Here is a 112,764-nt window from a genome sequence, read left to right as displayed (position 1 = left end):
CTCAAGGTTCGAACTTTCGGGGTTCCCATTGGATTTGCGTGACCCTCCTTAACAGACCATAGATTCCGAAAAGAATCATTTCATGAACGCGGCATAAGTGAGAGTCACGTCGCGTCCAGGCCACAATACTGTCTTCGAAGAATTATTACGGTCTATCACTTATATGTTCCCATCGTTGGTATAATCTCCGAGATTCAAATACAAGCGCACGCATTGAGCTTGTATTGTGGTATAAATACCCGCAAATAATGCCGGGGCCCAAGTTTGGCAGCGTCCGTCGACAGTCGTATAGGCGTAATTTACAACTACATCGATACTTTGTTGGAATTCCGTCTCGGTACCTATGCGGTAATTCGATCACGCAAACGTCATAGAAAATAATATTTCGATGTATCGGAGGGTCGAACTATTTATAGAGTCACTCCTATTATTTCAAAAAGTCTTTACTCAAATTTGTATTAAGTTGAGACTGTAGTATTCCTTGATAGTTTGTCGTAGTTTTACAATTAATAAGGTGCTGCAACTAGTCTTTACCGACCGAGTAAAATGAACTATTGCCGTAGCCTACGGATCACTGACGTAGAAAAGACGCCGCTACACGTGCAATGCCGTACAAAAACACCAAAAAACTGACTTGTTTCGTGTAGAAATAATGCCAAAAAATTAATGCTTGTAATTGATGGTGATGCACTTACAGGAATACATTCTTTTGCATTATGGTAGCGAAAAACGAAAATCGTTTGGAACATTTGTGCTATGCTGCTTGCATGTACAATTGCGATAGCTGAATTTTTTCAGGTTAATGACGTATATATACTCTGATAATAGCCAAAATAAATAAAATTTAACGCGGTTGGCAAGGACTGACAATATAGCATCATTTTAAGGATGAACCGATGGACCGTTTGAATAAATAATTACGAACAGACAAAAAACAATTGAAAATTCTGTAGCAGTATTATTGGTGCTAATAATGATGAACACGAATGAAACAACATTCTCACTATACAATAGAAAGGATTCAAAGAAAATTCGAATGAGCCGAACTGAGATATGAACAATTTGAGAAAAGGTTTTATGACTAGATCGTTCAAAACGATTAAACTCGTTTTTTGCACTTATATTGCTTACTGAACAGATCCCCTCAAGTTTTCTAGAAAATACTGAACAAATCTTACATTACAGTATAGTTATAACACACAATGTAATTTTTTACAACAATCTGTTTTCAACCACTCTGGACGGAAATTTTTGAACTGATAGAAGCCCAAAAACATTAAGATCAGAACCAATGATACTAGAGTTAAATTATAAAACCTTTTCTCGAATCGTTGGCATCTCAAGTTGCGCCGTTCGAATTTCCTCAGATTAATTTCTTTCATTCGTTTCGACAATCGTTGGCATGGGTGAAATTGGTGGAGAATTTTTAAACGGTTTTTTCTTCATTCCTAACTTTCGATTTCGACGGTACGGCCGATCTTTCTTAATCGAGTAGTGTTAAATCTTAAATGTAGAAAAATTGCGCGAGTTCAAGCTTGAACGTTAAACAGTAATGCTAACATAAGCGTAGACAATAAATTTTAACAACCGAGACAAAAGACTATGCATCATAGGGAATAATTTCTTAAAGCATCGGCTGGCTAGGGATTCATCTCACAGCCGAGATGCCCATGATAGTAAAAGAACATTCGAGGGCACCGCAATGCGGACCATTATAGGCCCAACGGCCGTTGGGCCAGTCTCTACGTTGGGAAGAGGAGGGCGGCTGGTCAAGCCACATTCCGCCGGCCAACCGACTCTCCGTAGCCTTTCATGTATGCATGTGTGTACATGTCTATGTATGCGCGTATGCATGCTACAAGCCTGTAGGCTGAGAGCTGTCGTTTTTCTCCTCCTTTCTTTTACTCATCGTGTATCCGCGTACGAATACATCGAAAAGATGTGCAGGTATGCGTCTATCTATGTGTATAAAGATAATTATATAACGTAGGTGAATATATATAGGTGCAGCGATACCGAAAGGTGATTTCGAAACTGTGTTCGGTTAAATTTTCGAATGAGAATACGGTTAACACGACGAAAATTTTTACCGCGTTATATCTACACATGCTTTGCGCCACGTGATGTGCGCTCGACGTGGCCTTAAAGTGGGAGTCACAGATGTATTTGCGAATTATACGTAAGTGTAGGTATGTAATGTGCTCGATGCCGTCAACTCCGAGTTTAGAGAATCACGTTATACGTAAATGTAACCTAATACATGGGTCATTCCGTCAAATATCAGGCAGCTTTTCAGGGTCATAATTTCGATGTGTCTGCAATTTTAGTATGTCGTAGGGTTTGTCGGATTCAAGATATTCGCTTGCAGTTTCAAATATCATGGTACTTCAGAACGGAGCTGTTAAATGCTCAAATCCATCTTGCTTTTGCATTTAAAATTTCTACTTACCTACACGAACGTATTAGGTATTATAAATTTTGGTCAAAGATATTTTTCGCGTAAAAAAAATTTGAATTTTTCGGAAAAAGTATTTTCGTCGGGATACAATTACTGAAAATCGGTATACGATTCATTTCTCTAAAATTTTCATCCTGCACGTGCGAAGTTGAAATTTGATTTAACAAACCGCTATTCGTTTAATTTAATGATTTGTTTTTTCATAGATTAGTTAGTTTGAATGACGTCGGTGATGATAGTAATCATTTTTAAAGCCATTCATATTGACAAAGTCGTAGGGAATCGAATTTCCTGCCGATAGGTCTTAATGCCATTGGCTTTATACCTACCCATGTTATACATGTTGGGAAAATTCGCAATCCGTTGAATAATTTCACGCATTAAATCACAAGCTCATTATCATCTTGTTGTTAGTTTAAAAATTTACATACCTGAAAAGTGTAACAAGGTTTTCATAAACGAGTAGTTTTTCAAAAATTGTATTTATAGACTTGGCGTGTTCAAGACAAAAAATGTCAAAAACGAATATTCAGTAGGTAGCTACAGATAATACACGATTTTTAATATTTGATCTAGATAGAAATATTTGATTCTTTTTTTTTTTTTTATTAATAAAAAATTCAGAAGATTATATTCGTCACAATGAATCATGAAATTTAGCTAATTCTGTGTACTTTGATAAGACATTATTATTATTATAACATACAGGTACATACACATATTATACTCTTAGCACATGAAATACGAACACTTATCGCAGGATAAATCATAAAAATTGTAACAATATTCCAAATGTTCAACTTTGCTTACCTTGCACGCTTAGAAAAGACAGGAGAAAAATAATCGTGTACAATATGGTACCATTCCTACATATTTTTGCAGATATGAAAATTAGCTGATTATTGATGCAGTGTATCAAATATTTGCGAAAATTTAGTAAAGACAATGAAGTCACGCTGAACATACCTCTCATTCTTATTTCTTGAAAATTTTTTTGTTCTTTAAAGATACATTTTTCGTACTACAGAAATTATACTCTCACGCGATATAATATTTCAAGTGTACAAGGTCGCAAGCAGAACAGCTGTAAAATTTTCACGTTTTTTATGAGATACTTGGATTGTACATGCGTAAAAAAATTTATAAATCGAGGTTAAAAAATCCAGGAATAAAAATAAAAATGTACGAAACCGTGTAATTTTCCTGGAGTTACAGTAATTTTTGTTATTTCACGGTTTGCGGTTGTCGGGAAGTTACAAGTTTTGATAAAAAAAAGTTCATTACAGTGACGCAAGGAATACTAAGAAGTCCAAAATACGTCACGAGAGTCAATTTGGATACCGCCCTATAACGTTCACGAGTCATGGAATCAACGTACCGGTATAAGCGTTGCTAAAAATTGTGCAATGTGATATCGACAATGTAACACGGTATAACCGCAATGAATAATTGAAGCAAAAAGAGATATTACATTATACGATACAGATTGTACTTAATCTCAGTGCACGGACAGTGCTAAATGGAAAAATAATAATAACTAAAAGAAAGAAAGGGATTAAGAAAGAAAGAATTAAGTGTATTCTGGTACTGGTCCGAGACTAAAATTGTGGTTAGAATGTGAAACGCTTCATGGTCGTTGCTACATGCGGCGTTTGCGAGTATCTGTGTCGGTAATATACCAACGTATACAATCAAACACCGGAGCATATTTGTGTATATATATAAGGTGATAAAGTCCATCTCCAAGATGGCGCCGAGAGTCGAGTCGGTCTCTGGTCTCTGGTCCAGCCAGACTTCACGATCTGCATAACCGGTCAGACGTACACGTATGTACTTGCGTGCTGTGCGCGGGCTTACAGTCTTTCAGTCTTCCAAGGGTTTCGTTTGTACCATCGCCGTGTCCTCGGCACCATATTGTTACCAGTTGTATATTATTACTACAGCTCGGCCATAGAGTATGTATGTATGCATGTGTACCTACCGTACGCATGCGTGTATGTATGTACCCATGGTATAAAGACCGGCACGAGCTGCTCGCGAGAATATAATTCTAGAGGCTGCGGAGATGCGGTGGGTCGAGAGAGATCCCGCGCTCTTGAACGCGACGCGGCGGCCTCGCCTCTTGGCTCCATCGTGTAGTTAGGTTATACCTACCTACCTATAAACCGGTGCGGCAGCTTGGCAGACCGCCGGCCAGGCATCAAGAAAGAAACTACCGAGCTCCAAAACTGGTACATAAAAATAGCGTAGGCGCGTTGTACGACGATGACGTCACGCGAGGCCTGTCTGGAGTCACTTACATGTTATATTCAGCCGAATCGAAAGTAGCGCCGGACGAGAACGAGCAGCGAGACACACCGTTCAATCTCCGATCTATCCCATCGGCTTTCGTGCAGAATAATAACCTTTTGTTGTAACCTGAATGCGAAATAGTTACGCTAAGGTCCGATGGACGAGTTAGACACAAATGTGTGCATACGTGAGACGTCTTCTCTGAATAACAAGCCTACTATAGTCGACGCTGACCGGCATCAGTTGGTCATGAGACGCGTAATGTCAAGAAATGTTCGTTAATAAATATTATTCGTTGTCATATGGGCTCTTGTGGGATTTTATTTGGGCTAGGTTGGCGAGTAACCTCTTGAAGATATCACATTTTCATGACATTATCGTGGGCTCGGTTCATTTGTTTTTTTCAGATTTGTTTTCCAACTGCAAGTGATGGCTAAGTTAATTCGATGTCACTAATGTCACTAAGAAAAAAATTGCTGCTCTCGTACTATGCACCTTAATGGATTATAAGACCTACAGTGTCATGGTATTGCAGGGTGAATTGGATTCAAGGTTTGCTCGGGCTTGAGCGCTGCCCAAATCCATCATCTGTTGGTGCCGGGAGGTTCTGGTTGCCTATCTAGTCGCCGGGGGACTTCAATGCCGAGTTTCCTGCATCCGCAATGTTACATCGTATCCATGTTGATTTTATACCGCCAGAGAAAATGTACGCGCGCCGGCATCTTGTGAAAAATATTGAAATAAGCAAATCAATTCTACACTCATCACAGTATCGCAATTGGAGTTCTAAAATTCCAAGGTTTTTAATCACATTTTATTTGGTCGGATTTCACTACCTTATAACATTAATTAAGATCTTATTCTTTGTAGAGAGTAAGTAAGATTAGTGTGTAAAAACGCTTTTTGATTATCACCGCATACGTCGTTGCGTTTCACTACGTATAGAATGCACAGTTCAATTCAGACTATAATGATCTCAACGAACAAGGTTTAATAAACCTTTGAGCAAATTAAAATGGTACATCCGTGCGGTAAAGCCTGGTGGAAATCCAAATTCACCCGTTTCATACGTAAATCAGTTTGCCCAGGTTTTCACGTGCCTGCAGAATCTGAAACCAAATTTAGTAGTTACAGTGCTATAAAAGCGTATAGGGATCCAGAAGCTGATAACATTTTCTCGAAATGAATTTCTGGAATGCTTTTTTTTTTGGTTTTGGTTCAGAAGCATCTTAAACGAGAACTGAAAATTTCTCTGATCGAAAATTGGCTTCCCTGTAATCTTTGAATTACAAATTGTCTTTATTTTATAGTAGTCCAAAGATGGATGGTAGATAAAACTGAAAAGTAGTCCAACTCGTATTTACGAAAATAATTGACTTAGAGATGTTTCCGAAATCGCTAAGTATACAAACTTATTTATAAAATTGTGAAACTTGAGCAAATGAATATGAAATGGTTGAGGTTGATATGAAAAAATGGTGATTTTTCGTAAAAATATGTCTCAGAGAAGATATTTGTGGTTGCCGATTACGTGCACCTTCTCTGAGGACGAATTGGACGGGCAGACTTGAAACTGCCGGGGAACTTACAGAACTCGATATCATGTCGAAAAAGCTGATTTACTTTAATTTTGGTTTAGATATTACCCCGGATGCGTACGTGTGAGTATCGCAATCTTGGCATCTATTTATAGTGTCTTAAAAACTTTGGAAAATCGATCCTTGTATATATTGAATATTCCTATTGTTTTATGAATTTTACTAACAATAGCTCAACCTATGTTAATTTAAAAACACTCCAATATATTGTGTGTGATAATCTTGGAAAGTGCAATTTATATGTGTGATTCGAAGTCACTGACCTGTAAGAAAGCTAAAGCAAAGCAAAGCGATTAAGTATAGATGTTCAACACTTTGGGTATATATTGGATTAACCATTTCGATTCTCAAAATATCGTGATTAGATTCCCACGGAAGGTGAAGAATATTCAAAAGAAGACTCGGCCTGGTAGAAATCATTCTACATATATGCATAACCGCCACATCACATAAGAGCTATAAATTCCGTATTTGTTATGATCAGATAGAGTCCTTAAAATGGTTCTGTTTCACATATTTTCAACCGATTTAGGTTTCATTCGAAAGTTCTAGTCAAAATTATCCGAACTGACCATCGCAACATCAGATACGTAAAATAGTGTGTTAAAAATTTGAAAAATATCTAGCAGACTAATATTTCCTTTCCATTTTTTTTTTCTTCAATTCTAGAATACCCTGCGAAAATATTTGCAGCATGCTACATGCGGATTCAACGAGATAAAAACTGAAATAAGAAAATTTGTAATTGAATTTGTCGATGTTAAAGAAAATAGACGCTTAAAATCATCAACACCATGAATCAGAAGAAAAGTACACACTGAGTGAAATTTTTAGTTCCGGTTACCGCTCAGTCCTTAAATATTTTCATTTTTTACCACAATCGAAAAATATAGTTCTAGGTACAAAATGAAAATTAGTTTTGTAGCCGTTACCAGAAAGTCTAGTATCCGTTACTATTCTTTCTCATTATGATCACTGTTGCTATATTTTATTGTAACTTTTGCGAAAATTTAATGCTTGTGCAATAATACATTGATGTTAAAGCCTTATTTAACTAAAAAAGTATCATAATCCGAACAAACTGATTTTACATTGCAATTACCGAAAATAGGACCGACAATAGCGCAAAATGGTTACGCGTACCTCGTTTTTCGTAATTCCAACAATATTCAAACAGTGTTTTTAACGATACCTGTTTTACTGAATTTTTCTAGTTACCGTAACAAATGAAATTTTTCTCAGTGCATGAATTAAATTATCTATTGGTATTTATACAATATGTTGATACGTAAATAGTATATGATAAGAATGTTTAGCGTATAAATCGGGGTACAAAAATTAATTTAAAAGGCTATTTGTACTCGAAAAATGTAACTCTTTATGCTTTTGTGATTTTATCAGGTATATAACGTATTTAATACATAACTCGTGCGCTCAGCTACTCGCTAGGTTTGAACTTGTCGTGGTTATCCTTATAGTAATTTATTAAATCGTCCGGAAAAATAAAAAAGTCTGACAATAAGTTGAAAAAGTTGACACAAATGCAGCAAAATTTAGATAGACACAGCTTAATTATTTAGTACACAGTTTTTTGCTGCACTGTAAAAGTGAAATATTTAGGTTACATGGATTATTGCGATGCACCTATAGGCGCATGATTATTATATACCTAAGATGTATTCAGGCATGAATAATATACATAAAATAACCGTTGCGACGTGTTTGTTCAACTTTTAGCAAGAGGAGAGGCAGTGGTATTTGCTTCGGACACTTTTGAGAATAAGTTATACTGCGAAAGTAATGTTGAAGAAAACCATGCCAATTTACGTCACGTTGAAATCTTAAGAACACATTTATTTCGTCGTTATGTAACAATTGACTCACTTCTCTGGTACAGATCGTCAATATTATCGACATTCCAGAATGTCCGAATATTTCGAACGTGAGCTGTTCCAAACAGATCAAATAACTTTGTAAAGTCAAACAAATTTGTAGCCACAAGGTATTACACCAATTTTCATTTTTCCTTCAATATTTTTTAAGAAGTTGAGGAATCTTGAATTCACTTGATTTGCCGTATTATAAAATTCACGATGTTTTTTTATATAAAGATTTTATATGTATTATAGGTTTAGAAGGCATTCGCATGAACTTGTACATAGGAAATATTTACCTAGCCTAAATATAAACCTAGCGACATTTGTTAATTTATTATCTACCATCAATATTGCTGTGATCGTATTTTCTCGCCCACATTCGTCCCTTTCATCATTCGGATTTTCTCAGATCGATTTACGTATAAATCTGTATCCACTATACATGCCTCATTCAGTTCGATGTACTTTTAATCGATGTTGGGCTGTGACGCACAGCCGTTCGAAACGTATACCACTTCTCCCGTACATGCATACGTACATGATACACATGTGAGTTTGCTTCAGCAAAGATCTTTGTGACATTGCTTTCACTAAATACTGTTACGTAACTGCCAGTTAACGATTAACACGGTTTGAGCTTACTCAAGAATAAAATGCAGCACAGTATCACTCGTGGTAAGGGGCTATACTTAAATTACGTAGCGCATTTAGGATTACTTTTTTACCCCTACTGCCCTCAACCGTAATAATATAATAAACTCTCCCCTAGCTCTTACATCGTACGTCACTTTCCAATTCCTGAAAAATTTTGGTCGTCTTAAAGCATTAACTGCTGTATCAAGTTAGCTGGTCTTGTGCCGAGAACGGTAGTCGAGAATCGCTGCATAGCACTACTCTCACGATGTTAAAAGGTTTGCTATACGCGGACTCTGACGCGCCAAATTTAATTCAAAATTTTCTATCCATCACCGTAAAGTTTCCCTTTTATTGATTTAAATCTAACGATATGATGTAACAATGAACCAGATATTTACAATAATCAATCTCAATAGGAGAATCAGACAGTATATGAAATCTAATAACATTACAATGCGAAGTTATCTCATCAAATGTGTATACGTGAGACGTCCTCTCTAAATAACCAACCTTCTATGGCCGATTCCAAGTATTCCAACAGGCGTCAGTTCGTTATGAGACGCGTAATGTGAAGAAATGTAAAATCCTATCACTCATTAGTAAATATTATTCGTTGTAATATGAACTCCTGTGATATTTTGTTTGGGTCAGATGGGCGAGCAACGTCTTAACCCTTGAGTCACACATTTTTGCGCCGAGTCAACTTTTATAACAAGATAGTATTCTATGGTTTTGGGGATCGCTGATTACGAAACTGAAATCAGATTTCAAGAATTCGAGATGGCGGATCAAATATAGTGGATGAAAATTTCAAATTTGATCGAATACTGTCAAGAAACTCTATTCAGGGGGTTTTTTGGGTCACTGATACGATTCACGATACTGAATTTTCAAAACGTGATTTCAGATTCGTATTCAACGACCCCAACAACTCCTGGATAGAGTTTTCTCTCTGGATTCGACCAAATTTGAATTTTTCGTCCGCCATATTGGATCCGCCATCTTGAAGTCTTAAAATCTGATTTTAGATTCGTCATAAGTGACCCTAAAAACTAATTTTCTCGGAAATTAATTATTCCTTCAATTTCCACAATTTTTTTCAATCATTTTATTTCTAATAATAATAATATACATTATATCGCAATAATTACTCCCCAGTATTAAAAACTTAATAGTATACCATCGGAAATAGCAAAAAACCGCAAAAAAAAAACAAAAAAAAAAAAAAATGTCGAAAATTTCTCTAAATATACAAAAATTGAATTCAAAAAACAGGTTGTAAGAATACTTACCACTATGACTCGAAGGGTTAAATATACCACGTGACATTCTGGCGTCAAATGCATACCCCTCGGGTAACACACGCTGCGTTGTCTCGACGAGCTGCATTGGTTAGAGGCTGCCAGTGCTAGCCTTATTTCTGATCGGCTGAAACGAGGGGGGGGGGGGGGGGGGGGGACTAGATTTGAGTTGCTGCATTTCATTGCGTTTTAAATAATTGAAAACTTTCTTGACAACACGTATAATTATCTACGTATTTATATGGTTATGAAAATGATAAAATATTCGTACACAATATACATCTAAATTGTTACAAACTTCCGGCTAACAGGGAATTTAATTTCATGCTATGAAATGAGCGTGTCGCTGAAAATGTGGACATTTTTTTTTTTTTTTGCATTTCACAACTATGTGACAGAGTTTCACAATCATGTAGATAAATTACTATTATCTTTAAAATTCAGCATCGATTGTAAGCTTTTTTTTTATATCTTGCAGCTTGTTTTTTGCAAAGTTGAACTGTTAACAATTATCTTACTTTTCCTGTACGGTTCTACGTATAAGAATGATATAAATACGAGAATGTTCGTCAACTGTTTCTATAGTCTGTCATCTTTTTTCCAATTTGTCATATCGCACATAATATTTTTTTAACTTACGCTGAAATTGAGGCAAATAATTACACAAATGGTGTAAAAAATTACCATTGGTCCCAATTTTTCACTTTGAATTTAAGTTTGGTTTGCCAAACCTTTCTTTCAATTTGTTGAAATGTAGAGTTGTACCAAGTTCAAAGTTAATCCTGACCGGAAATGGTTGACCTAAAATCTGATCCCGCGAACACTGCTTTAACCTTAAACTCGGTTTGAACAACATTCATCATCAGTCGATCAGTAGCAAACCTTAGCAGAAAAATTAAATACTTACAAGATGAGTTTGAATAAACGGGGATTATCAAACCGACCCTAATTGATTGTCGAATTACGAGAAACTTGTAAAACTGCATGCTAAAAATTATTAGAGCTATGTTAATGACCGATTTGGACTGCTAAGAAAAATATTAAAATATGGAGTAAACTGTGAGGATAAGAAGTCTTGATTCACGTATACGTATTGTATTTATGAGACAATGAGAATTCATATTGAAACAATATCGCAATGATAAAGATGGGACATAAAGCATTATTAGAAAGGTATAAATAATATTGAAAAACTGAGATTTATTCACGAGGTGGGAAATTCGGCCAAGGCTTACACGAGTAAGGCGGGTGCGGTCGATGTGGAGGCCAAAAAGAGCGAGGCACCTATATAAACTTAGTTTCTGGGGGATTCGAGGTCTCTTCATTCTTTTTGACCTGGTCGAGCAGGTGCGAACCGATATCTATGGTCGGTGCCTGCTAACTGCTTCAGGATTTCGTAGAAATTTCAACAGTACGCCTTCTCTCCAACGCCTTCGGGTTACCGTACATCAAATACCTGTATCTAATTACATAAATATTCAACAAATTTTACCCTAATCTGAGATTACTTTGGGCAATAAGCTGCGATAAACATTTTTCTCTTTGACTTCATTTAGATACGATGAATCGAGGCAAAATGGAATTGAAAAAAAAAAAGTAATGCAATAGGCCTGCGTTATAAATAGCCTCATTTAAACTGACTCTATCATCTAGTCATATACTCTAAGGTGAACAGTGAGCTTTTTCTTTAGAAGCAACACGGTATTACTGAAAAGTACAACCTCAATAATACATAAGTATAAATTTATTGCCGTTTTTGCATACGCAAGTTTTAAATTTTTTCTCATATCCTAGACTCTTATTAATTTTTTATTAACCATAGGGATTGAATAGAATTGGTACTTGCATATTTTGAATACGATGTCATGCGGGTCGTTAAAAATCATTTCATCAAATAGGTTGGCAGCACTTCATAGCGCACGCAGGGCTCCATTGCCTCGTGGGAAATCTGCGTCTGTGTTTGCGCATGGGAAATCGACCTTTCCTGTTCACCAAGATTTCGCGGTATAACCTCAACGTGAGTAAACATCTGTCGTAAGCATTGTTCAGTGTCTGAGTCAGTTTTCGAACTTTTTAAAACAAGCACACAAGCACAATTGCAAATACTATCGACATGATTTAGGAAAGGCTTGATTAGCCTTATTTTCGATTCGCCTTAGACCACTTTGTATAAGCGCTTTTTCGGCACAAAATTATTTGTCTCGGATATTATTCGACACAAACTTATCGTACACGGGTATGATTCGACGTGGGCATTAATCGACACGGCACGCGGCGCTAATCTACAAGCATGTCCTAGTAGTACAATACCGTGTCGAATATGTCCGTGCAGGATGACCGTAGTAGAATAATGCCGTGTTCAATAACACTTGTGTAGAATACGATCGGATCGAATAATACCCGTGTAGAATACGTCGGTGTCGAAAAATACCCGTGTGGAATACGTCCGTGTCGAGTAATATCTGTGTAGAACACGTTTGTGTCGAGTAATACCAGCGTAGAATACGTCCGTGTTGAGTAATACCTCTGTAGAATATGTCCGTGTCGAAAAGTACCCCTGTACAATACGTCCGTGTCGAAAAATACCCATGTAGAATATGTCCGTGTCGAATGATACCCGTGTAGAATACGTCCGGGTCGAGTAATACCTGTGTAGAATACGTCCGTGTCGAATAATATCCGTATAGAATACGTTTATGTCGAGTAATACCTATGTAGAATACGTCCGTGTTGAATAATATCCGTGTCGAATAATATCCGCATAGAATACGTCTGTGTTGAATAATACCCGTGTAGAATACATTCGTGTCGCATAATACTCGTGTAGAATAAGTCCATGACGAATAATACCCGTGTAGAATACGTCCGTGTCGAGTAATACCTGTGTAGAATACGTCCGTGTCGAATAATATCCGTATAGAATACGTCCGTGTTGAATAATACCCATGTAAAATAAGTCCGTGTCGACTAAGATCGCGACCAGCAGGATTGTGTACAAAGTGGTTTGAGGCGAATTGAAATGAGACAAGATGTGTACCCGCTTAACGATTGCGTTAGTGAGTCACAAAATATTGCAAAGAAATCGTTGTTTAGTAGTTAATTTGGACAATAAAGAACAAATTTTATCAGATTTGTTATCTCTTGCTAGATTTAACTTTGAGAGGTTTAGTTTAAATACATATCTTAAGAAGTTGCCCTCATTGACACCACCGTCAAAATAACTTTTTTTGAAATAATTTTGAATACCTGTTTAACACACCCAAAGTACATAATGATTTTGTGTACGAAGACAGATATTTTCGTATAATTTATCAGAGCAGATGTGGCAGCGAAGTTTAAGCAAAGTTTACCAATTCATTTTGATTATTGTAAAATCCCCAACGACAAACACAGTAAAAAAAAAAAAAAGAAAAATACTTGAAGAATGTTCAGAATTTGTTTATACTGTATCTTTAACAGTAATATAGAAACACGGCGTTCTTTAGAAATGAGAATAAACAAATAGCTTTCTCGAACAGCTGAGAAAGGACTTATCCACGCAACAGAAAAACGTTCATAAGAAATTCGTTGTGCGCTTCAGCGTTGTTGAGAAAAAACACTGGGTTTTATGCGCTTCTTCTTGAGAGTACAATTCCTTTGGAACTCAAACGCCATCAGTGATTATTGACTGTGGAAATTTCGTTCGAACATCAAGGTGTCGCAGAAATTCATTTTTATTCACCCTGGAGATTGCGATTCGCACTAAATTTTTTCAGGCCATCTCAATGGCGAACAAAATGAGCTCGAAATTATTAAAATTGGATCAAAAACACTCAATTTTAGGCCCTTTCAATGCTCCACAAAAAAAGATTTTTTTCAAATTGTTGGTATATCGGCTTGCATTTTTCTAATTTGCTCAGAAATATTTCTGTCACATACTATAGATGTTGTGGCCTTCGTATTCACTATCCTTCGGCCAAATAACGCAACTGGAGATTTGTCAACCGTTTTTTTTTCGGTCTTCCGAACTTTTGAGTCCGACTATTCGGCTGATTCATCGTTAAGGAGATTGTACAGTTGAAATTCAATACTGCTTTGATCATTTTATTACAAGATGGTCACACGTCGAGAGTTTATCAAATTATTACATTCCTGAGCTACGATGTTTTCCTTAGGTATGTCAAAAAAGAGGCTAACATTATGAACAACAGATTCGATATGCATTTATCACTTCAAAACGGTGAACAATTGAGTATAATCATTCAACTTCACTCTGCGATGAGTCATTTTATTCAGAAGATAATTTTTTATAATCCCGTTTTTTTTTTTACCAATTAGGATTTTTGAACATCAAGTTTTTCAGCATTGTAATGATATTGACTTTGATATACAAATCGCAGCACTGAATTGACTTTTCAGAGGATCAAAAATCTGTGCAGGTGAATTTGTTCAAAACAGTTTTTCAAACAAAGCAAACGATTGCGATTTGAAATTAAACGACTTACTATATGTAAAAAAGAAATCTATGTCCGAGGTCGTGTTCATAATTTTAGTCTCTTTTCTTCGCATTTGTAACGAAAATACCAGAGCATACAAATGTATAATTTTCCAAATTTATAACAATAATTTAATAAACACTTCAGGTGTGACCTTGTTATAAAAGTCTTTTAATAAATGACCAAAAAAAGATTGATTTTTAACGTACAACCTCGCTACTTCCATAACGTAATGGGAAACAAACTAAGAAAGTGCGTAAGATTAATTTACATCCTCGTTTTCTGAACTCGAGAATCTGTTGCTAAAAATAGACTTTCGCCTATTACACCGCACATTCACTGATATAAATAATAATAATTGTATAAATCGGTGATAAGAATCGATCACCGTGTATACACATAGAGGCAGGCCCTGATGTAAGACGGTGTGAACTGTTGTGCATGGTTTATTTGAGGAGTCTGCGATCTGCGCTGCAGCGCGTTCACACATAATACCCATGTTATTGTCATCTTCCACTAAGTTTGGAACTAAATTTGTGTTGATGACTAGTCGAGTACACACGTACAATTGTTACTGCTTAGCTCTTCCAAGAGCCAATCGAGTCCTGTTCTGCCTTCTTCTTGACGTGACTCTTTCGCTACAAAAGCCAACAAGATTATTCCAACCTCTCCAGCAAGTGTCCGGAGAGTGGGACAGTTAGAGAAAGAGAGAGAAGGAGTGATAGAGAGAGACAGAGAGACAGGGAGAGAGGGAGGACGAGTACGAGACAAAGTGAGAGAGTGTACGTTTGTGTGCATGGATCCGGTACCAAACGCCGAAGGGTAAGATACACGTATCCTGCAGCAATGAATATGTAAGTTTGAGGTCACTAGACTCTACGATATTATGGTGGGTGGTTACCTATCTTGACACGTCGTCCTTATTCTTGAATAATGCACAGCAGCGAGGATTATGAAAATTACATATTTACCATCGCATAGAAATAGTCAGAGTAACTCGTTCGGGAATTAAAAAGTAAATCGGTCACTGTTCGACGGCTCGATAAAATATCTGTTGAATATTGGTTATGATCGAGATGCGATGCAGTGATTCAAATACAAAATTTAATACTTATTACAAACTTGTTCGGATTGAATCGTATACGGAAACATTTACTATTAAGTAAATGATCGTGAATGTAGTATTCATAAGTAAATTACAAAAAGTCGTATCTACCAATTCTGCCAATTGCACATAAATATGACGCTTTTTCCTCAACTGGCGCATAAATTTCCTTGGTTACTGAAGGATTTCGCGGAACTTGTACTTCATAGCTGATTTCCTGGAGAACATTTCGTGAAATGTATAATTTAGTATTTTACGAAACATCATTTGATCGACTATGCAGTAAACATACTCACGAGGAATTCTGTGTAAAGCGGATCCCTGATGCCTGGAATATTTTTTATACATGTTTAATTAACGAAACTTCGTTGAAATATTTGTTTTGAAAGAATCTCTTCAGATTTTTTTGCAAAATCAATATTATCTACGTAGCAAACTAACTTAATGCGATACAACTGTGTTTTTAATTTCACACAGAGGACATCATGCATGGGCTTCAGACACAGTTGCATCAGACAAACAATGAAAATTTCTCCATTGTTCATCTGATAAATATTTATTTAAAGACGATCAAAATACAGAAGGGTGGAAAAATTTGAAGCCATAAACTAAAAATTGGAGAATTCCACGATTCGAATATTCATTCGAAATATATGCGTTTTCTGTTATTTTCCTGGAAAAAAAATCTTGAAAATATGCGGTATGTACAAATCCAACATCCGTATTCGGTGCCTCACTAGACTTATGACGTCACCTCCTGCCACAGTTGCGGTCACCGCTCTGATATTTTTTACACAAATAGTGTACAACACTGTGAATAATATGGGACATTTTTAAGCATTTCAGGGCATCTAGATTGTCCTTTTCGAAATCTTATAAGAGCTTTATTCATTAATAAACAAGAATAGTTGGCTTAGAAACAAACAAACTTGAATTAATTTGTAACTGAATGTATCTTGATGAAATTTACGTTATTTGAAAAATTCTTTGACACAAAAATATATTGACAAGCAAAATTGGACCAACATCCTAAAGATCTGAACAATCCTTTTTTTAGCAAGTCTAAGACTCACCATCGAACTTATCGTAAACTTTGATTCTGCTTTAATTTTAGTTGTATTTAACTTTTTCCTACGCATCAATTCAAGTCACAGTCATGCATACCTGATTAGAACAAAAACCTACATTCAATCAGTTAGTTACTCGTTTCTTGCGAGTATAACAACGGTCAGTGGTATAAAATCTTACACAGCCTGATGACCCGTAAGACTGATCAATTATCCACAACCAAGTGCCATCTTACTTGCAGATTATCCAAGTATCGACTGATGCAACTTTATACATTCGCACGGACAAACGGTAGGCTCTGCAATTTCCTAACAACGTGAATGGAGTACAAAATCGCACACAGGTACATTTTATTTGCACGCGCATACGAACACCTTGATGTCAATTACCAGAGTCACCTGCACACAGTGTCGAATGCTTATAGTCGCGAATACCTCAAGGTATTACGAACGGGAAAGAGCCCAGACATATCAAAGCAAGGACGCCTAACATCCGCCGGAAGTCCAAGGGCGTGAGTTCGGATCCCCTCTGACGCATCGCTTTTCTCTGCATCGTTATACCAACTGCGGAAAGGTCCCTCTTACAATTGGAAGGAATTGAGACTACCAAATATTTACCAATTATTAATAATATTTATTACTAATGATCGATAAAAATTTGGAAACATTTCTTTCAAATATACCCATATATGTATAACTCTTTGAAGCGTACATTGTTCCTTGCAGTCAAATTTCTTGAAACTAGGTATATAAGGGTTCTCGAGGTAGCTGATTTGAAAAATGGGGTCGGATCGGCGAAACTTTTTAAATTCAAAATTGCCAATCTTATATGATCGAAGAGGATCAATTTTTATACGTTCAGTCCGTCATATTGGATCCGTTATTGTGAATTTGCAATTTTTACTTCGGAATCGTTTCTAGTCACCCCTAAATTCTAAGGTTACCGAGTTCCACTGTTCTAGTTCATATAACCTTCCTTTAATTATATTTATTCTGTAAAAACAGACATTTTCAATACTTTGTTTATTTATAGTTGCGCTTTATCCATAGAATCATAATAATTCCGCTTAACCCTTTGAGGGGCAGTGGGAAGTATACTTCCTACCTATTATATTTTCGTTTTTTTTTTATTTTCCCGATGTTTCGTGGCTTTAACCTGTACTGAGGCATTTTTTAGACTCTGAGATTCCTGAATAACGTAACCATTATGAAAAATTAGGCCAACTGACTTATTTTTTTTTTTGATTCTTATAAACAATCAATCAAAAAAAATCAATTCCGGAAAAAATCAGCTATTGATATACGGAATCGAGCTAGAGCTTTGAAAATTTTAATAAATCGTTTCTGTACTTAGTACTAGTATACGTATTTTTTGAAAATTTTTTAACACGCCGGTGTTTTCGAAAAAAAAATTTTGAATTTTGTATAACCCCAAAACCCAATCTCTCTATCTAATAAAAAAGTTCTGAACAAATGAACAAGTAAAAAAGATTATAATAACAATAGTATACGCATGAAGTTGGCGGTGGGGTGAGATCCCGAAAACAAAACAAAAAGCATCTAGCAAACAAAACTTCCTTTGACAGCTGTCATCGGCTGTGTATGACAGTCTTTGACAAATATCTTTATAGGTATCTGTTTCTGACACGCAAAAAATAAACATGCAAACGAGAATTATCAAGATGATTCCCGACGGGAATTGTCTTTTTCGCGCGCTGGCGTATTGTGTATACGGCACTCAAGATCGACACGCAGAGGTGAGACTGAATATCGTTTCAAATATAGTGGATAATTGATCTACATTTGCGGGTTTTATTACAGGTAATGAGTCAAGCGGTGCTGTGATTAGGTCAACTGGTGATTACAAATCACATATGAATAAAAAAGGAATTTACGGAGGAGAAGCAGAATTAGCTGCAGCTGCGGACATTTTCAAGATATGTTTAATCGTGTATCGCGGAGAATAAATTCATCCACACCGAATCGGATCCCAAGATGAAAGACAATTCTCGTTACTCTTCACCGGCGACGGAGACAGTGGACACTTTGATGTCTTGCAGAACCAAAATAAAATTCAGATAGTGAGTAATAAGTATGAAAAGTAACAAGCAAATGATAGTAAATCTAAATATATCACCAAACAGTCAAAAGGACAGCCAGGATTTACGATGGCAATGGAGAAAGGAGGAGTTTCAAGCAGCAGACAAGGCGATGAAGATGGTGGATGGTCGGAAGTATCACAAAAGAAAGAGGAAAATAAAATTGTAAGTGCGAAGAACCAAATAAGCCATAGAACAATATCCAACAAATATTCGTGTAACCAGGCAAGAGGACCGAAACCCGATTTCGTCTAAGCGTCACCCCGCCTCGAACCTACAAAATGGAGACCAGTTGCACAAAATAATGATTGCGGGAAAGCAAATTTTGAAACACAATTTCATGTAATCTTTGTGTTATTCCAATAAAGAAAATCTGTTTTACTTTTTTTTGTCTTTCACTTAATTAAGTTTATTCCTTCATAAAGCAAGTATAGGTTAACCTCCGCATGTCAAGGAAGTACAAAAATCTTCAAAAACTTGATCAGCCGTAGCTTCTGCATTAATAACCAAGATGGGAGCTGATAAAGAACAAAAGGTTTGTTTTATCAACCAATCCTCATGAACCTCATGAATAGTTCTGATGAGCTCTAAAGAAATGTTCGATTCTTCCTCATGAGAACGGGAACTGACTCGGGCGAAAGAAGTTTTTGGGGAAACTCGCAAATAAACAATTAAATCTACTCTGAGCTCAGACGAGCGAAGGAGAAGATCGAAATTTTTCATCAATCAATTAGATTCGAAGCCAACTTCGAACTAAATTTAAAGTGAAAAATGTAAAATAAATTTATTTGAAAAAAAAAGGATTGATATCAATTATTTGTACTTATAAACCAGACGCAGTAGACTCTATATCTCTATACGTAGATATACGTAAAAAGATCTGAAAATAATAACTATAGCAAAATAAGTCGCCGAATGCAATTGGGGTTGCATGGCATCGAGAGCTTTGTACATGTGAGTGGATTTGTTTACGAAAACAATCTGAGCAGACCTGCATACGGAGCCAATAGCAATGTCGGGTTGATCGAAAACAACCGATCAATAGTTGCAGACCTGTCATCAAATCAGCATAAATGAATTCGCCTGTCTAATAGACAATGTATAAGGAAATAGTGAGGCGCGTAACTCCGAGGTGGGGTTGGTGCGCGAAGCGCGCAGGGGCGAAGCCCCTAGTAACCCAATAATCAAATTTGATATACCCATGTTTTACGGTGCGCTGAGTACGTAAATAATATAATTTTACACGAGGCGAATGGCGAATGATGCCATACTCCACCACTAGGTGGCGAATACAAACCCGCGATCAAAAATGAACTCTTGAATACTTATACCTGGAGCTATTGTCGCACAGAACTCTGTCTTTTCTTTGCGTTTTTTCCATTGTAGTGGGAAAATGAGAAATCATAAAAAAACGAAAAAGGAACTAGCTTCTTCCCCACGTCCACGTTGTTAGTTCTGGGTTACGCTGAGAGGAAGAATAAGCGCCATGTTTCATTTTTTATTTAGGATTTTGAAAATAATAGTCGCTATCTTGGATCCACCATCTTGAATGTTGCTAATCTATTGTCAGATTCGTAATCAGCTACTCCAAAAACCCCCGCGTATCAAATTTGGCATAAGTCGGTTGATTTTTTAAAATTTTGTCCGCCATCTTGGATCCGCCATCTCGAATTTCGCAAATCTTACCTCAGATTCATAATTAGCGGATCCAAAAACCCTTTCGTCCACTTTGACTTTGATAATTGGTTTTTTTGTATGTGTACTTCACAATGTCTAAATCTATCGCTGCTGTACAACGTTTTAGAAATAATAAATTGTTAGTAATATTATTCGCGATCTATCTCAAATATTTATTACAAGCTCTGAAAATTCCAATTTTTTGGTAAATCTCGCATATTCTGTGAGGCGAATCGTACCTTCCCAATTTTTATCCTACAAAAGTTTAGAGCGTTCGTCGAGCTTATTCAATATTTTGTATAGATTTGAGTCAAGTAATCAATACCTTTGACAAAGTCATACCTATGCGTACATCGACGAGCTCAATATTCTCAGGTAACACGAGGAAACAGTACTTTACTTCAATAAAGGTATTGCATTGAAGAATATGCCAAGTGGAACGTAGCTACATCATTTTTCCAGTAATTCGTTACTTAATCACTCCTGTTCTTTAAAATTTCTTAGCTCACTATAGTTTTGCGCACAGTCTATGTTTATAATTAATATGTATATATATATTGTGCTACTGCAATAGAAAACTTCCACCACCTATATACGTCTCCTTTTTTGTCAACTCCGTTTTAAGATTTTACAATTGACGTTGTAATGCATTAAAATTATAATTTTTTCAATGGATTTTTGTTATATTTTTTTTATGCTCTTTTTTAACATAAACTAACGTCTGGTCCCAAGAATTCACAGTTTCAATCAGTTACTTTTTCCGAAATTTCGTTAATGTTCATAATTGAGAACTAAACTAAAACGTTATTTAGCTGGTGCATGTGTCCAAGACCGCCTTTTTTATGATCATAGAACGAGCAGAATTTTTTACCTGACTCTAGTCTAGAGATATCGAAAATAATTGTAAGTTAAATTAGCTAGTATAGGAATATGCGTATCATGATTAATATTCAATAGTATTTCTTGTATTCTATTTAGTCTATTGTTGCTTATTTTGCTGCAAAATAATTATTAGCGATGAAATGTTGTTTTGGAATTCCACGCTTCACCGGTTCCTTATGAATGATAACTCTGAAATGATCCGATTATGGTCGTATAGATAGGTCCGAGAGTGACCCTGGATGGGGGGAGGGGGCGCTGATTGGCGATTCAAATAGTTCATGTCATCACCGTCATACCGCGTTGCTAACAGGTAGACGTACGAAATAGAAAGAGATGGAGAGTGAGTGTAAAACGTTCTCTCTTTGGCAAAAAACTCTCTGCTTCCTTCTGTTTCATCTTTTCAATAGTAGCACCACGTTCAAGGTACCGGCTCAACTAACATAAGAAAACGAGCCCGATAAAAGCGATCTACTCGCACCAGTTTTCGCAGCAGCTACAGAAGTTTCTCGATCTTTCTGTACGACGGTGGATCTAATTCACAGAATTTTTTGATGAATTTCAGCAAAAATTGCAGGATATTGTCATAAAATTCGGAGAAAAATTCCATAACAGTATGCTGTAAGATAAGGTGAAAGATCTCGTACAGGTATACCGAATCGTTTCGTGCCAGGGCGTTTACACAGAGACCTGTATCGCGTCATCTATCACAATCAGTAGCTGAACTGAATTTGGCAGTCACCCTGAATTTGCTGCAAATAGTCATGACTCTTGGTGCATGAACCACTCATGCTAGAGGTCATTTACAATACACTAAAGAGCCCTATGTGATCTGTGCATGAAATAATTTGATTTTTGCAGTTTCGTCAGATTACAAACCGTTGAACGAATAACAGAGTACTATATAAAATCGAGATTGAGGAATAGGATTTCACCCACCATAAACGTTGATGCATAGCTTGATTAATTAGGTTCTTCACTCTGTGTTGAAAAATTGAAATATTCTCTATGACGAAAGCGTAGACTCGATTGAGTCTTGTGTGGATGTATATCGACACAGGTGTCCATGCCCTGCAGTTAGGGTTATTCAAAATAATTATACTTCCCCTGCTCAGGTCTCCCGGCACATAGTTATGCCAGTGGTGTCCCAAAGCTGGATACACGTATGAGTATTCGAGTATGTGCAGACTACTTACACTGCCTACCGCCTGACTGCAGGGTCGTGAGAGAAGAGAAAAAAAAAGGGGAGTGCAGTAAAGACAAGAGAAGAGAAGAGAAGAAGGAGTAGAGAAAAGAAGGGAAGGGTAGAGGAGAGAAGAGAGTAAAGATTCGCTCGAAAGGCATGTGAATCGTTATGGGCTCAGGGCGACTCCATGCAGCCAGCAGCAACCGTTGGAATGTGTTTTTTCCTTTTCTCCTTCGCCCCTCGAATCTTTCTCTCTTGCTCATTGCTCTCGTGGCCGGTTTTCGATTTTCTTTTTTTCATCCACTTTTTTTTCTCTTCCTTTTCTGCTCCTCATGCTCTCGTCTCTTTACCTGCCGAGGCCCCGCCGCTCAGCCTCTTCAGTCCTCAGTCCTCGGTCGCATCGTTGTTACACCCGGCTTAACTCGAGTCCCGCGTCTTCTCAGCCGGCCGTGCTTACTACCAGGTATAGTAGACATAAGGTTACCTACCCCACCCAGGTAGTCCGATCCGGGTTTCTCGCTCTACACTCTGCACGAACACTCACCCCTAGCTAGACTAGCTCACTCCTCTCCCGATCAATTCAAAGTGATATTCGTATATATGATCTACAATAAAAAGTATAACTAGTAATCGTCATGCATGCGTATGTATGAAGTATGTGTGCAGAGAATACAGCGAGGCAGTTAAGACGATTCTCTCTTTCGCTCTCCTTCCCTCTCTCTCAGCCGCCCCACTCCCTCTCACTCTCTTTCTTTCTCCCTCCTTCTCTCTCTACTTCCTCCACAGCGAGAGGTAGAGCTGTGCAATACGTGCCGCCTAAGGTATAAAGAAGGGGGAAGTTGGTACGGTGCAAAGGTGTGGGGGGAGAGAAACGACGATAGGTACGTACGCTCGAACCGATGACGTCACGTGACAAAGATTTGAACGGACCAATCGGAAAGCGGAATGACCGACGGCCGCGTCGGGGGTCAGGGGCAGGAGGAATACGAAAGGTGTGTGTGGCCCAAGAACCACGGCGCGGGGCCAGTGCCTCAGTGAGTGCGGGAGTGAACTTGTCGCGGGCGGACTGTTCTCAAGGTGTGCTTCTCCGTTCTCTGTTTCTTGATCGTGTTCTTTCCACTTTCTGCACCTACCTGTTTCTCTCTCCCTTTCTACCACTGTCTCTGTCCTACTCTCTCTCATTCTCATTCCCGCTCTCTCTCTCTCACTCTCTCTCTCTCTCTGTCCCTCCCCCTCTTTACACACACACTCTCTCTCTCTCTCGCGCTCTTTCTCTACCTCGTCGCTCTTTTCTTCTTTCTGTTACTTTTCGCGTTCTCGTCTCCTTCATATATATTATTATATATCCACCTTGAATCGGTGTTATCTCTGTCTTTTGCTTATTTATTTGCACAGATTTTACACCTTCGTAATGTCTCGGGGTAGTTTTATTACTGTATAAGAAACAATACCGAAAGTTGATCATTATCTCTGGCAACGTTTGACGAAATACGGGAACAGGTATGTAATTCCTTGCGCAGAGAACCTGCCACTGCATCATCAAATTCCAAGGCCTCTATCCGTCCGCGACGATCTTCTCGCAGGTACAATATTCTTTATCTGCGAATCATCTGCATACAATGTACGTTGAATGTATATATCCGCTAGACACGTTTTCGTTATCCTGTTCCACTGAATTCAGAGTAATCGAGGTTTATTTGCAATAACGTTAAAGTTTATAAAGATATTGTAAGGATGCATTTTTCATGAAACTCCTTCGTTCGCAATCACAGAATTTTTTGAAAGTCGGTAAAGCATAAGTGCAAACGTCAGCAAGCAGATATTTCATAAATTCAACTCTAAAGTTATTTTAAAGTTGCAAGCTAACAATACAAAGTTTTATTTCAACCGTTCGTTACGTCACCGTTACTAACTTCAGCCTCATTATTTGCAATACAAATGCACAAAGTAGATCGTTACAACTTTCATAGGTATCCCTGTGCAATAGTTACATATGTATAGGTACCTATCTCATTATTGATTATGAGTTTAACAATAAGCTTGTGAAAATTTGTAATAATTTGAAATTATGTGTTGCTGTACCGTTGCAGGTAGTATACTTATAATATAGATAGAAAATATGGCCTAACGCATAATTGCCGCGCGTTGATGTAGCTGCTTTGATGGCGAAATTTGTCGAATATGCGACGAAGAAGGAAAAGAAAAAAAGGAGAAGAAGAAGAAGAGAATGACGTCGCGCTAGATTGTGAAAGGTGATATAATCATACCTATCCGTTAGCTTTACGTACATATGTGTATACATATATCTACCTTCACTGTAACTCTGCGGAAAAGATCCGGGTAAAGTGAGAAGTCTGCGCTGTAAGGTACCTACAGCGCCGTCGAGTCCAACATTAGAACTAAAGAAGCGATTTCGTACTGTGCGGATAAGTATAATGCGTGCGCGTTTTCGGCTGAGATTTCATTCAAACGATACGATCAATTGAAGCTTGTTGAAAAATATCATCAATTGTTTAGTAAATGAAAACGCGTTTACTGAAAAAAATATCAATAGATTTGTCCCTATTGTTTTGAATAAAGTGATTTTCAAAGTTATAAGCTTTTAAAAATAAAATTGGACTTGTAACATGGATGACAGTATGATGAAACGTTTAAAAAGTGAGCAGAAAAGTATCTAATACACGAAAGACATAATTAATGATGTATCTGAAAAATTTGAAATACGTTGGCTGTAAGATTCTCAAACGATAAACCAAACCACAGGCGACAGCGTCAGTTTATAAATTCTGTGGGGCGTAGTGCAGCTTCCAGGAAAAGACGCGAGCGCTTAAGAATTCTCCCCCTTACTTTCCCAGTTCGGAGCGCTGAGGAGCCTCTTTAATTCGGTATTTTCGGTAAGTGTTATATAAAAGTTGGAAGTATCTGCGTAGGCTCGGGTATGTACTCGTATGCGTGCGTACCGAGTACCTAAAGTATAGCCTTGCAATATGGAAACCGTTAATCTTTTTCAACTCCGCTAATTTTAAATCTCTATATGCCTTGAACATTTGAGCAGTCCACGTAAACGTCACACCAACGCATTTTGCTGCTAAGTATTATCTATACGCTATATATTATTGGCGGTTACGATTTACGTATAGATCGGTATACCAGGCTGTAGGACAAACACGGACTTTCTGAATTCTGTGATGCATTCCACACACCGATTTATTTTTTTAAATGTTTTCACATAGTTTCTGTTTACTGACAATGCGAAGAGAAAGAAAACACCAACATCACATGTAAAGTATACTCGATATTATAGTGCTTGGTCGGTACTACTAACGGAATGTAGGTGATATGTTGGTAAAATCTCAACAGTAGAATTGGAGCATGATTAAAAAGACAAAATATGAAAGTATGGTAATGAGAATGAAGCCCCTTTTACCGCTCCGGTATTCAACATCGTGAGAAAATATATTTCGCGGAGTCTCGCTGGTATGCGATATGCAACTACGTTTTCGTAGATAGCGGTAAACATTCCATTCATAATGCATTTAATATGCGTCTGCATCAATGAACATATGCATATAACGATAATGTTGAAAAATTTACGATGTGCCTGGTAGGATGCAAAAAGTGGAAAATGTAGGTATTATACGATTAGTTTCACATGAACAGAAATGTGACACATTGGAGACAATATACAATCAAATACTTTTCCCAAAATCACAACTTTATTGCATTATTCTCGTATATTAACGCTACTGTGATTAGTTGATCTATTTCATAGATCCGCGATTAATTGTATGATGGATATTTAGTCCTTACAATTAGCGAGCAAAGAGGTTAGGATATATTGGAACATTGACTAAAGATTGCTAGAGATAACCAGTTAAATGCATATTTACATATATGGTTAAATGAGACCCTAATTTAAAGCTCAGTGCAGGTTTGCGAGGAGCGATGCGGGGAGCATGGCTACAGAAATTCTCTACCATCACCGATTTGATTAGCATTGTAATCCTGTGACCGAGTCGGTAAATATACGTCAGGTACTGCAATTGCCGTCACGCCCTTTCGCTTGCTTCAAGAAAATACCCAAGGCTGACCGTCTTTAGCAATTTTTAGTCAATGGCCGTAGACGGCGCAGCACTACCTATCAGCGCTGATGTGAACTATTCAAATGTATATTTCTGTTATTATACATTTTAACTATATCTAAGGCACAGACGTGTTCATTTCCGTGATCCAAGGCCATAAGGGACCAGAATAACATAACCAGTCGTTTTAAATCTCTGACAAACTTGCCACTATGTAGGCGTATGAGTTATGTGTACTTCAAAATGAACGAGAAATAAAACGAGAAATTCAAAAGCATTTGACCAGAAGACCGTGATAGCATTTGGCAAAAATTTGAAAATTACGCACTTCCGATAGTAGGTCTTTTTTATGTTCCTTCAGTCCGATTACTTCACTTGTCCAGAAGAGTGTAACATCATTTTTATGAGGTTAAAGTTGATAACGACGGCGTAGGAAAATATTATTACAAAAACCCATTTTTGCAAATTTAGGATATCTGCGAAGTACAATCGACTGTACACTAAAGATCGAATAAAAATCCAATTGTGTACCAATTTTACAACCGCAATCCCTGGAAACTAATATTATTTTGGGAATTTTATTTTTCATTCCTTGTCGTCTATATTAGTTATACACGTCTGTACGAATGTGTACAGTCATGTTAACGTTATGACCTTGAGCTTCCGAATTTATTTAATAATTTAGAATCATGGAAGTGTAACTAACGAAATAACCTACTCTTCGAAAAAAAATCTGACAGCTACGTATTGCCTGTAGAAGGGCGTGCATTATTTTTTAATTCTAGCAAAATACGTATAAAATTTCGTTTTACAGAGCTTCTATGTCAAATTTCCTAATATGTCATTATGGAATCATGAAATTTTTTCTTATGGCTAGGCCGACAAGCCACAGAGCTCTGAAACTCGAATGTGCAAAATTCCACTGAACCTTACAATAGCAGTTACCGCACAATTAATTTACACCTGAAGGAAGAGAATGTTACGCAAATATTGGTTTTTTTTTTGTAACTAAAAGTATCGAAATGAGATTTCAACGGTCTCGATGCACAGGTCGAGAAGACGGAATGATTATGGTTCGAACGTATCGACAGTCTGTTCAAGTTACGATAAATTTGCAGATTACAGTTGGTCCTGGGAATCTATTCTTATTAGTGTGACTACCAATTGATCAGATTCACCTACTCGAGGAAAAACGATTTCAGGGTTCCTCGCTTTGCAGATTTTAAAACTTATCCCTAACAGCGATTTCCTCTACTGGTCGGGTTATTGCCAATGATTAAGCATTTGAACTTCGATTTATCTACATGAGTAAAGAAAACACAAATCCAGTCAAGTGGTAGACCAGGTATCAGAAAAAGGAAACACGAATTAAAATATAAATGTCAGCACAATTAGTTATGCCTCAGCTACTCTGTGCTCCGCAACGTAAAATGCCAAACTCCGCGTGTTCTGGGTAATAAATTTATTTTACAAAGACAATTTGGTTTACCGCTGTTATAAAGAGAAACTTTCTTCGAACTGTAAATCAAGCTGTCTAAGGATGTAATTATCATTCACCGAGGTCTCGACATAGGGAGTAATAAAGAGAGGCAAGTGCGCCACGAGTGCAATCTTGACTGCGGTTAGAAAACTGAACCACAATTTATTATATCTTTTCTTCGTTATCAATGTAGACGAAAGTGTTGGTTTGATTCATTCGGGCAAGTCACAAATCCGCACTGTATGGATAAAAAAAAAACGCCAAAAGCTCCGGTAAGCGTACATACCAGTTATTGATACGTGAAACCTAATTATTCAACCTTTCATTTTCCAAAATTATAAATTAACGGCACAAATTGTGAATTTTTCGATGACTTAAACCAATTGCTAGAGGGTAAAACACTACAAATTTATTTAATGGTGATTTTAGAATTAAGGATCAAACAGATACAACCAAAAAAGGTTAATAATTGGGACACTGACCTTATCGACAATCGGTAAATAGCGCGACTATAGTTCGATATCCAGTTTGAATTTAAAAATTGCTATCATTCAAACATTCCGTTAATAGTTCGAACCATGGAATGAGGTGGAAGTTGAGCAGATTCAAAGACTATCAAACAATAAAGTTCATCATTTAAGTTTCTAACATTGTAAGTTAAATACATAGAAAAAATATTTAGACCCTGCAGCTATCGAAGATCAATAGGGTCATAAACAATTCGCTAAAGATGTGTTATTTGAATATTATTTATGTACCACTAGTAGTAATCGTTCGAGCGACAGTACAAAAAAACGAGTATCGGAGTACGTAAAAGTGCACTTTTACGTGCTCGTACTGAAAAGTGCTCTTTTTTGCAATCTACTATAAAAGTAAACTTGTAAAACACACTTTTGTTACGTAAAGTATCGCGTGCACCGCGGAGGCAGTGCTTTTCCGCCTTGCGTATTTAACTACTACATTGTATATTGCAAACTTACGCTCGGCGTAAAAAGACCTATTTTACCTCATTGATGCGCAATTCACTAGTCTTTTTTACTACATACCCTAAAGATTCAATAGTCGAAATATCGAACATTTTGTTATGTTAACGGCATTAACTTCAACCTTACATTTGTCACATGTTTTAACTTATTCATTGTTTTGCAATCATATCAAGAGTTTAGAAGTGTACAAAGAGAAAATTAAGCGATTTGAAAATTCAATCGAACATACGACTGTACGCGCGTGTGTAACGTATAAAGTAGATACGTCAGGATCGCAACTTTCTCCAAATGGAAATTGACGCCGTTGCGAAAGAGCCTGTCCGCATCGAAATGACTCGTGGCTTGTAGCCTTATGCCTTATGCCTTAGGCCTTCTTGATACACTATTGAAAGGTGATTCTAAGATTACATATTCCCAACGGTTTCACTATCTATGTATTAATATCCATCGACTAAGTGCAATTTTTGGTGTTATTAACTAATCGTCTTAGTCATTTATTGTTTGTGAAAATATGTTACAATAATTCTCGTCAACAATGAGTAGTCAGATCGAATGTATTACGAAAAATATCAAACTTGAATATAAATGTAAGTGTTTTATCAATTTATAGTACATGTTGCGAAGAGAAATTATACGTCTAATGCTTATACCCATATTCTGAGATACCAATGAGAATTGTTTAACATACAAATATGGTATACATATACGCCCATCTATTTAATTTATACAATAAATTTTATCAAATTTTTCAACGATCGCCTCCAACAAAATTCTAACAACCTTTAACTTGCATGACCATTACCATTATCATCGTTATTACTATACATAGTATTGCCAAGCAGTTTGAGCTACTTTCACTCCGAAATGTCAATGGTTGGCCGGTTCACTACTTTTAAGGTGCTTGCACGTTTCTCGTGTGCATTTAAATCAGCCTATTCACAAAAAAATGTCATTTTGTGTTGGGTTTCATACTGAAAGTAACCCTTCGACTCAAAGGATGATACCATATTACTGTTGAACAAAATGACCAGGTCAATCGATTTGTAAATTCTAATTCGAACGCCTGGTGTAATAGATGATGAACCGTTACAGATTTCAATGATATAACATATCGGTATGTATACGTGCAGTGCTGGTGTAATAATGTATACGCAAATATCTGAATTTATTTATGTACCGAACAGTTTCATTAGTCGTTTTTTAAATTTTTTGCATAGATTATTTGTTGGAATAATCAGTGCAGTGGACAAGTGGAAAGAACTTCTATACTACTATGGATACCTCGCCTGTAATTGCTCGGGAAACAAGTCGCTTGTGAGTTTCGTCATGTGCTGTAGCGCTTGTTGCAGTGCAAATCAACGGAGATTTTGGCTCGGACATTTTCTTTGGTTATCTAGCTGTATGAGTTTTATTCGACTTCATAAAGCTAGGTTACCGGAGTTAAGATTCTCGCCATATCGTCGATCATATTATACCTTGAACATTCTCTAACAGTGCTTAGAATAATTAGATACTTGTGAACTGTATCCTAGAAACGGGATATAAAGATTGAAGTGAATATTTATTGTTTGTAATAGATTTGAAATAACATTGACTATTTGAAGGAACCGTAACCAGCATATTAATATCTATGTGTAATGATTACATGTAGGACAATCTGGCGGAAAATTCTGTTGAAATCAAGTTCACTTTAACGTTGAGAAGAACTTTGATCACTCTTCCTGAGTCCGAAATTATCCGAATGGAAGTAAGAAGGAACTTCATCGCAGATGTAGCTCTATGGGAGAGGTTTGTATAGAGGATTGTCTGAAAGCTAAACTCTGGACGGTGGAACTTCTTTTCACCGATTGATGGCCGAGGAAAATCAAGTATTTATGACCAAACTCCAGCTAATATACGAAATGCATGGGTATAGGATATTCGATATACATAATGTAACGGATCAATGACCATTGAAAATTTTACCTTCCTTGTTTAATTGAACATTGTTCCATACTATGAATTTTCCTAAATCGCAGACTCTCCGAACATCGGAAGATACTTATTCGAGTTTCTGATGAAGCTTGATCGATCGAAATTTCAGGCACACATGTGGACAGTGATTCGTGGACGGTTAATTTTTCGGCCGAGTCGCTAACGTTGCACGGAGGAAAAGGAATTCTTGGAACAACAAAATAGATTTTTTTTTGAGTCCATTTACTTCAATCTAGTATCCCTTATTTATTGCAAATACGATGACTTTAACAATTCCGATTCAGTTAGTTTGTCAAGACGATTTGGTGAAGCGAATTCCTTGACTTAACAAAAGCCTATCTTGTCGCGATTGAGTGATTCGAGCGAACCTTTTGATGTGTTTCTAGGATTGAGTGAACTAAATATCATTTCGTTTGACGTTTATTTTTTGTTCCTCCAAGTCGCATGTTCGATGATAGAATTAATTAGGTACTTCAAATAAAATAAGTACATGAATCTCGCCAACAAAAAATTTACATCGATTGAATGCCATACTTTGTTGATCTAACTGGAGCTTGTTTGGCGTAACAGGTTGAGGCAGTTGCATTAATTTGTTTATGAGGTAAAAAAAATACGACATGCTTTGAACCATGTAGAAAATATATTCATTGTAAACATAGTATACTAATACTATAAACGGGTAGTCGTCCAGGAAATCAGATACGGATGACGTACGGTAAATTTTTAATCAGACCTATTACGAACGAAGAAAGTACAATACCAAGTCCGAGTCATCAAAATTGATATTGATTACAAGTAAGAAAAAAAACTGTTGACGCATGTACAACTTATACATATACAACAATAAATTTTCGGGTTTTACCCATGAAATATCGGACAAACCCTACAAAATTTGAAGTAAACCGAATTATAAACGATATAATTCGAAGAATACGTTTTGTGCTCTTGTGTAACTCTAATGTTCAGCCAGTGCAAAATATTCTTGTAACATCAAATGTCATTATCTGTTTCAACCATTGAACTCTTTGACTTAATAAAACATGAATTAAAACAAACTCAATTTATTTTGATATGATAAAATATCACGAGTGTTTCGTCCGACAAAAGTATTTTGTTGAATTAGGTAAGTTTTTGAGTTCGTCGCATTTGACTACAAGATTTAGTTGAATCAAAACGAATATCACTTGATTCAAATGGCCTTTTCCCTTCGTCTTGCAATACAGAATCCACCCGCAGAGCCACGCGAAACTCGCCCGCAACGATACAAAAATGAAATGGGTTTGCAACCGGCCGGCGGAGGCGCTGCGGGCTGACTCCATTGCCAACCTTGCCAACGTAATCATTTTGGCTGAAAAATTAGCCATCCACGGATCACTGTCCACATGTGTACATCGACTAAAAACCGTACAGATTCAATAGAGCCAGACGTTGAGAGGTAAGTTGATCTAGACATGTTTGTCTACCGTCGGAGACTTCGGAATGGAAATCTCAAATGTAACCCACATGATTGGAACTGATCTTCGTATATCACAAGCAGCTTCTGTCTCTAAATTCTTTTGGTACATATTCTATGCCTTCGTCAGTTCAAATTGACGATGAAAAATTTGATTTTTACTTTGAAGCACAGGTTTTTAAATTTATATTGAACTTCCAGCCGAACACACCAGCTGTAAATAACAAAGCGGCGGTAATCAAACTTTTGCGATGAGACCTAATAGGTTTTCTTGACACAGGATTCTGTGGTGGTCGAGCTCATTATATGAACCTTATAGCCTACAAGTCATCAATAAATCTTACAGAAAATATATTGATCTTAATATCAAAGTAGTACAACGTCGTGCGGAAAAATGCATTTTCTACAATTACTTGCACTTTTCTTACTGTTAAACAAATCCTTAATATTTTTACTACGAATGCTCAGTCTTGGATTGAGCGTGAGTCTACTCTAAAGGTGCTGTCTGTAAGTTTTTCGAAAATTTTGTATCCACCATTTCCATTTTGTGTTTTTTCTCATATCTACGAATCAAGAAAGGAATGAGTCAATGCCAATCAAAATTTACTACGGCACAGAGTGAAAAATATTGCTCAAAAACAGCAATTCTCGATTTGCTCCGAGGAACGCGGGACTGGTGATCGCTTGGGCCTTAGCACTTCACGCTCTACTTTTTCTGAGTATTATGATTTTGGATATGCTATATTACGATGAATGGATAGATGATTCAGACATCAAAAAATTTGAAGCGACTGATCAAGTTAATTGCTTGTGATTTACGATATTCAAATTCTTCGATTCGTGTTTCACGATTTAGGTAGGCTGTTGCATGTATGTGATTAAAGTATCGATTATTATCACTGCCTTACTTGCTAAGTACCTACCTGCTTCAACAAATGAAAGATAAATGAATCTTTTCACCTGATATTGAAAAAAAAATTTTGAATAAAACTATAAATTATCAAAAAACTTTTCCGCTATTAAAACTACATGAAATTTACGGATTTTGGTTTTATATGCACCGTTTCAACAAATACGAAATAATCGATTAATCGTTTAAGTTTTAATGATTCAATCCAGTCCTGTTTGATTGTTTTTGCTCAGTGGCTATCGATATTTTGTTCAGAATCGCGTGTAGAGTGGGACTGTTGTGCCTTTTTTTACGATTGAGATAATTTGGTTTACATAATTCGAGATGTATACGACAACGTCGAAATCGACTGAGGTAACCCCTTGAAAGTATTTCGTTGAGCCAACTACGCCAGTATTTGAGAGAAATATTTTGGTACGCAAGCGAAGTAAGTTACGTTTTTCACACAGTACTACAAGATCTTCACCTACTAAATACTATTAAGACCGAAACACATACCAATAACAAAACTTTTCTTCGATTACCGCAACGGCAACTTCTGTAATAAATCAATGGCGAAGAATTTAATCAGAGGTATGGCAAAGAGAATTGCTACATGGTTAGAGTTAAAAAATCCTGAATTGTATACAGGACACAGTTTTAGGCGTTCCTTGGTCACTCTGCTCGTAGATTCGTAGACGTGGTGGATCGTAATCCACTCAGATAGCCGAATGTTACATCGAATATTCCATGTATAACAAAAGAAAAATTGGAAAACACCTAACAGATGCGATTGATGGAGACTCTGATGAAAATCTGAAGAAAAAATCAAAAAGACAAACTACCGTTGTCACAGTTACCGAAAAAACGATCCAATTGGAAGATATATATATAAGCATCGAATTATGTTGGACGTTATTTTGGTTTTCGTATCGATAATATATTTCAATATGATCTCGTATCGAATCCAAAAATATAATACTTATACCATTGTGGAAATATATTTTCGTACAAGTTTCGTACGTGGCTTTGTCTGTTCACCTAGTAGAGGATATGACGTCAGTTATATATTACATTCTGCACGAGAGTCATTTTGTTTTTGAATTAATTTTGTATAAACACATCACTAACTCGACAAAGAACTGTTTTGCATAAATTTGTTAATTTTTGTAATTTTTATAATTTGATTATTAATCTACTAAAATTTATTTGCCTCTTTATATATTTACTCTTCATAAATAAAATAATGTGTACGTACCTGTATTTTGAATTTTTCGCACAATATTGCAAAAAATATCGTATGAAACACGCGCGTATGTTTTACGCACCCGTAATTATCGAATATCAGACTATTTACACCGTCGTGTGATCACCGCAGCCTTCGGGTGTAAAACCGCCATTTACGCCCTCGCTACGTAATATACTATTTATCCACGTATAAATCCGACCTAAAACTTTAAACTCTTTTTTTTTATAATAATTTTTTCAAAATCGACGACCACGATATGTCAAATATCGCTGCACCGATGAACTTGAAATTTTACAAGCATCTCTTACATATCAAAAGGCATTGCTTAATCGAAGGAATTTATTTTTTCGATGCACAAATTTTTTTTTTTTTCACATCAACGAAAATGGAGAGTTTTTCTCGCCGATATTTTAACGATCACTTTGAACTACGGCAATTTTGTTGAAAATAAATATTTTATTGAATCATTCGATCAAACAAAAATTGAATTCGTTTCAATCGAGCACCTGTGGTCACCGCGAAGGATGTTTTCTTTATTATGACTTCTGAATACCTGAAAAAAACCAAACTTCATTTTAGTTCGTGAACATGTGGCTATCGAAATGGTCGCTTGTGAAACTCAAATGTTGGAATTCTTACTTTTTCTAAGTTATGAAGTATCCACAAACATTTACAAATGATAGGGCAAATGATTATGATTGTGGTTGTGGGTTGTCTCGAGAAAGAACGAAAAATCGACGAATTCACTGAATGCAAAATATCGATTACGAAAACTTTCCTGTTTTAACTTTTGAAATAAATATTACTCGAAAACGAAAATACACATCGACAAAATTCAAAACACGTTTTCTTTGTCTTAAACCATCGATTTCCATAAAATCACGAACTTGTTTATCATGTTTTACTTTCTTCTGAAAAATATCCTGGAAAGTGTTGATTTTTTTACAAAGTTTCAGCCAAATTTGCCCACTTTGCGCGTCAATGTTTTGTATGTATTGTAGTTTTTAATACGATACATTATGAAGAAATGGATTTTCCGGACATCAAGAAATTACGTACATATCTAATCGTCTGCGTAAGAGTTATTAATGTAATATCCATGGTTAGTTTGTAACAGAACCCGAATAAATAGAAAACTATTAGTAGATTACTGCCTGTACAGTATACACTGCTCAAAATTCTAAATTAATGTATAGGTTGACCACTAAAAATTCATACTTGTCAGTTTTTCCGTACAAAGGTCACACCGTAGGTCTTTTCGTCTGTAATGCATCATACGGGATTGTCAACCGCCTGCATGCAGGCAATAAATGTCAATTTTGTCAATTTTAAATTAGGTATTCCTTGCGCGCGTGCAGCATTAAGGGGCACACCTAGTGTGACAGCCTAAAAAAAAGGCGATATTTGGGAATTTAAAAAAAAAAACTACTCGATCAATTATTTAAAAATTTTAAGGGTATATTCATACATATTTTAAGAATACACGGTAAAATTTTTTAAGAAAAAAATTAAATATTCTTCGAGTTACACGCGATCTCCGACGGCGCTGAAAAAAAAAGGTCCTCCACTGCTCCAGTGATTCTGGCCTTCTCCGTGGATGAAAGCTAAAAAAAAAATTCTTGTTAAGCTAGAAGATATTGTCCGTACAATGACCTACTGATTTTTGATCTGATTAAAAATCGAATTTTGGCAGGCCAAAAACGACCAAAATTTTGGGTAAAATTCAACTTTTTTTTTAAAAACGCCGCCATTTTGTCAATTTTTGGTTTTTTTTTCGACCGTAGGTCATTGTACGGGCAATATCTTCTAGTTTAACAAGAATTTTTTTTTTTAGGCTTCATCCACGGAGAAGGCCGGAATCACTGCAGCAGTGGAGGACCTTTTTTTTCAGCGCCGTCGGAGATCGCGTGTAACTCGAAAAATTTTTAATTTTTTTTCTTAAAAAATTTTACTGTCTATTCTTAAAATATGTATAAATATACCCTTAAAATTTTCAAATAATTGATACAGTAGTTTTTTTTTTTTAAATTCCCAAAAATCGCCTTTTTTTTTAGGCTGTCACACTAGGTGTGCCCCTTAATCAGCGGCGAACCGATCCAGCGCTATCTTCATACGGAAGAAATATTATTGTTATTATCGTCTTGATGATAAAATTTTTATCATCGGCCTCACGATACTATTATTATCATTGTTTTTAAGTTATCATAGTCATTAATGAAAGATGTTTTTTTTTAGAATGGGTAAAAATGTCGGATAGGTGAATCGATCCGGTTTTTATAGGGATCTATTGGGATCTTATGCATATGGATAAGTCACGAATAGATATAAATGTAGACCGAACAAAGAGGATAGGGTTCGAATTGATCCCTGTAAAGACCGGATCGATTCACCTATCCGAAATTTTTATCACGGATGATAGATGCAACGAGTGATCGGCACATAATGATACTTGGCTTGAATTTTGTGAAAAAAAAATTAATATTCTTCAGAATATTTTTCTGTAAAAAATAAACTATGACCATTGCGTCAGAAACCAATTTTTTTTATGGAGAATTGAAAGAAGTCGGCGATCTTAGGGAGATGTAATTTATAAAAAAAAATTACGTGTCTACGAGACAAGACAGACAAAATGTGTTTCGAATTTTTTCACGATCGTTATTCGTTTTGGAAGATATTTTTTATAAAATGGTAACTAGAGTACAATTTAAAATAGAGAATTCCGAAAAAATCAGAAACGCTCCTTTCGATGGGCAGGTTCAATTAAAAAAATTACGTAAATAAAAAATTCGTTTCTATGGTATTGTCCAATTTCACGTGGAAATTCTCATAGATTTCAAACACGTCCCTCAATATTACGTAGGATTGGCAGGAAATTAAAAGGTGGCTATTATTGATCGAATAAAATGGATTTCAATTAAATTGACATTTGAATTAGAAGCAAAAATGTATTTCGATCCATTCAAACCTTTATGAATGTGTTTTTTGTAGATCATTGTTTGTGGGACTTATCCCATTCTAGATCTATCAATAATGAAAACAAAATGCAATTTTGTAATAGGTGGATAGAACATTACCAAAATAGTCACAGAATTTACCCTAAAGTAATTACAGTATAGGCTGGATTATCCGAAAATCCGTTATCCGAACCACGGTTTACTTTATATCCAAATGCTTTGCTATCCGCACGAAGGGACAAAATTTTGAAATAAATAAACACGTTGTTAGAAAAAAAGATATCGAAAAAGGTCCATTTACAGTCTTACATTAAAATTAACCATGTTTGAAGTTAAACTTCACTCGTAAAAGTAGTTGAAATGATGTGCTGTGATTGAAGCAACATATTATGTGTGTAAAAATTATAAAAATATACGCGTTATGGTTATAGTATTCTTTATCAAATAGTATCGTTTTATTTAACTGAACATTACCTACCGTTCCATTATCTGAACTTTCGCTAATCCAACTCATAGGCTCATAGAGACTGTAATAGTCAAGGTTCTGCTGTACTAAAATCTAGCCAATCATCAGAAATATTAGTCAGGGTCGAAAAAAGTGGTTGAGTCCATGCAGAATCTCTCATACATGCGAAAAATTTGATTATTTTTATGCTGCCGAAATTTTGGGCAAATAATAAAATACATACGTTACTATTTGAATCCATCCACAAGAGCATGATGTGAATTTCACAGTAAAGTTCGAGTTTAGGTGAAATCATTCAATATAAATGTAGTAAGTAGCTATCAGACGGTGTAGGAAGCAGTCGTTCGGAAGTATATACATATATGCATGGGGGTGCTGATAATATTCTACTATCATAGGAGCAAAAATGATAAATACAGAATGGAACATTCGTGTGCCGTTGATATCTAGCAAAAAAACAATATTTTGAAGGGAAAATAATATTTTTTTTTTTCGTAAGAAGTACATCAAAAATGCCAAAAATCAATTTAAAAATCTGAAAAAATTTGTGCATGTTGCAAATTCGATTTCGAAAAATGAATCGTATGGATTTTGCGATATCTCATTTGTTTCGGTGAAAAATAAATTAAACAGACCTTACCACAATTGTTTCATTTTTTATTTTTTGATAGTTGAATTCTGCGTAAAAAAAAATACCCCGTATTATAAAAGTTTCAGCTCTGAGATATCGCTGCTTTATATAGCTAGAAATGAAGCTTGGGGATCCCCTTAAAAAACTACAAATTTTTTTGACGATTTCCGGAATCAGAATAACTTTCCTGAATTCCATTAAAAAAAAACGATACATCGTCGAAATTTGTACCCTTCCCGTTCGAGTGTTTATTTAATATAAAAAGAAAAGGGGTGAGTCTGCTCGGTCGGTAAGGGTAGAAGTACTACATGACCGTAAGCTGTCAAGTACGGCTTATGGAGGTTCCGTAGGTGATAAGACTTATGTTCTAGGCTACCTAAATTTTATAGATCTCAAATAAATGATGAACGCTAGGTAAGCTTTTAATGTTCTACCTATACTTATACAGTATCAGATTATTTTTTACAACTTTTTATGATTATAATCAAGTAGTTTCTTGAAATCGTGTCACAGAACGGCGAAGGTGTTACAGGACACATAGAGCGTCAATTCTGTTTCTTCGGGTTACTTTTTTTCAAACTCATTGTTTTTTCACTTTTCTGACAAAAAGTCACCTGTCCCAACTATTTTGTAATAATATTGATCAATTTTTCGGAAAACTCTTTATAATAACAATTCAGTAACTCATACGCAATATCGACCTTCGCAGAGCCCATGCCCACAGATCGTCCGTAATCCATCTCTGAACCCTTTTCGGTGGTTTGTTTACTTAACATAGGAAGAAAAAGGGTAAGTTTGCTCGATTGGTAAGGGTAAGAGTACTACATGACCTCAATGTACAAACATACACGAACAATGTGGTTGGAAAACTGATAATTGACTGACACTTTCATTCATTATACTACATGGTAGCTAATTCAATAATCGAATACAGCATGCTAGGCTAGAGAGAAACATGTAGGAGGCATATGATTTTCACATAACAATCACACAAAGAAAAACAACGCGCTCGAACGATATTACAAATGATTTCTGTTTTCAAACGATAAGTCAGTTTATAAATATCAACTGAAAGCATACGTAACATCATCGTATCGCATAATGTGTAAAATGTACTGTAGATTTGAAAGTCGGAAGCGTTTTAAACGGTCTCTTTTACGCGACATTATCCTCCCGCCGTCGCTATTGTAAGATTAGAATAATGAAATGTATGTATATGTACTTTACATGGAACTCACACAAGCCCTACCCGAGCGTGCCACTCTAGAGTGACCTTGAATCATCCCCGCTCTCAACTCATAGTCACCTACGAAAATAAGTCCCTGTCTCAAATCCATCCACCGAAAAAGTACGTTAGATCAAAGTTGGCGGTGATTATGCGTTACAGAAAGCCTGATTTGAAATTAAAAGTTGAACCCCAGTTCGAAACCCAATTGATTAGCTTCTGTATAGATTACGAAGCATCTTATATCGATGACCCCTAACAAAATTCACTTAACTTTAGAGAGGCTGATTATAAAAGACCTAATTCTGGCGTGATCATCATAATTCAACTCCTCGGACGCCGATGATAAAACAGTTATGACACCTGTGTGTGAGCATAGAAGATAATTGTTTTATCATCCGGGCCCGCAGAGTTACTTGGATTATAATCGTCACGCCAAAGTTAGGTCTTTTATAATCAGCCTCTCTATGTATAGTTGAGTGAATTTTATGAGGGGCCATCGATAACCGAGGGTTTCATTAAGTCTTTGAGACTTCTGTATTCTGTAACGCACGTGGCGAATTAGAAAGAGATAAAGACACTATTGAACCCTCAAAGCCGCTATCTCTCTTGATACGCTCTGCTCTACGACAAAGCATAGTAGTAAAAGCTCCTAGTTACAGTGTATTTCAGTGGGTTAGAAAGATGAAGAGCTCGCTAGTCTCACACTTGAACTAGGCGTACATGGATTGAATCTAGATTTACAAAAAGGATCAACCAATTGCCACAGTGTTACACAAGAATGTACCAATTCATTCGTCGCTCCAGCAGTCTAAATTCTAGATTTAAGGGGAGTAAGCAGCAAGAATAGGCCGAAAATGGGATAAAATTGAAGTGGCATTTGTGAAGACCTGAAACAACATACATAAATTTTCTTTTATACAAAATTTTTATTGGAGTTTTAGTTATAAAATTCAGTGCTTAAAGTTTACAAAATATTCATATTTAAGGGGTATATGGACGGATAAAGAAGACCACTAGTCTTAAGCGTTGCTCCCTTATTTCCACGATTCCGAGTGAATGGTTAGTTTTCCGCAATTTTCAAGTGCCATTCTTTTCAGAGGATGTTCCTCTACAGACTGAACCTGATATGTTTGAAAAAAACATAGAAATTAAAAAAATGGCGGCTAAGATTTGAAAAACATCGATAAATGAATGAGATTTGTGATAACAACAATAATATTTTATTTTTTTTACCGTAGACGTTGGCTCACTTTGTAAAGAAAATTAATATCTTCGTCGAAAAAAAAAAAGAAGAAGGCGATATTTTACCACGTTCTTGAGTTATCGCGCCAAAACTTATGAAAAACGTTGTTTAGAGAAAAACGCGTGTAAATATCTACCACACCCGAACGCACGATTGTCTTCAACGCTAAATATCTTTATTTATTATCAATATTTTTTTTACACGTACCACGAATTTTTCATCGACAAAAATGTGACAAGAAACTTAAAAATAACAAAAATTGCGTATGTTTTTTCAGTAGTTTATAAAGGCGAATTGAATTTTTACCACATTTTCAGCCGCAAAGCCTTCCTAGTCCTCTTGAGTTCAATTTTCAAATTTTTCAGCTTTTTTTTTTGCGCCAAAATGTTTGTAAGAGATTACGGCATAGGGAATACAACAAAAAGAAACTATTCGAAATCTTTCAATGCTTCTTCCCATTAAGAAGATAGTGATCTAAAAAAATTAAAACAATAACATCTTGACAATGGATCAAATCCATTCAAAATTGATTGTGTGAGGTTTTTTATGTCGCTAATCACGAATCTTATGCAAAATGAAACTTATTTGCAAAATTTAAATTTGGCATATTTAATATACTGAGAAAAATAAAAAACATTTGCATTTTTATGAAAATTGGTAATGGAAGGTTTATTAGGTGGTGGGTCGCAAATCTGAAATCAAACTTGCGTAGTGCAAAATGGCGAATGCAATATGGTGGAAAAAATATCTAAAAATGTTTGGATTTTGATAGAAATCGTTACATTTTCATGTAGTATGATACCTGAGGGCCTTTGAATCATCAACCACTAATCTCAGCTTGTAGTTCGAAATTTGAATTGGATGTTATTATTTTTTGCCTGTGAACTTGGAACCTGCAGTGTGAAAACAGAAAGTTCGAAGGCTGGCTCATGGTCAGCCTAGAGCAGCTTGTTACTATTTAAAAACCTCAGATTTTCAGAATAAGATGTTACCAGATACATGAGGATTCAAATGATCGTATAAAAATAGGTTTGCTCGGAAAATAATGCATTCTTTTCAATGAGCCTATACTCTAATATTTAAAATATATTTGTGTTTACTCATGCATGCAAAATCCTCGTTTGCCCACCGTTTACAGACGTCCAAAATGGCCGATTGCCGCACTGTGCGCGAAGACGGTGCGCAACATCCTCTAACCAGTGCGCAAAATAAATTCACCAGTAAGCAAAATGTTACTACCGGTGTGCAAAATACTTTGCGCACTGCTGTAATTACTAGTGCCATCTAGCGTCACAAGCGGTTTGGTTTGCGGACTGTTGTGATTGCGAGTATACCGAGTTGTAGAGGTTAGATCAGCCGTTGCGAGTAATTTACGAGTGAACATGGAGTTGGTTGACGAAGAAAGCGTCGAGAACTACGATGAAATGCAGGCAATAATAGAAGAAGCCGACAACATTGTCTTGAACTTGTTGCCGCCGAAGTCTAAAGCCAAATACTTGGCTGTATATGAAAGATTCGTGAAATGGAGCAACGTAAAAAAAATTGCACAAAACGATATGTGCGAAGAGGTTATGTTGGTGTATATAAACGAACTGGTCGATGTCGACAAACTAAAACCACCAACCGTTTGGTCGAGGTACTCGATGCTCAAAAGCACGTTACTTGCTTATGAGAACGTTAACGTCAAACCGTGGGATAAAGTCACTTTATACATGAAAAAACAAGCGAAGGGATATTGTCCCAAAAAGGCGATGATTTTCATGGCCGAGGACATTGCCAAGTTTTGTACACAGGCCTCTGACTGTTCTCATTTGGTTGAAAAGGTCAATCTTCAAATAAATATAATATATAACAAAAATTAATATTTCCTTCAGACTAAAATATGTGGTAAAATCTTTCGCGTTCTCAGAAATTTATTGGATATATTTGAGATTTTTAAAATAACTGGAGCAGTCCTCGTCAAATCTTTGAAATTTCCATAATTTTATTTTTATCTTACAATTCTTGAAACTCTTTAAATATCAAATGTCTGGTAAACTTGTTTTTCTTTACTCCATAGAAGCTTTTTCAAGAACGTGGAATTGATTATTTCCATTTAAAAAATTTGTGTAAGCGTACGGGGGGCTTCGCCCCCCTAGCCCCCCTGCCACCCACGTGGGTCGCCATTTGGGTTGTGTTCGTTTCGGTTGGGTTCGTTTGGGTTCGGTTGGCCATTTCGGTTCGATTAGATTCGTTTGGCTTTATTTGGGTTCGTTATTTTTTTTTATTGTTTCGGGTTTTTTTGGGTTGTTTGGATTGTTTGTTAAATTCCACAGATCTCGGATTGTGCATTGCATTTATAAAGAAAAACAGTGTTCGATACGCGAGGCCAAACTCGCTTCTTGCGCACTACGAGTCTGAAGGCAGCACGAAGCCGAAACGAAGCGCAAAACGCTCGTTTGGCCTCTTGTATCGAAATATGCTAGTTTCCGGGAGAGGGCATCGTTTCTACAAAGTTTGTTTATATCGATTTCGTTTCCATAGAAAATGAAGCCTGACTTATTCTAACTTTCGGGATGATAAAGTCACTTTCTGCGTTCTCATCAGAGGATTGTGTGTTATGGTTTCGGATATGGCTCAACTTGTTCTTATACCTTTAAGGTGCCAAAAATAACTCATATGCAGTTTTCAGACGAATAATTCTGGACCTATTCAAACTAAATTTTCTGGAGAAACGAACACTAGAAATCAACTCGGTGTAAATGAACGACGTGGGATTAGTTTTCGGCAAAAACGAATTCATATACCGGGTGTGTCTGGTGAAAGTGCCCACTTCAAGCCATGTGTACACCGCTAGCGCCACACATGCACAACTTTCACGTGAGTCGAGCGTAGCGGGCAAATGCTGCGAACGAAAACTTGTGCGTTAGTTGGCCCTGGCGGTGTGAACGTGGCTCGGAGTGAGCACTTTCACCAGATACTCCCGGTAGAAACAATTCCTGTCGTAGAAACGAAGTAGAAATGATTTCTGTTGAACGGGTCCTCTCCAATTTTATTCCTGGGATTTTTCATCCGTAATAAGCGCATTCCAAAAGTGAGATCTCTGTTAGATCAGACTATTAGATAATAAGTACGATCGGGTGAATTCAAAAACCAAAAATAAATACGAAAGTATCATATTCTTATATTAAGGTGTATTACGCATTCTTAAAGTTATATATCAATCGTCGACCAAGAGGTTTAAATTTAGTTCACTATTATCTTCATATTGTTGTTGATGTGTTGAGGGTATCTCATTATGGTTGTTTCCTACAGTGTATTTACGTTTGTGTATTATCGGTAAACTATGTATTGTTTTGATGTAGAATAAAAGTTGTCCCTGAGGAGGGCCCACACCGAGGGCCGATACGTTGGATTAAAATATTTGATTCCTGATTGATCTACCTATCCAAGAATTTTCTTGCCATTTATATTGGAGGTCAAGAGTTCCTTGTTAACAAAAGAGGTTTAAAAGGATGTCATCGTTCGAAATTTTGACTCATACATCTTCAATCAGACAGCAAGGATATGATTTTACACAGATATCGTGAGTTTAAATAGTAATAAAATTCATTATGACCAGAATTTTAAAGGAAATTGCAGAAACATAGGATGCATAGCAGAATAAAATGAGAAAATCACTTTGTCATAAACTAGGAGTGGAGGCATTATATGTATATTTCGAGGAGAAAATTGTGTGCTTAAAATGAATTTGTTAACGTCCAGAATGAAACAGTCTTTTTTGAATAGAAACCAGTTAATTCTATAGATGAGAAAGTCGTGCGCAACGGAAAATGTACAGAATAGTATATTGCGTTACATGTAGTGCTGTGCGATTTAGCTAGCTTAGCCGACCAAGACAGTTAACTCGACCAATTAGCTGAAAGTTATTCAGCTAAAATAGTTAATCAGTCACTTGCTTCCCGGAAATCCAAGTATGTTAATATTTTTATATCAAAACAGAGATTTCACTCAATATGAAGGCACCTCGGACAATTGAATAGCAATAATGTCGTTAGGGTAATATAAGAAAACTTATTTTGGTTGGAAGTTCAAATTCAAAAGGTGAAAAATTCGTATGCTTGTTGATTTTTTGCATTCTTAGGTTAAGGCGGTTGAAATTAACCGTTCAGCTATTTTTGGTCGACTTGGCCGATTAACCGGCTGATTATTTTGGCCAGTTAATTGCTTTAACCGGCTAACTTTCAGCTAATTAGTCAAGTTAAATGTTCTGGCTGGCTAAATGGTACGGCACTAGTTACAAGTACGAAAGCGGTTGGTTACCAATGAATTTGAAGTCTGCAAGTAAATAGAATTTAATTATTCGATAGTGCGCATACGCCAAAGAACGCCCTACTGTGTAAGGTATAGCATTTCAATTGTGCGCATGCGCTAACGTCGATTTACCTCATTGTTGGAGAATAGAGCTCTTTACGCACGCTCCAGTCACTTCAAAAATCGAACTTTCCAAGCAAGTCTTGAACAGAAACTGTAATTCGAACTCTTGCATTACAAATAATATATAGTTGAGCAGTACATTGGCCCAATGAAGATAATTTGCAGGAAATTCAGAGCTAAATATTGTACCAAAAAATTGTTGGAAAATGTCCTCATGACGTCAGAGCCTGGTTGTTGGCACCATTTAATCACCAGATAACCTAAATTTTTAAATTTAATGACGGAAAATCGTAATTCTTGGGGTTTCACATTACTCGTGTCACATAAATTAATGAAACGTAATGAATAATATATGACATCTGTTCTACTATCCACACGCAAAAAACACAGTCAACGGTCAGCTGTCAGCGTGGTTGCCTTAGTTTGATTTTTTCCACCGGATGACGCGTAGCAAAGTGACAATCTAAATATTGCATGACAAGGGACGAAAGTTGGCGATTGCAACGAATGCAAAGCTTACGCCTGAGCGAAGCGGGGGCGACAATCACACAAGTGACGATTATTTAATACGGATTCTTTCAATGATTGTTTTCGTAGTGACATGATTTTCAAAAGTTCGCCAATTTGACCGAGACAATTGTTAGCCTTGTTGAAATATATAGTCCGTTAATGAAAGTAATAGTCTTTAGTCAACGTATACTCGTAGTCACACAAACCTGAATATTATTTGGATTAAATTTATAATTACTTTCGTGCAGTGGCTTTTGCTTTATTCGATGTTAATTTACTGAATTTCAATTAAAATAGTTATATACTGTACTATAAATTTCGAAACTCATTGATTATTAGAGTGATTTATCCTGTAGGAAATGAAACTCCCGGTTTTTTATAACCGATGCAAGCAAAGCAACATATCATCGGTACTGTGCAAGTTCGCAACTTGATTGTATAATATTAATAATCTTGATCGCATAATTCGTAATACGAACGTATCTGCAAAACCTTACCAGACATAATGGATTTAGTGATAGAAAATTAACAGAATGGTTAACACAGCAAGCAGATCTCATTGTGTTCCCAATTTTTGTTAACTCTGAAATCTAGTGTAAATCAACAACGTAATAATTTCCAAAGATGTAGTGAAGCTCCTGCTGTTTTGTCCAACTATTACTTATCTAAAGATTTACCATGAAAGTATTAAGAGACAACATTCATAAATGTGCTCAGAATTTTCATTCGCCAAAAACTTTACAGACTTGAAAATTGCAAACAGGCAACTAATACAATCATTTACAGAAGCTGTATGTTTAGGGTTTCATTAAGGGGTATTACATCCGGTCATGGCGTCGAAAAACAGGTACATCTTTGAGATTTTGTGACCAGCAAAGTACGGAGTAGATCTAATTGATATTTGTACAGTGATTATCTACATACAGTAGCATCCGGATTAACCGGGCTGCTAGGACCGAAAAATCCACGGATAAGTGAAGCCACCGTTAATCTGAATTACACGTAATTTTTCATTTTGATAAGTGTAATTACAAATTATTACATAACAACTCTTAGTCAATGATCAGTTATTATATATACATATATATATGTACTGAATTTTTTCGTAAGATTGACCGTTTTTAGATGACTATTAAAAATACAAAGCAATTTTCGATCGAGGGATGTGTATGAAAACTCTGAAGTTAATTCATCGAACGGTGTTTGGGTTAGGGGGTCTACCACACCAGAAAATGTAGTTTCGAGAACGCGTTGACCTCAGTTTTGACTCTAATTTTGGATCAGATGCAATGGAAACTTCTTTTACCCTTAATCGGCGATTCCTGGGGTGTAGGTATAAGAAGCGTTCTACCGCATTTGCAGCTTCATCAAAGACTGATCTTTGTACATAGCATTGAACTCATGATCTATTGAAGTGCGTACCATTGCGCAGTTTCACTCAATCGCTCATAACTTTCACAATTTTTGAAAATTCGACATCGGCTGTGGGCCAAAGCATTCCTAAAAGATGTAACTATAATAATATGCAAATAAAAAATTTGATTTTTGAAAAGTTGCGACTGGATTTGACCCTTAATAACGATGAAGAGTTGTGACGGATAATGGATAAGGTTCTCGGATGATGCCAGCATGCGACACCGAATGCAAATAATGATAAGTTTGATTCTTATTTATTGTTAATCAACCGGTTTCTTCCGTAAATCTATGGGAAGAATTTAAATCTGCAATGTCGGAGGATTTGGTTCAATGAAGAGGTTTATTACAAGTTCAAGTAGACGCATATGCTGGAATTATTGTAAACGACATTGCTTGGAAGGTCGTAGTCTATATTATATGATTTTTCGCAAGTGAAACTAATCATCAAGGCGATTGAAACTGAAAATAAATCTAAGTTCATTGGATGATGAATGTAACGAACCTAAATGCTTTTATATCGATGGATTGCAAGATTCTGATAAAACTTTGCACGTATAATCAAATAGTATTTTGCTTCAAAACTCAAGAAAAAAATGTAATCACCATTTTTGTTTTACGTGGAACTCTCAAATGGTAATTTCTTCCATTCAAAGTGAAAAGTGGGTATGTATAGTGAAATTTTCAATTTATCGATCAAATTTAGATAGCTACTATAATCTTAAACCCATTCCAAGAGGACTATGAGCCTATAGTCCCATTTATTTGTAACATAAATACGATAGTAAAGATTGTTCATTGAACAAAATGGTTTTCTTGTTGGAATGGAATCTTTAAAAATCTACGCAATTAATTATGAAGAAGAAACCCACCATACAATTAAGACCGAACTTCACAGTTGAGTTTGTTTTATCTACGAATTATAAATTCAAATTCAAATGGCAAGATTTTGTCTCTTCTCTCAACTCTTTTGTATTTTAGAAAACTTGAGCAGATTTCAGATCTACAATTTTTATCGCTAATATTGTAAGTAAAATATTTCAGTAGAAACGAAAATAATCCAGATGATACTTTGATCCGTGATAAAGCGCACGTTCAGTATATTTCAAAAAGTGTAAAGCAAATTTTGAACAATTTGTACTAACTTTACAAATAATCGATGTCTTTTTCACAAATTTAGTAAATTTGAAACGCAGTTGCAAAGTTGCTTTTTACAATTCAGAATTTTTTATTCAATTCACAAAAAAGAGAAGGCAATTTTCCTTTTCTACACAGAAATTATATTATTGCTTTACTTTTATGGAAAAGTACGATAAAACCACTCATATTTTCAACAGTGAGTGAAGCTTTTTTTTTTGTTGAAAAAATCGGTTTAAACCAAAGCTACTTGCCTGATGTGTTGAATATTCGAATATCATGACGCGTGAAATATGAATATATGGGGCATTCCATGCGAAATCACCGAGATTTTTAATTGATCATTTCGAGAATTGTGCATTTTCCTTGTACTATGATAGAAAAACACTTGTAAACCAACTCTCGTTACATAAAGTATCGTGTGCACCATGGAGGCAATGTCTTTTTCACCTATTAGTATATGCTGTGAGCTTGAATTGATACAGGTTGATTGATCCGTGATTAAACTACTTTTTGCATTTTAACGGATTTATGTTGAGATAAGAATCTGGACAGATCAGAGAATTATTTTTGCATTATTTGAAGCCTAGCTAGATTAGAGCCACCCTCATATTTATATTTGGATGTATTTTCATGTAATTTTTTTTATCACTGTTGAATTTAGGGATGAATTTACATTGTATTGAAATGAAGAATTGAGAGTATTTTAATTGGGGGTTTGTAGCACGAATAAAGTCAATTAGACCTTTAGTCAAGGCAAATTGGAAAGCCGGATAGGTAAAAGTCGCAGAATTTTTTTTCCAAAAAAAAGTGACCGCCGTGCATCAGCTTGCCATCACGGTTTTAAGTGACGAAAACATTGCATTTTTTATTTCGTGTATAAGGCCTTCAAAGAAACTCAGAGCATTGACCATTTTAACGATTATTACTGTACAACGCTACGAATGGGTGGTTTTCTCAATTTCAAAACGCGATAGTCAATCAGTCTCCAATATGTTCATTTGAAAAGATACACGGTCATTTGTTTGTATCGAAAATATACCTGTATGGTAAATTCAATTGCCAGAGGAATGACGTGTCGGATTGCGAGAGTCACTTACGATTCACAACTTCTGCGAAAATAAAATGGAAGCAACAAGAATGATGCATCAGTCAGCTTGGTGAATTAAATCTAGATAGCAGCGCATGATCAGTCATCATGAATCATTTTCAGAAGAACTCTCTGAGATGTGTCGAACGAACCCATTGACAAGACTTCGTTTCTCATTATGAGGTGTCTATGCCATTTATTTTTTTTATCTATTATTGAATCTTGGTGATCGGTCAATTAAGTAAACGTATTTTTAGTTAACGTTTCGACCCGGATATGGGCCCTCCTCAGAACGATTTATTTATTTAACTGTCAGGAACAACAGAAATTTTTTATAATAGAAGTACAATCAGACATTAAATATTTTAGATGTAATACTCTTAGGGCTATTATATATTATTGGTTAGTGAGAACATATTGATTAATTGAAAAAAGGTAGGGTTAGAGTGTTATTTACCTTTTTTTAAAGTAAGCGGACTAAGATGCAGTCGAATTCATAATTTACAATTTGTGGAGACAATGTTCTTTGGGTGACGGTAGTCATTGTCACTCTTCTAGTTATTTTACATGTAGGAGTTACATGTTGGAAGTCATTAATTAAAAAGATTAAAGAACTATGTTTCTTCACAGTCTATATGTCATTGTATCAAAAAATTTTAAAGAAGGTCTTTTTAGCAGTAAAATTAGTTTGCACAATGTCTAAGAAGTGGGGCTGGGATCTTTATGATTATGTTCCCCATGTCTAACAAAAACTATTATTAGTTGAACCGATTGGGTCAACTGGTGAATAGCGACTGATGGGAGAAACAAATATGATCTAGAGTGAAGGTGAACCTAATATAAACAACTATACAGAAAAACAGAAAAATATTTTGTGAAAAAAATTATGTAGAAAAACTGTGCTATGGGGACAATAATTTTATGTGTCTAGTTAAGGTTAAACAATATGTGTTGTGTGAGCGGAGATTAGAGGTTTGTAAATATTACTTAAATGTTCAACATCTTGTCTAAGATTAACCGAATTGGTGTGTCCTACAATATTGCACATTTCTAGTAATAGTCTTTTATAATAGTTAGGTTCTTCACAAAGGATGTTTGTATTGTCGTAGTTAAAAGTATGTTCTTTATTGGTCATATGTTTTGTTAGAGCAGTGTGACGTTCTTCAATCTCAAGTACATTGCGTTGATGTTCTTTGATTCTGGTGTTTAGGTGACGGCCAGTTTGTCCGATATAAACTTGGCTGCAATCATTACAAGGTATTTTATACACAACATTGGATCGTTTGCCCTTGGGGATCTTATCTTTTCCCGTGTCAAAGACTAATTGTAAATCTTTTGAATTTTTTCCAACAAACTTGACATTATGTTTGGTAAATAGACGGTTCAATGACTAACCTTAACTAGACACATAAAATTATTGTCCCCATAGCACAGTTTTTCTACATAATTTTTTTCACAAAATATTTATCTGTTTTTCTGTATAGTTGTTTATATTAGGTTCACCTTCACTCTAGATCATATTTGTTTCTTCCATCAGTCGCTATTCACCAGTTGACCCAATCGGTTCAACTAATAATAATTTTTGTTAGACATGGGGAACATAATCATAAAGATCCCAGCCCCACTTCTTAGACATTGTACAAACTAATTTTACTGCTAAAAAGACCTTCTTTAAAACCTTTTAATACAATGACATATAGACTGTGAAGAAACATAGTTCTTTAATCTTTTTAATTAATGACTTCCAACTTGTAACTCCTACATGTAAAATAACTAGAAGAGTGACAATGACTACCGTCACCCAAAGAACATTGTCTCCACAAATTGTGAATTATGAATTCGACTGCATCTTACTCCGCTTACTTTAAAAAAAGGTAAATAACACTCTAACCCTACCTTTTTTCAATTAATCAATATGTTCTCACTAACCAATAATATATAATAGCCCTAAAAGTATTACATCTAAAATATTTAATGTCTGATTGTACTTCTATTACAAAAAATTTCTGTTGTTCCTGACAGTTAAATAAATAAATCGTTCTGACGAGGGCCCATATCCGGGTCGAAACGTCAACTAAAAATACGTTTACTTAATTGACCGATCACCAAGATTCAATAATAGATTATATACGAGGTCGAGAATTCCTACTCATCATTTATTTTTTTCATGTTTCCCGGTTGTAATTATTAGTTTCATAAAATATTTATGATATGATTATTAAAAAATTTCAAACGCTTTTTATTCAACTACGATATAGAATCACTTGGTCAAACAAGCCAGATGAGTGACTTTTAGGGGTCAAACACAGGAAAATTCTGGTTAACGTGATTAAAAAATAAAAACTATTATTGACGATTGATTTTAAATATATAACCATGGCTATAATTTATTGTGGGAAAAATCGAAGAATTTATAGCGATTATTGAAGAAAAAATTCATTGTAAGCCAAAATTACTATTTCAGGAGAAGTATTTATATGAATGAATAAAGTATATTTGAGGTATTCCGTGCCAACTGAGAGGACATTTTCCCTGACCCCCGCCAATTTGCTTCATTATTTTTTATATGATTCTACAACCTAAAAAAAGCACTCACCATTTTTTTCAGATTTTTCGTGCCAACCATTCTTTTTAAAAAAATGTTACAAACCCGTTTATGGTCCTAAAAAAAACGCCATTTTTTATTTTTTTACACAAATTCACATCATTTCTGGGTCCCAAAACAAACATTTTGAGCCATAGTTCGGAGTGGAGAATTGATTTTTTGTATTTTTTAAATATTTTTTTAGAGGAATAATTTTTCTTATTTTGTATGTATACTCAGAAATTGTGTGAATTTTTGTAAAAAAATAAAAAATAGCGTTTTTTTTTAGGACCATAAAAGGGTTTGTAACATTTTTTTAAAAAAAGAATGGTTGGAACAAAAAATCTGAAAAAAAATGGTGAGTGCTTTTTTTAGGTTGTAGAATCGTATAAAAAATAATGAAGCAAATTGGCGGGGGTCAGAGATAATGTCCTCTCAGTTGGCATGGAATACCTCATATACAAGTTAGTGGAAAAAATTTATTCTGTCACTGCATCGTCAGCGAAAAAAGGTGCCTACCGTCTAAAGTTGTTTCCTGATAATTGGTCAAGGCGAATTGTACTATTGTTTTCCATTTGAAAATTTTTTTAAACCTATTTGTCAGAAGGTCTATCGCGATGATTATTTTTCCATAAATTTTTTTTACTTTCTTGCATTCTGTGACTATTAATATGACTATATATTCAAACTTGTACAGCTGAAGGTTTGAAATTTCACCGTGCGAGAACGCCACTAATCAAGTCAAGGATGCAACGTCGCTCGGTCGACAACAATATACAGGGATTCAATGGTACAAAAATGAAAGATATACCGATTGAGATGGTGTTATTTCATAATTTCTAAAGACATATTTTCCGAAGTGTTCTTGAAAAATGGTTTATAACGTTATCTTTTCATTTGAAGATAATAGAATACTCAACATTTTCCTGCTCCTTCCAGTTTTCTTTCACCCTCGAGAAAAAAAAAACCACCAAAAAAAATATAACTAATACGGAAAACAAATTGAGTACAAGCGTTTTATTTGTAATTTGATACTTGCTGCATGACGGTGATCAGTTTTAAATTTACAACATTATCCGAATCCAAGTACTCGTAAACATGATCAAATTGAATCGAATTAGTAAAATTCTTATCAAAACAGCCGGCATTGAAATTGCATTAGTATTTATAATTTCGGTCTATAGTTCTCAAGGCGCATTGTGCAGCATCGACCTAACACTTATATGCTGGTCTACACGTATGCGATTGCGTAGGCGCCGATGTGTGCACGAGCAAATCAATGATACATCATCGGCAATTATTAGATATAGCAGTATGTCAAATAATGTTTCAATTATACCATTGCTTTATTTTATGTAAAATTACAATGAACTGTAAAATGAGAACGTGACAATGTACTTTTCTATAATAGGTTGTAGAAAATTTTACCGGCTTCCGAGTTCGGGAACGTTCTCTCCGACAAATGACGGAAGTACAACATCATCAAATATCATACTGTCCGAATATATTTATCATTTAAATCGCAAATTTATGCGACCATTTGGCTCACATATAGATCAATTTTATTTTTAAATCCAGACTGTTCTTTCCCTATCTATGCTGCGCTCTCTTTTTTCTGCAGCAAATAAATCTCGAATCCACCTTGACCGGATATCAAAAGTCCCTGGTGTCAAGAAAGATCTAGAACCTTCGAGAAGATTCCGGCGCGCAGGCCAGTATATAAGTTAAGGAGGCGGCGTGCGCTACTCATTGCTGAAATCAACGCTGGTGCGTCGTGATACTTTACGGACATTTATAGGAAGCAATTTTACGAAGCATTTAACTAGTCATCGTTTCCTATATTCTGAACAGAAACAATCGTAAGTATATGATCCACACTACAGCCTCGAAATATTGAATTGCTTGATTCAAATGCTTTTCGCTTTTGTTATTTCAATTTTCATGCCTTGAATCATTGTTGTCACCACGCTATCGGAGCCACGTTTTTTCGTCTTCTGTTTAAATTTTCGTGAAAAAATGATGTCGTTTCTACTTTTGTCGAAATAAATTATCACTTGTTTGAACACCCCTTTTTTTCGTTCTAATGACTGCTGCACTTTTCTATACTTTCTTAATCGGAAAATACACCGACCCATTGTTGCGGGATATTGAGAAAATTACAATTTCCTGATCATTTGCCATATATTTGAGTTGTTTGTACAAACATAGATTTTAACATTGATATCATGCGCTTATATTTTTCTATTCAAATCACGAATTTTGTGTTTGTATCACTGATTCAACAAAGTTTTACCGATCATTTAGTACCAGAAAAATGAATCGTAAGCATGTTTTTTTTAATGTTACTTGGAAATAAAAAAATTTTATTATAAAAACTCCTTATAATAAGTAAACTGAGTGATATTTTTTTTTATCCCACTTTCAAAGATGTTTGCATTGAATTTTTCTATCGTTCAACAGAGCTCAAGAATAAATCAATATTGTGTCAATTTTCAGATGCCTGAGCAAATGGAGACAGCGCCCGAAGTGGAAACATTCGCCTTCCAGGCGGAGATAGCACAGTTGATGTCATTGATCATCAACACATTCTACTCAAACAAAGAAATTTTCCTGCGAGAATTGATTTCGAACTCGAGTGATGCTTTGGACAAGATCAGGTACGAATCGTTGACCGATCCGTCGCGTTTGGATTCCGGAAAGGACCTGCACATCAAAATAATCCCTAACAAGAATGATGGAACCCTGACCCTGATTGACACTGGTATCGGTATGACTAAGGCAGATCTGGTAAACAATCTTGGTACAATCGCCAAGTCCGGAACTAAGGCCTTTATGGAAGCACTTCAAGCTGGAGCGGACATCTCTATGATTGGACAATTTGGTGTTGGATTCTACTCAGCCTATCTAGTTGCAGACAGAGTGACTGTAGTTTCAAAACACAACGATGACGAACAGTATCTTTGGGAGTCTAGCGCTGGAGGATCGTTCACAGTTAGACCCGACCCTGGTGAACCTTTGGGACGAGGAACTAAAATTGTTCTTCAAATCAAAGAAGATCAGACTGAATTCTTAGAGGAGACTAAAATTAAGGAAATTGTCAAGAAGCACTCTCAGTTCATCGGTTATCCCATAAAACTATTAGTAGAAAAAGAGAGGGAAAAGGAGCTCAGTGATGATGAAGCTGAGGCTGAGAGCGAAGAGAAGAAAGAAGAAGAGGATGGAAAGCCTAAGATTGAAGATGTAGGGGAAGACGGAGATGAGGATAAAAAGGAGAAACCAGCAAAGAAAACCAAAACTATTGTTGAGAAATATACAGAGGACGAAGAGCTAAACAAGACGAAGCCGATCTGGACACGCAATGCAGATGATATTAGCCAGGAAGAGTACGGAGAATTTTACAAATCATTGACAAATGACTGGGAGGATCATCTCGCTGTGAAACATTTCTCCGTTGAAGGTCAGCTTGAGTTCAGAGCTCTTCTGTTCGTACCCAGGCGCATGCCCTTCGATCTGTTTGAAAACAAGAAACGAAAGAATAACATCAAGCTCTATGTTCGACGAGTATTCATAATGGACAACTGTGAGGAGCTGATACCAGAGTACCTCAATTTCATGAAAGGTGTTGTGGACAGTGAAGATCTGCCACTAAACATTTCACGTGAAATGTTGCAGCAAAACAAAATACTGAAAGTTATCCGAAAAAATTTGGTGAAGAAATGTCTGGAGCTCTTTGAGGAATTGACTGAGGACAAGGAGTCATTTAAGAAGTTCTACGAGCAATTCAGCAAAAATATTAAGCTTGGCATTCACGAAGACAGCACAAACCGCAGCAAGCTAGCCGACCTTCTTCGCTATCACACTTCCGCATCTGGTGACGAAGTCTGTTCTCTCAAGGACTATGTTGGACGCATGAAAGCGAACCAGAAGCACATATACTACATCACTGGAGAGAGCAAGGAACAAGTTTCAAATAGCTCATTTGTTGAACGTGTAAAGAAGCGTGGTTTTGAAGTTGTGTACATGACTGAGCCAATTGATGAGTACGTTGTTCAGCAAATGAAGGAATTTGATGGCAAGCAGCTTGTTTCCGTAACCAAGGAAGGCCTTGAGCTTCCCGAAGACGAGTCCGAGAAGAAGAAACGGGAGGATGACAAAGCCAAATTTGAAAATCTTTGCAAGATCATGAAAAATATTTTGGATACCAAAGTGGAAAAGGTCGTTGTATCGAACAGACTCGTAGATTCACCTTGCTGTATTGTTACATCACAGTACGGGTGGACAGCAAACATGGAAAGAATAATGAAGGCGCAAGCTCTCCGCGATACTTCGACGATGGGATATATGGCGGCAAAGAAGCACCTTGAGATCAATCCTGACCATTCAGTGATTGAAACCCTACGTCAGAAGGCAGAAGCGGATAAAAATGACAAAGCAGTTAAAGATTTGGTTGTTTTGTTGTTTGAAACTTCCCTGTTATCTTCTGGTTTCAGTTTAGATGAACCTCAAGTCCATGCTGCGCGTATTTACCGCATGATTAAACTTGGGCTTGGAATTGACGAGGAAGAACCAACACAAGAAGAGGAAGCTGCTCCAGCGGAAGTGACGCCAGTTGAGGGTGACAACGAGGATGCGTCGCGCATGGAGGAAGTTGATTAAATTGAAAATTAAACATAGGAAACTTATGTTAACAACTACAGTTGTTATTTAGTAATTGGAGACTATTTGAAAAATATCGCGTTTTATGCGATATCAACACTCCTCATACCATCAAATCTGTATCATACATACATCATTGTTCACCGTACTATCTAATTTATCATTCCTAATATTAATATATTAGCAAACCAAATATTATTTTCCATGTAAGTTTTTTTTATAGAACTGTAATAAAAAACCATGTATTATAACATTAATTATTGAATCGTTTTTCTCCTCGTATTTGTCATTGATTTTTCAGAAAATTACCACATTAATAACTTTCTCGGTATAGTTTATTCAATGTTATGATGCTGATTTACTCGAATTTATTACCGATGAGTTACCGATCTTGACTGGAGTTTTCAAAATTGAGAGAAAATTCAGATAAATCTAAAAATATATAAAATTTTTAGCTCATTAATAAAAAACACGTATGACAACAAGTAGGTCATGTGTATTATGATTAGTTTCATTCAATTTGCAGAATTTTTGTAAGTAGCTACAAAACCTGTGAAATTACTTAAACTTTCATGATAAATCTTACATTTATTGGATAACATTCAGGTACGTTGGTGTTCCTTTCTTTCAAAGGTTTTCTCTTATTGATAAGTATTTGGAGAATTAACATTGAATGTTTTTATATATTCTACCCACCCATCATTTTTTTCCCCCAACTATCAAAATGATCTGCTCTAATGCACCGAAGGGCCTCAAATTTAGGGCAAAAGCTAGATTTTACATTTAGAAAGTCAAATATATCATTGATTTTTCTACAATATTGTGCAATATGGCCAGCTTGTTCAAATATAGGTAAATATAAATTACCTTCAGGAACAATAATGCATCTGATGTGCTTTGGCTTGAAGTTTGAGTTGCCAAGTTGACTTTCACTTTCTCATTTTGAAAATTAACGTCTCTTGAGTTTTGGTGCCACAATGCAGACCCTCCACTACTTGCAGGTCCACCAAATTATGATAATGTGACAATTCAATTGTTTCGCCTGTACTGTTCAATACTAATCGCGATTCGAGGGAATTTCTTGCCAATTTCAACATAATATGACACGCGTATAGCATAATATATATATTTTCTTTTTTTATTTACCGGATGTAGAAAATATATAGCCTTTTCCCAAAAATCTGGACAATTTACGTCAAAGAATGTGGCTTCTAAATACTCAGCCATTGAAATATTTAAACTCGTTTCATCAGAAGTTAAACTTTTCACATCAATGTTGCAATTGTGCAAAGTGCATAAAATATTTGTAGTAATATTGACTCTTTTTTAGCTCCCGTTCCGTTTATAAAATAAAAAGCTATGGGAGCTTTCAAATTCCCATTTAAGGCTACAATCATATAAACCAAAGCTGCTGATGTCTCGCTGGTATCATTCGTACCTCCTGCTCCTACGTCAACAAATCCATAGGTGACTTTGCCACCAGTTTCGATATGTTTGTTGATGTGCATCTCATAGCACATCATTTTGAAATACAAATTTTGATGGGTTTTCTTGATGCTCTGTAACATAGGCTTACTGACGCCTGGCGTGAATTTGATGTTCCTGAACCATCTATGGACTGTCTCTGAATCGGGCAGTACAGCTAATTTTGTCCTCATGTACTCATGTGCAGTATTTGAATAAAACATCAAACTGGCACCAAAAACTTGCATCTGAAAAAAGTATTAATTACTTTTAGTAATGACAATTTTTTTACACATTAATACTAATACCTTTAATATTACCTAGTAACTATCTTACTGTCTGACTATCAATTTACAAAAAACAGCCTGCAATTTGCCGTAAGAAAAAAATGAAAGAAGGTTTGGTATTAGGTAATATACATAAAATATATGAAGTGGTACAAGAAACAAAATTTTGAGTGGAATCTTTTTGTTCTTTAAGATCGATAGTATTTTGGATAAAAATGAGTTTATTTCTTTGGCAGACTTAAACTTCCAGTCTTATTTTAAAAATTCCTTGACTTTTCTCGGTTTTCCAGGCTTTCCCTGTGCGTAAGAATCCTGTAAATCTTGTGAGGGCTAATAATATAAAATGATGGGTAGGAATTCTCGACCTCGTATATAATCTGTAATTGAATCTTGGTGATCGGTCAATTATCTGTTATTGAATCTTGGTGATCGGTCAATTATGTAAACGTATTTTTTGTTAACGTTTCGGCTGGGATATGGGCCCTCCTCAGAACGATTTATTTATTTAACTGTCAAGAACAACATAAGTTTTTTATAAGAAAAGTACAATCAGACATTAAATACTGTAGATGTAATACTCTTAGGACTATTATATATTATCGGTTAGTGAGTACATTTCGATTAATTGAAAAAAAGATGGACTTAGAGTGTTATTTACCTTTTTTTTTATAGTAAGCGGACTCAGATACAGTCGAATTCATAATTTACAATTTGTGGAGACAATGTTCTTTGAGTAACGGTAGTCGTTGTCACCTCCTCTGGTTGTTTAACATGTAGGAGTTACAAGTTGGTAGTCATTAATTAAAAAGATTAAAAAACTATGTATCTTCACAGTCTATATGTCATTGTATTAAAAGGTTTTAAAGGTCTTTTTAGCAGTAAAATTAGTTTGCACAATGTCCAAGAAGTGGAGCCGGGATCTTTACGACTATGTTCTCCATGTCTAACAAAATTATTTTTGGTTGAACCGATAGGGTCAACTGGTGAATAACGACTGATGGGAGAAACAATTATGATCCAGAGTGAAGGTGAACCAAATATAAACAATTATACAGAAAAACAAAAAAATAATATGTGAAAAAATTATGTAGAAAAACTGTGCTATGGGGACAATAATTTTATGTGTCTAGTTAAGGTTAAACAATATGTGGTGTGTGGGCGGAGATTAGCGGTTTGTAAATATTACTTAAATGTTCAACATCTTGTCTAAGATTAACGGAATTGGTGTGTCCTACAATATTGCACATTTCTAGTAATAGTCTTTTATAATAATTAGGTTCTTCACAGAGGATGTATGTATTGTCGTACTTAAAAGTATGTTCTTTATTGGTCATATGTTTTGTTAGAGCAGTGTGACGTTCTTCAATCTCAAGTACATTGCGTTGATGTTCTTTGATTCTGGTGTTTAGATGGAGGCCAGTTTGTCCGATATAAACTTGGTTGCAATCATTGCAAGATATTTTATACACAACATTGGATCATTTGCCCTTGGGGATCCTATCTTTTCCTGTGTCAAAGACTATTTGTAAATCTTTTGAATTTTTTCCCAAAAACTTGACATTATGTTTGGTAAATAGATGGTTCAATAACTCAAAGAGACCAGATACATATGGGATGGGAAGAAATGTATTAGTAAGTCTATTGTTGTCGCCTGCGGGAGCAGAGTCAATATTGTTGTCAAGTAAGTTGTTGATATGGGAGCGTCGCTTATTTATATGTTTGTGTAATAGGCCATGAGGATAATCATTCCATCTTAGTATATTATATATGAGTGACAGATTTTTTTCGTGGAATTCTGTACTTGAAAGTTTGATGGCTCGGTCAACAAGGTTAAAGATAGTGCCTATCTTGTAGGACATCGGGTGGTGGGAATTAAAATTCAAATATCTTTGAGACCAGGTTTTTTTTGTGGAACCAATCTGTTTTGATATTATTGTTGTTGTGTATCAGCAATAAATCTAGGAAATTGATGGCGTTATTATCTTCTATTTCAATAGTGAATTGAAGTCGTGGATGATATCGGTTGAAGATATTCAGTGTGTAATCTATTTTTTCTTTAGGGACTGCAGTTAGAATATCGTCAACATATCGGAAATAGAAGGATAAATCAAAATCTAGATTGCTAATGCATGACCTTTCTAAGTCTTCCATGACCAGATCTGACAGGATTGGAGAGAGAGGGGATCCCATGGGCAACCCGAATTGTTGTGCATACGTGTCATTGTTAAATTTGAAGATTGCCGAATCAAAACAAATTTTTAAAGCTTTATCTAGTTCACTAAGTGGAATCGGGATCTTTTTTTCTAGAGAAACCCAACGGTTGTTTACTGCGTGCATAGCAAGGTCTGTTGGAACGTTGGTGAAAAGAGATATTACATCTAGCGATATTAAAGTGTAGTTGTCTGGAATAATCAATGTTTTTATTTTTTCAACTAAAGTAATGCTGTCCTTAACTCTGGAGGTGAGAGGTGTGATATTTGTGAGCCATGAATTAATTAACTTGGATAAGGCATGACGTTCATGACGTATAACCTTTTGCCTTAACACTCTAGCTGCTCAATTGTGTTTCTGCAAGTACTTGATAATAACTCTGCAATCACTAGGGTGTTTAAAATATTCCGATTTGAAATCACCAAGCACTTTCTAGTGTACTGGATTTTATCATTGAAAGTACTTTCATTTACTGAATTTTTTTTTGTGTTAGAAACAATAAAAGAAATAAATATCAGTCAACCAGCCCATTCAATTTTTGTACAAACCCATTCAATCGCTGGTTGATATTGCTTACTCCTTCTAATGGTTCACTTGGCATTGTCTCCTGGCAGAAATCATAATGAGGTGTTATGTCTCGAGCAATACTGAAAAAAAAGAACCAATTTATTATAAACCTGAATAAATGGGAAAGAACTTTAATCTCTGGATTTTCAAATTTGTTTCTAAACTTTTGGAAAGGTTTTTGGACGATCTCATTTTCAATTCAATTCAATTATGTTTGAAGCTTGTGACAAGCTTTCAAGCGGTGATTTGATCTTATAATGAAATATATGTTTACCATCCTCAAGGTATATAGATGCAGAATTTTCAGTCTCTGTCAATAGAGCGATATTTGTAGAGCTGGTGTCAGGTACTGGATTAATATTTTAATCCTCATCGATATGATCATATTTTGTGAAACCATCGTGTGTAACATTCTGTTGTGAATTAAATGTGGAACTATGAATCCTCAGTGGCATTTAGATATTACATGAATTACATAATGCTAATGAGAAAATTAGATTGACAGCGAAAAAAGAATTTAAATCTCACCAGGAAGAACGCAAATTTATTCCAATAACGACATTTCATAAAAATCTAGCTGTATTATACACAGTAAAATGAAATTGTAAATATATATTATTATTCCAAGAATCCATAGATGAAATCTGTAATTTTGTTGCTACTAAAGTTTAACCAAATGTAAATACAGTTAAATATACTACGTATGTTATTGTGTCATTCAATAAACTTTACTTTCAATAAAGAATACACTTATTACTTGTAATAGTGGATGTTCTATTATTCTTTTGTCCCATATTCATAATCTACGTAGTCTATAAAGTGGTCCGTAACAGTGAGTAGCCTATCAATTTCATTCAGATTTCCCGCTGAAATAAAGGGTGGGGGAAGAATAGTTAGTCCGACGACTCAACAGAGGCGCTAGTGGGCATTATACGAAAAATCACATTGGTGTTTTATGAGACCTTCCGCTCTATCCCATCCTCTTTGGTGATAGATGATCATATATATATGACCTTACTTTATTGAGTAATATCATACAATATCATCATATTTTTTCTAAAAATATAATAAAAATTATAGCCAGAAACATTAAATATTTTTAGCGTATTCTGGAAGTAAGTCTGTTACCCTAATAAAATAAGCGTATGGTGAGAGCGCGTTCTTACCAATTGATAATAATGTTGCGCGTGATGATAAAAGACTTATGTGTAATCTTACTTTGTAATTTTAAACCGATAAAACGAAATTGATCGTCTGTATCAAATTCCAAAGGAACGAGGAAGAGCGTCGGTATCAAATCGGGAACGAGAAACGAGAGCACGAGGCCACGACACACGACACACGACACCGAGGTCCGGGAGTCCCGGGCCGGGACTCATTGATGATGGTTATATGACCATCGAGGTTACCGACGAGCGGTAACTTATCGGCAAGAGCTGACAAGAAAAAAAATGTCAGTGTCAAGCAGTCATAGCTGTATGAGGAAGAACAGCTATCCGTAAGTAACGTTTGTTACTCGTGAGTGCTGTTACGTTCGCCGTTAACTAACATAAAAGTCGTACGTGCCCACAATTACCGTATGATTATCGTACGTTATGGTACGGTAATCGTAAGTCGTACGACCCTTAAAGTTATCACATGTACATGTACGGTATTTCCGTCCGTATGGCAACACTGTGTACAATCGTACATACAGATATAGCACATGCGTATCCCACGCCAGCCCCCTGACACACGCTGATAAAAGTGGTTCGCAAAATGTCCCTCGATTCTGCCGCCAATCTCCACCACTAGTGGCGCTAGTAGTTGTCTGTCAAGCCAAGGTCCTTATTAGATTAGACACGCGTGTTCCATTCTTCTCACTATAACGTGGGCAAAAATGTTCTTTGCGCGTTCGCCTAAAGAATATCAAACTTACATTACCGCATTAAGCAGTCTTGACCAATCTTGCTCAATTTTTTAAAGTTAAGCATTACCGAGTTGCGTCCTTGGTGTCCTGACGTTCACGAAATAAATAGGAGCACGTATATATTTTGAGATTAATCATTGTGACAGGTCAGGAATCAGAACCACACCGGGTGCTTTCCATTTAATACAAATTTCTATTGTAAGCGGCCAATCCGGGCAAAGGAATAGATCAGAAATGTTTACACCGTGTCATATGGTGCTCTAAATGGAAAGCATCTATTGTCATATGAAACTTTTGGCGCATTCTCATTAATTTTTTTTGCCCACGCGTGTCTTGACCACGGTCCACGGTCTTACATACAGATCTGGTAACTCCACCTCCGTGAAGTTGGCCCCCAGAAGTTGTTATTTTTAAATCTAATTAATGCAATTCGTTTGAGAATCGTTTGAGAGGGTTTGAGAGTAAAGAAAAATCGTTTGAGAGTTAGTAGTTTTTCCGGAAAATTGATTTTAATTTTGGGTGTGAAGTTGGCCCCTATATTTTCTATCTCCTCAAAAAATGGACTCGGACGTTTAATTTTTTTTTTTTAATCGTTTGAGAATCGTTTGAGAGGATTTGAGAGTAGAAAAAAACTGTTAGAGAGTTAATATTTTAATTGATATTAAATAATTATTCAATGTGCGATTTCCCGTAGGATTAGAGCACTTCCGGTGTGCGCATTGTGTGTGCGCACTGTATATGCGCAACATGTCTGCGCAGTGCGTCTGAAATCAGCTGTAGCGACCGAGATTGACGAAGAAATACGAGTTTCGAGGATATTATTTGTTCACAACTCGACGATGTTTGGCAAGATCATTGAAAAAACGTCGGATAAATTTATTATACGACTTTCTTCCAAAAGTTCTTTCGCTCTTTGAACATTATTGCTCTCGTTGGAATGTTGCTCAATTTTTTGAAGGATTAATTGATTTTGTTACTGGAGAACACACGATGAAACAGAAACGCCAGTTTCTTCGGCGCAGAACACTTACGACCAGCCTCCAGCTGATTTTAGATACACTGCGCATGTACACCGCGCATATCCATTGCGCAGGCTGGAAGTGCTCGGAAACTAGGGGAAATCATGGGGAAATCAATCACTCAATAATTATGGAATATCAATTAAAATATTAACTCTCTAACAGTTTTTTTCTACTCTCAAATCCTCTCAAACGATTCTCAAAAGATTAAAAAAAAATTAAACGTCTAAGTCCATTTTTTGAGGAGATAGAAAATATGGGGGCCAACTTCACACCCAAAATTAAAATTAATTTTCTGGAAAAACTATTAACTCTCAAACGATTTTTCTTTATTCTCAAACCCTCTCAAACGATTCTCAAACGAATTGCATTAATTAGATTTAAAAATAATAAATTCGGGGGGCCAACTTCACGGAGGTGGTAACTCCGGCACTTTTGAGTGGAAGGGGGTGTCACCGTTAGTGAGGCACACGGTCTTGTTTCCTATCTATCCGTTAGGGGCGCCATTGGCCCGGGGTATGATAGATATAGATATATACCGATAAGATAACCTGCTCATCGAAGTTTTTGACATTTCATAACTCAGTGTAAAGTATGTAAACGGTGGATCATCTCCACAAGATCTCATACTGTCTCAAAAGTTGTGAGCCCTCGCTTGATGTTTATGGATTTTATTGACTTAAACATTTGAGGATTCCGTTAAAATAAAACAATTATCACGCCCGCCATGGAATGCTAGTAAACATCTCAATCATTTTTTATTCGCATCTTTCTTCATTTTTGAGTGTTATTCATGATAAAAGTACATACCCCCACCACCGGAGTTTCCAGATCTGGGGCCGGATTCTGAACATCAAGTGAGTCGCGTTCGTCTTTGTGGAAGCGAAAATTTGGAGTGTGGTGTCAATCTTTTCTTTCCGGAATAGTGTATGGCTCAGAAACTTGCGGTGTGTGCCATCTAGCGGCTAATAAATCGTTCTCTATCTGCTCGTGGTAATTGCCCACCCACTAGCACTCCGTGTATTTTCTATAATTTTTTTGCCTGTGGTGCCGGTTTCTAAGGTAACCCCGCATTGAGCACGCAATATATAACAGACTACTTATCCGAAAAATAACTCTAAAATAAGAAGTATATAATATACTCAACACCCAACCTTTTGAGAAGGAATAAGAAGTTATGTATGATTAATACAAACAAACGTCAGAACGGTCAGAACTAACATTTATTTTTCTCACCTTTCTTAGCTATCGCCCTCTATTAACAGCATGTGCCACTTCGTAATAATATTTAACATCGATAAGCTCTGTACCGACCGTGATTTTCATTAACCATCGACTATAATAATAGTACGAAGAGCGGAAAACCGTAGAACTCACTAACTCGAACTCACTTGATGTTCAGAATCCGGCCCCTGTATGTAAGACCGTGTGTCAAACTACCAGCATCACTAGAATATGCAAGTTACGCTCCATGTGCTGGCACCCTGACATTGGTGGTACCGGTGGTACTGCTCTTTAATGTAAACTGTGCTTCAACCGCTTCATCGTAACATCGCACACCGTCGAAGAAGATCGACCAATCGTAGAGCACCACGATCGAAGCATTGCCACGCGTATAGAATCCTCCGCCGATTGTTGGACGAACTCGTATCTCGTCTGCGCCAGAGGGATAGCTAGTGCCTGTTGAGCGGCACTTTCGTCACTTCTTCCTTGTCCTTTGTTGCCGGAATTGGTCGCTGCGCGTGTAGTAGCGGCGTAGAGGTGTAACGGAGTGGTGTCGCGGCTGGCCATTTGATTCATACATCGATACGCACGTACGATCATTTCGCAAACATGAAGTATCTCTCGGTTTTCTTTTTTGCCATTTCGACGATCGCCGTTGTTCTCGGCGACGAGAGTTCCATCCAAGAGGAGGATGGCGTTTTGATTTTAACGAAGAAAAACTTTCAACAGGCTGTTACCGACAACCAGTTTGTTCTCGTCGAATTCTGTAAGTAAATCAAACCATGCATTTCGTAGTTTTGCTCAGCGTTCATTCACTCATTTATCTGAACCTATGTGTCACGATTGTCGTCATGTATTTATTTATATTTACTTTGTAATTTTAGCTACGCCAACAATTTTTGTCATAGAATTTAAATGAGTCGAAAATTCATCAGTACCAATTAATCTTAGTCAATTAAACTAACACATCCATACACGTATCGTCGTTATACCGTAAATGCATGTACTTTAACCGGCAGTAATTTGTATCGTCAGTGATTTGACACGTCACTCGTGTGAAGTCGAAAGGCCAACGGATTTACCGTAAGTCGGCTTCTCCGCAGAAGGAGTGGGAATGGAACAAATTTGAAGCATTTGTCATCCTTTGATTCATTAAACACGCTTTAAAATATGTTACTATTCACACACGATGTACTTTGCCTCCGTATTTTTTGAAATATTTCTTTCTGCTCATTCGTTATCATTAAGTACTGTAAGATTGTGTGATTTTTTTAGGCTCTTTTGTATCAACTCATTTGGTTTATCGCACTACACTTAAGTTAATATAAAAGGTAGTTCTGGGTATTTTACTTTTTCCTTGATTTCATCTTTAAAAATACATGTCTTACAGCATTATCAAGGACTCTTTCCATTTTTTTCGACGAGGACACTGCGTCACAAATTTTATTCATCTTGAGACGTTCAGTTTGTTACAAATTTTTGTGCGTCCGATCATCGTGATGAAAGGTTCGAGATATTTTGTCAATGTTTCATGCCTGTGCGACTTTTGTCTCAGATAGAAAGCTTCATTCTTGCATTACCAGCCCTACAAAAACTCGTCCCACATAGGTATAAGTGAAACTGCATGTGATTGGAGTACACATCAATCAAGCCACACATTTTTAACCTACCCACAGATAAATGATATGCTATCGACGTACACATGTTTAAACATCACATTGACTTTTCGTAGTGAATAATATTCATCTTAGAGAAAACAATGAAAAGATGTATCTGAGAAAGACAGTAAAAAAGACTTGTATCAGTGTGATTGTTAAAAATAGCATATCTTAACACGCAGGTTTTAAGAGATCTATTTCAGTAAGAGGAATTCAAAATTTCTACATATACATTGCCTAGAATCATATTTATCAACATCTGTATCTAGAGTTACATCGTTTCTACCTGTTGCAATAACTTACAATTAGGGGCCAATGAAAAAATGTGGTCACTTTGTGAGGGGGAGTTAAGTTTTTTTTATAGTATTTATGTTTTAGCATGAAAATTTACCGAAGATAGAAATGAAGGGCTGCTGTATTATTCGAATTGTGCATTTTGAATACTTTGAATATGTTTCATTATGAAGAATTTTAGAAATAGATAGAATTATGAATTAATAGACAAAACAGGAGTGCAAAGGGGGAGGGGGGGCATGATTTGTGATGCATTATTTTAGGATTATGTAGGAGTTAGTAATGTTACCATAGTGATTCATGCTGGGGAAAGACCATTATATCGCGATTTTTGAACTGTTTGACATTCGGTAAACTGTAATAAAACAAAGTTTATTCAAAATCATTGTAAATATAAGAAAATACTGATTGTTTCCCAAGGTTTCGTTAGAATAACGTTACTCAACTTCGTATTTTAAGGGGGTTTGGTCAAACGAACCATTGTTACAAGGGGGGGAAGGAGGTCCGAAACCGTACAAAAAAGCGAATGTATTTGTTGAATGGCCACTTAGACTATTTGTCGCTAGTTCGAGACACAGATTCTTTGCGTTTGTAACATAATTAACTTACTTATTACTAGAAGTTACTCATTACACTCCAATATGTGTGGTCCGAATTGAGTAGATTAAATACCTGTAGACAAAATCATGCCTAGTGAGAATTAATTATAGGACTAGTCTGTATGGGATAGAACCATATAGAAATAAGATATTCTTGAATGGAGCAACGAGTTTAAAGTGAATAATATTGCTATTGAATTTTTGTAAAACTAAATTGCATTATATCTATCCAAATGTCTGAAAATAATTAATAACACTACAGATCCAATTAGTCTTTATCCTAAATTTTCATTTCTATTGTTGATGAATACAATTAGTATAGTAAATTGAAATAATTATGAGGCACCTTTCTTTTTCTTTTTAATAAAAGTACCATTTATAAGTAATTGAATTTCAGTATTTTTGTTATGTATACATATATCTTAGCATAGGTGACATTATAACTCGGTTGCTTTCAATTTGTCGTTTAAACTATAATTCTTGTTCAATTGGTAAAAGAAAAAAATACAACGTAATTATTTTTTTGTGAAGTATTGAGATACATAACGAAAAGACGAACTCAAATTAGTTTCAATTTTGAATAATATGTAAAACTAGTTTTCAATCTTCCAAAGACAATTTTGTGAAGTAGATCGCACGTCACAACGTGTATGTGCTATTACAATACAGTAGGTTGATTTGAAAGATAGTAAAAGTAAGAAGTCATCCTATATTGCCAAAATGAATACATAGTAGTAGTAGATTAAACTTGATAAGTGATATCCTCAGTGACATGTCAGAATTGCGTAATTTTTTTTTATCGGCTGTATTATTGTGAAATCCTCTCGTTACTGATAAAGATTCGCGTATCTAAAAAACCATTCCCAAGACTATAGTTGAAACTTGTTCATGATTACTGTCCACAATAAGATGGTTATCTACAACTTTGAATTTCACAAATTTAGCGCAGCAAAACAGTTTTCAAAAAACTTTGCACAACACTCGCATCGCGCCGTAAAAAAGTGCACGGCTTTGATCCTAATACCACATGGGATATCTTATACTTTTCTTTGCAAAGCTTTAAAGAATTAATGTATTAATCATATGATCTTATAGCACTGACAAATGCTATACCAATTATTTATATACTCCAATAACATGGATCAAGCCCTACTAAAAAGTATTTTCAAAGTCGATGCAAAAACCATCAGAAAATTTTCTCCGTGTAGGATTGTCAGACATGCAGTGAAACATAAATTACGATTCTAATGAAATAAATCATATTGATATTACAAATAAAAGCCCTACGATCTAATTATCAAATTGCGAAATAGTCGTAACGATTTTCAGCGTTTCATTACATTAATGTTACAAAGTTTAACCTCCTGATTATCAACGGATGGAAGAGAAAGCAGCCAACGATTGAATTAATTATGATATATTTCTGCTTTCAATTTATTCGTAATAAATAAAAATCTGATTAAGGTAACAGCATGAAACCTGAATTCAATATCTTATCAGCGTTTGATAAACTTCATATACCAAATGTAAATTTGGTATTCATAACAGATTTTATCACCAGGACCCAGCATTATTATTTTGTGTTTGAAATATCACATATACTTTGAATGTTTTGAATGTGCCCAACCTGCTCGAAACGGTGACGTCTAAACTAAGTAATCCACATGTCTGAATTCAGAATTAATGACCTTTCTGGAAATCTTTGTGACTATAAAAATGGCGTTGATCATTTGGATGCAATGTGACTACATTTAATTATAACGAGTTGAAAGATTTCTTTTATTAATTTAATTGAAATAAAACTATGAAATAAAATATTTCTATCCATTATCAAAATATCGTTTTCCCAATAATTTTCAAACAGGTTTAAAAAATGATGTGTAGATGAGTGTATAACTTTAGTAGATCGAACACCACAGAACATGTAGAATTTTACTCATGTTTTGTCCTGCAGTGCAGACTGCAAGTTTGCTTTACTTAAATTCAACTTGCACACTCATTCACATACACTTTTCCATTCCAACAAAGCTATTTATATGAACAATAAGTGGGAAAAACAGAAAGTTATCTGGCATCATCTTATGACGAACTTATCGAGCTGCAATGTAGTTTTTGATGGTAGAAGTTTTAAATTTTATCAGCAATAGTTGTAAAATGAAAATTGACACAGTTAATTCTAAATTAGAAAGCTGGAAAGCAATTCTGTGAGTTAATAATGAGCGTTAATTTTACACAATAAGAACAACAGCAGATTCAATAACACTTACATGATAACATCACATACATTTAAGCCAACAACAAACTTGCATTACAACATTTTTTGACACATTGGGGCAATTTTATCAAAGATAATTATTTTGCAATTTTTGTACAGTTTGAAATCCTGTAAACTCTAATAAAGCAATACATACTCATATTTTCCAATTTACTTGACTCGGAATCATTTTAGGCCTCCATAAGTAATTTTTATTTCTAATGCTTCGTTACGTTGATCCTACTAACTTATATCTGGTGATTCTGTAATTAACCTGCATTAACCCTTAATTTCTTGCACTGTTTAAACTTCAAGTGTAATTACAATAATTCCTGTCGCATTTTCTGTTATACATAAAGTACTTTGTGAAAGTTCATGGTAGAAGATATTAGTTCCTCCACTGTATTGTTCCAGTGCATCATGTAAAATATTCATATTGTTTCCAATATTCTACACTAGTTTAAAATACGCATGTTGTCTTTTCCAGATGCTCCATGGTGTGGCCATTGCAAAGCATTGGCACCAGAATATGTCAAGGCAGCTAAGCAGCTGGCAGACTTGAGCTCTGAAGTAAAACTTGGAAAAGTTGATGCCACCGTAGAAACAGAGCTTGCAGAGGAACATGGCGTCAGGGGTTACCCAACTCTGAAATTCTTCCGCAAGGGATCACCTGTTGAGTACGGCGGCGGTCGACAAGCTGATGACATTGTTAATTGGGTACTTAAGAAAACTGGACCTCCAGCCAAGAGCTTGGCTTCCGTAGACGAAGCTAAAGCTTTCATCGACGGAAACAATGTCGCTGTCATTGGCTTTTTCAAGGTATGAAATTCTTTCACGTAATTTTCAACATTCCCAAAACAAGGTACTAAAAATAATATTAGACCATAATTAATTGATTAATACTTTCGAAATGAGCGAAATTGCTTTCAAGAATTTAATAATTTTCGATATGAAGCTATAACGAATTGTAGATATATTTGATTGTCAGTTTGAGCGTTGTACTTTCAACGATTATGCACTAGGACTAAGAAAAGGACGAATATTATTATGATGGCAAAGCAAGTAACGCTCCTAGCATGCTGCTGGAAGAATATTTAAAAATTCTCTTGAGAATACCCCTATTTACTCTGGATTATGTATTTCGTGTATACATGGATACGCGTTTCAATAAAGATTTCCGCTTAATATTTTTTCTGATTTTGCATCGCACATCAATTAACAAATTGAAATTTTCCAACGTTTGAATAGTATATTGTAGTACAAGTTCAGAAAGTTGGCAATGTCCGACAAGTATGATGTTCACAGTGTAAACCAAGGAAAATGCTATAATCACATGTATCATCTATCGACACGTGTAACACATGCTATTATTTGCAACACCTATGAAAGTTTGATTTAAGTGACAATCAAATGCAATAAGGTGGTTTAAAAGAAGTAGAAGGTTTAGTCAGCTTTAGTGAAGTCACTGGCAGTGCCGCAAGTCATTTGAAAAAAACCCTTGTTCTACGAAGAGTGATCTGAATACAAACTTCGGTCAAAAAAGTAATCCAGGAAAAAGATCTAGAACGGCAAGGGATCTGAAAGATTTCTTTACCGTACTATTCGGGAATGGACAAACTGTATTACCAATGGAAAACTAAACTTTCCAAGCATGTGCTATGAAAAACTTATTATAAAAGGTCAACCAAAACCATCATCCGTTGAATTATTCCATTGAAACGAGTGAAATTTTTATTGTAATTGCCTTTGTTGTATTTCATAGTTTGTTACTCCATAATTCGAAATTATTTCTTTGCGTGTTATTAATTGACATAAGGTCGTTCAGCAAATGGATAGCGGCATAGTTTCATACACATCTAAAACGTACAAGAATATGTTCGTATTTTTCCTAAATGAGATATAGTCCTGAAGGAAGTAGAAAAAAACCGAAGTACCAACTAGTGTCTTCTTGACTGAGTAATTTTCCAACTACATGCAGGAGACAGTGCTAGTAGAATATCTAAGGAAGCTATGGTTTTAAAAATTCATGTGATGTAATTTCTAAGTACGGCAATTCTTTTTGTCGTGTGCACAACAATGTAAAACTTTGAACTTCTCGATTGTAAAGTGACCATTTATGGCATTGTTAGTTTACCATTGTCTATATATATGAATCAAAGTTAAAACCAAACTGTTTTTGAATTTTAGGACACGGATTCAGATGCTGCAAAATTATTCTTGGATGTTGCAAACAGCGTTGATGATCAACCCTTCGGTATTTCAAGCAGCGAAGATGTGTTTGGCGAATACCAAGTCGAAGATGGCAAGATTGTTTTATTCAAGAAGGTACGATAGTTATCTTAAACAGTACCTTTTATAAGCATTGTGTAACCTTGAAGCTTAATTAACTAAATTTTAATTGCCAGCTAGTCCTTATGCATAACTGCTCTTTTACATTTTTTCAGTTTGACGAAGGAAAAGCTGAATTTTCGGGCGAAGTAACTGAAGAAGCTTTGAAACGTTTTGTTGCCAGCCAATCTTTGCCTCTGATTGTAGAATTCAATCACGATACTGCTCAGAAAATCTTTGGTGGAGACATCAAGAGCCACTTACTGTTGTTCTTGAGCAAAGAGGGAGGTGACTTTGATAAATATGTTGAAGGTATCAAGGAATCAGCAAAGAAGTTCCGTGAACAGGTAACAAACTAAACACAATTTATCCATTATTCAAATATCAATGCCACTCCCAAACGTGTGCCTAATTCCGAAATTAACTAATGATTTCGTTTCTCAGGTTCTGTTCGTTACAATTAATGCCGATGAGGAAGATCACGAGAGAATCTTGGAGTTCTTTGGAATGAAGAAACAAGAAGTTCCTGCAATGCGTTTGATTAGGTTGGAAGAAGATATGGCCAAATACAAGCCAGAAAATCCGGAACTTACGCCTGAGAATGTACTTGCATTTGTAACTGCATTCACAGAGGACAAATTGAAAAAGCATCTGCTGTCCCAGGATTTGCCTGAAGATTGGGACAAAGAACCCGTCAAAGTACTCGTCAGCACTAACTTTGATGAAGTTGTCCTTGATACCGAGAAGGATGTCCTAGTCGAGTTCTACGCCCCTTGGTGTGGTCATTGTAAACAACTGGTGCCAATCTATGATGCTGTGAGTATAATAAGTTCAGCGACATATGCAACCTAACGCGAAAGCTTTAGCAACCATTGATACTTGTGTTAGAAGGACGTCGAATCGAAGTTCATGAATACATTTTCCTTAATTTGATCATGAGATAGTCAAACATTAACAGTTTCCCAACTTAACATAGTTCTAAGCTACAATGATTTTCCTGAAGATTTCCAAAACAAACACTTACATTGTGATATTGATAATTCATTTCTAATTTCGTTAAAACAGTTGAAATATCTAGTAGATTCGTCTGATTTTACTTCAATTTTAACCCTTGAATTGATACTAGTTTTTTCCGTCTTTCTCTGCTTTTTAAAACACATAATAATTTTTCCATCGGGACCATTTCAGTAAAATTAGGCAAGTCCTCGAATCCACACAATAGTAAAGCTAAAGTCTTTAAAGTTTAACACGTTTATAGAAACTCAACCTCAAAATAAGTATTGATTCTTGATAAAGTCCTGTTTTTGACATTTTAATTTGTCATGCAATTTATGAATAATGATAGACGTTGAAAAAATGTCCAACTTTGTAGCATAGAATACTGACTACTTATAATTCCCAATTGTTTTCTTGAAAAAATAATCATGTCCTAGTATGAGTATGTACCACTATGAATTGAAAATGATTGTGAAATGCAACATATTTTCGGTTGACTCCACTCTACTTGAAAATTATCTTAATATTTCTATAGATTTGCATAAATTTGACTTGGTCGGGCTAAACATGATTCATAAATCAGGTCTAATAAGTAATCCCATTTAATTTGCAAGATGCTTATGTTCATCGAAGATCATTTATTGTATATGTCATGCGTAGCGTAGCATAGATACTTATTAGATTTCTTTATTTCTTCAATTTAGACTCTAGGGAATCCATTAGGGACATGTGGAAATGAAACTTGAAATTTCAATGATAAAATGCTGAAATATGTTTGGTTTAAATTACAGCTTGCTGAGAAATTCAAAGACAGCAAAACGGTTCTCATTGCGAAGATGGATGCCACTGCCAACGAGCTTGAACACACCAAAATTACTAGCTTCCCAACAATAAAATTGTACCAAAAAGGAGACAATAAGGTTCGTACGAGTAATTAAATCAAAGAAAGTATTAAAGAGTATGAGAACTATACTAAAGACTATACCAATTGCTTGTAAATTGTCAATTTACATTCATAACATGAGCATATAACAGTATTTAAGATCAAAATATTGCAGATCGCATTACTTATGTATTTTATATCTTGATTAGGGTTAATGCTAAATAAGATGCCAGCTATATTATTGTAGATTGGAAAACGACAAGTATGCTTGTAGACTATTTAACTAAAAATAATTGGGTCTTATTTCAAACTTGCTTATAGGTTGTAGAATACAGTGGAGAAAGAACGTTGGAAGGATTATCCAAATTTTTAGAGACTGGAGGTGTTTATGGTCAGAGCGCCGAAGAGGTAATTAACTTTTTTTGAAACTGCATTTAATTTTATAACGTATCGGTCTACTCATATGTTCATTGAGTAATCTCAGTAATTTTGATTGCTATAATAAAAATGTGACTGTATTGTTCTTCATTTTTTATGTTACATCGTTGATGTTTCAGGCCGAAGAAGAAGATGAAGATGATGATGTGCCACGAAAGGATGAGTTGTAACCTGGTGCACAATCCAAGAACAACAATTACCCCTTAAAATATCTTTTCCTATCACATGGAGCGAAGTCGGCGCAAACATGTGTTGTTGAATCGTGCGTTGGGTCACATTAAAATGGGGGAAAAGAAAAAGTAAATTAAAAATAAGGTCACCTGTTGTGCTTAAAAAAAAAGCGTCAAACCTATATTTACACCACTAAATACTGTCATTTTAACGTACAAATATCTAAGAGGGTTGTTAGTACTCAACTTTATCAAATGAGAGGTACTAAAGATCGGCCGAATCATGTCCAGGAACAATTTTTCTACAAGCTGTCAAAAGTTTTCGCAACATTTCTCTGCTGATTACAAATCTATTCGTACTTTACATTTTTGTAATTCTGGATCTTATTCTTGTGTATAATTACTAAATAGGTTTAAGTTGAGATTTTTTAAAATTGATATATTGCATACGATCGTATACAGGTTTTTTTTCCCGCAATTTGAGCATTTTTCTGTTAATGCTTTGAGTATTTTTGTTTTCGTTCAATTGATCAAATCCTAGTACAAGTCAAGAAAACCTTATCTAATTATCTCCCGATTCTTAAATTTGACCGTTTGTGAGATGTATTTTTTACCCTCGATTAATACATCTTCAAATCTGTACATCGAACAATAGTAGATTTTTTTATGTCGAGTACAAGTTTGCTAACAAGCGAGGCGAAAAAGACTGCCCCCATGGTGCGCATGATATTTTATATAGCAAAAGTATGGTTTACAAGTTTTGTTTCGTTATTGCGAAATGCAAAAAAAATAGTACTTAGTACTAAGGCATAAAGGTGCTCTTTTTCTGTATTATCGCAAAAATGATTACTTCAAGTATAGAACACAATATTCTCGCGTCCAAACCATGATTGGGTCACATAAAACATGATCAAATACAAAAGAAAGTTGTGGAATAATAAGGTTAAAAATTCGACGGAACTACAGGGGATTTCGTTCACTCGTACTTCGCCGTGACAAATTGTTATTTAAATATCCAAGTTGAACCATCACAGCGACCTGATTGACAAAAAAGCCACCATATAAATGTGTTGAGCTGGGACGATTTATTCTCCTTTCATCTGTTATTCAGTTTAATTCTTATCTTACGGAATCTAATAATTTGTGAAATAGAATTTATCACTTATTTGGACTTGATTCGAAGTTCTATGCATGCACATATATCCACGTATGTTTGCTTCAGAATTGCCTACAACGTAATGTAAACTAGTTTTTGTTTTTGCTAGGTTGTTTCATATGGGCCCAGATAGTTTTTTTTTATATTTTTTTTTTATAATACTTCCATTCTTCCATTCTGTATCTTAAGTCTATTTCTGTTGAACCTGCCAATAATTATTCAGTTACATGACTGTTGATTTATCTGCAAGTTATTTATTCCATCTGTGGCATTTAATTGAAGGAAACTAGAAAAGTGGTTGTTATTTAGGAAGTATTTAAGCGAGGAAATAATTCCAATTTAATTGTAATTTTACCGACTGAAACGTTTGTAGAAGATTATGGATGAGATAAAATGAGAAATTATATCTTTTAACTCTTTATTATACATATATACACACATACGTATACATTATTCTTAATATATCACAAATATTTGAACAAATTACTGCATTATACACTGCGAACAATCGTGCGCAGTTTATTCATTTTTTTTTAATCATGAAACCTCATTCTATACAGTCATTGCTATGATAACGTAAACATAATGAATTCGCGAATGTAAGATCTTTTGCATACCCTCTGCATGTTGCACCTAACGTTGTCTACACTGGCCTCGGGAATATTCAAAAATTCCTAAACTGCCTAAAATTATGCATATTCTACATCGAAGATGTCCAAAAGTTTTGTCAACTTGAGAAAATCTGTGCAATCATGACAGGAATAAATTAAATATGCCATCAAAGCAATAAACGATGACATTTTGCGTTCAGAAACTTAAAATCTTGATGGAGTTGAATCATTTGAATTAAATGCATGTAGTAATTGGTGGATTCCTGACCGACATGTCTGATTAAAAGCTATGTGAATTGTAAGATGTCGTAGGCTTGTGAAGTTATGTATCACATGTTTATTTTACGATTAGACCGGATTGGGAGCAAGTGAGGGTATTTTGCTGTTTCGAGTTTTAGCCACAAGAATTATAGAAAATAATGGAAAACCTTAGAAATCGGCAAATCTATGACTGTAAAGTGTATGAATAACTTGAGAAGCAGATTTTTTTTAAATTGGAAGACAGCCATATAGACACTCAATTTTTGTTTCAAGTCTATATTTACCATTTTGACTCGGTAGGTGGCAATGAAAATTTAAAAGACCGCATAGCACATCTACCATGAATATTTAATTTTCCAGACATATTTTACCTGATCCGTCCAAAAAATATTTTTAAAATTAGAAAAACTTCCAGCAAATGATTTTTTTTTCAATAATCCGTCTGGTAGTTTCAAAATATTCCGTTTTTGTTTTTTGTACCAATAATTATAGCGAAATGTACGCTGTCGAAACTAATGCAAGTCTCTTAACCATGTCCTCAAATTTAATTACAAATATCTCACAATCCGAAATAGGAAGTCCAATTTGCCGCTCCGAGACCTGGATCGCCTTTTTGTGATCATAATTACTTTTCATGTAGATTCTAAAATTTAAAGAAGCATAGATGGCTAATATTTTCAAAACACTGGTGAATTTGGTATCATATCTGGGATTTCTCAAAGCTTGAATCTTAATTCACAAAATTGCAAACGCAATATCTCTGTAATTTAGCACACATTGAATTCTTTGGCTCTGCAATGGTGTGAGCAAAATTAAAAAAATTTTGGATTTACATAAGTTTAAGAAATAACAAGAAAGGTACGAGGAAACAGATAGGAAAAGCCAGAAGAAGAGCAATGACTGAGCGGAATCACGTGAATTGGAAACCTAAAAGCTTAACCTTTTAAGGACGGGGATTTTTACGTTGAAATCGACCTTTTATTTTACACGAAATTTGTATATAATATCAATGAATTTCTCACGTGGAGTGTCCGACCAACCCAGTGGTCGAAATCTCGACCACTCCTGTCCTTAAAAGGTTAATAATAAGATATCATATCCACACGTTCGCCATCACAGAAACTACTTTAAACAGGGTGAGTATAAATTTGGTCAGATTGTATGGCATACCTTGAAACCCAATTTTCCAAGATTTCTTGTACATTTTACATGCAACACTTATAGCTATAGTATTTATAGTTATTGCTAGCCAAATTTGTGATAAGAAATAGATATGGATTTTTTATTTGTTCGCTTTAATTTTCAAAAAGTACAAAATGTTAAAATTCTTTTCCTCCCACCATCAGTGTCATAGCAAAAATGATAAAGTGAATGGGCAAAAGTTTATATTCAGGGGAAATCTCACTGAAACTCGGAACTTTTGGAGTGACGCGAAATTTGAACTATTGATGAAGTTTCATGGAATCAGAACTCTTCTGTCTGTTTGGATTGATGGTATTCGGTATGTTCGTGGATACTGATAAAAATAGCATAAAGAAATTTCTGTTTTTCGAAAACAGTTTTGTGCCATACTTGTTCTCATAAATATGTCTAACCCGTGGTGGACATTTTGGGTAGTCCAAACACCACGCTAAGTATGCGGCACATGTTACACTACGTTTGACCAAAAACAGATTCATTTACTTTTCTTCTGATTTCATTGAATCTCATTTTTGGACGTTGTTAGTTTCAAATACCTCGGGGTTCTAATTGACCAGAGACTATCGTGGGTTGATCAGGTTGGTAAGACTTGTAACTCAGTGTCGCGAGTGCTATACCGCCTTCGTCCGTCGGTTAAGTGGTTAGGTGGGTTTCAAAAGCTCAAAATAGGTACATTTTTATGAATTTTTTTTTACTTAATCAACAGAATATTTCATTCCATCAATTTAACACATAAAAGATACATATTTTATAAGTAGTTTGTGAAATTTTCATTGAAAAATATTGAAAATTAAGGCGTGGACACGTCGTCTGCTATGACCCCTCAAAAAAAAGTTCTCTCGGCGTAGTCAGGATAACTCATGACAGATTCATCTGAAATGCAAAAACCAAAAATTTTCTGTTAGTAGATGTTGAAAACTCGTACTTGGACGAAGGAAAAAAAAAAAACAAAAATTACATTTTTGGCGACGTTGAAAACAAAAAACCCTTATTTTGAGTAAAATTTGCACCCATCATGGCCTCGAAAAATTACTTGGAATAAAAAAAAAAAAAATTTCTTCGTTCAAGCACGAGATAATGTTATTTTGAAGAAGTGTGCAAAATTTGAAAGAGATCGGTTCATAAGTTTTCGAGAAATCGTGACTACCGATTTCAAAAATGCAGTTTCGAGAAAAACGCGATTGAAAACTTACATTCAAATAACATGTAAATAATCGTACTTACACCGTATAATGACGCAAACCCACGTTTTTTCCACGTGCCATCACCTGACACGGTAACATCTGTCGTATCTTCAACATTATTTTCATCAGACGTTAATTTTTTTTCTTGATTTGCAGCAGACAACAAAATTGATTCGGCAACAGTTATGACGCACTCATGTATTTTATCAACAAAAAAATTGTACGTTGATGCATTCAAGAATGTGGAACTTATATCCATCAAACCACAGAATTTTTTACATCCGGCAAGTCCCAAGCCTAGTATTCGCATCACAAAAATAAACGAACAATAGCTAAGCAGCTGCCTCGATATACCTGCCTCCATATACCTGCGTCATGCTCGGTTATAGCCTGATGGGTGAAACATCCAAAGGCTATATCTCTTAGAATATGACTCGGATCGTTTTAAAATTTTAAAGGAATATTCTCAACATATTCAATTATAAGATGATCAAAAAAAAAAATCGAGTTTTTGAAATTTTGAAACCCACCTAACCCCTTAATGACTTAAACGTTACGTTAAAGCGTCAATTAGTAACTAGCTTGGTGCTCCCTATTTTCGATTCCTGTGCGGTGGCTCTTACCAACTTAAATCAAAGTCTTGAGAAGAAGTTGAAGGTTACTCTGAATAACTGTGTGCGTTTTTTGTTGCGAAAGCCGCTTGGAGAACACATCAATGGACCGCGGCTTGATCTTGGGTGGCTTTCGCCATTTAATCGTCGGCTTTACTTGATGGGTTGCATTTATTATGGGATGCTGGTCTTAAATAAGAATGCTCTCTTGAAGGATCGAATTAGGACAAACCACAACATCGCGAGCCATAGGCACAATAATCGAACTGACAGGCTTATTGCGCCGATTCCACGGACCTCAATCCTTCAGCACTCCTTGGTTTTTGGCACTTCCTTTTGGAATTCTTTGCCACCATCGATAACAGCAGCTGAATCAATAGCAATATTTAAGACAAGTTGCTATAACTACCTACTGGCTATTGAGCGTGCTGAACTTTAAGCTTGTGTCGTGCGTTGTGTTGATCAAGTGCAATTGGATTTAGTTTGCATTATTATTATCATTCTGCATTGTATTCTTTTTAATTTCAAAATATTGTGTACACTCTGTACGTATATTTGTATTTGCCTTTGGCCGTTAGAGGATCAAGTCCTACGGCCTTTTCAATAAATTACATTACATTACATTTTTGATACTTCATAATTTCATTGAAATCGGTCACTTCCAACTTCAAAATAAATATAGTTTTGTTCGGTAAGCTCTATGAAAATGATTTTATCCTGAAGTGTGTTATGCTGAGAGTTTAGAGTTGAATTTTTATTAAGAAAATATTGAAAATTGAAAGTTTTATAAATATTATGGAGTGGAGTGAGTGTGTCTTTCGTATTATTATTCGGAAGTGTGTTCATAACGGGTTAATAATTCCGTGACTATTCCAGTAGCGTGGATATTAAAAGTTGCCATCCAATTTACTATCTGATGATTATCAAATTATGCCACTTGTTTGTACTTGACAATATCTTCATGAACTTTCATTTAAAAAAGGTTTAATGCTCAGGAAGCATTTGATTTGAAAATAAAAATGTGATATTGCATTTAAACATTTTGGAACGAAGTTCCTTATCGCTCGTTCACCGTAGGGGCTAGGCGGAAAAAAACGACACCAAAAAACCGACACTTTTTGGCTATAGTGCTCGTTTGCTATAGTGCGCGCGATCTCCCTCTCTCTCTCTCTCTCTATTCCAGCGTGTGCGCGCGCTCTCTCTCTCTGTCTCAGCGCTTGGGGTGGGAGACGGCAGCAGCGGTCTCTCTCACTCACAGCGCACGACTATACTTCGCCCCTCTTTCTCTCTCCTACAGCGTACAACTATACTTTGGGCCGCAGCGCGCTCTCTCACAGCGTACGTCTATACTTTGCCTCTCTTTCTTTTTATATCTTTCAAAAACACATTCGTACGATTTTATTACCATTCCTTCATATATTTGATTTTTCATTTAATTATTCTTCAATTAAACGTTCTTAATTTATTCAATGAGCAGTAATATAGCGTAAGGAACTTCGTTCGTACCGGCTGTCCCATGACAGCTCTCATGTTTTTTTATTAGTTTTTTGACTTCACCTTTTTTGCAAATAACTTCTGAAGCAAGTTGTTATATCAGGAACTTTTTGACGAAAACCAACTTGTGGCGTTATTTGAACTAGTACCTAGATTCTAGAAATATTCTAATGAGTAAGACGATCATTCACAGAGGCAGAAACTACTTTATGAAATTTGTTATTAGCTATGAGTGTCGTACATACAAAAATATTTGGACAATCGAAATGATTCTCTAATCAAAATCGTGTAGTATCCTATTGTCCCCAGTAAAGTTACTAATTTATCTTCTGTAATTTGTATAGACCAGAGATTCCGCAAGGATTAACAGTTCATTTATACGGTGAATTTTTTGAAAATAAGTAGATCAATAATAATACGTTTGCCTGAAGGAAACTGTTCGCAATCTATTTTATACACCGAGAAAAAGGATTGTTTCACGCAATGATTTTATTGCGGCTTGGACAAAAACATTTTATTTTTACATTTCTTAGGGTAATTGATTTTTTATTTCGCTACAGATAATCGTAGATGTTTGCAGTTTGTTAAATGTTTTATCGCTTTCTACGAAAAATCTGCAAAACTCGACGATTTCTTGCTATTTTATATTTTTCTGCGTTCCGTAGAGTATCATAGAGATTACTTTCACCGGAACAAGTATTTTCAACCCCATAAATTGGTGACTTATACTATACCCAGCTGACAATAATGCCTGCATCGTACGCAGATGATGATGGCATTTTTGCTAATTTTTTCGTTAAAGGGTATTCTTGTCACACGGAATTTTCTCATTTCTTAATATAGCCGATTTGAATGACGATATAATCTGTTTCAAGCGAAGAGTTTTATTCACAAGATGAGATGTAACATTTTTTTCATATCGATAACAGAACAATCTTAAATGTAACTGGGATCGGATAGAATTATTTTTATTAATCAATATTATACTCGAGCACTTCACATTGCGAGCCACGTTGTTGGGTTCTTCATTGTAATGAGATCAATATCTTCTTGTGAGAAACCTTTTATTAACATTTTTGGTAAAACGTTGTTATAGATATGAGAGAATCCGTGTCCTCCAAAAGCCATCTGTAAAGTAAAAAAGTAAAAAATACATGAACTATCTATGGTCTGGAAAATCATGAAGGAAAAATATGTTTGTTTCTAAAAGATGAGTACAAAAACGCGTTCAAAATATCTGCAAATGAAAATGGTTTTAAATCATCCTAGAACTTCCAACATCATTTGCATTAGAAACGACTTATTTTCTAAATATGGATGTTATTGAAAATAAATTGCCATTAGAATAATGAAATTATCATGGGAATGACGCAGATCCATCAGATTCTGAAGAGTCACAAGGTATAATTACCAGAATGCATCAGTGATTATTTTTCTGAGAAGATAAATGAATAGTGTCAAAAATAAAATTATAGAACATGTCAATGATTTAGGTGTATCGCTTTGAATTAAAACTAAGCGAACCGGAAGATGAGTACGAAGGAGAGGATTTTCCCGAAATCGTACCTACTTACTTTCCAATTAGGGCTTCAGCCCGGTGCACGGACCGCGCAGTCTATATTTATAAGTCTATGGTAGTACCTATTTCAGGGCAACATAACCGCATTAAAGAAGGTTGTATGATTGTTGGGCGTACGAAAATGACGAGGTTTACAACAAAACCTCAAGACGGTAAAAAGTTGCATTACTTCTTGTTGAGTTCATGAGAATTTTTTCAGATTCATTTTGCGAAATCTTTTTTAATCTATTTCCGGTCGGAGCTCGATTGATCTCAACACCATGATAATGATATAATTAAATTTTCTACTTACATACACATACATACATATGTATGTATTTTTATTTTATTAAAAATACATATTAAAAATTCATCAAGAATCATGGTTTCATGTATTTTTCTTCGTAGAAAACTACGACTTTTCATGAAAATCTATGAAAATGAACAATGTTTAACGTAAAATCATGAAAATATATAACTTTCATAAAGCGTGATAGTTTTACGTAGATTTTCGTAGAAAAGTATGAATATCTATGAAGATCTGCAATTGTAGTTGAACGGAATAGCTTCTTTCGATTGATCAGACTAAAACTCCGAGGATCTACGAAAATCTGAACCTCAAATACGCACTGAATATAAAAATATGAAACTTTATGGAAAAACTACAACCGCGTAATTAAGTAGTATTACGTAATAGTTTCCAACGATTAAGCAGAACAAAACTGTGACGATCTACGAAAATCTGAGCTTGGAGTTCCAAACGTTGAAAAGTAAAACTTTTCTTAAACTCCATGAATTCTCATGAAACAGTACGAATTTTCACGAAAATATATGATGATCAACAATTTGAGAAATCAATTTAGATTGATAAGATTACGAATATGTGTGAGAACGTATGAAATACTATTTTTGAGCCACGGCTAGATGTCGCATCTCGCTAACAAGGAAACCTTATCGCAGACAAGTTCCTAGCAAAATTCGGGTCTACGTCCGAAAACTGATCTTCTTATTTTCTGACCCTGAGTATGATCTAGACGGATTTAGAGAATTTGTCATGTATTTTTGAACTCACCATATCTCAATAAGTGAGTCCTAACATTTGTTATTCTACTAAGCCAGGAATCCTACTATATATTTTAATATTTTACAACAAATTGTATCAATTTCAACATTTGATATAAGAAAAATGATCACGCAAATGCGAGCCAATCTACACTTATCTATTAAAAACGCCGATAATCTGTGAAAAACTATGAATTGTTAGAAAATCTAAGTTCAAAAACTATAAATCGGTCCAAATCCTCTACTTTTGCATAACAATTTCGGTAAAAACTTGTAGAAATTTTCATAGAAATTCGTAGAATTATTTTCACTAGGATCGCTGTATTGTCGATTTATTGTCGATAGAACGAAGGTTGTGTAAAATGACTTCTCGTGAACAATAGACAATGACAAAATCCAGTTAGATAATACACTGTCTGTTATTCCTTGCCCGTGAGTGAGACCACCACAATACTTTTCATTATTAGCATCACAGTTTGTTCGATAGTCATATCACTCCAGATTCGGGAACAAAATTCATCCGAGTGGCGAATAGTGAAATATCCATCGTTGGCAAAAGCTTAGATTCCAGCTCAAGATATCTTGCAGATACAGTTGTGCTGACTTTGCATACAAAAAATGGCAACTTCGTTCTGCCTCGAAAAATTGTTTGACCAGAGTTACCATGGTAAAGTATTGTACCCATAGCTTTGCCGTTGGTTCACGTGCCTGGAGATTTGCCAAAGACTCTAGGAACTTGCGCGAAATGCTTATGAACATTCTTCGCGAATGGTGGTTCAAAACGATGGACTTGTAACATCTTGGAGGAGTTCGGTCATTGCTACGCGTTCTCAATCGGTGAAATCCATTTGCTCCCACACAATTCTCGCCGAAGCTGTATATGTCAGCAGATTCTCTCTCAACCCTCTACTGGCATAAGTATGACTTGATATCATTTTTTAAACAGAAACAGGGGCATAGACGAGGCTCAACAATTCTTCAAGTCAATTACTATAGACACAATGTAACCAATTGCTTCCATGAAAGACATCGGCAGGTGAAATCCTCCTAGTCTTACAACTAAGTTCTTCAAAATCGAATCTGTGGGCATTGATGCAATGATATCTCGTGATTTAATGTAAAGTGGTTGATTGAAAGTGACGAGACATTTGTTGTTGCCCTCACATGATCTACTTTTGTCGACGGCAGAAAGTAGTAGAGATGTGTAAACGGTGTCATAAGTGCTAGGTGGAGAATTTATAAATGACATGAACATAGTACGTGACTTTTCGTAAGTCATGTCCAAAGTCACTTGTTCAATGAATCCATTCTACCCCGGAATGTGGAGCATGTTCTGTGATTTTCCATACAACCACAACGATAGTCACACGATGATAATACTACCTCTTGCAAAATTGGGTTTATTTCTTCCAGATCTAGTATTCCTATGTTCTTAAACCCCAGTTCGATTGATTTATTAAATACTTGTAGAGGAACGTGACCGAACGTACCCGCGACAATGGCTGATGGAATTTTACTTAAGCGTTTAATTTTTACAATTTGGGTCACGGTAGGATATGGTGTAACAGATTCCTGGTCGCCCATCACATGGAATGTATTCAAACCATGCAATGTACCTATGTTCATATCTGCATTATCAAATACAAACTGCGAAAATATATGTGGTAAAACAGTTGAATCTGGCTTACAAATGATTGTAAGAAAATACGATTTCTTTATCTTTGGTTCCTTTTATCGCCGCCCCCCAGTGCAACTACACAGAATAATATTAATCATCGTAACTCAACCATCCTGCAGATGATTGTGTTGGAGTAAATTAGGAATTGATATCGAGTTATTTCAAGTATACAATATGCTCACCAAACGATGCTTAGTGTGGATGTCGTGACTAAGTAGAACTCTATCAAGTCGGCCTTCTTCACGAATCAGCATTACTTTATCAAGGCGTTGAGCATCCGATGGCATATCGGTTGTTGGGGAAAACTGGTAGTACGAACATTCGGTACCAAATAAGTCCATTTGGCAGTAGCATCCAGATTTTGAAAATTCCAGAAGATCTTCGTCCTTGAGCAATGTACCTTTTGAAAGTCAAATATTATTAGCATATTGATATCCTAGAAGAAAGTGCACTTTTTGTGCTCGGATGATCTTTTTTATACTGTTGCAGGAAAGATTACTTTATATATACTGATATCTGTCAAAAAAGACGCGTAAACTATACTGGCCCTAAATGCAAAAACCAATTTTGTGCTATTAGCTTATCCTCGAAAACTCGTCTTTTATAAATTTCACAACTACAGAGATGAAACGTTTATAATTTATATAACACTAATATGGTTTACGCGTCTTTTTTTGCCTGCGTACCGTACGAAAAGTAGGATCGTTTTCGCGACAGTACGAAAAAACAGGGCATCAGAGTGCGCTAAAGTGCAATTCTACGCCCTAGTACTGAAAAGTGCTCTTTTTGTAATCTGCTATAAAAAATAGTAAATTGTGTAACAAGGAGACAAACGTGGTCTTTTCGGGCCGAGCGTAAGTTTGCAATATGATTGCGAGTTATAGGCGCGCACGTATCGAGCCGAAGGTGAGTGTAATAGTCTAGGAAACCGGTAGAAAAAAGGGCAGTTTTATGTCACGGCGTGCAGAAAGGATGAGACCTGCGGATTCTGGTAACGATTATAGCCCACATGAACGCCTTCTACTTTCCAACCAAAGATTTAAGTGTCTAAATTTTTTACACGCGTTTAAAGTTTTGAAAAACAGGTTTTCTACTAGGATCTCCTAAACTATTAATTGTACAGAAGAAAAGTTGAATAACTTTTTGTAGATCTCAGAAAGACAAACAATTTCGTTTTTGGAAAATTAAAATCGGTCAATTAGTTCTCTTGTAAAAAAATACAAACCGGCTGAAATGGCCATTTCTTAATTAACTAATTATGAATCCAATAATGCATGTATGGCTTTAGGAATCTTGGAAAATATGTCTCTTAGGGTACTCAAGAAGCTCGCAAAACCGGGGCTCGATCGGATGAATAGTTTGTGAGAAAAGCTATTTGTTATGAAAAAACCGACTTTTTTTGCAAGGAATTTGCAGAGCTGCAGAGCGTCGTATAGCAATTTAGTTAGCCGATTTTTAATCGAGAAGGATATTATTATCATGTTCACTTAAGGGCGAAATGATTTTTTATTATTAAGTTGGTGAAAAATGGCTCCAAAAAGAGGGTATGTTTTTCAGCCATAAACAAATGAAATTTCATCGCCAATTTTTACGTTACAGGACTACGATTAGTCTCACTCGAAAGCAGTTATTTTTTGACGAATTTACAAAAAAAAAATTTGCCAAAAGTCAATTAGGGAGGGAGATAATTTTTTTTTTTCATTAATCTACAAGTACTGAAAATACAATCTAAGTACTGAAAATCTACAGTATACGTCACTTGGACTATACCATTTTCAGTACTGACAGGACTTTCAGTCAATTTCCGAACACGCCCGTAATAGAGCGCCGATTATCCGAACTAATTGGGACATCATCCAGATAATCGAAAAGTCTGATAACCGAGCAGTGCTGGGCAAAATTGTAATAAAAAATTAACAATTACAAATCACTAAGGATAATTTTTAATGACATCGAATTCCATTAAAATTATTTTCAGTAATAATAATTGAATCGGAGTTCAGTGAAATTACTTTTGATAATTGTAATTGACTCAGAGTCCATCGAAATTATTTCCAGTAATTGTAATTGAATTGGATTTCATTAAAATTACATTGAGTAATTTGAATTTAATCAAAGTTTATCAAAATTACTTTCAGTGATTGGAATTTAATCAGAAATCATTTCAATTATCCTCAGTGATTGTAATTAAATCAGACATTATTAAAATTCTTTTGAGTAATTGTAAACCACACGATGTGGTCCAATTGAATTTTCTTCTCTAACGTTATTCCTGTGAAATAATAACAAATAGACAAATAAATTTACTCCGTTTTTGGAGTATTCAAATGGTGTGATCGGAACGAGTCTTTTACAGTCAATATGTGAATGGGCTATGGTTACCAAAGTTTTTTGGGTAGCTGATCAAGGATTTCACATTACTTTGAAAAATTAATTTGTTTAAATAATTTGCTTGACCAGTCAATGTGAATATGTAAGCTCCATGAAGTTCCCGATGTTTTCGGAATTTGAAATTATGTTGAGAATTCGACATTACGTTTCCAAAGGTAATTTGTTTAAATAAATTGTGAAAAACAATTGAAATTTGAAAAAAAAACATAATCATTTCCATTAATTGTAATGGATAACAGAAAAATTACAATTGTTCCAAGTAATTGTAAATAGTAGCAAAAAAATTACAATTTTTTCAAGTAATTTTAATTGACAACAAAAAAATTACAATTATTTCGAGTAATTGTAGTTGATAATCATAAAATTACAATTGTTTATACTAACTGTAATTGGTAAATCAAAATTTATAATTATTTCCCGCAATTGTAATTAGTTACTAAATATTACAGTTATTCACAGTAATTGTAATTTACGGGTAATGAAATGACGAAAGTAATTTCTGCTGCCCAATTCTGTAACCGAGCAGACCGTAATAGAATATGTACAAAAACATCAGATGCAGTATCGAGGCTTGCTTTTTCACAGCTCTACAGATGAGTAAGGACTCACACTGGAAAACCGAATGCGTGCAAGCTCCTGTCAGGCGAGCGGAGGGGAGGAACGCCGCGCAAGTCTAACCTTGCGATGTCGTGCGATAATGTATATATGTAACGGCCTGTTATTAGAAAAACCGCAAATTTACACTGAATAATTTTTCTGATTACTGACATTTCGGATAAACCGAATGATCGTTCGGATAATTGAGGTTTCGGATAAACCAAATCACCGTTTGAATAATTGACGTTTCGGATAAACTAAATCACCGTTCGGATAATTGACGTTTCAGATAAACCAAATTACCGTTCCGGTGATTGATGTTTTGGATATCCGACGTTCGGATGATCGACGCTGTGATCAGCATAGACAATAATTAATATTAGGTATTTAGTGGTATAAAGCAGAATACATGAACATATCAAATAAATTGAATTATTTAAAAATTATAGGAAAAATCTTACGCGAGGAAGAGGGGGACCGCACCACATTTTACCAGGGGCTAGGGCGGGAGGGAGGGGAGGGGGTCCAAATTAAAAAGCCACATCTCATATAGTATGTGAATACTAGACGTCCTCTATTCGTTCAGAGCGGTATGATAGATATATAAAACGTGAAGTTTAACTCACGGTCGAGATGAGACATGATGGCTTTTTCTGCAGCGCCGCCAGCTTCCAAATACAATCTAATTATTTCGTAAGGTGCTTTCGGATTTCGTCCTGGATGAAAACTCACTGGGCATCCCAATTGTGCTTGTACCGCAGCGGTTGCTTGTATTGCTTTTTTCTCGAAATCTGCGTTTGAAAATTACCAGTGCCATATTTGTTATGAAATTTTAAAAGGATTTAAAAAAATGCTGTACTAATCTCAGTAAAGTGTACGAGGTACTGCAATTTAAAACCTTACGAATTTGAGAGAAACATTCAGATTCGCTGACGATGAACTAATATAACAAGGGCGTGTGGCCTACTGTAAAACGTACCTACATCATAAATGATTACGTATTATCAACGCGCGTGATGTAAAAAGCATTATTACTATTCGTTCACTATTATATTTAGTATATTTCAATACGTCTAAATGTCGAATTTACCATGAATGGGCCAAGTACTACCCACTTCTCCAATGAACCCGGCCTTGACACCGGGACTACCTTCGCATTCCACCGTCATTTCTTTCAAGATCAAGTCATACATTTCCTCTACACTGATGTTGAGAGTCGCTTCGGTTTGTGTGGATGCAACGTAATGGCCTGAAATGTATTTCGTAGTACCAAATTTTTTATCGTGTATAGCTTATGTTACTGTACACAGTTTCTAAGGAAGATGACCAAACACCAACTACAGTGACATCAATCAAGTTACAAATATGAACGTTTTCAATACAGCATGAAGGAAAGAACGAGAAAAAGGTAATAAATAACACCGGCACACAAAAAAAAAAAGTTGTTTGTACATTTGACCGGACCCACCTATAGACATGTAATTCGACCCGCTGAATCCGAATTTGAAGTCCGTTTGGCCCGGTCACCCTCCAGATTTGAGTAAAATGCAAAAAACCCAAAAAACGCAAAAAATTGAGAAAAACTGCAATCACAGCGATGAAAAAATTTTTGTGGACTCGGATCAAGTATGATTTTCATGTATTTCAATTCACTGAATCTAAACCTGATCGTTCATTAGCCCGTTGAGCCGTCAAAGTTTGAAAGAATTGCGAAAAACCGAAAAAAATTGCATAAAATCATGATAAACCGAAACTATCGAGATGAGAAAAATTTTTTGGACTCAGATTGAGTATGATTTTCATGTATTTTGATTCACTGAATCTGAATCTGAAGTTTTTTTGTCCCATTAACGTTGCAAAATTTAAAAAAATCTAAAAAAACCACAAAAACTGGGAAAATTGCAGTTATAAATATGAGAAAAAATCTATAGATCTGTAGATCTATAAAAACTCAAAAAACCAAAAAAATTGGAAAAATTGCAGTTATAATTATAAGATAAAATCTATAGATCTGTTCCCAATTTTTTTGGTTTTTTGAGATTTTTTAAAATTTTGAAACGTTAATGGGACAAAAAAGCTTCAGATTCAGATTCAGTGGAACAAAATACAAGAAAATCATACTCAATCTGAATCCAAAAATTTTTTTTCATCTCGATAGTTTCGGTTTTTCATGATTTTATGAAATTTTTTTCAGTTTTTCGCAATTTTTTCAAACTTTGACGGCTCAACGGACTAATTAACGTTCAGATTTAGATTCAGTGAATTGAAATACATGAAAATCATACTTGATCCGAGTCCACAAAAATTTTTTCGTCGCTGTGATTGCAGTTTTTCTCAATATTTTCCTTTTTTTGGGTTTTTTGCATTTTACTCAAATCTGGAGGGTGACCGGGCCAAACGGACTTCAAATTCGGATTCAGCGGATCGAATTACATGTCCGTAGGTGGGTCCGGTCAAATGTACAAACAACTTTTTTTTTTGTGTGCCGGTGTAATCTATGAAGAGATTCAGTCGCAAAATGGTAAGCGTCGTCTTCTTCCTTTAGACTTTAGTCTATATTCCTAATATGAGGACAAGTGTCTATGTAAAACGGGAATCTTTAGTGAGTAGACGTATATTGGTATCATTAATTAAATGAATAAAGCAGATGTTCTGTTGGCAGTAGTTGTCGCTACCTTGAAAAGCAAAAAAGAAAAGATTGCTAATAATTTGCAATAAATTGTGTTAATAATTTATTTACACTCTACTTGCTGCAGGGCATTGAGCTCTAGATGAAACAATCGTCAACAAACACATGTACAATTTTTGAACGGGTGTTGTTTACATTCTACAGCTACAGACTGGAACTTTAATAATAAATATATGAACGAAAATTTGAAATGTTCCACAAGAAAACTCATTTTCTCCATATTTTTACGGAATAAATCATCTCGGTTAATTTTTGGAAATGGCTGTATAAGTATTCGATTTCGACATGGAGCTACCATTCGCCGAAAAAAGGTGTTCCAAAATATTAATTTTAAATGTTTGCTCAAAATATTGATTTATTTAAAAGTTGCTGTGCTAAATGTGTTCATAAATTACTTTTGATATAAACGACTTCAAAGTTTGACGTTTACTGTTTTGCGCTGCAATTTGATAATTGTTGCTAAGCCTCATTTCTATCTGATGCTCAGCCCATACAGAGTCTCTGACTACGAGATCATGTTCTTGATTCTGTTTGTATAATTTAATTGGTTTGCACATTACTACTCATAATTTCTCGCCAGCACTTATGCATCACTATATCAATCGCTCCGTCTTTGATGCGTAGATGATATATTGAGTATATGATTACTCGTAGTATTGTCGGTATACCCTGGCGAAGATGATTTTTACCACTTTCTACAAGTTTTTAGAGAAATTTGAATATTTCATACAATTTTGTACGAAAAAATTTTTAGTACAAAAAACATGCATAATTTCACTTAAAAACTTATTGGTTTTAATAAAAATTTGTATTTTTTCACTGAAAAATATACGACCATTACACTAGACTACAATTTTGAAAGAAAATTAACAATTCTTTATGAAAAATTATGCATATTTACAATTTTGTGCAAAATCGTAATACGAGATGTTCTAATTTCTGTAAAAATGCGTAGTCGTAGAAATTTTCATCAGGGTATGCATGGACGCCTCATAACATTTGGAGTCATTTTTAAACAAACTGGCGGTAGCTGGCGCGTGCATTTTCTGTTTTCACATCTATGATTTTTTGACTGGTGACGCCATTACTTCTCATATTGTTTTACTGGAATCGAAGCTTGAAAACCTGCTTTATCTGCGAATAGAGCGCTATTCTCAAATTCATAAAATAATAATAAAATCACTGTCAGATGGTTTTATTAAAAGCTTTGATAAATCGAATATTAAGCCATTCCAACTGATTAAACAAATCATATCTTTAAAAAAATTGGTAAATCATCCCACCATGCTCTTTTCAGAAGGTCTGAGTCATACTTGGGACTTCGTACGAAAACCAGGGAGAAATTTAGCCTGTGAAACATGCATACCGCGTTACATGGTTTTTTTTTAAATTGAAAGCGCATTTTTTGATTACTTTCGGAATCGTTATGGCGAAAGTTATTCGCAAGGTGAAATAAAGAGAAGTAACTAAATGACATATATGAGTCTTACACCTCTATGACCTAAACGAAAAAACAAAAAATTAATTTCTCTCTGCCGAGAGGAAATGGTGAAACTTGCAAGTTCAGCGTCCGACTGCGCATGCTAGACTTTACTTGTCTTGTCGTGCAGGCTAGCCACCTCGAATTTCAGCTCTAATATGCTACTTGTACGTTGCATACATGATGCGAATTTTTTGAATTAAGTAAATCCAAACAATTGATGTATTGCCTCGGGTAGACTTTGAAAACTGTCATTCTTTAATGGCTGATCCCAATCATCAGGAAGGAAGAGGGGACGATCATTATAAAAACATATCGGATCTTGACGACAGAGGTGACACAACTCAAAAATTGGCGTTTCTCAGATAGTACTACATTTCGATTGCCGAGATTAGAATCTATAACCTGCTTTCAGTGGGTATGCCTGACTTGGCCTATAGCATTGCAGCGAGCTGTTAGCTATATAGCCTATGTATATAGAAATCTGTGCCTTTGTCGCCAAGGTGCGATATTTTTTCAATTCGCCACTTAACGCGGGAAAGCTTGACATCTCATACTTCGTTCCGGATTGTATAGTTCCACTGGCTTACGGATGAGAATGTTGCTACATACGATCTTACAAACCAATAGAGTTGTTTAAGCATACCGAGTCGGTCACTCAGCTGCTAATTTTCACCATTTCTTCTGGGTACAGCATTAAGTTGTATAATATAATCGTTAACATTACCAGTGCCTGCAATGACGTGTATGCCAGATGCCTGACTGACATGCTTCATGAAAGAGATATCTCGCAATAGCCCGTGACTAGTGTTTTCGACAATTGTACCTCCACCGAATTTTTTCAATTGATCAACATCTGCCAGCACTGCATTGTGAGTATCTATATCGTTGAACACGATGTTGTACTCACTGCTGTATCTGTGAATTTGCAATGAAATATGTATGTATAATATACATATATATATATATATATTAGGTGTCCCTTAACAGGGGTTTTTTCGAATTTGTATGCTCCCAGGGGCTCAAACGCTTCCAAATCAATAAAACAATCCACTAAAAATTTCAGCTCTTAATATTAACTCTAAGATAGTCCGCTTTCCCGCCAAAGTTTTTTATGGAAATAACATGTAAAAAATATGTGTTTTTCTTTTAAATTGTGTACGTTGGTGACGAATTGACCTGCAAGAATGAGAAGTACATATTTTTATAGGAAATTTGACGCTCTGTAAAAAAGGTCTATTACGTTTTTTGCTAAGTCTACTGGTTCAAAAGTTATTCGAGCTCAAAGTTTAATTTATATAAAATTATCAATATTATCGAGTATATTTAAAGGATTAGCAGTTGTATGATGAAATATATTGCATTTTTCTTGCAGTTTACTTTATTTCAGATCAATTCAAGTGATTACATTATGTTAAAACCTCAATAGATGTAAATTGAAAATCATATTTTACTGTTAATCGATACTGAGATTGATGCAACTCTAAAAGAATTTAAACTATCTTGTTTTATATTGATATTGTAATAATTGATGTCTTTAGTAAAATAAGTAATTTAACACTTCGGCATCATTTTTGAGTTGATAATTTATGCCATCTATTTATACAATTGCTAATCCTTTAAAGATACTCGATAATATTGATAATTTTATATAAATTAAACTTTGAGCTCGAATAACTTTTGAACCAGTAGACTTAGCAAAAAATCGTAAGAGACCTTTTTTATAGAGCGTCAAATTTCCTACAAAAATATGTACTCTTCATTCTTGCAGGTCAATTCGTCACCAACGTAGACAATTTAAAAGAACAACACATATTTTTTACATGTTATTTCCATAAGAAACTTTGGCGGGAAAGCGGACTATCTTATTGTTAGAGTTAATATTAAGAGCTGAAATTTTTAGAGGATTTTTTTTTATCGATTTGGAAACGTTTGAGCTCCTGGGAGCATACAAATTCGAAAACACCCCTGTTAAGGGACACCCTGTATGTATAATATACACACATATACATATATATATATATATGTATATATTATTGTATAGTATCATGAGCAGTGGATAATGTTATTTAACAATAACAATTATCTTAGAGTTGATATAAACCAGCCCAAGGTGGTACTCAAAGGATCGACAATGTTCCAGAAAGGTGATTTTCGAAACACGTGTAATTGTTGTGATATGAATAATTAGTGTTTCTCAAAGTTAAAAAAAAACCTCTCAGTTTTTTGCGGATTCCCGTAGTTTCAAGCTGTCTATCATTACTCTGGTTCCCTCGGAGAAAAAATATGTCTTAAGTACGTTTCCGAAATGTAAGACTGTGATTTTGTAGGGAAATCAGTAAAACAACCAAACGTAAGGAGTAGGTTTTAAGGGGGTGCCCTGGTCGATTGCGACGTTTACGTATGTATCTCCAAATATCGAAGTCCACGTATCTCAAACGCAAAAAAGCGCTCAACAGCCTTGCATTCTATACGCAATTCTGAACAAAAACACTCTTAACACATTTCCATTTAACACAGAAATAAAGAAATGGTACGGCTTCTACGAAATCGCAAAAGTAAATTCGTAGAATTCATGCAATTTCTTTATTTCTTCGTCAAATGAAAATGTGTTGGAGTTTTTTTTTATCACAATCGCGTGTAGATTGGGGCTGTTAAGCCCTTTTTGCGTTTGAGATACGGGAACCTCAATATTTGGAGATATTATACATCAATGTCGAAATCGACCAGAATACAGTAGACAGGATAGCCCGGTTATATTCATAGATTCCTGCACCGACACGTTACCAGCCGCGGGGTTCTAATCGATTTACCCCAGGGTAACCAGTCTATGTGCTATTTACCGACGGTGGGTATTTCATCGGTTACAGGTCGATTTACTCCAGGGTAAAGAGGTGGTATTTTCGATCAACTTCTCACCGATGCGCATGCCAAGATTTTCAATTTTATTTGAGCTTTCTCATTGGAGAATTTCCCAGTTTATCGTGTGAAATGCGTGCATTGGGGGTCATATGTGTATCGGTAAGCGAGAAACCATATGCAGTTCACACTTTGGAATGTTCAAGTCAACTGGGGATATCCCCCCATGAGCATGGGTTGTTTTATTTAAGGGTCGGCCCGCCGACATCCATTGCAGTTTTCCTGTGACGCGGTATTGGCTGTGAGATTTTAGAATATCACCCCCATTCCCCCAAAATTCAATGACCGCTGCACAGCCTGGGAGGCGTGAAAGGCAACCATGAAATTTCATGGCCTGCCCATTTGCCGCTCACCCTTACAGAGTCATTGTCAAGATGCAGGAGGAGATCTGACGTCACCCTTATAATTTGCAATCATTATTCAACCCGAACGAGGGATCGCAGAAATGTGAATAGCGGAAGTGTCATGGAAAAGAAATTTATGGCGGCGGTTGGGGGAAACCGCAGAAAAGCCATCGTTCGCATCAGTGTCCAGTCAGCTTAGGGACAAACCGGAACGAAATTTCCATTAATCAAGAACACATTCAAAGTACCTTGAAATGGAGTTGATTTTGGATGTACAAAGTTTTGGTCGATTCAGCGATAAATTTGTGGTAAAGGAATTGGTTGCAATGAGTATTAAAACACCGATGGAATATGAGCTAAGTCTAGCGCACGTGCGTTTCAAATCACCCTGTGCTTGGGTAACTCTTTCCAGCGAGTACCGAAATCTCAATAGATGGTTGACTCAAAATTATCATGGGATACCATGGACTGCAGGTAATACACTGTACAGGATGTGGGGAAAGTTGTGAGAAGAATCGTGGAGGGTGCGAATTACATTCTCGTCAAGGGAAAAGAGAAGAAGCAGTGGGTTGAAGAAAAATAGATGACGACTCAAAGGCTGTAATTGATCTAGAAGCGTTGGATTGTCCAAGCTTCCTAATACTACGACGTGACTCTAACGTGATTCGCTGGCATGGAGATTGTCACGGGAATGTAATCAGCTACGTATGTGCCTTCGAGAACGTTCAACGTCTAAAGGAGTGGTATTTGAAAGAGTGTACGGGAAATACCGGGAAAGCATTGTGCAAGCAAGCGAATGAAGGCTGATGAAATTTTGCTCGCAGCTATTTTCGCTTCTCCAAAAATACCGGAATTTCTAAAGTGAACAGAGATTTTCGAATATTTCGGACTACCCTAAGTTTTTGGACTACCCGAAGTTTTCGGATTACCCGAAGTTTTCAGATTACCCAAAGTTTTCGGACTACCCAAAGATTTCGGGTTTGCCAAAAAACCCGACCTAATGCAAACACGACCCGAACTCGAGTTCGAGTACCCAAAATTTCGGGTACCCGCACATCCCTAGTTTTAGATATAAACCTTTTCCCAACGCAATCGCATCCATTGTTGAATAATGGCGTTTGGACTCCTCTAATCGACGCCTATGAGCACCAGCCTCATTGACCATCTTCGCTATACTTGCGGCGCCATCTGCCAGGGCCCTTGTGGCGCTGAGGGCCCCCGATATTGGGATCAAAAAAGGTAGAAAGCCTCCGATTTTCTTGGGGATAGGTAAAATGCGAGGCATGCGCAATACCCCTTGAGCCACAACTGTACGGGCCCGATCCAACGCCGACTCAATGGCCCTAGGGCCGGGCCTCATTGATTTCTTCGCCGCTTGAATGACCGATTTCAAACTTATTGTCTTCTTTGTCTTTCTCTTCACACCACCACCACTCCTCTTGGGTCTCCTCAAACCCTTCCCCGACGCCGTCGACTTTTTTTTCGTCTTCTTTTTCTTTACAATTCTCCGTAAAATCCCCATACCGAGTTTAGATTCAGCTTTCATGGTATTGGTTACTCCCCCGGCTACAGTTTTTCACCTACACTCGCGTCTTTAGCCAAAACATGATTCCACGCGCGTTCGGCGAGTACTCGGTCAGCTACGTTTCGCGCCGTGATGTTTGACTGATTCTTTGCGTATCCAATGTCGTGCTGTTTGCATGCGGCGTCTAGGGGATTGATTCTGGGATCACCGCGAGCCAACCACTTGGCTCATTTCGTCCCCTATCCGCAGTTCTGATACCCTGGCACGTGTAATTCGACTGGAAGATTATTGATCATTTTATTCACCAAACCTTTTCTACACTTCTTACGTGCGGACCTCACCATAGATGGACTGCAACTGACTTGATTACCTATAAAAGCATGTATTATACACAGGGGGCGTTAGTTCATTGTAATCCTCTAACCTATGAGCATCATGAAATTCCAAAATCAAACGAGCAAACTGTCCGTTACGAACTTCGTCAAATTGGTCGAGCGAAAAAAGAAAAAGGGCAAACGGCACGGTGAATTACTACCCAATAGTGTGAGAGCGGTCTTCCGCGGTCCCTCAAATTGCGGCAAGACGAACGCTCTTCTCACGCTAATCACCCACGGCGATGGTTTACGCTTTGAAAATGTTTACATCTATTCAAAATCGCTCATTCAGCCAAAGTACGAGTTTTTGCGAAAGTTACTCGAGCCCGTCAAGGGGATGGGTTATTTCCCATTCGGTGAACACGAGGAGGTTGTACAATCGGAAGAGGCATGCCCCAACTCACTTATAATTTTCGACGATGTGGCATGTGAGAAGCAAGATTATATCAGGGCATACTTTTGCATGGGGCGACATAGAGATGTGGATAGCTTCTATCTCTGCCAGACATATGCACGTATCCCAAAACATCTCGTGCGTGATAATGCAAATTTATTGGTGATTTTCCGTCAAGATGGGATGAATTTGAATCATATTTACGCCGATCATGTAATCACCGATATGACGTATCAACAATTCAAAGATCTCTGTTCGGCTTGCTGGAACGACAGCAATTACAGTTTCATTCTCATTGACAAAGATAGCGAGATCAACGCGGGGAGATATCAAAAAGGTTTCGATTGCTTTATAAGTATAAATTAATGCCGATGTGTTGAGATACCCGCAGCCAAGTTGTAACAATCAGAGTGTCAACATGAGGAGTGAGCAGATCCGCAAGCACGTTGACGTGTTACGCAAAATCGCGAAAGCTAGCGAAACGATACGGCGTAAACACAAGATGATTCGGAGGGATAAAGATACGAACGAGCAGGCTATGGAGGAGATGCTGAAGCCTATGGTTGCGCCGCTGCGAGAATTGGTGGATACCACGAAGCAGCAAATAAAATAGGAAATTAAAACGAAGCCGGGCGATATTTCGGTGAAAAAAGATGAGAAACCCGTTATTTGGGTAAAAAAGACGAGACCGAATATTTGGATGAAAGCAAAAAATGAGAATCCGACGCAGACTGCAGACAATACAGATGACTATGGAGATGCTTTTCTCGATATTGAAGACAGTTAAAATAGCTATGGGAATGAAACAATTGTACCTATGCCAATAACCACAAGTACACCGGTGAGGAGTGGGAAGCGAAAAACAGAGAAGTTGATGTGGCGGTATTTGAAAATTTTCGAGACGGAGGAGCGATCGGATTTCGATGAGAAATATGGTGTTTGACAGTTGGTACAGGGATTGAAGATTGTTGATTCGAAAATAAGTTTTGATACGGATCAGATGCACCTTGGCGGTAAAAAGTACAAAGCAACACCGGGATTACTTGAATTATTATTCAAAAAGTCACCCGACACCGCTATTCTGGTGACTGTGGACAGGAAAAACTATGCTGAAATTGCTCTAGCGACGAAAGTTCGCAGGCGTGGTTATAAGGCTGACAAAAGCATTCGCAGATATGAGAAAAGTGCAAAGTACAAGGACTTTATCGCTCAATATGTGGGATCACCGAAAAACAGGGGTGGAGGTCTGCCGAGGCACAAGATCGCGCGAAAAGAGGGGCAGAGTATGGATTACGTTTACTTGGAATGTCCCCAACGAAATTATTGACAGACTTCGACTACTTATGGTATCACAGGCGGCCGGAAATACTAGCCATTCCAATGAAATAGTTTCCATTATTGAAGAATTGCGCGAGGCTGGAATCATTTATTAGCGTGGGATCAACCCTCAAATTATCATTCATCCATTGACCGTTGAGCAATGAGTATAGACATATTTGGTTGTCAGTTGAGGGCGGATGTGAAAAAGGTATACCGGGTAGTCGTGGCCCTCCGGGTGTTGGTTTCGAAACCACCGACGATAACCAGTACGATATAGACAGCAAACGATTGTGTAATATCGCCAATCCGCGGAAGGAAAACGATGTCGTTTCTATGAAAGTTCTCAATCAATGTTTACAGTGAGCGACTGATAGGCTCCAGAACGATATCGAGGGGGAAATTCATGCCATTGATAAACAACATGAAAAGGACAATAAAGGACAATAGCGGACGAACTTCACAGACCATCCCGGCGTAATTACCCAAGGCGTTTCGTATATATACGCGGGTTGGATGAAACTTGGCAAGCCGATCTCATCGATATGTCGGCATATTCACCCACCAATAATGGCCATAAATTTCTGCTCACAGTTATTGATATATTTTTCAAATTTGCCTGGGGCGTGTCGATTAAGAGTAAAAATACCACTGATGTAACGAACGCTATGAAGTCTGTGCTGGTGCAGGGGCGTGTACCGAACACCTACACGTCACCTACAACAAAGAATTCAAGGGTCTCATGACGCATCATGGTATAAATATATACTCGACATTCAGCAACTTGAAAGCATCGATATGCAAACGCTTTAATCGAACGCTGAAAAATAAAATGTGGAAACAATTTACTCTACGTGAACAAAATACATCTACAAAATTATTTTAGACAAATTGAGAATGGCCGCACCGGTGTATATTGGTTTATTGAAATAGACATTCAACCGATTCATCTCGATTATCAGCATGTCTGGATCGAATATGTGGCAGCTGTAGAAATTAGGTCTGGCAATCAGAGCCTTTGCACCACCTCGACCACCCCATTTCGTAACTAACTTGACACTTTTGTGTTTTCGCACATTCTCCATAGTTTTGCCAAACACTGCATTGTTCATCAATTTGTAAAAGTTTTTTTCGAAATCATTTTCCGATTGCTTTCGCTTGTCGGTATTCAAGTCGAAGGATGACTTTAACTACGGAGATTGAGCAAACTTGAGAATTCTATGCGTCTTGCGCAACTTTATGCCCAAATCTAAACACTGCTTGAAATTCCGGTAGTGAAGTATGTATTTATTTTTGGGAAGAAGCGTTTACTATAGCTTGACCATTTTACTACCTGGCGGGATAAAATGCTCGGGGCCGAGTGGTAAATCTTTATGCTGTTCGTGTAGCTCTACCGGGTAGTCCAAATCGACCTCGAGAATGTATCCTACCGACGAATCATCTCGCACACTCATTACTTCGATTGCATTATGCTCCCACTCGAATGAACCACATGGGAAATGCTCACTCATAGTTGCACCATACAGATTATTGACATCGAAATACATTAGGTAGGATTCCTCCTTGCTTGGATCGAAATCACGCATATATCGATTGTTTGCAACTGCATACCGATTTGAACATTGTGCTACATCACCGCGAATGCATTTTTCAACAAATAAAACCATTTCGGGGTTATCTAGCAGTTGCAGATTAACACGCGCATGTTTCAACATTGTATCGAAAGCCAAACCCGGAGCGGTGTAACAATGTAGGGGATCTAAATCGTAAGTTTTGAAACAACTCTCACGGAAATTTTGAAAAACATCAGCCCACAAGAGAACATCGGTTTTCAAATATAAATCTGAATATTCGCCCAGGGTATTCAATTTAAATTTTCTCCAGACATTCCGTGCATTCCGATAATCCTTTTTGGTGACGCCCGAGCGGCTGAGTTTCGAATAGAAATTTGCTCTAGCAGGTAGGCTCAATTCGTCAAGTTTTTCCTAGCTATCGATGTACTCGTAGGGGAAAACACCTTTGCGAATCATTAATTCGAATCCCTCGAGATCGCTGTAGAACGCACGAGTTATCGTTTTTACCCCATTATCTAGATACGATGACGGTTTGTCCGGACTGCTTGCCATAAACCGAAGCGAATCTAAGCCATCAACCCGCTTCGTGAACAAAATATACCTTTCTTTACTGATAGGCAGCACGGTAATTTCACCAGGAAAAGATGTGGTTAGAGATGTGAGTATGAAATGGGAATCGTATCCGGATAAATTGTGAAACACCACAGGAATCGTGTGTTTTCTTGTAATTTAAATTGCACCTGTTATGCGCGGGGCCACGATAATCGCCAGTGAAATGGCAATGATTGTGACACTTTTTATCATCTGGCGAAAACGGTTTCTCACAGATGTAACAATTTTTTGCACGCGCGTGTCGATCCCGTTGCACTTGAGTCAACGGTTTCATACGGATGATATTTTCAATTCGCGATTCTACATTAATGGCCAAGTCACGAAGCTACTTAAAGAACCACTCGATACAATCGGGCCCCCGTTCATTCACATATCCCGATAATGAAGCATCGGATGAGCAATGCACGTAAAATGCCGCACTATGCGGGATATGCTCTTGGGATTTATTTGCACCGGGTTTTAATATGTACTGAAGATCCACATAGACGACGAACCGTACCCGACCCTTATTTCGAAAACTTGTAAATTCCTAATTTTTCTTCTTATCCGAGAAGAGCATTCGCACCTTGTTCAATCGCATGCAATCGTCTCTATGACTATCATAGCTGCTCTGTATCCTGAAATAACACAAGCATCTATCGCACAAAGATTGTCGATGAGCACAGAGTGACAATTGGCTGCGAACCAAACGTGACAGATTTTTAATCCAAGCAAAGTGGAATCGCGGTGTGTAATTGTTCAAATCAATATTACCAATATCCATCTCCTCGTCATCATTACTACACTCAACCGGACACGACAGGGAAACTGTATGAACAGCTTCTGCGACCACGACTCACGGACGCGATACAGGACGGCGGAGGCCTTTCGGACCAACAGTTCGGCTTCCGGAGGGGTCGATCAACGATTGGAGCGATCCAAGAGGTGTTTGACTTCTTCCGGTCGACAAAGAGACATTACCACGCTGTGCGACCCGTCGCGCTGCTGGTGACACTTGACGTTAAGAACGCCTTCAACTCGGCCAGGTGGGTGGACATCCTAGAGTCGCTGAGAGGCGACTTCGGGATCCCGCCTTACTTGCTCCGGGTTGTTGAAGACTACCTTCGAAACGGACGGCTGACGTACGAAACGACCGAAAGTCAAGTGACGCGACAGATCACCGCGGGGGTCGCTCAAGGTTCCATACTGGGACCTGACTTCTGGAACGGGATCTATGACAGCCTGCTTAGACTGGAGCTCCCGCTCGGCGTTCGCCTGGTTGCTTACGCTAACGACGTGGCAGCAGTGATAGTCGAGCGCACTTTAGATCTTGCACAATACGCACTGAATCAGACGATGAGACGCGTCGGACGGTGGATGACTGACCACGGACTGCAACTCGCGACGGGAAAGACAGAACTGGTGCTTCTCACCAGAAGACGAATACCGACCACACTACGCATGACGGTCGGGACGGACGAGATCGAGACCAGAGGGGAAGTCAAGTACCTGGGGGTGACCCTGGATACGAAGATGACCTTCTGGCCTCACATACAACGAACGGCTCAGAAGGCGGCTGAAAGGATAGCATCCCTAAGCCGCCTGATGGCAAACACAAACGGATCGAGAACGGGGAAACGGAGACTTTTGATGTCGACGGTGAACTCGATCCTCCTCTACGGTGCGGAGATCTGGGCCGACTTCCTGAAGACTGAGAAGTACTGTCACGCAATGACGACGGTACAGAAACGAAGCGCGTTGAGGATCGCTTGTTCTTATCGGACGGTCTCAGCACAGGCTGTTTTGGTGGTGGCGGGCGTGATTCCCGTAGACCTTCTCGCGTTCGAGCGCAAGAGGGTCTACGGAAGAGACGCGGACGTGACCCGACGGGACGTGGCAACGACGGAAAGAGACGCGACGATACAGACGTGGCAGGAACGGTGGACGGAAGAAATGACGGGAAACTGGACGAGACGACTTATTAAGGACCTGAGACCGTGGATCCAGAGGGGTTTTGGGGATGTGAATTTTTACGTCACCCAGCTTCTGACGGGCCGCGGTTATATTAGACGGTACTTATACAACTTGAACCTAGTACGGACGCCCAACTGTACGTACTGCGGACACGAACGAGACGATGCGGAACACACGTTCTTCGAACGTGACCGCTGGACAGAACTGAGACGGAGACTGGAGACGGTCGTGGGAGGCATCACTCCCGACAACATTGTCGGGGTGATGCTCCATAGTACAGAAAGGTGGCAACTTGTTGCCACCTACACAGAGACAATCTTATGACGTAAGAACGTGGATGGCTGTCTGACGTCACGTAACTGACGGACGGCCTGCACTGGGCGGACGGACGGACAGACTGACAAGACTTACACCGACAGAGCCCCCAGCTAGAAGTAATATCACCTTAGTTCCTGGCTGGGGGCGTTGCACAGGAGGTGGCGGTTTAGTGGGTAGGCCATTCTGGAGTCCCACATCCGCGCTAGCCCGTATGACTGGCGTGAATCCGTAACTTGGATTCCGCAACTCCTCGAAAAAAAAAAAAATCATAATAATAATAATAATCATAACAACAACAACAACGACGACGACGACGACATGATGATGATGATGATGATGATGATGATAATAATAATAATAATACCACCGTCTTATCCGACTAATTCTAGTATATCCGTGAGATAATCAGCAAAATGCGGTGTATCCAATCCTTACGGGATCATCTGAGGAGGAGCAATATCGGGTTGCAGGCCGAGCTGATGGCCTCAGACAATCGAGGCTGTGACAGCTTCGATTTGTTGGGGATCTGGTGGCTGCAAGAGGGTCACTGGGGTGAGGAGCATCCGGAAACCGACTGGGGTCACCCAGCGTGGCAGACCCCCGAGAGTTATATGACTGTATACAATTTATAAATAAAATAAAGTCTTCAAAACTTTTCATTCTTTGTCTACGTAAGGTATTTCACATCCAAAACCTGTACCTATAGTTTTTAGGTATTTCTAATTTAGTAATAATAATAAGACGGGTTCTACCCCCGACGTTCGATGCTGCTCTCTGTTTGTTTTTTCCGCTTTGCTCATTGTCAATATGACGTCAGCATTATTCTGATTGGTTTTTACATCGTTGGGTTTGTTGTAAAGGCCATGCTCGAGGATGCTTATTCCGAGCTGAAGCGGGGTGTTGAAGGGGTGATTATCGGCTTCGAGGGACCGATACACATATGACCCCCATGCACGCATTTCACACGATAAACTGGGAGATTCTCCGATGAGAAAGCTTAAAGAAAATTGAAAATCTTGACATGTGCATTGGTGACAAATTGATGGAAAAGACCACCTTTCCACCCTGGGGTAAATCGACCTGTAACCGATGACCCACTCACCGCCGGTAAGTAGCACATAGTCCGGTTACCCTGGGGTAAATCGATTAGAAACCCTCGGCCAGTAACGCGTCGGTGCAGCGATCTATGATTAGTACCGGCGTATCCTTTCTACTGAGCACCCCCTTAATAGCAAGTATAACACTGCTGAAATATTTTGTAAAAATGACTGGAAATTACTTGTAACATTTCTGAGATGCTGAAAAGTACATACCGAGATACTTGTTTCAAGCTGTATTTAAAAAAAGCTCCGTGACTAGGCGAAGTACGTACCCTGATATTATTAAACACATTGATGGAACATACAGAATTTTTGAGTGCTGTATTGAAGTATAAAATACTATGTAAAGTATGTTATACTACGAATACAATCGAGTGACATTTTCGTCATCATTTTGATAAACGTTTTACTACAATAATTCTCTCATAATGCGTTTTGGGAATTTGCAACCTAAAAATATGATATTTGATATGATGCACGGTAAGTACGCGTACATAAAAACTAAATGAATGTCTTACTTTTAAATATTTACTCACGGATATTGTTTGACGAGGCCAGCATTTTCCAGACAGATTTTGTCATCGAAATAACATTTTAAATTTACAGGTGGTGCTGCATAGAATTTTCTGAAGTCTAATGCAAAATGTTCATGGGTCAGAATGCGACCAAGGTTTGTAAGTTTGACTGGACCGAGTACTGGAAAACGAGAAAATGTTATTTTAAAACCAGTGAATGCGTTTGCCATTGAATCTTTGTGATGATTGTTTTTCGGAGGTTTTCGTAGAAGACTGACCTCCGAAAATATACCTCTCGCAAGTACGCAATATTTTTTAAATTCAGGTTATTTTATTAGAAAAGGCACTGATTGGTTTCAATTTAATGGATGACGTTTTATTTGTCTTACGTGTACAAAAGGTATGTAGGTAGCGTGAAAAGACAGAGGGGTGATTTTCGTTTTGATGTTATCAACCTTAAGATTAAATCAATTCTATAGCAGCAGAAAATGTGAACTGCCATTACATCATAAGGAGTGAAAAGACAGACTTTATTTGCCATATTTTGAAATTGAAAGAACTCAAAGACTCATGTGATTGAATATATATTCAAAGTCGTTTCCGAAAAGTGGCAAATAAAACCCACCCATAGGTATGTATTATTGTTTCAGGATCACAGGCTGTATATTGAAATCAAGTTTGCAGAAAAAAAAATTGATTTAGAAAAATGTTGAATGTTTTATAGGCTTGTAGTTGTTAGGATTTTCTCCATCGATTTCCGAACGACCTTTTTTGTAACACTGGCATCAAAAGTCCCTCTTTCACCGTTGGCTGAAGATATACTGTGAATTGTGTAAGAAATGGTGCCTTTTACAAGGGTTTAACTCTCAACGAAAGCTGTGAAGTCGGCAGCAATTTGTGTACTATTTTCATACAGTCTCAGGCTAGTCGCTATCATCCTTATGGTGCCGTCCCACGTAGGGCCAGGTCGCCGGAATCCGGAATCATAGAACGGAATGGATGGAAAAGTCACTAGAATTCGCGTTACACTAGTTTCATGCTGTCGTATTTTTACGGAATTGTAAGTCCGTGCGATATTCGCATATTACAACATTCCGTTTGGCGTTTATGGTGTCTGCAGGACTAGTATATATGAATACAAAAGATGAGGTTTTACACAGTGCAATTATTAAACATGAGTGTTAACGAATGCCGTCCCGCAAGTATTTTTACGTTCCGTCTATTTGTATCTCCATGGCTCCCATGTACCCGAATTCCGAAACGGAATGCCAGAGAGTCAACTTTTATTTTATGAAATAATTAATTATAGTTTCAAAATAAATCTCACATAAAAACTAATTCGATAAATAATATATAATGATACAAAAGCTTTATCTAAACAGACAAATGAATAGCACAAATATAAACATTTTTCGTTGCGTCGTTCAGTGCAATCTTGGTACATGAGACGGCAGGGTTTTCCATGACTCGGAACTTTACAGCATATCCTGCTACAGGTAGCCTCGCGTATATAGACGGTGTGGTGGAGAAGTGAGATTAGAGCTCTATGCCACGTACAACCTGTTTCTCTCGCTCTACGACCTGGCTGGCCGATGCGTTTGCTCTCAGCCAATCAAATGCAGCGTAAGAGAGACGGAGTATCCAAAAAAACCCGCGGATATATGTCCCTCTCTCACTCTCTGTGAGTATCTGTACACGCTCTATCGATCTCTCTTGCTTGTTTTTGAACATTATTATTCTGCTGCATTCTGCCTTCGAGAGTTTTTTCTTAGGCTCCATGCTTCCCAACAAGCATCGAAAGAAAGCGTGAAGCGTCCTACAGATCCAGTATATTAGTTTCAACCTTGAATAAATACGATCAAAAATATATGTCCAGCGGATACAACTATTGGATTGCAGTCTGCAATGTTATAATGCAATACACCGGTGCAATTAATAAAAGAAGTTGAAATTAATTATAATTGAATAATGAGCTACTTATTTCGTAACTTAAGAAATAAAATTATTGCCGGTAACTGAGAAGAAACAAATTTCCGATTTTAATGGTATTTTTGTAATTTCATTCTGAATAAATGAAATGAATTACAATATATAACCTCGTTTAATTATTCATTTAATAACAACCATGTAACAACTTTTTTATTTGAACCAAAAGATCATTCAAATTATCGGATTGTTATCGCATACGATTTACAGTATCGCACGGTCTTACCCAGTCGATAAACGGTGGACGATAATTATCGTACACGATTACCTAACCGAAGCTCAAGAATACAGTTACATATGTGGCATTCGATATTTCAGACATCTCGCATCCGATATCTAGGGTCCCCAACTCGAGAATAGAGCCCCTGATTCGCAGGAAGCGAGGGCAGACCGAATTTCCGCTCTTGAAGCCACTGCTGACAATGCTCGTTTATTATCGGACGAAGGTAAGACCGAAAATAGTGCCCTTAAAGCGCAAATTCAAGACTTCTCTATCCGTATATCCGTGGTCGAATCGTACAATACTTCTGCTGAAATAACGATGACGGGTATACCCACGTCAGTGACAGATTCTCGTGTTACCATCGTACGTAAAGTTTTTGGAGCCTTGAGAATCCCCGAACTCGTCGGTCATGTTCTTGATATTCGCAATGTTGCCAAAAAATTAGTTAGGGCAGTGGGGAGCTGTCCCTTGACATCTACGGTGACCCCCTCTACTTCTTATGCCTTTATCACAACGCTCAAATCGACTATGATTAAAGTCCACATTATATCTAAGAAACGCGACAAAAGAAACTTACGGTTAACGAAGTTTTCTCCTTAAATTTACCGGGAAAAATTTTTCTTCACGAGCTGTTACCTCTTGAGATTTATAATTTATATCGTCAAACCAAAGCCAGGGCTGCTGAATTGGGATACAAATATGTCTGGACCAAATCGGGTATTATATGCGTTCGCAAAGTCGACGGTTCTCCGGTCATAACTGTCAACTCCTAGCCTCGACTCGAGCCTAATTTCTCTGAAACGGTAAACCTTAATAGCTCTTGTTTGGCAGTATAACAATCTGATACTCATCACATCACTGTAGCCCATTTCAATGCCAACTCCTTGCTTTCTCATATGGATTTTGTTCGAGCTCACGTGTTGACTCACTTCTATCACATCATCTCAATATCTGAGTCTTGGCTGAAGCCCCATATATATACCTATGTGTGCATGGACTAGACACAGTGATGATCGTAATCATATTGACCATTCATTTAAAAAGCAAAACAAAACTCAGAACAAAGCAGTCTTTAGCTCTTTTAAGACCATCAAAATATAAAATGAAAAAAAATATTTCTCGTATTTTTCATAAGTACATATAATATTACAATACGTATAAATAAAATATATATCGCTAATATAGATTTCCAGCTTCTCTATACAAAAGAATTCTACGGCAGAACATGTTCAATTATTACAAATAACGATCATGCTGCACGTGTGCGATTTGAGGCTGTGTTCAAATTAAAGTAAAATTAAATTTAATAACAATTTTAACAATGCTTTTACCAATTTAGGTTATTGTTATTCAACTTTATAATTGTCTTAAACATTTATTCAATATTCAAAATGCATACTTACCGCTTTTCACCGGTTCCGTGTCCTAGATGTAGTAGAGAACACGTGCAACGCGCGCAAAAGCCATCAGACATGTGGCAATAAGAGGGCGCGAATTCTACAATAGCATTGCGAAGTATCACATATGGGATTACCGCAATCGTAGTGCCGAACGAACGTATGAATTTTGAAATAATATTCACAAACAAAATGTATATTACCGGTCAAAAACACTAACAATATTATGAATTAGTCCGAATGAACTGTTACATTATATTACCACATATAAAATATTTGCGCGCGCGCGTGTGTGCGTGTGTCTGCATATATGTGCAATTATGAGTGATCACGATACGTACAAATCTACAATGAACATAGACTGTAATTATAAAATGTTGTGGATGCAGCGATTGGACTTCAAATAATCGTATAAAAATATATCAAATATCCCATACCTATATGTATATTGATTATGAAACAGATATCCTATAAATATCCGGCATGTCCAAGTCCAACAATAGGATATCCTATAGACATTGGCGCGATCCTGGATTTATGCAAGATATCGTTAGGATATCGTAATAGTCCAGGATATATAGGTATGGGCTGTATGAGACCTAAGTGGGATATCCCATGGACGTTTCGTCCTATGAGGGGTAGTACTCCTACTTTTTCCGACCGAGCACTCAACCTTTTTCTTTGTATTTTAAATAAACGACCGAACGGAAAGGGTTCCAATTTCGGTGGTGTATCGCTCTTTTGTAACGGAATTCAGAAAAGTTACTCATATCCCGAAAAGCGTATAAAAAATGTGTGATTTTTTTGACACATGTTACTATTTTCACATTTCCCGAATTTCATGGGCCAAGAAGTGGATAGCTGAGATGGCTAAATTCATCTTAAATCGTACAGATCAGCGGAGGTCATATTTCATAATTGCTCGTAACTGAAGTAGTTCTTCCTCGTCGAAAATAAGCCAACAATTTTATTACCCACATAAATTTTTTACACCCGATAACAATTTTTTAAGATCATAAGGTAAATATAGTTTTGTTCTGATATTTCTCGTATAATTTCCGAAAAATAACCGCCAATTTCGCAGTTTCACAACTTTTCTAAAAATTCTTGTTTTGGAATACGTAGAATCTCACACTCCATCGAATCAGATATCAAAGTTCAAAAAATTTGCAAAATTGCAAAAAAACATAGTGACTTGAAAAAACGAAGTCGTTTTTCTGAAAAAGCCCAGTTTAGATTTTTCTGAAAATTTAGTATGTTTTGATAGGGAGTATACACTATATACCCTACGGACGGCAATATCGATTTATTGTTATTTTTCGAGATATCGATTTTCTCCATTAATTTCATTTGGCAGCCGTATTTACATGGTTAGATACGCTCCTGAGTAGTAAAAGGAATAAAAAGGCCTCTATTGAATATATTCTATTCGTCATTTTCCTGCAGATGCGAATTCCTGCGAAAATGATATAATATCAGTTTTTGAATTTCGTAGAAGTTTTTTTCAATCGATTCGCTACTTAGAATCGCACGTGAAATTTATTTTTCATCCTGAATATTTTTGAGCAAAAACGAGGGGCCATACATTTGAATGCTACAATTATTTCATTTTATCACCCTTTCCGATTCTGTAAAATAAAACATTGGTCTTTATTCTTTTCTTTGTGTTTGGATTAGTACTTTTCTCATCGAATTCATTCATTACGATCTTACCATTAGGATACATCGGCTTATAATTTAAAGAAGTAGTTATAGGGCGTAAAAAATGTATTTGGATAATAAACAAATAAAGGTGGCGGCTTATTTTGGGCGAGGATGAACATACTTAAGTTACGAGCAAATATAAAATATGGTCTCCGCTAATCTGCCTGATTTGAGACGGATTCAGCCAGATACTTTGCGCAATTCCGAAAATAATGAGGAGTAAAATAAGTCATCGTGAGACTGTTTTCATAAAACATGCTCTCACGATCAGCTGAGCGCACGCCCAACCAAGGAACGCTTGGAATTAGAAAAAGAAATGGTATAATTACCAGTTTCTACCATGATTTAATAATTTTATAACCACAATAGCACTAACACTTTCGAGATAAATCAAAACAGCTGCGAGACGTCACTAGTTAAAGCTGATAAGAGACTGACGATCTGCTGCTAGAAATTGACACGTACACTCTCACAACTAAATATCTGTCATATCTCATGTCAACAGTAAAACACACTGTCTTACTTCTCATACCATTTACAATCTGCATGCATGTGTGTATGTATGTGCTTACATATGATTACATAAGAGCACTACCTTGAAGGTGCGTTTTCATGCGTATTTTATATTTAGCTCATGGTTTCTATTAACATTTCACCACAATATCACGTTATTATAACAAGCAGGTAGAATTTATTCTGGTGACTTTATTTACAAGTTGCAACATGGTAGCATTCGTTAGTCATTATTAGTGACCCTCCACAAAGCGATGAGACAAGGCATAAAGGAATGCATCTAACCCAGAAGTCGTCTAGTCAAAAATTTAGTCGGCTGGCAAAGACTGACTATAGCATCCTCTTAGTTTCCCTTAAATTAATAATAATCCCCATAAAGCACCTCCGGTGCAAAAACATTGCGCCAAGTACATTAAAGTGGAAACTACCAATAAAAATTCAATCGACAACTTATAGAAACCACAAAAATGCCAATCTGTACATACAATCAAATTAACCTACATGAACCTGGCCCCGGACATTGAAATAAATTTTTTTTGCCGATGGCACTCGTTTATGTTCCGTTTGTGCCGATTGGTGCCATGTTATTTCGTTTGTGCTCCTAAGGGTACGAAGCTACCGGGGCGTTAAAT

At 36.4% G+C, this 112,764-nt stretch overlaps 3 protein-coding genes and 3 long non-coding RNA genes across 7 annotated transcripts; 2 read left to right on the top strand and 4 right to left on the bottom strand.

Moving 5' to 3' along the window:
- The first annotated feature begins 51,398 nt into the window (after positions 1 to 51,398).
- On the top strand, positions 51,399 to 57,348 carry LOC107222919 (heat shock protein 83). The gene is made up of 3 exons (XM_015662460.2): positions 51,399 to 51,725; positions 54,057 to 54,294; positions 54,932 to 57,348. Exon 3 carries the CDS (start codon positions 54,932 to 54,934, stop codon positions 57,089 to 57,091), a length of 2,160 nt encoding a protein of 719 aa, XP_015517946.1. The 5' UTR covers positions 51,399 to 51,725; positions 54,057 to 54,294; the 3' UTR covers positions 57,092 to 57,348.
- A 1,073-nt stretch (positions 57,349 to 58,421) lies between these two features.
- Positions 58,422 to 59,888, bottom strand: LOC107222937. The gene is made up of 2 exons (XR_006905445.1): positions 59,501 to 59,888; positions 58,422 to 58,803 (listed from the first exon to the last, which is right to left on the bottom strand). It is a non-coding gene; the product is annotated as an uncharacterized LOC107222937 (long non-coding RNA).
- A 1,129-nt stretch (positions 59,889 to 61,017) lies between these two features.
- Positions 61,018 to 62,501, bottom strand: LOC124295491. The gene is made up of 3 exons (XR_006905446.1): positions 62,378 to 62,501; positions 61,895 to 62,033; positions 61,018 to 61,700 (listed from the first exon to the last, which is right to left on the bottom strand). It is a non-coding gene; the product is annotated as an uncharacterized LOC124295491 (long non-coding RNA).
- A 3,680-nt stretch (positions 62,502 to 66,181) lies between these two features.
- LOC107222922 (protein disulfide-isomerase) lies at positions 66,182 to 76,962 on the top strand. Its single transcript, XM_015662463.2, has 8 exons — positions 66,182 to 66,538; positions 71,065 to 71,396; positions 72,765 to 72,902; positions 73,022 to 73,252; positions 73,350 to 73,721; positions 74,693 to 74,821; positions 75,106 to 75,192; positions 75,342 to 76,962. Exons 1-8 carry the CDS (start codon positions 66,382 to 66,384, stop codon positions 75,390 to 75,392), a joined length of 1,497 nt encoding a protein of 498 aa, XP_015517949.1. The 5' UTR covers positions 66,182 to 66,381; the 3' UTR covers positions 75,393 to 76,962.
- Positions 76,963 to 79,290: 2,328 nt separating this feature from the next.
- On the bottom strand, positions 79,291 to 80,280 carry LOC124295492. The gene is made up of 2 exons (XR_006905447.1): positions 79,845 to 80,280; positions 79,291 to 79,493 (listed from the first exon to the last, which is right to left on the bottom strand). It is a non-coding gene; the product is annotated as an uncharacterized LOC124295492 (long non-coding RNA).
- Positions 80,281 to 82,773: 2,493 nt separating this feature from the next.
- On the bottom strand, positions 82,774 to 112,114 carry LOC107222933 (phosphotriesterase-related protein). Of its 2 annotated transcripts, none has more exons than XM_015662477.2 (7): positions 111,949 to 112,114; positions 106,331 to 106,490; positions 94,092 to 94,282; positions 90,286 to 90,444; positions 89,822 to 89,986; positions 86,390 to 86,607; positions 82,774 to 83,037 (listed from the first exon to the last, which is right to left on the bottom strand). In XM_015662477.2, exons 1-7 carry the CDS (start codon positions 111,959 to 111,961, stop codon positions 82,906 to 82,908), a joined length of 1,038 nt encoding a protein of 345 aa, XP_015517963.1. In that variant the 5' UTR covers positions 111,962 to 112,114; the 3' UTR covers positions 82,774 to 82,905. The 2 variants fall into 2 exon arrangements, with proteins under 2 accessions (XP_015517963.1, XP_046601687.1); XM_046745731.1 differs by lacking the exon at positions 111,949 to 112,114 and adding an exon at positions 106,935 to 107,039.
- Between the last annotated feature and the right edge of the window lie 650 nt (positions 112,115 to 112,764).

The sequence above is a fragment of the Neodiprion lecontei genome, chromosome 7 (assembly GCF_021901455.1).
Source record: "Neodiprion lecontei isolate iyNeoLeco1 chromosome 7, iyNeoLeco1.1, whole genome shotgun sequence".
In the NCBI taxonomy this organism is placed as follows: Eukaryota; Metazoa; Arthropoda; class Insecta; order Hymenoptera; family Diprionidae; genus Neodiprion; species Neodiprion lecontei.
Note: the sequence above shows the minus strand (reverse complement) of the source record. Positions and strands in the feature narration are given on the sequence as shown.

Bases quoted from the DNA above. Each gene is read 5' to 3' on its own strand.
- LOC107222933 (XM_015662477.2), bottom strand. The intron at 94,283-106,330 runs GTGAGTAAATAT...GCAAATTCACAG, and splicing joins GGCCTCGTCAAACAATATCC to ATACAGCAGTGAGTACAACA. The intron at 83,038-86,389 runs GTGAGCATATTG...TTTACTTTACAG, and splicing joins TCCACACTAAGCATCGTTTG to ATGGCTTTTGGAGGACACGG.
- LOC107222922 (XM_015662463.2), top strand. From the start codon at position 66,382: ATGAAGTATCTCTCGGTTTTCTTTTTTGCCATTTCGACGATCGCCGTT. The intron at 66,539-71,064 runs GTAAGTAAATCA...TGTCTTTTCCAG, and splicing joins GTTTGTTCTCGTCGAATTCT to ATGCTCCATGGTGTGGCCAT. The intron at 75,193-75,341 runs GTAATTAACTTT...TTGATGTTTCAG, and splicing joins ATGGTCAGAGCGCCGAAGAG to GCCGAAGAAGAAGATGAAGA.
- LOC107222919 (XM_015662460.2), top strand. From the start codon at position 54,932: ATGCCTGAGCAAATGGAGACAGCGCCCGAAGTGGAAACATTCGCCTTC.